Below are 128,965 nucleotides of genomic sequence, written 5' to 3' on the forward strand. Positions count from 1 at the left end.
CCACCATCAGAGATAGGTGCTGGGTATGCTAAGTGGGGCGAGTGTTATCTCATTGGCCACAGAGAGAAGAAGTGTTTGGATTTGATATCCCGCCTTTCACTCCCTTTAAGGAGTCTCAAAGCGGCTAACATTCTCCTTTCCCTTCCTCCCCCACAACAAACACTCTGTGAGGTGAGTGGGGCTGAGAGACTTCAGAGAAGTGTGACTAGCCCAAGGTCACCCAGCAGCTGCATGTGGAGGAGCGGAGACGCGAACCCAGTTCCCTAGATTATGAGACTACCGCTCTTAACCACTACACCACACTGGCTCTCAAGAGACTAAGATGATGGACTAGTTGGGCCTTTGGCTTGATCCTGCAGGACTTTTTCTTACGTTCTTAAGACATGAACCCAAAAATATGTCGCTGCTACTATCCTAGGGTCGAGCAGCAGGCGGTGATTCAGCCAAGCACCATCATTTCTAGAAAGTGTGTGTGTGTGTAATATTCTGTCCAGTAACATTTCTCCATTTCAGATATAGAACCCCTAAAGGTAAAGGGACCCCTGACCATTAGGTCCGGGCATGGACAACTCTGGGGTTGTGGCGCTCTCCCTTTATTGGCCGAGGGAGCCGGTGTACAGCTTCCAGGTCATATGGCCCGCATGACTAAGCCACTTCTGGCAAACTAGAGCAGTGCATGGAAATGCCGTTTACCTTCCCGCTGGAGCGGTACCTATTTATCTACTCACACTGGTGTGCTTTCGAACTGCTAGGTTGGCAGAAGCAGGGACCGAGCAACGGCAGCTCACCCCGTCGCAGGGATTTGAACCGCGACCTTCTGATTGGCAAGCCCTAGACTCTGTGGTTTAGACCACAGCGCCACCAGCGTCCCATAGAACCCCTAGGAATGTTTAAAAGGGACAGGCAAGTAAGCCTTGACCTGTTATAAGTGCAGTTAGAGCTGCCTTTCTCAAGAAGCCCAGACACCGTCTTACTGGAAATCACCTGAAACCTCCAACAGTTTCTTTGTCCTCTCCACTGCCCAGCAGTTATTAGAAAGTTTATTGCAAAAGGACAGTAAGTTGGGTGGGTTGTGTTGGTTTTTTTTAAAGCCATTTGACAGCATCTTTAAGGAATGTGCTGGAGGGGCCGCCTGACACTTCCTTGAACAGGAACACTTAGGTGAAAGGGCTGTTCGGGCAGACTGTCTCCAAATGATGACACATTTCCTAAGCATTCGCAGACTTGGGGGGGAGCGAGAGTGATTCTGTGTGTGCGCCTCTCAAAATCCAAAAGGAGTTTCTGTCTTCAAGTGACCTGGCTATACAAAAAGAACCGTAACTTTTTGAGTTTAAGCGTGGTGTTACAATTCCCCTTGCACCCCTAACACAGCGTTGTAAACAAGCCCACTAAGGTTGTTAGACTGCAAAAAATCAAAATAGAGTACTGGCAAGTTGGGATGGAGAACCCTGGCTTGTCCTGTTACATTTCTCTTCTGAGCATGAAAGAGAGTTTCTCTCTGCCAGCCGCCCACTTAGAGCCTCTCCAGGTATCCATTTTATTGCACATTATTTATGCTCAGTGTTAGGGCCTATCAAGGCATCATTTTGGCCACAGCATGGTCCCAAGCCCACATCTGCTAAGTTACTGAAAAATGGGACGAGGTGCGTGCCCCTTCCAGGTCCATCTGTTCTCCCAAGCAAATGCTTCCCTCACCCCAGAGGAAAATTCTCACCTTTTGTCCCTTCTGATTTTGGAGTACTACAGGAGTCCTTAAAAGTAAATGATGATGATGATGATGATGATGATGATAGGAGGAGCGTCTCCACCCCCATCGTTCTGCCTGGACACTGAGGTCCAGTGCTGAGGGCCTTTTGGCGGTTCCCTCACTGCGAGAAGCCAAGTTACAGGGAACCAGGCAGAGGGCCTTCTCGGTAGTGGCACCCGCCCTGTGGAACACCCTCCCACCAGATGTCAAAGAGAAGAACAACTACCAGATGAACAACTACCAGACTTTTAGAAGACATCTGAAGGCAGCCTTGTTTAGGGAAGCTTTTAATGTTTAACAGACCTTTGTATTTTAATACTTTGTTGGAAGCCGCCCAGAGTGGATGGGGAAACCCAGCCAGATGGGCGGGGTATAAATAATATATTTATTATTATTATTATTATTATTATTATTATTATTATTATTATTATTTGTATACTGCCCTACTGTATACCCACAGGTCTCAGGGTGGTTACAACATAAAATCACAATATAAAAACACAAAGTGCATAATAAAAACAAAAACAACCCGAACCCTTCCCCCCCCACCAGGAGAAGGGAGGAAACATTTCCAAGTCAAACAAAGGATCAGCTCATCTCCTGCAAATGCTCCCACAGCTTCAGCATTTCCTTTATGCCTCCTTGGTCCCATTTTGAGGTTGGGAATAGGTGTCCTGGGGCAATAGCACCTTGCCTAAAGCCCCCTTTTGTGTCAGAAGTGGGATCTAAAGCCAGGTGCTGGGCTGTTTTAGGCACTAAACAAAATTGCCTGCCCAAGAAAAGATACGTTGCCCAAGTTTGTTCGCTTCCTCTTCCCTCCCAACCCATTTCCTTTTGTGTCTGTTCAGATGGTCTGCCTGGAGGCAGGGGCTGTCTTGTTGCTTGATTTTGCAAAGAGAGCCATTCTGGAAGCCTCGTTTTAGTTGCAGTGCCCAGTGTTGGGGGTGATGGAGATTTTTTTTAAAAAAAGTAAACTAAATTCATGCTGTTTCTGTATGATCTTCCACAGGATCATCAATGTTCAGTTTTACTCTGAAGAACCACTGCAGCTTTATTCTGACACTTGGCACAGGGAGGAAGAGATTCTAGCAGCTCAAACGTGAGGCAATTACCTTTTTACTTATTAATTATGTTTTTGGTGGCCTTGCTCTTCCAGTTCGCTGGGGCTTGACCCAACAGCATTTGCTGTTCAGAGGCGTTCAGGGTGTTATAAAATTTAAGGTTCTATCAATTATGTACAGCTTTCGCTGGGAGGAGAGGCTTCTCTTGTATCTTGAGGACAGCGTGAAAAAACAAACACCCATTGAATTTGCCCATTTAAACAAATGTATCACCTACCTTGTCTTTCACCAACAGCTGCTGAATCTAGATCATTTCAGTTTGCTGGGACTCTCCTGCTCAGTCTGATGGTTGCATGTTACAGTGCCCTTTTGGAATTATTCCTGGGGAAGAATTTTATTCATTCATTTGCTCATTTGCATAATTTATTCCCTGTGCTGTTCTATAAGTATCGGTACAAGTTTATACATACATAAACTTTTATTGCGCTAGCCAAAGACCACGGCTTCATCCAAAGAAAGGGGGGGGGGACCAGCAGTTGCTATATATGCAGTAAAACCATGATCAAATCCACCAAAATTCCTTATTACACAAAATAAAAGGGATTCTCAAATAAAATGCCCAAATTAGATCTCAGGGTCCCCTTCGCAATTGACCCTAGCCCTCCCAGCTCTTTCTTCCTAGCTGACAAGGTATAAAAATTCATCTTATAAGTCACAGAGATCACTCAGCAGCAATCTCACCCTCTCTGACCTGGTTTGATTTGTTTCCTTCGTGAAAAGGGGTTTCATGAATCGGTTTCTTGGGTCTGCATATAGTGGACATTGTAGTAAGTCATGGCAAATGTCCTCTACACATGGTTGCCCACACAGACAATTTTTCTCTCCCTAAGGCGGTTCGAATCCGCTCCCTGGTGGTGAGCTCCTATTGCTTTGTCCCAGGTTCTGCCAACCTAGCAGTTTGAAAGCACACCAGTGTGAGTAGATAAATAGGTACCGCTGTGGCAGGAAGGTAAACAGCGTTTCCGTGAGCTCTGGTTTCCATCACTGTGTCTCATTTTGCCAGAAGCGGTTTAGTCCTGCTGACCACACAACCCAGAAAAGCTGTCTGTGATCAAACGCCGGCTCCCTCGGCCTGAAAGCGATCCTATAGTCACCTTTGACTGGACTTAACCATCCAAAGGTTCTTTGCCTTTTTTTTATTATTCTGTTGCATCGTCCATCTAGGACCTCTGGGGGCATAGATTGAAAGCGTAGTTCTGTGAAGGCGACTCTTAATGAGGCAGGTGGAAGATTTGTACAGGTTTATAAATAATGGTGCAGTTTAAGTGGGAATGACAGAATTCATCTCACCCCAAGGGAAAGCAAGTTCTGTATACAGGTGGCTCAGCCTGCTGTCCAGGGGCTCCCTTCCTGGGGTTCTTTCTGGTGAAACCAGACTTGGCCTGGATGGATATTCCAACAGAGGACTGAGTACATGGCCACACTGCATATGCAACTGATAACCAAGAGAATTAGCTGGGGAGAGGATCCATGGGCAGTCAGAAGGTCTCAGATCCAATCTTTTCAAGTTTTTGGAGGGCTCTTTCAGCAAGACACCATACATGCCCCCCCTTTCCTTGATAAACCTGTTTGCTCATTGCCATTACTTCCAGATGCTCCCCCCTCTTTCTCAACATGGCCACCACTGGCTTTCCCCCTACTTCTCTCCTCTACTGTGGTCTGGGTCAGAGCGAGAGGCAGGTGAACCGAGCAGGTTGCAAGAAGAGGAACAGGCTGTGTGGGTCTTGTCCGTGGGCCTCCTGATGAGGCGCTGTCCCCTGTTGGCAGGTTCCCAATTATGCCCAAAGGCACCATAGATTTAAAGCACCCATATCATATCAATGACGATATGGTTTTATTTGTAGATGTGTGTTTTTGTTTTTTTTGTTTTTTGTGTTCTTTTTTTCCTCTCTCTTGTGTGTGTTTTTTTTCTTGTTTGTACTGTTTCATTTTGGATTCAATGTTTGTAATTTTTGTTGTAATTTTACATTGAAAATAAAATAAAATAAAAAATATTTAAAGCACCCACTCCCAAAAACATCCTGGGAACTGTAGTTTTCCCTTCAAAGAGCTACAATTCCCAGCGCCCTGAAGAAGCAACAGTTCCCAGGATTATTCGGTGGGTATGGCGCTTTAAATATGCTTTAAACTTACAGTGTGTATGCAGCCCCTCTTCTTGAGACTCTGGCATTCGATGGACCTAGAGGTCTCATTCAGTTCACAAGTTCCAGTGAAAGGTTTTGCTGCAACAGCAACTGCCTTTAATTAAAGCTAAATGGTTAAATGGAGGCTTGTCAGAGCGTTTTTCCTGCCAGACAAGAGAGGCAGGTGCGATGGGGGGGGGGGGGTTGAAGTACTCTTAGAAGGCCTAAGACATCCTTTGTCATTACGTGAAGCTTCTGCCCAGATGATCCCGGCACATTACCGATGGCAGACGCAGACAGGCCAAGAGGAGAGTCGCTTTCCCCTTTGATGTCTCCCCGCTTGCAATATCATCCGTCTCTTTCTTTCATTCAGCAAAAGTCACTCGTGGGAAATTTCCAAAGGCCTGTTTGTTTGGAGACGGTGTTGCAAACAAAGGAGACGAGCTAGGCTTTGGTTATTGTCTCCCATTCAGACTCTCCAGGTGAGGGAAAGGGCAGGTCAGAATGAAACGCGCCCCATCTACCGTGGTGCCTTTTGTGTGGAGCTCAGCGCTTCGGCTGGCAGCCATTTTGGCTAGGCATGGGGGGCCTTGTCGGATGGTGGGAAAGGAAGATGTCGCCCAGGAGGATGCAGGGACTGGGACAGCCCAGGACATTTTGTTTCACCTGAGGTGAAATAGAAATACAGTGGTACCTCAGGTTAAGAACTTAATTCGTTCTGGAGGTCTGTTCTTAACCTGAAACTGTTCTTAACCTGAGGTACCACTTTAGCTAATGGGGCCTCCCACTCCCGCCGCCGAGCGATTTCTGTTCTCATCCTGAAGCAAAGTTCTTAACCCAAGGTACTATTTCTGGGTTAGCGGAGTCTGTAACCTGAAGCGTCTGTAACCCGAGGTACCAGTGTACGCATCAAGGTTCACAGAGCCAAATGCCGGCCAAGTTATTTTGTTGCCTGATGCAGAAAATCGCTTGTCTCTGAGAGTAAAAAACGCAACAACAGCAACTAGATAACGTTTTGTGACTGCCCAAATTCAACTACCAGAGACCGCTCCGTTCCTCAGCCTAAAATGGTAGGGCCGGTCCTGTTCAAAGTTGCAGTAGTTCCCCAGCTACCTAAACAGCCTAAAAGGCTGCATTCCCTCATGAACAAACATTTCGGGGGCTCCAAACCATCAATGGACGTGCTGAGAATTAAAAGCGGGCGACTCCAGCCACCACCACCTTTTAAGCACTGGCACCAATGGAAGGTTTTTATAAGTGGGGTTTTGCTGCTAGGGTGGCCATGTGTCCTATTTTAGAGAGGACCCTCCTCTCTTTGAAGGGCTGTCAGAGAAAGTCCTCTGTTCGAGGGCATCCTCTGTTTGAAAATAATTATTTTCTTGGAAAGCAATGTACAAATTTGTGTGTGTGTGTGTGTGTGTGTGTGTGTGCGCGCGTGTGTGAGAGAGAGAGAGAGCATATGCATGCATATATATAATATGCAAATGTTGTATTATATATATGCATGCATATTTTGTCCAGTCTAAGTTTGGCTTCAAGTGAAGAGAGAGCAAGAGGGGCCTTGAAGTTGCCCATCAACAGTCATTTCAATCAAAATAATGCAGAAAATAGAGACATTGTTTGCTTAATGTTTGCAGACACATGGCAGTGAATACAAAAGCTATTGCGAGAGTTCCATTCCTGATTTGGGGCAAAAAAAATTTGGCAGCAAATCCCATTCCCATTCTAGACCATTTCCAGCCCCATTTTCACCTCATTTGCAAGAAGAATCAGAAGGTGGGAAGGCGATGCTTTAACTCTTCACCCAATTGCCAATTATCCCCCAAGCCCTTTCTCTTGACAGTTCCTCACCAGCACATCCTACTGGCCAAGTGAGAGAGAGGGGCGGACAGCTGGGATGGCGAGAGAAGAGTTGGAGGGAAGAGTGGCAAGGGAGATACCACAGGCAGGAAGGAATGGTTAGCCCTTCACATGTCCATGGATTCTGCCTCACAAATCCCCACCCCAAATTACAGTTCAACCGGCAACTGTGTGTTTGGGAGATGCAGATTTTTTCCAAGATAACTCGTGTTTCCGCCTACCTTCATGTTTTCCACAAGGAACCCAGTGGGAAAACAACTCAGATTCAGCTTCCTTGCCAAGGGAGTTGGGGTAGATGACATAATGAGAACCTCAGTCTCTGGGACGTTAATACAAAGATGGTTTGAAGGCACTTTGCCTCGCCTCCTTGCCGTTGACGATCATCAAAGAGCACCACAGCCTGTTTGATGACTGAGAGAGAGTGTGTGTGTGTGTGTGTGAGAGAGAGACACGGCAGCAACAATAATAACAGCAGTAATTATGGAGATGTCTCTCGCAAGGAATATTAGTGGTTGTTTTCATCTTAGGAGAGAACTGTGCCTGGATGTTATGGGATGAGGGTTCTCAGACTCTGCCATCGCGGGGCTCCCTTGGCACAGAATGAGTGCAGCTCCATGGACGAGGAGCTTTCTTCCTTTCCTCTCTCTTGGCATTCCTCTCTGCTCTTCCTTTAATCCTTCATCTGACTTTCCCTTTTGCGGCAAATCTCTGTCAAAATTTGCAAGCCACCGCACAGGCTTTGCCTCAGGCCTTCACAACTCGGGATCCACAGAGCCAAGCACAGGCCTCCCTAAGAAGCTGCCTTCTACTGAGTCAGCCCATTGCACACCCTCCAACATTCCTCGGGTGAAAATAGGGACATTTCACACTCCCCTCCCCCCCCAAACTGACCCTCCTCAAACACCCCCATTTTCCTCCCCAACCTGTAGAGCATTTCCTATCAGAAGAAGCGACCACAACATCAACGGGACACAGAATACACACACTCCACCATTTTGAGAAAAACCCTTAATCCCGCATTTATTTTATTATCTGGTAGATTTACAAAAAGAGAAACCCACACCAATAAATAAATTTTAGAAAGGGGCAAGAGTAGATGCGGATGAACAACGCATACACACACACACACACACACACACACACACACACACACACACACAGTGGTACCTCAGGTTAAGTACTTAGCTAAAGTGGTGCTTCAGGTTAAGAACAGTTTCAGGTTAAGAACAGACCTCCAGAACGAATTAAGTACTTAACCCGAGGTGCCACTGTATTGTCCACATTGGCTGTCAGCAGTTCTCAAGGGTTTCAAGCAAGCGTCTTTCCCAGCAAGTGCCAGGGGTTGAACCTGTGGCCTTTTGCATTCAGATCAGTTGCACGACCGGTGAGCTATGGCCTTGAGGCACGGCTTAATGAACTTCTGGTTTTGCTGCCTGCCTGACAAGAAACATCTTCATAATGCCTGCTGCTGTTGTTGTTGTGCAAACAGAGAGATTCTCCGGCCTCCGTACGCAGATGATGGGTTGTGTCTGGCCTGGTGTGTAACAAGTGCTATAGGCCTGCACTATGTCCGTTAATGATAATTATTACAGAGAATGTTCTGTGCTCATAAGCCTGTCTCCTTCTTCTCCTCCTGCTGTTCTCCATGGTGAGAGAGGCACTGGCAAGAATTTCAGGGAGAGACAGCAGTTGACTGCCTGCGTTTAGTCTATTTGTGACCTTCCGCTGGTGACAAAGCGTCCCAAACAGGGGTCCACACATTTTGGCTGCGTTTGGTAGACAAATGTTGTTTCCAGTGGTCAGTGAGGTTTCTTGCCCCCTGCCCCACAGAGACAATGTAAGTGTTTCTCTCAGTACATGCAGTCCAGTTGTTGGCAACCGACTGTCTCAGGAGACGATGCAAGAGTGTGCCTTTGTGAGTGAAGTCAAACTGTTGGAAGGTTACAGCACCTGCTGTGGTTGTGTAGAGACATGTTTTGTTGCAACTGGGGCACATGAAGTCATCTGGTTGTGCTACTGCAGATGCACCACTCTGCGCTCCTCCCAGAGGTCATTCCTCCTCTGGTCACTGTTATGGATACACAACCTGTCTGTCTCCAGGCATTGCGGTCATTTGCAAGGAATTCCCACACAGCAGAGTTGCTGTTGCCAGCCTTCATGTCATATTTGCAGGCAGTGATGGGGTAGAAGCAACAGAAATCTACCTCCCCTTGTTGACGCCAGTGCTGCTTCCAGTCGCAAGACAAAGCCTGGGGCCATTTTGAAAGAGGCACCTTCTGCCTCCTTATGCTGGTGGCAACTGTTTAGAAACGTCTTCTCCTGCAACCAGCTACAGTAGAGACTTTTCCCTAATATTCACCGGACTTAAATTCCTGGTTCTAGCGATTGAATTTGTGGACCCCTGCCTGCAAATATGTCTTCCTCACAGCTGCTACCCAGGATGAGGGAAAACACAGCAAACCTTCCCGGTGCCTTCTGACTTCAGCAAGCCTTGATTGATTGATTGATTGATTGATTGATTGATTGATTGCCAGTGTGGTACAGTGGTTAGAGTGTTGGACTAGGACCTAAGAGTACAGGGTTCAAATCCCAATTTGACGACGATGATGATGATGAAGAAGAAGAGTTTGGATTTGATATCCCGCTTTATCACTACCCGAAGGAGTCTCAAAGCAGCTAACAATCTCCTTTTCCCTTCCTCCCCCACAACAAACACTCTGTGAGGTGAGTGGGGCTGAGAGACTTCAGAGAAGTGTGACTGGCCCAAGGTCACCCAGCAGCTGCATGTGGAGGAGCGGGGAAGCGAACCCGGTTCACCAGATTACGAGTCCACTGCTCTTAACCACTACACCACACTGGCTGGTCGTGTAAGGAATTGCCTGCTCCTCTCCTCCTTTTAAGTAGTGATATTGCTCACAAGAACAACAGCAGCAGCCATGACAGTAAAATACCATGTCTGGTGATTATATCATTATATCTTTGCAGAAATATATTGCAGAAATAATACTTGGCTGGAGAAAGGTAAATTGCCATGACTACGGTTGTTGCTGCTACAACTATTGTTGCTAGTTAACGTAAGAAAAATGAAATAAAAATCGCCATTGGTTAAATTGCTGCCTGATAGCCTCCCAAGGTACATAGGGATGTTTTCAAAATGAAGCGGTATTGTTCTTTCCTGCATGTATATGCTGGAGGAAAAGACACTGGAAGAACCTTGGTTTACCTCAAGTATGTTGTGGCTGCCACTGCGGAATAATCAAGGCTATAATATTGAAATCTTTTTACATCTAAGGAGGAAAGATGGTCTCCGCACTGGTATGTGTTTCGTGGGTACTCACCTAACAGAGCAGTTGATAAATTAAGATTCAGCTTGAGGCTTAAAATAACAATAGACAGACAATAAAAGCGAATTCACACTATAAGAACTTGGCAAATTGGATTCCTGCAGCATGACCTACCTCTAGACCAGTGATGGTGACTGGTGTCCATTGGGACTGGAAGGGTGGAATGAGGTGGAGCCTGAGGGAATTGAAGGCAGAGTCAATTAGTTCCAGTTGTCTTCTTCTTATTTGGCGATCACTCGTAGCTGAGTAAGATTATCTTCCATAAACACGGTTTTAACAATGAGTCCGTAAGTGGCTGTGGAGGCCAGTTCTGGATCCACACGTCCTTCCATAGTGGGGACATTGGTTTCTGGGTGGGAGTTGATCATGTGGATTTGCCAAGCGTGCCTTCCTCTTAGCATGTTTCTCTCTTGCATCCTGAGTTCGAGTGTCTTCAAAGCCCATGACACCTTTGGCAAAGGCTGTTCTCCAACTGGAGCGCTCGCAGGCCAGTGTTCCCCAGTTGTCGGTGTTTATACTACATTTTTTTAGATTTGCCTTGAGACAGTCTTTAAACCTCTTTTGTTGACCACCAGCATTACACTTTCAATTTTTAAGTTCGGAATAGAGTAGTTACTTTGGAAGACGATCATCAGGCATCCGCACAACATGACCAGTCCAACAAAGCTGATGTTGAAGAATCATTGCTTCAACACAGGTGATCTTTGCTTCTTCCAGTACACTGGCATTAGTTCACCTGTCTTCCCAAGGGATGTGTAAATTTTTTGGGAGACACCGTTGATGGAATCTTTCAAGGAGTTGGAGATGGTGTCTATAAGTGGTCCATGTTTCACAAGCATACAGTAAGGTTGGTAGTACAATAGCTTTCTAAACAAGCATTTTGGTTTCCCTGCGAATGTCCCGGTCCTCAAACACTCTGCACTTCAACTGGGAGAAAGCCACACTCGCAGAGCTCAGGCGATGCTGGATTTCGGCATCAATGTTGGCCCTTGTGGAAAGATAACTACCTAGTTATCTTCCAGTTGTGACACATCCTCATCCCTACTGCCTTCTAAAAAGACAATACTGAGACTATAAAGAGGAGGAGGGAGACACTGGTATCCAGTACAACCCCCTGGATTGAATTTAGAAAGAGGCAGGTGGTTGAGGGCACAGGAGATGGCGAAAGAGAGAACATTGCCTCATGGTTCCTTTTCCACTTCAGGAAATACGGTTGTCAACTGGCCCTTGAACGTCTCCTAGGAGATCCCACACTTTGGTAGGCAATGAATCAACAGGTCGTATTCATCTGGAAGAGTTACCACCTAGTGAAACAGCCGCCTTCGGTTCCTACGGAAGACCTCCTGCCTTGTCTCGGAGACTGACTAAAGCTTCTGGCTTCTGTCGAGATCACAAAACGCGCGCGCACACACACACACACACACACACACACACATCAAATTGCAAGAACACTTTCCCCCTTCATCCTAGCCTTCTCCCTCATGGTACATGAAACATTATAGACCCTGTTCTATTATCAGCACTTGACAGTTCAAGCATTTTTCGCGGGTGATTTATCAGCCCAAAGTTACATGGTTTTTGCCTGTTTTACTGCAGCCTGCAATTACAGCTCAGCAGAGCTACACCAAGGGAGCCCCAGCTGTGCTATAATTTACTGAATGGCAGTATATCATTAGAAGATTTAGTACTGATTACACTGGAGCCTCAGTACAAAGCAAGATTACTGTCACCAACAGGAAAAGATTGATGTCAGATCTCCAGAAGCTGGAGTGAAAGCCTATTTCTCACGAGGGCCGTACGTGGCCGACCAGGTGCTCCGACTAAGAAACTTATCACCTCAGTTGAGTCCGGGTCTTTTTTCACACAGCGTCTGCACATAACAAATTGATATGGAGATACGGGCAAGAAATGGAATGGGGCCGTGTCTACAATCCTTGAGTTGCCAGGAATTGGACCTCGCACCTTCTGCAAGCCAAACAGATGCTCTACCAGTGAGCTCTTTGTCATACAAATGGCATGTGCCAATGCCATGAATGGGCAAACCTCTGGCTTGCTGGACCCATTCTTAGGTTTTTACTAGACCCCTGAGATTTACCAACCTGAGCCAAGGGCAAAATGGTGGCTTGGGGCAATATACCCTGACAATTAAGCACCAACATATCTCTGATTCCTTAGAATCATTGAATTGTAGAGTTGGAAGGGACCCCGAGGGTCATCTAGTCCAACCCCCTGCAATGCAGGAATCTCAGCTAAAGCATCCATGACAGAAGGCCATCCAGCCTCTGCTTAACAACCTCCAGTGAAGGAGAGTCCTCCACCTTCTGAGGGAGACAGTTCCACCACTGAACAGCTCTTACTGTCAGAAAGTTCTTCCTGATGTTGAGCTAGGCTCTCCTTTCTTGTAACTTGAAGTTCCTGCCCTCTAGAGCAGGAGAAAGCAAGCTTGCTCCATCTTCCATGTGGCAGCCCTTTGGATATTTTATCATATCTCCTCTCAGTCTTCTCTTTCCCAGGCTAAACCTACCTGACTCCCTCAACCGTTTCTCATAAGACTTGGTTTCCAGACCCTTGGTCACCTTGGTTGCCCTCCTCTGCAATCATTCCAGTTTGTCAACATCATTCTTAAATCGTGGCGCCCAGAACCACAATGCCTCAAGGACCGCTTCTCTCCAAATGCACCTACCCGGACCCCGAGATCATCCTCTGAGTCTTTTCTTCATGTGCCTCCTCCACGAGAGGTCTGGAAGGTGGCAACATTCCTCCCATGCCTTTTAAGATCTTATATTATATGGCTGGGAAAGATGGAGGGCACAAGGAGAAGGGGACGACAGAGGACGAGATGGTTGGACAGTGTTCTCGAAGCTACAAACATGAGTCTGACCAAACTGCGGGAGGCAGTGGAAGACAGGAGTGCCTGACGTGCTCTGGTCCATGGGGTCACGAAGAGTCAGACACGACTAAACAACTAAACAACAACAATTATACGGCTCCTCCAGGTGACCTGTTTTACTGATCATTCGTCCTGATTTGCTTACACAAAGCTTACAAGGAGGTTAGATTACGCCTAGACTTTACTGAGGATTTGTTCTGATATGCTTGCTGGGAGGTCATATGACAACGAACCTTCACCCTCATTGCAGGGAGTTTATACACCATTCTGTTAATCATCCTTTTATCCCACACTTTCTGGTGCGTTTCCCCACCACTTTCTTAAACCACAAAAAGTCCTTTTCTTTAAGAACAAGAGTGGATTTGTTACGCTAGGGTGTGAGAGCACTTTAATCCACTTTAATTGCACAAACCTTGAATGTAGGCACAAAATACTGGCAGTCTAGAGGCCACAAGGAGACCTTCTAGCGTGACAATAGCATGGTTTCGCTCTCTATGCTCTGTGTAATATTTTAACGCGCTGCCGATTATTTGTATCCAACATTTATGGAGGTTTGTATTTTTAACCTTATTGTGGAGTTTAATTGTAGCATGGTTTTATTGTTATGTTTTATTTCTCACTAGATGCCTAAGCAGTTTATTTTATGAGGCGCCGTATAAATATAAATAAATAACCCCATGCCTTGTGTCACTGCGGGCATCTTTGCAAAAGAGGCAAACCCCCCCCCCCTTTCTCTCTCACAAACAGGAGGGGGTGTCTCTCCTAGGGTGGCAGTTGCAGTCTGCAGTGTCTATGAATCCTTGCCGTCGTCTGAGCTCCAAGGGCGAAGAATCAAGGAAACTCCCTCAAAATAAAAAAGCAACTCTAATTATTGTCTCTGTCTAATTCACACCTCAGTGTCTTCACGCCTACTTTTTGGAAAGAGCAGCAATCTGCTCCCATGTTAATATCAGCACCGCCACTGTGCTACTCACCGTATTTTTTGCTCTATAAGACGCACCAGACCATAAGATGCACCTAGTTTTTGGGAGAGGAAAACAAGAAAAAAAATATTCTGAATCCCAGAAGCCAGGACAGCAAACGGGATCACTGCACAGTGATCCCACTGGCTGTCCTGGCTTATGGGATAGCCGCGCGCAGCCTCTACCAGGCAGCGGGATGAAGGCTCCCCTTGCCAGGGAGAGGGTGCGTGCGGCTATCCCATAATTTTGGGGGGAAAGCCCCCAGGAGCGGCACACACACTCCGCACGCTCTTTAAAGGGAGCGCTGAGCACAGTCTCCCGCCTGCATTCGCTCCATAAGACGCACACACATTTCCCCTTACTTTTTAGGAGGGGAAAAGTGCATCTTACAGAGCAAAAAATACGGTATATGGAGAGCCCAGTCCTTTCTCTACACACTTATGCCCCGCATTTATGTCACGCCGTCCGGCGTTCCAAGTGCTTCACGTGCGCCATCGGACTGTTCAGTCCTTTCAACAACCTTGTGAAGTAGGTCAGTGCTATGCCCATACTGCAGATAGAGGGACTGAGGCTGAAAGCATGGAATCACAAGGGCAGCGCGTGGCTGAAAGAAGATTTGACTTGGCAACTTCCTGTTGCCTAGGTCCATCTTTTAACCATTATCAGAGCCAGCCCAAGACATTTTGGCCTCTGGGGGCATGGTGCTTTGTAGCAGCCTTCCCCACCTGATGCCCCCCCCGGATGTTTTTCTTTTTACTACAACTGCCATCAGTCACAGCCAGCATGTTGTGGGTACTAGGTTGGAGGGGGGAAACTGCTTGATAGAATTACATAAGTTAAAAATTTTTACAACCATTTGGAATGGAAATGCTTTAGTGAATATTTGAAAATCTGTTGCACACAACTAAAAACATTAGCAGGATTGATGTACACATTCGTAGTGAATTAATTTTTATAAAATTAAAAGAATAAATGATAAATGGGGTAAACTTGGAGGTGTGGTAGGAATAAAATATATGGAACTGCAGAAGAGAAGGGAAGGAAATTGAGGTGGGAGGGTTTCTTTTTCTCTTCTTTTTTTCTCTTTTTAGATTGTATAAGACAAAAATTGTCATGGGTATGTACGGTAAATTGTAAAATGAAAAAAACGAAGAAGAAAAACGCAAATTTTAAAAATCAGCCCCTGTTCCAAGGATCTTGCAGTCTACAGTTTAACAGATGAAGGGGGGGAAACAGAGGGGACAAATATGTACAAATATGCAAGATATACAAAATCAGCTAGGTGTAATTAGATTTTGTTTCAGCTGGGGATGGGCACTTAGGTTAGAAGGAAAGCCAGAGCCTTCTCGGAAGACGTGCTCTTGGAGGAGAGATTTGAAAGAATAGAGAACTGGATGACTGACTGAACTGAAATATTTATACGTTACGTTTCTGTCCCAGAGCATGGATGCGCGCGCACACACACGCACACACACACACACCAAGGTGGTTAACAACAAGCAATCCATCAGAAACAAAATAAACGACAAATAACATGAAAACCAGTAACCAACAAATTCAGCAGTTAAGGGACAGCAGCATGGGGGGGGGGGGACGGCATCACCAAGGAATCACTAAATGAGATTCGCTAGTCCGTTTATGCCAAAGGCTTGCTGGAACAGGACAGTTCCTCCAAAACGTTTGTTGTTGTTTAGTCATTTAGTCATGTCCGACTCTTCGTGACCCCATGGACCAGAGCACGCCAGGCACTTCTGTCTTCCACTGCCTCCCGCAGTTTGGTCAAACTCATGCTGGTAGCTTCGAGAACACTGTCCAACCATCTCATCCTCTGTCATCCCCTTCTCCTTGTGTCCTCAATCTTTCCCAACATCAGGGTCTTTTCCAGGGAGTCTTCTCTTCTCATGAAAAGTATTTTCATGGCCAAAGTATTGGAGCCTCAGCTTCAGGATCTGTCCTTCCAGTGAGCACTCAGGGCTGATTTCCTTAAGAATGGATCGGTTTGATCTTCTTGCAGTCCATGGGACTCTCAAGAGTCTCCTCCAGCACCATAATTCAAAAGCATCAATTCTTCGGTGATCTGCCTTCTTTATGGTCCAGCTTTCACTTCCATACATCCCTACTAGGAAACCATAGCTTTAACTATATAGACCTTTGCCAGCAAGGTGATGTCTCTGCTTTTTAAGATGCTGTCTAGGTTTGTCATAGCCTTTCTCCCAAGAAGCAGGCGTCTTTTAATTTCGTGACTGCTGTCACCATCTGCAGTGATCATGGAGCCTATGAAAGTAAAATCTCTCACTGCCTCCATTTCTTCCCCTTCTATTTGCCAGGAGGTGATGGGACCAGTGGCCATGATCTGCGTTTTTTTGATGTAGAGCTTCAGACCATATTTTGCTCTCTCCTCTTTCACCTTCATTAAAAGGTTCTTTAATTCCTCCTCACTTTCTGCCATCAAGGTTCTGTTATCTGCATATCTGAGGTTGTTGATATTTCTTCCGGCAATCTTAATTCCGGCTTGGGATTCATCCAGCCCAGCCTTTCGCATGATGAATTCTGCATATAAGTTAAATAAGCAGGGAGATAATATACAGCCTTGTCATACTCCTTTCCCAATTTTGAACCAATCAGTTGTTCCATATCCAGTTCTAACTGTAGCTTCTTGTCCCACTTAGAGATTTATCAGGAGACAGGCGGAATGTCAATAAATGATCATATGGACGGTTCTAGGAGGAAGATCAAGGGCATGAGAGGAAGCAAGGGAGGAAGGAGCAAAGCGTTTGAAGGGAGGAGCAGACTTTGGGGATGGCCGAGGTCAGAAAGGTGTGCTTCAAGAGGCACACTCTTCTGCCTATGCCCCTCCCCTCTTCCAGGTAACATCTAGCATTGCACCAACTATGGTGCGATGTCATTGTGCTTTATATTTCCATGCCCTTGCCTTGTGCAATCAGTTGTTGGGGGTTGTCATAAGTCCTGTCTTGGCAGGCTGGTCAGAGGGGGAAGGAGGAATGGGATGACAGTGTGGGGCCTGACCCTGGGCGGGAGGCCAGGGAGCTCAGCGTGTTGGAAAGTGTTATTCTGGACTCTGAGCAGATTGTTTAGGGAGGAGTGTTCTGCCTGAGAAACCTCAGAAATCCCAAACTATTTTTTATTTTATTTTTTTAGAGGGGAGATGCTAGATCTTAGAAAAGTTGCTTCACTTGTGTGCTTCATTTTCCTTGTGGTAATACCTTAGGCGGATGGTGACAGCAGTCATGAAATTAAAAGATGCCTGCTTCTTGGGAGAAAGGTGATAATAAACCTAAACAGCATCTTAAAAAGCAGAGACATCACTTTGCCAACAAAGGTCCGCATAGTTAAAGCTTTGGTTTTCCCAGTAGTGGTGTATGGAAGTGAGAGCTGGACCATAAAGAAGGCTGATCGCCGAAGAATTGATGCTTTTGAATTATGGTGCTGGAGGAGACTCTTGAGAGTCCCATGGACTGCAAGAAGATCCAACCTATCCATTCTGCAGGAAATCCAGCCCTGAGTGCTCACTGGAAGGACAGATCCTGAAGCTGAGGCTCCAATACTTTGGCCACCTTATGAGAAGAGAAGACTCACTGGAAAAGACCCTGATGTTGGGAAAGATGGAGGACACAAGAAGAGGATGACAGAGGACGAGATGGTTGGACAGTGTTCTCGAAGCTACTAGCATGAGTTTGACCAAACTGCGGGAGGCAGTGGAAGACAGGAGTGCCTGGCGTGCTCTGGTCCATGGGGTCACGAAGAGTCGGACACGACTAAACAACAATACCTTAGGTCAGGACATCTGTCATTCCTTGAAGCCAGAAGGTGCCAGTGCATTCAGAGACACCACAGAATCATGCAATTGTAGAATTGCAGTGTTGGAAAGGAACCCCTGAATGTAATCTAGTCCAACCCCCTGCGATGCAGGAATTACAACTAAAGAATCCCTGGCAGATGGCCATCCAATCTCTGCTTAAAAAACCTCCAAGAATGCGAGATCACACCTTCCAAGGGAGTCTGTTCCCACTGTCAAACAGCTCAAATAATCAGAAAGTTATTCCTATTATTTAGTTGAAGTCTTCATTCTTGTAATTTTAATCTACTGGTTCGAGTTGTGGCTTCCAGAGCTGGAGAAAACGAGCTTGTTCTGTCTTTCATGCCCTTGAGATATTTGAAGATAGATATCCTATCTCCTCTCAGTCTCTCAGCCCTACAAATAACCCAGAGATGCATTTTAAATAAAAGCACACATTTTACTCATGTAAAAACACCAGGCAGACCCCACAAATAATCCAGAGATGCATTTTAAATAAAAGGACATATTCTGCTTATGTAAAAACATGCTGATTCCCGGACCGTCCACCGGCCGGATTGAGAAGGCGATTGGGCCGCATCTGGCCCCCGGGCCTTAGGTTGCCTACCCCTGACTTAAACTCTAGTGCTCAGAACTGAACACAGGACTCCAGGTGGGGGTCTGACCAAGGCAGAAGAGCTTCCCATGATCTGGACACTCTATTTCTGCTGATCATCCCATGGAGGCAGGGCAGCAAGCACGGGGGAGCAGCGCGCGTGGTGAGCATCCCAGGGGTTGGGGGTGTGATGTCACCCCCTCAGGAATGACACGCGGGGTGGACTGCACACCCCTTCCTCCACCAGTGGTAGCAGCAACTTGTTTTTTTGCTGCTACTGCATCACACTGTTGACTCATGGCTCATCTTGTGATCTACTAAGACCCCTAGATCCTTTTCAGATGTGCTACTGTCAAGCCAGGTGTTCACAACCCTTTATTTGTTCATCTGATTATTCCTGCCTAAGTGTACAGTGGTACCTCGGGTTACAGACACTTCAGGTTACAGACTCCGCTCACCCAGAAATAGTACCTCAGGTTAAGAACTTTGCTTCAGGATGAGAACAGAAATCGTATGGTGGCAGTGGGAGGCCCCATTAGCTAAAGTGGTGCTTCAGGTTAAGAACAGTTTCAGGTTAAGAACAGACCTCTGGAACGAATTAAGTTCTTAACCTGAGGTACCACTGTAGAACCTTTTCTTACACTTCACCTTCACACTGGGCAGCTGCTAAGCAAAAGCTAACAATATTGTCTGCACATCCCAATTCGTGGTGTTGATGAACGCTGGGCTGGTTCAGCCCTAAGTAAGGGAAGAACTTGGCATTCGACCTGTTATCTATCATGTCTTTCTTTCTTTCTTTCTTTCTTTCTTTCTTTCTTTCTTTCTTTCTTTCTTTCTTTCTTCCCTTTGATGTTGTATTAATTGTGCAGATTTTCTGGGCAGGGAAGGGAAGCGAGGGTTTTGCTTGATTCTATCGCAACAAAAGGCTTGTCTAGCCATTGTGCCATAGGAAAGATGTGACGTGATAATTGAATAGTTCAAGCCCTGCCAGCAGGCAGAAAAACAAACTGAACTGTAAGACTCAGATGAAAGTTTTCACGACCCTTGAACTCTTCCAGGCGCTGCTTTTATGACTGACAGTGTCAGAGCGGAAAGTTATGGCTCAAGTCTGTCTTCCTCATAGACTTCTATGCAATTATACCTCCCTTCAAACCTTAAACAAGATCTCCAGCACATCCTCCTCCTCCTCCCCTACCTTCCCAGAGAACCTCACTGGGTGGATCTGCCTCGGGGCCTAACATCCTCTGCACTGTTTTCGTTGACATCCACCTAATTCCTACGCCAGAGTAACTATGCAGAGGTGGTGGTGCATTGTTAAAGTCAATGTCTGCAGCAAAAACCTAGGTGCAAGTGTCAATGCCACTGAAAACTATGGAAAATAATTTTAAAAACAGTGCATCTGTGCATTGCCTCTGCAAGATATAGGTTTAGTTTTTCTTGAACATGAGGGAAAATGGGTAGCATTAAAGCAGGGGTCAGCAAACTTTTTGAGCAGGGGGCCAATTCACCATCCCTCAGAGCTTATGCGGAGCCAGACTGTATTTTGAAAGAAAAAAACGAATTCCTATGCCCCACAAATAACCCAGAGATGCATTTTAAATAAAAGCACACGTTCTATTCATGTAAAAACATGCTGATTCCCAGACCATCCACGGACCGGAATGGGAAGGCCAATGGGCCGCATCCAGCCCCGGTCCTTAGGTTGCCTACCCCTGCATTAGAGGCTATCCCCCTCTTAAAAATATTAAGAGGCAATGCAATGCAGCAAGGTTATTATGACTCTGAAATCATTGCACCCCTTGGGCTTTTAAACATACCCTCTACTTCACCTCCAGCGTGATGTAATTATATCCATTTCCCTCCTGCAAATTACTATATTTCATAGAATTGTAGAGTTGGAAGAAGTCAAAAGGGTATCTTTTTGCCCAATGTTGGGCTCAAACCCACGACCCAGAGATTAAGAATCTCCTACTGACTGAGCTATCCAGCAGACCTCATTTACAGTACTGTTAGTTAATGCTACTGTATTGTTTCATTACACACGTATGAGATACATATATTATCCATTTATGGCATGGCTATGGGCTTGCCGATGGGAAGGTCGGCGGTTCGAATCCGCGATGGGGTGAGCTCCCGTTGCTCTGTCCCAGCTCCTGCCAACCTAGCAGTTTGAAAGCATGCCAGTGCAAGTAGATAAATAGGTACCGCTGTGGCAGGAAGGTAAACGGTGTTTCTGTGTGCTCTGGTTTCCGTCACGGTGTCCTGTTGCGCCTGTGGTTTGGTCATGCTGGCCACATGACCTGGAAAGCTGCCTGCGGACAAATGCTGGCTCCTTGGCCTGAAAGTGAGATGAGCACCACTACCCGAGAGTTGCCTTTGACTGGACTTAACAGTCCAGGGGTCCTTTACCTTTTTACCTTTTCTTTATTCCATCAGCTGTGAGGAAGAGACCAGCTGCCTTGGCTTGTTCCTCAACTGCCACCTACTGAAACTCTTTCCATCCCAGATGGCCATTTTAAGGGCTGTAACCTTGAGAATGGGTGCACAAGTTGGTTCATCCCTCCTCCCTTCCTAAACACTTGTCCTTTTGTTTAATGCATTTTTATATTGTAACACTGAAGGCACCAACTGTCTTGTTTTCTTATTGACCTGTAAACCACTTTTGCTTGAAGAGCCAGATTGTTGCGCCTATTCACTCTGGGAAAATCTTTTGCATTTGTGTACTTTTAGATTATCAACAAGAGTCTCTACGGTTGCAGAGAAACTTGTACTTCAATTTTCTGAAGATCTTAACTGCCCTTTTTCTACACTGGAACATAAAATGGTAAATCTTGTATATAAATTGGGATTGATAAGATTTATTCTTGTTAATGTGAGCTGGGAATTCTTTCTTTCTTCCCTATATGCTTAAAATAATTTTATTAAAAACCAGGAAATGGGACAGCCTTATCTTACTATGTAACATCTGGCACATTTATTCTCACCCCTGCATCATGAGGAAGCTTCCAGTTCACCTATCTTGAAGGTCCCGATTCTGACTTCTCCCTTTGTCAAGGTTAGGTAAACAAAGCGACCCCTGATCATTAGGTCCAGTCGTGGCCGACTCTGGGGTTGTGGCGCTCATCTCGCTTTATTGGCTGTCATGTGGACAGCATGACTAAGCCGCTTCTGGCGAACAAGAAATACCATTTACCTCCCCGCCAGAGTGGTACCTATTTATCTACTTGCATTGCGTGCTTTTGAACTGCTAGGTTGGCGGGAGCAGGGACCGAACAGCGGAAGCTCACCCCGTCACGGGGATTCGAACCGCTGACCTTCCGATTGGCAAGCCCTAGGCTCTGTGGTTTAACCCACAGCGCCACCCACGTGGGTTACACTTTATTGCCCGAGTGACCAGTTTCTGCTATGCAGACACCCCTGCAATTCTGAGCACCACTATTTCCCTGACACCCAACTCACTTGGAAAAAACTAAGCTGTGCATCGTTATCACATCAAGTGTACTTTAAAAAACCCAAAATTACTCATTTAGAAAAGCGTTTAGCTGGATGATAACAGCCAGAGGAAGAAAGAAAAACACCACAATCTTGTGATTTTATCTTTTTTTTTTTTAATTTGGCATTTTGTTATTTGCATTTATATTAAAGCAAAGTGCATCTTTTCTTATTTCTTGTTTATACACATTGCACAATACATAAATAATGATGCTTATAAAACGTCTTTATATTTACAAGTAATAATATATTTATATATAACATAAAATACATTTTTTTCTTTAATAAATCTCAGGATTTCTTTTTTTAAAGGAGTCTCTTTTTTTGTTGTTGTTTTGTTTTTTTGTTTTCCAAAGCACTTCAATGCTAAAATTCCAATGAGAATGCTTCTCTTGTTCACTTAAACCTTTTATATTTAGAAAAATAGCTTATGTTAAGGTCTAAACATGCTCATTGAGCTAAGAACAGTGTAAAATTATCATACTAAGTGTATGAATTCAAGAAGAAATAAATGAATGACTGCAATTTCTGGATGCGAACAGTACTGTTGCAAACCTGATCAGGGCAGGTTACAAGGGGATAAATACTGAAATTCCCTTTCGTCTTTTTTTTTTTATTATTAAAAAAAAAAAGAAAAAGGTCTCAAACAAGTCTGCATCGCAGATCAATTTGAAAAGCACAGGCCATGCACCTTAATTGTTTTCCTGGCATCACAAATGATCACTAAGCGCAATGGGAAAATGGGCATGCCCTTCCGAGCCCATGCTTCTCGCCCCCACCCCCAAATGACACAGACATGAAGTGTTGAAGCAGCAGATGACCGCAGTGGAGAGGGCAGGAAGGGGGGAGAAAAAGAGAAGAAAAGGTTGTAAGATTGTTGGCAAAAGATTTTCTCGGCTGCGTTTGCTCCCTAATCTGACTCTGCTTGCCTTTACGTGGGCTGTGGACATTCGCTCTGTACCAGGGACCCACAATGGGTTTTCCGTCACCGCAGAGGATCGGCTTCCTTCATACCAGCAAAGGAGTTGGTGTGTTTGTGACAAACAACAGATGGATTGACCTGCCACAAAGGGCAGAAGCTGCAGCGAAATGAAATGCATGTTGCTTCGAGATCGGCACGAAGGCATCGCACGGCGGCAGACTCCTGCAAACGGTTTAGCACCGAGTTTGCAAGGCAAACCGAAGAGGTTATCCTTCTTTCCTTCCTAAAAGCATGGTAACTCCAATGTGCGTTTGGAGCTCTCCAGCCTTCCCATTCGTTGTATCCCTCGTTGTGCATGTGTAGATCTGATCCCTCGACTGAAACAAGCAGGGTAAAAGCCACGTGCGCAAGAATTCTGGGAGCAAACACAGGTCTCCAAATTGATGTGTGTTCACCAAGAGGGTGTGAGGAAGGGGGGCAGGAACCTGTACCACTGTTTGAATTTGAGAGGGAGCTATGTATAAACCAAGCTGCGTCCAATTCCTCCCACCATGTTCGGGCAATAATAACTTAAAGGGTACAAAATGACCCACTAATGAATGAAGTACGTTCAAGTGAAACTCTCCTCCACTCCACCCCACCCCAGGTGCCTTCCTTTCCACCTTCTGAGTTATTGGTCATTCACACTTTAAAGAAGAAAAGAAACTTATCGAAATACCAAAACTGAAAAAGAAAAGAAAAGGAAAAGAAACACAGAGAGAGAAATCTTTCCATAAGCTATTTCTCAAAACAGAAAACAAACGAACAAAAAAAGTTTGCATGAAAAAGCAAGCACTCAGAAGGAGATATTTAGCAGCAAAGTAGTTATAAAAGGTCATTGTTGAGTCCGGCCTAAGTCTCTTGAGTCATCATCGGTTATTGAAAATAACCTCCAACCAGCAAGGGCAACTGCTGATGAACTGTCTCGTATAACACTGGCCCCAGCCTTTCACAAAGCTGATCTGAACGGTGAAGCCAGTCCACGGCTGCTGCATGAATTCGTGGTCATTGGGCCTCTGCAAGCTGTACGCTTTCTCGTAGTCAAACGCCTTGATGGAAAAGCCTGGGAACACCTTGTGCACTAGCAACGTCCTGGAGTCGGGATTGTCCAGTGTGGCCGACTTGATGAAAATGGGGTAACTGCTGCGGTTATAAACCCACACCCCGTCGACCTCCTTGGTCAGCTGGATGCCATAGCCAATCTTGCTGCGGACTTTCTGCACCAGCTGGCTTTTATTGTCCGAGTTGAGCTGTCCGAGGCAGAAGCCATTCCCCTGAGGTAGATCATAGAAGATATCCAGGGACGGTTCTTGGACAGAATACAGCCGGCCCACGCGTGTTTTTTCTTCCCAGTATGCAACCACGCACCAGTGTGAAGGATCCCCTGGATCTTGCAGAACGTGGGAATCTGGAGGGAGAGAAGATGGGAGACCAAAGTTTAACCTCACAACGAAACATCATCATCATCAATAACAACAACAACAACAACAACAACAACAACAACAACAACAACAACAACAGAATATGAAGAACTATACATGCCCCCTATCATTTAATGAACATATAAAGCTCTCTTATGAACTCTAGCTCAGTACAGTGGTACCTCAGGTTACATATGCTTCAGGTTACATACACTTCAGGTTACAGACTCCGCTAACCCAGAAATAGTGATTCAGGTTGAGAACTTTGCTTCAGGGAGAGAAAAGAAATCATCCTCCGGCGGCACGGCAGCAGCAGGAGGCCCCATTAGCTAAAGTGGTGCTTCAGGTTAAGAACAGTTTCAGGTTAAGTACAGACCTCCAGAATGAATTAAGTACTTAACCTGAGGCACCACTGTACTGACTGGTACCTGAGCTACAAGTCTTGGGCTAACAAGGTCTGAACCTGGAACCCTCTGCATTCAAAACATGTGTTTCTGCCAACTCAGCCACAGGCTCCACCCAAATAGTCACAACAGATCTACAAAGCCCCTTCATTTGTCTTCCCAGGCCCACCAACCCTCCTCCTTTCCACTAAGTGTACCAGATAATTTATGTTTTTAGCTACAAACAGAATACACACATTAATTTGCATGAATCCAACAGAGACCAAACATTTTCCTCGTTTATTCTGCAACTGTCTTATTATGGAATCAATTAACCCAAATGCAAAGTAGTTTGCAGCTAAACATTAGAGAATTGGGCTTACAAATCATTAAATATTTGGGGAGTGTGGGCTCTAAGAGAACTATTCCCCCCCACACGAATACACATAAGTAAGAGTCTCTGGGTTTTAATTGGATCCTGTAGTCAGCAAGAAGGAAAGAGTTCTATGTGGCTAGAATGTATGCATTGCAAATCCCTCCCTGGCTGATGTTATGGGCGAACATTGGACATGATTCGGGGAACCATTTTGATGTGGCAGCAAGAATGCAAAGTCGCCACCAGTTGACTGGCCACTGTGCTTCTGCCATATGGTGTGACTGTGGCTCCTTTGGCAACACCCACATGTTCAGAAGAGCAGGATACTTCTATAGGAAAGCTTTTCTGGCTGTTTTTTGCAGCTCAGGATTCCCGTTCCTCCCTTCAGTGAAAAGCTGTTACTATGTTTGAAGTCATAAGAGCTAAACAAGATCTCCACCTTTGGAGAAGGAGGCCTCTGGGCGCCAGGTGTTGGGCATGACTGCTGCTTCCATGCTCAGCTTGTGGGCTTCCCAGAGGCATTTAGCTGCCCATGGTTTAGAAACAGCATGATAGCTCAGTTGGTTAGAGCATGGTGCTGGTAATGCCAAGGTTGCAGATTCGATCCCTGTATGGGACATTCCTGCATTGCAGGGGGTTGGACTAGATGACCCTTGGCCAACTCTATGCTGGACGATCCAGCAGGGCTCTCTGTATGCCATGTGATGCTTCATCGCATCACTTCTGTGTCAATAACAGTCAGTGTGAATGAATGGATTCGTGGAGAGCTGAACCAAGCTCCCTATGACCAAAACACCTTCCACAAACTTAGGTCTGATGGTAAACTGCAGAACTTTTAAAAAGTGAAGTATCTGGGATTAATCACTGTTGCTGCTCTGGCTTCTCTTCCTACCCTGGTTCCATTCCCCACTGTCTAGACTATAGCTGTCAACTTTTTCCCTTTCTTGCGAGGAATCCTATTCGGAATAAGGGAATTTCCCTTTTAAAAAGGGAAACGTCGACAGCTATGGTCTAGACCAGTGTTTCCTCAAGCCTGGGTATCCAGCTGCTTTGGGACTACAATTCCCATCATCCCTGACCACTGGTCTTGCTAGCTAGGGATGATGGGAGTTGTAGTCCAAAAACCGCTGGAGACCCACTAAGTTTGGGGAAACACTGGTCTAGATTATTCCAGAATCGGGCCAATCAAATCATGTTGTGGTAAAGGAACTGGCTGAAGCACAACGTGCCACCTTGCATCTCCCGTAACTGATTTATCCTCACCCCCACCCTGCAGCCTGGCTGCAGCCTTCAGGTCGTGAACACAGTCATTCAGTTTAAGCCAACGGCAAATCAATGGCAGATAACATAATACCAAAGACCTGCTAATCAGCCGCAGACATCTTTCGTGATGTCAAATGTGGGTAAGCAGGGCTGACAGCGAGGGATCGCACAGACTAACCCGCCGCGTACATCATCCTGTTCTTAAAAGCCAATCCCTAGCTTTCCTTCATATAATAAATTTTCCTCTCGTCTTGGAGGGAGGGAGGGAGACATAAAAGGAGAGTGAACCATAGCTCCATCCAGACTGGGGAGGTAGGGCAAGATCATCTGCTATAATTTACGGGCCTTATTTAAGCCTATAGCCAGATCGCTGGTCATAAATGCTCAAGGATGCAGACGTCAGATGAGCTATAAATCTGATTGAATTGCAGTTAGACTGTGGTTTGTGGTAGCAGGGGTGGAGACCGGAAGTCTTGCATTTGTTAGCAAAAAAATGCAGTGGGGTGGAGGGGGGGGAAGGGGGTGGGGAAATCTGCTTCCCTCTCTTTCTCAACTCTGCCTCTATTGCTAAACTGGGTAAAGGAGGCAATTATCACCAGGGTGCTGGAGGGGAGCCTTGACTCCAAATCCCTCTTTCAAAGTGCTAGGCAACTTGCAGAGCGCATCAGCTCTGTTCTGATTACCCAGAAATTCCATAATGCTATTTACAGACTTACGAAGGCCTGGGAACTATTAACCCTATGCAAAGTTTCCTTTTAATAAAAGGGACAGAAAATGGGGAGAGCAGGCCAGGGGGGTCTCACAACTCGAGAATATTTCCACCAGAGTCCTCACGGAACCTGCCATAACATCCCTGGGTGTTAAAACAGCAGTCAGGAGCATGTGAACATTTTGCTCCAAAATCACCCTCTACCACAGTTTACTGTGGCATTTGCACCTTGCTTATTTTCCCCGATCAATCCTACGCACACTGCAGAGTATCTGTGCCAACGGGCTGCCCACTTCCGTTCAGAGAAAGGTGTGGCAAATCCACAGGTTGCTTAGATGCATGGACTACCGAGAAAATGTGTGCACTAAATTGAATCGGGTGTCCCAGCTTCATGCGCGCTGTCAAGCGGGTTGCCAGTTCAGGGTGATAACCCAGTTGTGCAGCCTCCCTAGGTGCAAACTCAAGTCTACCATCACCAATGCTTACAATGCCGTGCGCATAGAAGCCTGTGGCCCCATAGCCACAACATAGAAGCAAGCCGAGAATACTATAAAACAGAATTTATGCCCTAATCAAATATTTAGGATCTATGGTGCTTTGCCGTTTCATCCTGGAGGCCAACAACATTAAAAAATAAATAAGGGTGGCATGAGGAAGACCTGCCTCAGACGTCACCATCAGCAGAGTTGACGCTTCTCCTCAGTTGTGGCTCCCGCGTTGACAAGAAAACCAAACCATGGAGGCAAACCAAACCATGAGAAGCAGGAAAGAACTGTAGCTCAGTGGTACAGCTCTCGCTTGGCATGCAGAAGGTGCCAAGTTCAATCCCAGTCCAAGTAGACAGTCTTGAGCTAGAATGGACCAATGGTCAGACTCTGAACGCAGCAGCATCCTATCTTCCTCTCGACTATTTCCCGGGAAGGATCCCTGCGAGACCAAGTTTTCCTACACTGAGCTTGTGATGTCGGGGGAGTGCTTTTCAAGCTGGCAGCTACGCCATCGAGGAAACCTATTGACGGAGCCAAAAGCAGATCGTTCTGCAGCTCCATTTTCTGTGCCCACTTCCAACTCCTTAAAGCCAGCCCTCCCCTGATCTGAGAGCGGTATATTCAGTTTGCAATACTTTTTTAAAAAAAGACCCCAACAACCACATTTAGAGGGAGGGAACAGTGTTGTGCAATTTCCTCCTTTAAATGCCGGCTAGGAAAATATTTCCTTGGTAGCTTGAGGCAGCTTCTATTTATAAAAAAAGAAAGAGAGGGGAGGCAGCGTTTTGGGAATTAAGAAAGATAAAATTTACAACCCATCCCTGGGGACCAGGGGGCGGAAGACCCTCTCCCTTAAACTGCTCAGGCCTGTGGGATGGGCTGCCCGTATTTTTGAGGTAGGCCTTGATTTTGTCTTTCAGCTCTTTGCCCACCCCCCCACCCGGCCGCCTCCAACAGTTCCCTTTTCTGTGCCTCACAATTCTTTGTTTCAATAAAACTATCCCACTGAAACCTGGCACCGAAAACGTGGGGGGAGAGAAGCCGAGTTAAGGGGAGGGGGTTGAAAAGGGCTGGAGGGATAGGCGAAGAACGCTCATATCAAATTACCTTTAACCTAAACTCTCCAGAACTACTTCAAATGTAGTCGTCGGTGCAGAATAACAAAGGGGATGTATATTTCTTTTTATACAGATATAAAAAAATAGAAAAGGTACAGAACTATTTCCCAGGTTAAAGGGGGGGTTGGGGTTTTGAGAATGCTTTCATGAAAGGCAAAAGCAAAGCGAGAACCAAAGGCAGGGAATGTCTGTGTGTGAACATCTCTATCTGTGTATCTGCGCAGAAGGACCTTTCTTTCTGTAGCTCCCCTATTTCATGAAAGAAAATCCCTCCGACGGCATTCTTTCCCTTTCATCTCCTTGGCCCCGCCAGTCCACCCAGCAATTTTCAGACAGACGTCAGTTAAAGAGAAGTTTTCAGATTATGTTAATTGCTGAGCCTAGATAAATTGCAGGCTCCTCTCTCTCTCTCGCTCTGGTGTTGTGTGTGCCAGACAGCGAGACTTCTCCATTTATATGTCCCTTACAGCTAAGAACTCACCACACAGGCAGGTTTCAGTGACCTCCTTGAACGTCAAATTTCCTACATGGGTGGCGGGCGTACATGCGCGCACACACACACACACACAGTGATGTGGAGCTACTGGATGGGTGCATTATGATCCTTGACTAAGCGGTAACTTCCCCCCAGTGTGAATGGCCACTTGCACTGCCATCTCTGGTGGCAAGGAGACTCTCAAGATCGTGGGTAGACAAACTAAGACCCGGGGGCCGGATCCGGCCCAATCGCCTTCTCAATCAGGCCCGCAAGCGGTCCGGGAATCAGCGTGTTTTTACGTGAGTGCTTTTATTTAAAATGCATCTCTGGGTTATTTGTGGGGCAAGGGAATTTGTTTATTATTATTTTTTTCAAAATATAGTCCGGCCCCCCACAAGGTCTGAGGGACAGTGGACTGGCCCCCTGCTGAAAAAGTTTGCTGACCCCTGCTCAAGATCATGCACACTCCAAGATTTTAGATGAGGTGTGCCTCCAAGACTGTTGCTATTTTGCAGGAAGGAGTCAAGCGCACACCATAAATTTAGGTTCGTGCAACTGAAAAGGATTAAGATATACTCTGGGTGCCCTAAGAGCAACAAATCCACTTCAAAACGAAATCTTTTTTCTTTTTTTGCAGTTAGGAAACTGGTGGGCGTTACAAAAGTGTGAAGCGGATTAAGCACAAACATCAAATTGTGGCGTGCAATTTCATTGCCTGCCTTTGCGTTGTTTCTCAGGCTGGTTTGTCCCTGGGAGCTCCAAGCATCCACAACAGACCAAAGGAATCTTACCAGCAGTCAGTTATCATGGGCTGCAACTACTTGGGTGAACATCAGCATGCAGACCAAGTGAGGCCAACCAGGGCTGCAGATCAAAGACTCATTGGCTGCTCATTGTCATGCAATGCGCCTTTATCTCTGCAATTCTCGCTTCCCCAGTTGCAGTTCACTGTAAAATGGGACTTAGCACTGGAACAGCCAGCAGTAGTTCCAGCTGTCCCTGGGGAGCCAACCGTGCAGATGGTCTCATTATTCAGTGCCATGGTTGGGCAATTCGTTCAGAACCAAAGGCCAGATTAGTAATATATCATGAGATAAGAGAATCAAAGCTCATTTGCATTTTCAGCTGCATGCAATTAGCGTAATTTGCTTATCATTTTCATGAATGAGGCAGGTGACAAGCTACTGTTTGCCCATTCGTGCTGCATTCAATCTGTAGCAGAGTCTTCTTAGTTCTGAGATTGCCAGCATCAAGGGTAAAAAACCCCACTTCCTCACCTTTGCAACCCATTCGACAGACATACCCATGCATGCACAACAATCTTAAGATGGGCTGCGTGCCTTTAAACATTTTAAAAAATGTTTATTAATTTAAATCTTCACCATTTTACTTAAACAGAAAATAACATCCATTAAAAAGAGTTGTGAAACTGCTCTGCAGATGAGATGGAGCGGTGACGTCACAAGTGCTCGCCAGTCAGTGCTCTGCATAGCCAAATTTTAAAATGGAAAGAAACATTTCCTCTTGAAGCCAATCCTGGACAGGAAATTGTTCTTGTGCATACAACAGGAGTTGTACACTTCCACAGTGGCGTATTCAAACTATGCGCATCCACAGCAGCCTTGAAATTATCAAGACCAGTTAAGAGTCCCAAAACTGTGATTAAGTGTCCTAACCTAGGAAAGATGTCAATATGCGCCCCAGGCTTACTTCTGCACTCACTGCAAGAGGTTAAAGAATGAGCATTCACAATATTAGAGACTGAAAACAATTTGAAGATATAGAGAAAAATTAATTTTTCTAGAAGTTACCAACAGAGTAATAACATATATAATTTCTGTGGGTCCATTGTATCTATAGCTAGCCATAAAAGTATAAAACTCTGTGATAATAAAGGTATCTCGGACAGTACAGACACCCCATCCTGGTGTGTTTTGGACTACAACTCCCATGAGTCCTAGCCAGCATGGCTAATTGTTGGGGCTGATGGGTGTCGTAGTACGAAGCGTCTGGAAGACACTAGGTCTGGAAAAGGCTGAGGCTTTACTGCATCCCTGAATTTACTCCCCTGTAGCTGTAGTAAAGAATTCCCAACTAAATCGCCAAGAACAGATTCAAAGGGATTTCTGGTTGCAGTTAATTATTAATATAATTGTAGATAGAATTTGAAATGCTAATATATGCCTCCAGAGACCCCACCCCAAGTTAATAAAAAAAAAATAGTTAGATGTACACAGAACAGTTCTGGATCCACTTTTGGGCTCAGCCCATCAAGCAAAACGTTGGTGAGCAAATGGCAGTCAAGGGAAAGTGTGAATAGAGATGTCACGTGAGAAAAAGCTGAAGCAATGCCTAGCCCACAGAGGCAACGTCTAGGAATCTCTTAGTAAATATAGTATTGCAAATGCACCTAGATAACAAAGCAAACTAAGAATAAAAGGACAGGAACGCTACACAGCCAAGCTGGCTTAAAGGGAATGAACTCATCAAAAGAACTTCCGAGCCACTTTTACTTCCCTAACCAAGTGTTCCTTCTGCAACCGAGAGATGGACAAAGGCATCCCTCCAGTAACTAGTACAAGGGAGATTCACAAAAAAGTAAAAAAAAACACAGGATGTGCAACCACAAGGCTAGCTATCCCAGCAACAGACACTAAAACTGTTTAGATTCAGGTAGGTAGCCGTGTTAGTCTGATGCAGTCGAAATATATATATATAAATTGTCCAGTAGCACCTTAGAGGCCAACTAAGTTTGTTCTTGGTATAAGCTTTCGTGTGTCTGAAGAAGTGTGCATGCACACAAAAGCTTATACCAAGAACAAACTTAGTTGGGTCTCTAAGGTGCTACTGGACATTTTTATATATATTAAAACTGTTTAGACACTAAAGCTGTTATTGGACTACAACTCCCATCATCCCTAGCTAGCAGGACCAATGGGCAGGAGAGCTGGGAACTGTAGTCCAAAAACAGTCGGGAGTCCCAAGTTTGGGCAGCGCTGCACTAAAATATTGGGTCTGGTTCTGCTGTGCCTCAGACACTCAAAAGGCAGCAAAATGTCTCAGGGCTGCCCAACTATCTCGCTAAGGTTCAGTGCAACATTAGGGAGAGGCTCTGCCATTCCACCAGACACCTCAAATCAGTCCTTGCACTTCCCTAGTCATGGAAGGAAGAAAAGATGGCGTGCTGGTAAGTGCATTTGTGGATCCTTGCATCACGTCCGTATGTAAATTGCAAGCTCGTTTCATACAGTTCAATATAATCACATTTCCCTGTTGCATTCACCATTCTGTCTGACTCCTAGGTATGCCAACAGAGAACAGAACAATATGTGCCCCCAGGAGATCAAGTTCTTCAGTTTAGAAGGGCCTGTGTATTAAACTAATGCCACCATCAGTGACAAGTTCAGGACATTTCCCAGCTGCCGTCCATCTTACTCCTCACAGCCTGCTCAGATGAAATATTGCCACTGTTAAGAACCACTGCTGAGCAGAAAGTAGGGAAGGCCACCAAAGGACCGCTGTCCATTCGCTTTCTTGTGGACCACATTGCCCTGATTCTTGTTCAAAATGCTGTATAGTACTAGAATCCCTGTGGTCCACTATATGTTCTAAGTCTAGGTTTACTAAGCAAAGGATCTCTTAACAGTTATTGAATAACTAAGCTAGAGCATAACTTGCACACTCTTCTAAGAGTCGTTCCACATAAGAAATGCCTTCTAGGATTGACCATGGACCATCTGAATACAGTGGTACTCTGGTTAAGTACTTAATTCGTTCCGGACGTCAGTTCTTAACCTGAAACTGTTCTTAACCTGAAGCACCACTTTAGCAGCAGGGGCCTCCTGCTGCTGCCGCGCCATCACCACGCGATTTCTGTTCTCATCCTGAAGCAAAGTTCTTAACCCGAGGTAATATTTCTGGGTTAGTGGAGTCTGTAACCTGAAGCGTATGTAACCTGAAGCGTATGTAACCCGAGGTACCACTGTACTACCACTAATTGTACAAAACTGCTGGATCTGTAGGCTGCAAAGACCCAACCCGGCAGTGATGTTACAAATATTTAAGGGAGTTTTTAATCTGTGGATTAGACAAAGTGGGACGCACTGTGGTCTAAACCACAGAGCCTATGGCTTGCCGATCAGAAGGCTGGTGGTTCGAATCCCCGCAATGGGGTGAGCTTCCGTTGCTTGGTCCCTGCTCCTGCCAACCTTGCAGTTTTTGGCCAGTAAAGCGAGATGAGCGCTGCAACTCCAGAGTCGTCTGTGACTGGACCTAACGGTCAAGGGTCCCTTTACCTTTACCTATTGACAAAGCACACCATCTCTTTAGGAGCCATTACACTCCACAGCGTCAATGGGTGCTTATGGGGCCTTTAATCCCCAGAACAGAGCATAAATTTGTGTCTGTGGCTAATTAGGCAGTTATTACTCTAAGTAACCCTACAAGCTAAAGCATATGAAGTTTCTGAAAATGATCCCCATCCTTTTTAAGTTTCTGCTGATGTAATGTTCATTCTCTCTTCTTCTTCAGACCATGCTTGGACACACCATCAAATGGAATAAAGGTATTCCATATATAACAATGTAAATTTGGGTCAGAATTTGGCTTCTGGGGGGAGCGAGACTCTACTTACTTAGAGCAAGCTCCAAGTTGTTAAGTCATAGCATTTTAGCATTGGAAGGGACCCCACAAGGTTATCTATTCCAACCCCCTTGCTCAACGCCGGCTCTACAAAGCAGGATGTAATTGCAGCAACACTGATAGATGGCCTACTCTCTGCTTAAATATTCCCAGCGATGGAGATCCCATCATCTCCCAAGACGGCCAGTTCCACTATCAAACAACCTTTCTTGCTCAGAAGTGTCTCCTGTTTCACTGAAACATCCCTCCCTACAATTTCTCTGTAGAGAGCAGTTTGGGAACATGTATGCACACCTGTTTAACGACTTCCATTCCCCCAAGCCACCCAGATTAGTAGTATTATTTATTACATTCCTACACCCCCTTAATTTCCAAGGATCTCAGGGTGGTGTACACGATTCTCCACCTCCCCATTTCATCCTCACAATCCCATGATCTCCTGACCACCTGAATGGATGGTGCATAACTCCAAAAATGTGTGATTTATGAACCTCCAGGCTAAATATGGACTTCTAAGTCTACTTGAAACCACCATCCTCTCTTATCCCCGGGTGGGGGCTGCCACTTGTAACTTGTGAATGACATTCCACTTGACGGATCTCAACCTCCTACTTGGCATGACACAATGTTTCACATGAAAGTGTGTGTTCTCCCACACCGTATTCAACCCACTTTAGGGGGGGTCGCCCTAGACAATTTTCAAGTAATTCTCAAGTAGCCCACCCACCACTCAAAATAATCAGCTTTGAGGAATAATGTCTATGTGGTGCTCTCCTCCAGTCTCTCCTCCCCAGCTGAAGAATAATGAAAGTTAAGCTTTGTGTATGAAAATGAGTGTGTGTGTGTGCGTTGCATTTAGACATTGCATCAGTGTCAGAAGCATCCATGTGCAGCACAATGGAAGCGCATGCAATGTAGAAAACACCAAGTTAGATGCGCCAATGACCTGACTGCCTCACCACACCTTAAAGGTACCCATATTGCCGAATGTGTGAATGGTGCCATGGGCTGCAAGAACGTAATGCATGCCCCGCCCCGGCCAAAATTTTGTGTCCTATCGTTAGAGAGGGATCGCAGAGCAGAAAGACCTACATTTCCTAGCATTTTAAAAGGGGTCTTTGGAAAGCAAACATACATTGATTCATAAATGCTTCATTAGTCACTGCCGCTGTCTAATTATGACAAGTAATCAATTACAATTGCTACGAAACGATCCGAAGAGGAAGAAGACGAAAGATGGAGCGGTGCCGGGGGGGGGGGGGATTCCTTTTTAAAGCCTAATTGTATTTTCTTTTAAAAGCCAGCAGGCAGAAGCCACCGAGTCCTCGAATGAGTATGCTTTATAGCTAGGGGAAAACACACACACACACACACACACACACACACACACACGGCAAGGAGGCTTGGCCTGGCTGTCTCTGGTGGTTAGACTAAAGCCAGCTGACTCCATCCTCCTCTGTCCCAGGCAACAGGCCTCATCAGCCATGCAAATTATAGAGTTCTGTGGTGTCTGAAGGCAGAGTTTCTACTTAGCTCAGAAGAAAAAGGAGTCTTAGAAGGGCGGGGATCGAGAAACTCAGCCAAATCCATTCATAATATTTACAGTAAATGGCCCTCTTTGCTGTTGTTTGGTATGAAGCCCAGCCTAATTATTTTTGAAGTTTTAATTTCAAAAACCTTATTTCCTCCTTGGTGTCTCTTCTCTCCTTCTACTTAAATATCCCCCAAAGCTCTCTTCTTGTTGTTTCCCCCCCCCCTTCCCCTCCCTCTCTGGCTCCATAAAGGAGTCACTATTGTTAAAAAATCTCAACTGCATTTTGGGAGAGTGCACCAGTTTTGTTTATCCTCACAGCAACCCTGTGAGGTAGGCTAGGCTGACCCAGAGAGTGGGGCCCAGAGAGTGGGGAGGCAGGAAAAGCACAACATACTACGAAACCTCTGGTCTTACAAGTCTTGCTAACCCCCTCAAGCTCCCATCATCCTTGACCAATGGCCAAGTTGGCTTAGACTGGTCATGCTCAGCATCTGTCAGTATAATACCTTGACCAAACGAGAGACCAGCAAGCATAAATCCGCCCAGGTGCTAGCAAGAACCAACGTGTAACCCCAATCCCCTTATAGAAGGATTTCAGCACCTATTTCAAAACAGCTTCACAAATTGATAATAATCCTCTCCAGTGCCAGCGCCAAGGCAGATTCTCCTGTGTAAATCCAAGTATCTTCTGCGTTGATCGAAAAATAGGGCGCTTTTCATTCTAAACTCGTGTTATATTAACAACAGCGGGAGTATTAAATCAATTTTGTATTCTTCCCCCACTCTATAGCAGCATAGTCTTCTCTCTCTCTCTCTCTCTCTCTCTCTCATTCACAAAAACTTAAAATATGTGTCATCTCCTTTTTCACATGGAGAACCAATTCACGTCCTCCACTGGATGGTTTATGGCATTGATGGCCAAACTTGGCCCTCCAGCTGTTTGGGGGGACTACAGTTCCCATCATCCCTGACCACTGGTCCTGTTAGCTAGGGATGATGGGAGTCGTAGTCCCAAAACAGCTAGAGGGCCAAGTTTGGCCATCACTGGGTTCTAGGGAGGTCTACTTTTGTGACCAATGTGGCATCTGAACCAAAAAAACCCCTGGAATATCTACATCTGATTTCACTGAAACTAACCACCCATCTGGGGTGGTTCTTTCTTTTTTGCATGTGATAGGTTGTTAAGTTTTGTTGCTTTTTCCACCTTCCGGCACAGCTATGCTAAGAAACTTTGCAAATTCCAAAACAACAACAGCATCATTAAATATAAGCCAGTACTGTACAGTACAGTATACCAATTTGACACTAAACACTCTAGCAGCATTTGGAGTTTTTGCCTTTTTTCGTCCTCTGCTGAATGCCTGGTTACATTCCATGCAAATCCACTATACTTTCTGCAAATCTACTAATGGGAGAGAGAGAGAGAGAGAAAGAAAGAGAGGAGGCAGAAGAAAGGAACCCCTTCTCAGCGGCAACACACGGATCAAATGTTCTCAGCCTGCAAAAAGCGAAACTTAAGGCATCTTTTTTTTTTAGCCAAAAGGCTAAAGCAGTTATTTTCCTAGAGAGTGAAAGAAAATGTTCCTTAAGCATAAACATAAGCAGCAAATATATATATATATATATATATATATATATATATATATATATATATGAGTTTGGAAACAAAAAGTTCTTTTCATGCTCCCTCCGTTCTCATCCAGCCCAGATCCTTCCCCCCCCCCCCAATAACAATTATGAAAACTGTTTAGATGGGGGGAGAGGTTTGGCATGTTGAACGTTTACTGCATTCCAGCCAATAAATTCCATTCCCGGATCCGATGGAAGAAAAGCGCCAGCCTTCCTCCTTACCCCTTTTCGCTTCTTCCCCTCCCTCCTCCCCCTGGCTTTCATTCCCTTCTGCCTTTCTTTACAACCTAATACCCTGTCGACTCAGGGCCAGGGCCTACTTAGGGGGGAAAACAACAGAGAGCGCCAGACTGGAGACAGCATGCAGACTGAAAAAGTTAATCATTACTTCTGTCTGCCTTCATAATCTAATCACTTCTGTGCCTAAGCGCAGGCAACAAAAGCTCTCTCTCTCACAGAGCCAACTCTACAAAACCATTGCCTAGCAGTCCTGCCTCTCTCTCTCTCTCTCCCTGCCCCCAACTCTCCAGATAGAAACCCAAGTGACCCCCAAAGTCAAGAATGAAAGCTAATAGCCAAAAGCAACAGAGAAGGCTATTTAGACTAGCTCCGCATGCTGCTTATCTGGACACACACCCTGCAAAAAATAAAAATAAAGCCCTCTCCTTTCGCCCGGCCACCCACCTCCTCCGTCTCCTACCTTTCTTAGATAATTAATAACACTTAACTATTAAGATAGTACATTACGTTGATGAAGCTAATCAATCTTCCCAACATTCCTGGGAAGCAGGCTGCAGAAGGGAGAGGGGGAATTCCTTTCCTTAAAATAAGAAACAACCTTCAGTTTTAAAAGTTAAGAGGGAGTTTGTGTGCGTAGCAGCAATTCACTGTATGAACTAGCAGAGGAGCAGGAAACTTTAAAGAGAGTCTGCAGCAGCAACAGAGTCTCTTGCTTCTTGTGCACTTGCTTGAACTGCTGCTGCTGAAGCTGTTTCGTCCCCTGACCTAGTTTGCCACGCCAGGCTAGACTAGGAGAGAGGGAGGGAGGGAGGGAGGGAGAGAGAGAGAGAACGATCAGGAACTGCTGTCCCTACAAAGTGGGTTAAACCCCCAGCAGTCTGAGCTACCGTGACAAAGTCAGGTTCTGTCTAGACTGCAGTATCTGTACTATATTCAGGTCAAGTTGCCACTAAGGTCTTTTCTTACTGGCTTGGTTGCTACAGAAAGGTGCTCGCAAGCATCAAACCTGTGTAGTAATAAAATAATAATAATTTATTTATACCCCACCCATCTGGCTGGGCTTCCCCAGCAACTCTGGGAGGCTTCCAACAAAAATATTAAAATACAGTAATGCATCAAACATTAAAAGGTTCCCTAAACAGAGCTGCCTTCCAATGTCTTCTAAAAGTCTGGTAGTTGTTCTCTTTGACATCTGGTGGGAGGGCGTTCCATAGGGCGGGTGCCACTACTGAGAAGGCCCTCTGCCTGGTTCCCTGTAACTTTGCTTCTCGCAGTGAGGGAACTGCCAGAAGGCCCTCAGCGCTGGACCTCAGTGTCTGGGTAGAATGATGGGGGTGGAGACGCTCCTTCAGGTATACTGGGCCAAGGCAGTTTAGGGCTTTAAAGGTCAGCACCAATACTTTGAATTGTGCTCGGAAACGTATTGGGAGCCAATGTGAGATAACTAGAGCATGCACCACACTGGCGAGACAAACATGGCAACCGTTTCTTATCCTCCATTTCCCATCAGCAAACTAGCTATTTAGACTTTCCATACAGGGGGCATTGCCCAAGGAAGCAAACAATATAAAATCCGAAAGGCAATTTTCAAAATCAATCAAATACACACACACACACACACTAAATGCAGGCACAATGGAAGACAAAATACAGTAGAACGGAGCTGGAAGAGGTACATAAAAGGGATGCCAGGGACTTTTGGTTTAAGTGAGAGAGAAAATATGGAAGCCTGGAGGAGACACTTGGCAGTGGAATTGTGGTGGGGATGGAACAGGTTGGAAAAATTACATGGACTCAAAAATGTTTTCCAGTGAAGCAAATGGGCACATGGTTTATGACCAAGCAATTCCTTGCACAATGGATAATTAGCCAATGGAATTCACTGCCACAGGATATTGAGATGGGATCTAACATAAAATGTTTTTTTTAAAAGTGATACGGAAGATAGGCCTATTGATTGGTTCTGATCATGGTTTTCAGAAATGCATGCTCTTATGTTCAGAGATGGCATGCTTCAAACTACCAGAGCATAAAACAGAACCACAGTCTACCTGTGAGCTTTCCTGGAGCATCTAGCTAGTTACCTTGACATTAATAAAATAATAATAATAATAAATTTTATTTATATCCCGCCCTCCCCAGCCGAAGCTGGGCTCAGGGCGGCTAACAACACTAAAATAGTGCAACATTATAAAAACATTATAAAAATTAATTAAAATCAAAATTGATGGCAACCATAACCTAAAGTTTTGTAAAGATTGCCAAAGGAGGGAGTCAGGCTGCGCCCTGACCAAAGGCCTGGTGGAACAGCTCTGTCTTGCAGGCCCTGCGGAAAGATGTCAAGTCCTGCAGGGCCCTGGTCTCTTGTGACAGAGTGTTCCACCAGATTGGAGCCACAGCCGAAAAAGCCCTGGCTCTAGTTGAGGCCAGCCTAACCTCTCTGTGGCCTGGGACCTTCAAGATGTTTTTATTTGAAGACCGTAAGTTCCTCTGTGGGGCATACCAGGAGAGGCGGTCCCATAGGTACGAGGGTCCTAGGCCGTATAGGGCTTTGAAGGTTAAAACCAGCGCCTTAAACCTGATCCCGTACTCCACCGGGAGCCAGTGCAGCTGGACATCAATTGTCTTCTTCCGACCAAGTGAATTCTGGCACCTCTGCTCTTTGTATCAACTGCCAATGTGGTTCACACAGATCAGAGTTTTTTCTCAAAGCTGCTTTCCATCTAACAATAATACTTAACAATAATATTTCTCTTTGAAATGGTCAAAACACTTCACATGTGTGATCCTGACAACAACCCGGTCAGGTGAGTCTTATTAACCACCATTTTGCCAGTGGCCTGACCACTCTATCTATTAAAAATAACAAGCAGTATGGGACTTATTTTTTATAGGGCTTACTTCTGAATAGACAAGTATACTTGCAGCATAAACACCCGGAGCTAGTTAGGAATTTCGATGTGCAATCTTTCACAGGCAAGCTCATCAGCACCAAAGTAACAGCAGGTGAAAAAGGCTCTGTATAATGAAGTCCACTAATGCTTCAAAGTGAGGGGCGACGTTTACCCCATTAGGGTGTAAAGAAACAAACATGAACAACCGTGGGACCTCTATGCTTTTTGATTTAAGCATGCGCTGTTCTGCAAAAAGGCTAAAAGCCTCAGCCTGGTTTCCAAATGAATGCAAGTGACCATCTGAGCTCTGATGACATAGATCTAAGTTACTTTCCCAAAGCTATCATCACTTACAGACCATTCACACTTTAGGAAGCAAGCACATCTACTCCCTTATATATGGTGGAATCTGCAGAGAGTCATTGAGAACGCCCAATGTATGTCTACAAGTATACAAACTTATACCTCCCCTTCGCACCATTTGCCTTTTCAGAAACCAGAGTCCACTCCTGGTGGCAAATGTACCTGACCGCATTTGTGCACCATGGTTAACCGTGAGCGCCCAGATGGCTCCCACTTCACTATTCCCTCGGCACCAGCAGGAGCAAAAAACCACGACTCCTGGTTTAGTGTTACACCTGAACCCGGGATTGTGGTTTGTTTCACTCCAAACAAACCATGATGTAGAGCCAAGGTCTGCTCTTGGCTTACCAACAGTGATCTGTTTGGACTGAAGCAAACCACAGCCCTGGTTTGGATGTAATGTTAAGCCAGAGATCATGGTTTGCCACTTCTGCTTGAGCTGGGGGAGGGAGTGATGAAGGAATGATCTCAGTGCTCACAGTAACCTGTAAACTATTCTATGATCACTGCAAATCAGCCCTTAGTTGATTTGTGATCTCGAAGGTGGTGCTGAAGTCATCAAACATGCCCATCAAACAAACCAGCACAACACAACTACCCTTTTTCTAATTGAAATCAACAACAGAATGAGACAATTTCCAAAGCACACAAGACCAAAGCAATTTTCTAACTCTGCCATGTGTTTGGTTATGGATGCAAACCTAATGAATGGAAGAACTTTTAAGAATACCCATGCTGACTCAGGCTAATGGTTCATTTATCTCACCATTCTGTCTTTTGACAGTTACCAGCCAGGTATCACAGATGCTCACAAGCAGGACATGATTGCAACATCTATCTCCTCAGATCATCTACCTTCAGGAAACCCTTTCTGCACAATCTTTTCTGCCATGGAACCCCACACTGCCAAAGGATTCTAGAAAGATACATACTTCTGATTATATCACAAGCTTTTCATGTGGATTTTGTAGTTTACTTTTGTTGTTGTGCCAAGATTGTATGTTAAACTATAAATGTTATATATAATTAGAACTAGACCACTGGCTTGAGTTTTAGCATGCCAATAGCAACAGGTTCATAAGGGGTTGGGGCAAGTGGCTCTATTTACTTCTTGCGGCTGCCAAGCTACATCAGTCTGATCTAGACACTCATACAGCAGTTTGTCGTAAGGATCAATGGGAATTTTATTGTGCAATCTTTGAATGATGGTTTGTTTTATTGGAGTTATATGGACTACTTATGTATCATTTGTTGACATACCCCCCTTTTTAATCTGCCTATGATGCTCTGTGATGTGACCTATGGTCAAAACAATGGATTACTTACAGAAATAAATAAATAATGCGTTTTAAGCAAAAAAGCTTGTCTGTTACCACTTAACCGTCCAACTGGAGAAGAACCCTTAATATGTTTCCAAGAAACCCTGGGATTCTCTGCAACATGGTTTGGAAACTGGCGATCGCGTTTCTTACTCACCTGAGTAAGTATTAGTTCATCACAGCTATCCTTTATATTCAACCCTAACCCTCAGTGTGGTAATAATGCTCTGGAACTTCTGGTATCTATGAATTAAGTCCGCCCAAGCTCTCATTACAAGTGATACGGCCTGGGGCAAACTTTAGAAGCAACAAAGTGAAAGCTCTTTAGACATTCTCAGCTTTGGTTAGTCAGGCATAAATAAAGAGTTGCTTCAGAAGTTAATGAACTTCTGTCCAACTATGAATGCATAAGTCACGGTGTGTCTTTCGAAGGGAGGGTGCTAAGCTACCCAGACAAGAGCGTCCACTGAACGCTGGCATCACACTCCCTTTGAAAAAATAAAACTTGATTTAAACTTTCTCTAGGCAGCAACACGGCACTGTAAATAACATCTACTAACAAAGAAAATGGCTACATCCCAAGGCTGCTTATCAGATATATTTCTCATATGCATATACATTACACACATTCACATCTTGTTTACAGGTATACACTCTACCTCTTTACTGAAACTGAATGAAATTCCCTGAGTCAGCAACTAGAACCCATAAAATACTGATCGCTCTCCCATCCGCAGGCAGTGATGTGTGGAGTGGGAAACCTTTGCAAAATGGAGAATTTTCTGTTTCATAAGTCTATTAGAAGCAGTGAAAGGATGCAAACTGCAAATATGTAATATTAGGCAAGCTTTGCAGTTCAGTTTTTTTAGCTTTGTTTACTGAATATAAGCAAAATAAGCTTATAGGCTAAATTATAGCGCTCTCTAAAGCATTACACACACACACACACACACACACACACACACACCCGATTTAAACGGAACATTTTCATTACTCTTAAATCGCATAGGAAATTTTTCCAATTCCATTTTTTCCCAGAAAACCAACACCACTGCCTGAAGGAACTGTGGTCTACACATAAGGAGTCATGGCTGTTAGGTCGACATCGGTGGGCCTTCAGCTAAGAAAGTACCTACAGAGAACAATGAAGCTATCTCGGGGTTCAAAGTATCTATCAGCCACAGTTGATTTAACAGAAAGAAGGGGAAGCCTCCATTGAAGCAAAAAAAAGAAACACCAGAGAAATCTGGACTCCTCCCGGGTAACCCTGAAATGAAGACCCTCACAAAAGCCAAGGCAATCCTATTACAGGCCACAAGATCTAACGCAGTACAAGAAAACATACATGCGTTTCTCCTTCAGTTCCACATTTCTTTAAAAAAAAAAACCTCTGCACCTTGTAAACTCCAAAACCAAAGCAGAGTTGGGTCTAGGTCTCTTGCATCTCTGTTGAAGGCAAGAAGCAACAACAATGGAAAGGGGTGGAAAAAAGAAAAGTATTATGTAGTGTCAGAATAGGCAAAAGTTCCCTTGGGTCTGCACAGAGCAAGGTGTTACTCTGGCTACATAAGCAATAGCACGCATGCCACCACAATGGAAACAGACCTCATTCATGTTTTTTGGTAGTGAATGAAGCGATGACAAACCTAGACAGCATCTTAAAAGCAAAGAGGTTTCCCCAGTAGTGATGTATGGAAGTGACAGCTGGACCACAAAGAAGGTTGATTGCCGAAGAATTGATGGTTTTGAATTGCAGTGCTGGAGGAGACTCTTAGAGTCCCATGGACTGCAAGAAGATCAAACCGATCCATTCTGAAGGAAATCAGCCCTGGGTGCTCACTGGAAGGACAGAGCCTGAAGCTGAGGCTCCAATACTTTGGCCACCTCATGAGAAGAGAAGACTCTCTGGAAAAGACCCTGATGTTGGGAAAGATGGAGGGCACAAGGAGAAGGGGACGACAGAGGAAGAGATGGTTGGACAGTGTTCTTGAAGCTACTAACATGAGTTTGACCAAACTGTGGGAGGCAGTGGAAGACAGGAGTGCCTGGTGTGCTCTGGTCCATGGGGTCACGAAGAGTCGGAAACGACTAAACGACTAAACGACAACACTTATAATTATTTTAATATTTTGCTTATTATGTTTTGTTTTATGTTACATTAAGTCCACGGCTCCATACAACAACAACAGCAGCAGCAGCAGCAGCAGCGGTGGTGGTGCCCCTGCTATGTTTCTGGTAAATCCAATTCCTTAAAGGCACAACATTATCACCAGTATGAACTGGACTCTTCCTTTCTGCTAAATTGCCACAGGAGGAGCTGCATAGCAAATGACTACTACTCATGAGAAGCAAGTGGGATTTTCAAGGACTGGGCCAGTGTTCATGCATGCTTTTGAACAGCCATTTCCAACACCAAAGCGCTTCTCCCTCCCACGTAGATTTTAGCAATAAAGGGAGATCAACATTCATTTTCCAGGGGCCCATCATTCATCAGCCAACCACAGAGACATAAAGGCTCCCAAGGACATACCTGAATAATCTATCATCTACAGAGACAAGACTTCCACACCAAATGTGCTGCTTTGGATATGAGCCTTGATTGAGTAAAACTACACATGGGGAAACTGCAGACACAAACACACGCCAAACAACAAGGAGAGCGTTGACAATGTGTGCATTTTTAATTTAAGAATGATGTTTCAAAATTATGCCAGTGGGAGGGGTGGAGAAGAAGTTAAAAAGGGCAGAAGAAACAAGACAATCCACCTCCGTCTGCTCAAACCGCCTGCATCATTTTGCTGTGGCGTCTTGTTGTGTTTTGACAAGTCACACTCGCTGAAGGATCAGCAAGCCTTTACACACTGACAACTACAACCCCAGGCTCTCGTTGTTATGAAAACAAACTGAAGCCAAAAAGGAAAGGGGGAAAAGCAAGGGGAGACAAGAAGGATGAGGTTACTTAGGCAGCAAAGGAGCTAGCCTTTGTGCTTAGTTCAATAAAAGGAGTTCTATCACCCTAGCCAAGCAAGCTTCCTCTCTCCCTGATGCATATGAAATTGGGAGGCTAGGCAAATTAGATGCAAACGCCAGGCTCACGCCCAGCAATTTGTTTCCCCCCCCCAATTCTTTTTATTAATTTTCTATAACCAAACAACGAAAAGTAAAAAAAACAAACAAATAAACACACCAAAGAAAAAAGAAAACATCAACCAAAACAGAAAACATAAACAGACCAAAAGAAATAATTATATATATATAATTATATTAACAATAACTAACAACAAATAATGGTTGATTTCCCTCCATCTCGGTTTTGGGTTACGTAGAATAATAATTCCATTCTGTAGTTTTCATTTTATATCATCTGCACATTGCAAGGATTATGTTAAACCTACTGTGATTTTTATATCTCTAGAATTTGTTTCCATGTATGTTATAAATTTGGTCCAATCGTCAATAAACTTTGTACCTTTTTGCTGTCTGATATTCTGCGTCATTTTTGCCAAATCCATATATTCAAATAATTTAATTTGCCAATCTTTAACGGTCGGGATATTTGGGGTTTTCCAATTTTGTGCTAACAGGATCCTGGCAGCTACAGTTGCATATTGAAACATTATATGGTCTTCTTTCTTAATCTCGTTTCCGATCATTCCCAGAAGGAAGGCTTCGGGTTTTTTAACGAAAGTGTATTTAAATATTTTTTTCAATTCGTTGTATATGGATTCCCAAATTTTTTTTATTTCTTCACACTTCCACCACATATGGTAGAAACTTCCTTCTTTAGTTTTACACTTCAAACACCTTTTATCTCCAGTCTTATACATTTTTTGCAATTTCACAGGGGTGATGTACCAACAGTACATCATCTTTTCCATATTTTCTCTAAGGGTAGTGCAGGCTGTGAATTTCATTCCTTTACTCCACAACCTCGTCCATTTTGTATCCGATGTCTATCGCCCATTTTACCATAACATCCTTGACCTCTTTGTCCTTAGTGTCCCATTCTAATAACTGATTATACATTTTAGATAGAAGTTTGGTTTTACTTTCTATTATCTCTACCTGGAACTTAGATTTTTTCTCATTCATCCCAATCTTTTTATCTTCCTTCCCTAAGGCGTTAATTTGATGATATTGCAACCAACCTGTTAATTTGTTTTTTAACTCTTCGTATGGTCTAATTTTCCATCCTCTTTCTGATCTTTCCAGGAGGTCTTCATAGGTCCATCTCTCACCTTCTATATTTATTTTTTTAATAGTTAAGATATCAATAGGTGATAGCCACCAGGGGGTATTTTTTCCCATGCCTCTAACAATGTTCCTCTGATAATATGATTTGAGAAGCCTTTATGCACCTTTTCCTTATTCTGCCAGAGATACGCATGCCAGCCGAATCTTAAATTGAAGCCTTCCAAGTCCAGCAAGTCTGTGTTTTTTAAGACGATCCACTCTCTGAGCCAACAAAGGCACGAGGCTTCATAATACAATCTCAAATTTGGGACCGCGAATCCTCCTCTGTCTTTTCTATCCGTTAACAATTTAAATCTAATTCTCGGCCCAGCAATTTGTAATCATGACAAGTCTACTTCTATCACTGTCTCAATCTGCTGCATATAGAGGCAATAAGATTGGTTGGGACCAATGTACAGGGAAAGCAAGCTCTTCTGCCCGTGATGCTGGCTCTGAAAAGGACACAGGTTGCAAAGAATGAAAGGAGGAGGAATGACAGACACAGGCATGGACTGTCCACTGTTGGACAGGCAACAGCACAGAACCCAGGATAGTGAGGATTTAAGGTCAAAAACCCACCATCCCAGTGACTCCATGCCTTCTTCCTCACTTTGCTTATGGGCTTCTGCCAATCTGTTCCATCCAAAAATGGAGAACTTGTCTTTGCAACAAAGGCCGCACAGGAATCACATCCACACGCCAAATGGTCTGAGCTAACCTTCATGCAGTGATTGCAAGAAAAAGTCAACTAATTTTCATGAGCAAGGCACAGGCTAAACTTACTGTTGAAGGACATATTTTTTAGTCAATTGACCAGGGTTTTTATTCTGAAATGGTCTGCCTCAAATGGGTTTTAGCACCTGGAAAAATGTTTATATTTAGACTTTAGAGTCATTAATATGTTGAGGGTCAACAGGCATCTGATTTCCCATATGCTGGCAGGGATTGCTACATTATCTCCATAATGGTCAGCTTGTGAACTTGCAGGTTCATCTGAGTTGCCACTGTTGGGGAGAGAGTATTGGGCTGGATGTGGTTTGTCTAAGCCAGAAGGACATTTGCTTGTGATCTTATCACCAGATTCCTAACCAATTAAGATAGCTTGGGGCTTATTTGTTGCTGTTCCAGTTGCATTTCCTGAGCAATCACATTTTCGGGCCTCTCTCTGTAACCAAAACTTATCTCAAAAGATAACACAAACAGCAGCAGAAGGCTAGGGTTTTTGGAGGCTAACAAAGACCCATAGACAACGCTAAACGCTTTCTGATTTAACTTGTATCTCTATTCACACCAACATAAAAGGATCCTACCAAAAACAAAAGGGGGGAAGATATCAGATCAAGGTCAGGGCTTTAAAGGCTGGAGCTAGGATACCATTAGCCCCTTAGGAAGGCGACTACATGATAATTGGCCTGAAAGGGTCTTTTCCCACCCTCTTCCCCTTCCTTCCCCTGTAAAGAAAGGGTTTAATTGTGCCAGTTCTTTACAGACAGTCAAGCCAGATTCACCAAGGCAGCTATAAAAGTTACTTCCTTTTTTGTTCTTGCTAATGCACAGGGAGATACTGAAGAGGCTTTCAAAGGAATTCCTGAAAAAAGGGCTGGTGGCTTAATGTTTTTAAAGGCACATGAACATACTCAGTAGCATGGAAGGGGAGAGAGAGAGAGAGCGAGAGACCAAACATGCAAAAAAAAAAATAAAAATCCCCTCTGCGTAGCAAGGTTAAAAGGGTAAAGGAGGGCTGAACGAAATTTTATGAAGTCTCCCCCCCCCCTTCTCTTCTGCGCTCCTTCACCACCCCAAGTTGAAACCTAGATAATGACACTGGGTGGAGACCAAATTTTAATCCTCAGCAGCCAAACCAAAATTAGCTTCCCAGCCAAAACGCTCTCTTTGCCTCGCCTTCTGGGGAAGGAAACCAAGGGGAAAATCATGAAAAGATTCCTCAGTAAACTGAGACAGGAGGCGGCAAGGCAATATTCAAGTAAAGGTGACCCTGCTATTAAAATATTTTTTGAGATAATAAAAATAAAAATCAAGCGCTCAAACAGTCTCTCTCTTTCGAAATCAGGCCCTGCAAGAGCATGTGATTACTAGGAAAGGGGACGACGACAGCCGTCTCAAGCCTCTCTGTCTTTTTCTCCTCTTTCACTAATTACTAACTACATTTTCCTTCCTTTTGTCCTTTCATTCTTTCCTTTTTTTAAAAAAACTTTTCTCATGAAGCAATGATGCAATATCCTATCGTGTTTCAATGTTTCCTGTTAAGAACAGGGTGAAAGTTACCATTACGTGTTTTAAAAATACTACCTGCTATCAACACACGCCGCCTGTCCCCCCCCCCCCAAAAAAACCCTCAGGCACTGTGTCATCCCACCCCCCTGCCCAGGCTGCAGAAAACTGGCTCTCTGGTCCTGAAAGCTGAATGGTTTTTCTATCTGCTTGTGAACACAAGAACTTATCAAGCCAAGGGGGATGATTTTTTAAAGGCTGAAGAGCCCAGGCTTAAAAAGAGGACTCCCAATTTCACCATTCCACAGCTCCATTCACTCACCCCGCCTTGGTTCACCCTGTGGGTCTTTCGCACGCTATTTGGGCCCACCCATGTGTGAATGGGGTCAATGCCTTTTCTGCCCCTTCTCCAGTCCAGGAATAAAGCTTTCATTTTTCCATATTCTAAGTCCCCTTTCCCCAGTCTGCATGCTACTTTGAATTGTGAGGGAACAGAATGCACCTCTCTTCCCCGTCCAACCAAACAGATGTAGACACAGACAAGCCATGCACCTTCTTCTTGCACCGGCGCTGGATCACGTGATCCAGTCTTGGGAAGGGAGACTGAGTGAGCCAGGTGTCTGTGCAACCATGGATCAATGTACAGCACTTGGTCCATGCATCACATCTGCATGTTGGAGGGGGAGAAAGAACATACATGAAGTCCCAGGTAGCTTATGAGTTGCCTTGAGGGAAACTATTGAAATATGGTTGGTGTAAAATCTGCATTAGGTGGCCCTATGTGATGCAAGGAGGCTTAAATAAGGAATACAGTGGTACCTTGGGTTAAGAACTTAATTCGTTCTGGAGGTCCGTTCTTAACCTGAAACTGTTCTTAACCTGAGGTACCACTTTAGCTAATGAGGCCTCCCGCCGCACGATTTCTGTTCTCATCCTGAAGCAAAGTTCCTAACCTGAGGTACTACTTCTGGGTTAGCGGAGTCTGTAACGTGAGGTACCACTGTAATTTATTGTTGGTAAAGGCAGTGAAAGGACATGAGGCCTACCTGAAAAGAGCAGACCCTCCCCAGCCATATAAAAGAGGTGGGCTTGGACATTCCTCGCTAATGCAACCAGGCACAAGTAAGAATGATGTAGGGGGAAATCCCAATAAAGAAACCTTAATGAGCATTTTCTTGCAGAAAGTCCCTGTGCTTCTGAAGACACGGTGGCTCCGTGTGATTAAATTACCAAGCTGTTCCCTCCAGCTTAACAGCAAAACAGAATAAAATAAAATGAAGAATATATCCAAGATTGCAAAGTTGGTTAAAACAGCTAATTACAAACTCGGGGCCAGAGATCAAGCGCTTTCAGTTCCCACCATTCTGACAGCACCCACCTTCCCACAGATATTCAGTTCCTGAACAGCAGAAGAACATCTCCCGGTTAAACCTTAAAACAAACTCTGCAGAAAACAGTAAAAAGGTAAAGGTAAAGGGACCCCTGACCATTAGGTCCAGTCGTGGCCGACTCTGGGGTTGCAGCGCTCATCTCGCTTTACTGGCCGAGGGAGCCGGCGTACAGCTTCCGGCAAGAATGACTAAGCGGCTTCTGGTGAACCAGAGCAGCGCATGGAAATGCCGTTTACCTTCCCGCCGGAGCGGTACCTATTTATCTACTTGCACTTTGTGCTTTCGAACTGCTAGGTTGGCAGGAGCAGGGACCAAGCAACGGGAGCTCACCCCGTCGTGGGGATTCGAACCGCCGACCTTCTGATCGGCAAGTCCCAGGCTCTGTGTCCAGAAAACAGTAGCATGCACTAAAAAGCCCTCCAAACCAAAGTAAGAAGGTAAACACGAACGTTGTTTTCTTTTGTGTGGTATGGACTGAACTAAGTCCATGGAACTGTGCTTAATATCTCTTAGCTGAAAGCAAGCTGGAGAGCAAACTGCTTTGTGACACTAGGAGGAGAGCCAGGTTGCTAGGTATAGGTCATTCAATCCTGCTCCGAAAGATGGTCCTCGCTGGCAGTGACCTCCGACTGGCCCTGTTGTCGTCTTCTTTTACACGGCTCCCTCGGAGGCCGCTGCGCAAGACGCCACCAGTAGGAATTTCACTTTCATCTCCGCGAAACCGCACTGTCTGATAAGGCAGTGGCTGAGGCCCAAATATTTGGGTGGAACAATTGAGAGACGTCAGGTGCCTGCATCTCTTCAAAACCACCCGGCAAGAGTAGCAGAGGCTGAGGAGATGGGCTGCCGCAGATAGCGCAAAAGCAGATAACCCCAGAGTAACCTTAGTTAATAGCCAAACAGCAGGCGATCCAGGAGCATATTGCAGCCTCCTAGCTGAGCAAACACAGGAATGGGAAGTACGTGCTGGAAGGAACAGTCAGGGGTGCCTACCTGAGGTATTACCCCGAAGGAGCAGCCAGCCACCTTTGCCAAGAAATCCCTATCAGTTTTCTGAGTCTTGGATCAGCAGCTGCGTGAGAGGCTGGGTTTACACAGCAAATGTGACTCTCTCCTCCACGGCAAATACTACACCTCCCATGGTTTCTGTGACCGCCGAAAACCCCGCGTGCGGTTAGCTACACCCTTGAAAGTGCTGCCCTTTTGTTCACGCGGTAGTATTACAAACGACTGTTATTAAACAACCCGCCGCTGCAATTTTGCTTATCGTTCCAATAGCAAAACACATGGAACGAGGACATGGGAGAAATGGTTAGGAAGTTTAATGGAAAAACAAACCCCACATTGTCCATGCATTCACTCTTTTACCAAGGGAAGTGGAATGTCTTTGCTGCGCCCGCGTTTCAAGCTCTGTGTTTCTTTTCTTAACCTTACGCTACACCTTCATTCCATCATGGAAGCTAAGGCAGAGAGCCATTGGTTTCCAGGTGGCCTCCCATCCTTACACTGGCCAGACTCAAAGCGGCTTGGCTTCAGAAAGGGCATGGTGGCCTCGTGTGCCTTCTGACCATACCTCCCCAGAGCCCAAAGAATAACCTAAATAAAGTACAATGAAAACAAAGGCCATGACTCTCAAAGGTCGTGCACAGAGCCACTGACTGAAACAGAAGGAAACAGTGAAGAGTGTGCAAAATAGGCCTGAAGCCACTTGAAGAGGGGTGGATGTGGCAGAAGGTCACAGGCTTCTCCAGTCTGCTGGTCTCTCTCAAGCCTTTTCTGCATTCATCAGTCACAATACAGTCATACCTCATGTTACGTTTGCTTCATGTTACGTTTTTTCAGGTTGCGTCCTGCGGCGACCCAGAAGTACCGGAAAGGGTTACTTCTGGGTTTCGCCGCTCGCGCATGCGCACAAGCGCCAAATTGTGCTGTGCACCTGCGCAGATATAGCACTTCAGGTTGCGCGCTTTTCATGTTGCGAATGGCCCTCCCGTTCGCAACCAGAGGTACCACTGTACAGTTAAGTTGCAACCATTTTGCCTGAGGTAAAACTAGCTGTGTGTGAGCTCTTAGGTCTGGATCGAGTCCCCCTTACTCTCGAGGGAACAGCGGTTCAGATCTCTACCGGGGTGCCTTTTACCCCTTCCTTCCTCCACTCGCATTATGCAACATGCGTTAAGAGGCAGCCCATCCAGTTTGTCTGGGGAAAGTGGAGGCTGTCTCCTTGCAGCACCCAAAATCACACATTAATGTCATGAGTAGTTTAAGAGTGTGTCAGATACCCACCCTTATACGTTGCAAAGGTAGCTACTACACATGTAAGCATCCAAACCGAGTCTTAAATAATCTATCGCCATAAACAGGGTCCTGGGGAATGCAAAGTGCCATTTGAGGTGTTGTGCAGACAAAAGGATTTCCTAACGTGCAGACTTCTTTTAGTTCCCTCATGCAAACTCTCTGGCTGTGAGCTCCAACCGCACCTATTTAAAGTTGCCCATCTGGCTCAATTGCCAACTCTTACATGCAGAAGTAAACCGTCTCACGTGATGAAGCCTTCACCACTTCCTCTGGGCAAATTTTATTTAGCAGGCAGATACATAAATAAAGCCAGGCTCACGCCATTAGCGTTAGACTAGACTTTTAAAGTGTGCTTTGTATATTTGTTGGGACTTCATCTCCATCCCCCCCCCATTTTTATTATTTCTTTAAAGAGCTCAGAAAGCCATGCAAACACTTAAACATTATTGGGGGGGGGGGCTGTTGAAAGAATGTAGCAGGCCGGAAAGAAAAAAAGAAAGAAACCCACTATATTAGAAAAACACTCACAAAAATTACATGGTTCTTTATAATAAGAACTGTCTGATATAAACAACATGCTTTCCTTCTCACTACAACCAACTTTTTTTTTTTTAAAGGCCCAAGGAATGTTGACTTTTGTTATTAATAGCTGCAATCCAGCTACAGTTAGTTGTGTGACCAAGTTCCAGTGACAGCAACGAGACTTAGTTGTGACTTAACTTCCATTGCTGTCTACTTTAGAGTAAGTAGAGAATCATAGAGTTGGATCATCGGGCCTAACCCCCCTGCAATGCAGGAATATGCATCTGTCCCATACGGGGATCGAACCTGCAAACTCGGCATTATCACCACCCTGCTTTAACCAACTGAGCTTGCATATCCAGAACAGGAGGGTTGCATCCGGACTCCCTCGCATTTTGTAGGCTTCTGAAATGTTGCTTCTCCTTCCTATGGAAGTAAAAGCCCAGAGGACAGAGAGAAAGCGGGAGGGAGGGGGGCAGTGGAGCTAGAATGGAGCGTCAGAGGCCAAAAACTACACGGGACGCGGAGCCAAGAGTGAGTCTCCTCCGTTTGCTACATACTGCTATGGTCAGATGATGTGCGAGGAGAGCTGCAATGCTTCTGTGCTAGTCTGGCAGGCAGCCTGTTTCACTTCAAAGACTCCATTGCTGTCATCTTAGCATTAACCCCTGATAACCTTGTCCTTTTGCACAGACAGACCTGAGTTTTTAGGTAAGCCATTTAATAAGGCGTAAGTACAAGCTAATGCTCTGTAAAACCCACCTCCTTTTTTAAAATCCAGCAATAAGACAACAGGCTGCACAGGACCACATTTGAAACCATATATGGAGAAATATATGTATTTATGTTGGGTGCGGAGGGGATTTAAATAAATGATGTACAGTCATACCTCGGGTTAGAGCCGCTTCAGGATGCACTTTTTGGGGTTACAGACTCCTGAAACCCCGAAGTACTGGAACAGGTTACTTCCAGGTTTCGGCAGTTGCGCATGTGCAGAAGTGCTAAATCGTGCTTTGCGTATGCGCAGAAGCGCTGTATTGCAACCCGCGCGTGCGCAGACGCGGGTTGCGAACACTGCAGGTTGCAAACATGCATCCCGCATGGATCATGTTCGCAACCCGAGCGTCCACTGTATATGGGGTTGGTTTTGGGGGGTTGATTTAAAAAAAAAAAAAAAAAAAAGCACTACCAATTGTTTAGATTGAAGGTCTGCAGCCACTAGTGGTTTTACAGAGAAATGTCTCACTTTAAGATTGTAAGAGGAATGCTGAAGTGTAAACAATTGCATTTCTTCTGCAATAATAAATGTGATATTAAAGGGGCAGGGACTGGAATGTAATTGGGATTTGTATGAATAAAATTATCCTGCCCATCCCTAGTACAGTGGTACCTCGGGTTAAGAACTTAATTCGTTCCGGAAGTCCGTACTTAACCTGAAACTGTTCTTAACCTGAAGCACCACTTTAGCTAATGGGGCCTCCTGCTGCTGCCGCGCCGCCGGAGCACGATTTCTGTTCTCATCCTGAAGCAAAGTTCTTAACCTGAAGCGTATGTAACCTGAAGCGTATGTAACCCGAGGTACCACTGTATTATTTGCCCTCAATAACACCATGCACAGTTTTAAACTGTTGGGTAGTCAGATGCAGAACAGAACAAGATTCTTGCATCAAAGAGGGGATTTCCACAGGTATGCGCTTTGCGAGTGTCACTTTCCAAATTTCCCTCTTCGACAGGAGACCTGTTCTCTTTATCACCTAACTTGTAGGGAAATGGGAGAGAAGATAAATTTGGTCACTAACAAAACCAGGTCCTAGAATCATAGAGTTGGAAGAGACCACAAGGGCCATTGAGTCCAACCCCCTGCCATTGTGAAGGGTTTCTGGGTTATTTTCTTTTTACGTTCCGCCTCTCCGTAGCTGACACAGATACCAGCGAGGATCAAAAGGCATAGTGAAACATACCAGGGCCGTTTGCTATTTCACAATGAAATGGCCACCAGCTTTTCCTTCAGAGCTTTTTGTAGTAAAAAGGTGAACTGAAGTAGAATTGAACATATGTGTTAAATAACACAAGGCCTGTTCTCATGCAGACGGGTGTGTGGGGTGCATTTGACTGCCACACCTCTTCATGTTATGGCTAGTTTACTTGCACAATCTAATATCTGCCTGAAAACGGAAATAGAAACAGTATGACTGTTCGAGACCAAAGCTTCCGTTGACAGAAACGGGTGCAAACTTTCAAGATATGTAGAGCTGAGCCCAAACTGCAGTTTTCGTAGTGCTTAAAAAAAGCACCACCCCAAACACCTCTTTTTAGTGATTTTCTTCTTCTTTCTCATTCTCACTGTTTGGTTATTCATTTCCATTGAACTCACTCACCCTCACTCTCAATCGCCCTCAGGTGACATCATCTCCCTGTTCATAACAGGATCACTTTTGGGGTAGGATCACCCATGTGACTAATCCAGTAAACTGCAACAAACCTCTGAACCTGCTGCCACCTTTTGCCTCTCTTTACCGAAAGGTAGATTAGTTGCCACCTCCTCCCTCCGTCCCTAACTCGCCTCCCACTTCCTCTCTCACATTACATCGGGTTAAATGCAACATATAACTTCTGGTGCCGTTCAAAATATGCAGCCATATCTACCAAGAAAACGTCTCCAGCCAAGGTGAAGATGCTGGCCTAAGTTCAAAACAAGAGCTTGGCATTCAATTGAGATTTTGGTGGACTATATCACTTTAAAAACAAATACCCTCACACGAAACAGGCAGCTTGCCCGTCAAAACTTACTCCAAAAGTAACCTGTATCCTCCTATTGAGACAGAAATGGGATTGTGCCTCAATCGCCGACCCAGTTCCAACATGGATGTTCAGCCTAGATAGCTCAGTTGGTTAGAGCGTGGTGCTGATAATGCCAAGATTGCAGGTTCAATCCCCATCTGGGGCAGCTGCATATTCCTGCAATGCAGGGGGTTGGACTAGATGACCCTCGTGGTCCCCCCCTCCAACTCCACTGTTCTATGATTCTATGAACGGCCTTGGCAAAAATGGCTGTGCCTCAGCATTACTTCTGTTTGCAGGCTGGGACCCCGAGACCTTCAGTTACCAGACGTCTGGCTTCTTTGACCACTCCCACCATGTGTCTCCCTAGGTTTGTCCTACCCAAAGTTTATTTACTGCAAAAGAAACAAATGGGCAGGAGAGTCACAAAGCGAGATGGACAAAAGACCTATGGAGAAGGTGGGGGAAAGAGAAAACCAGGGAGTGGTGGTGGTTTTTTTGCCTCAGGAGAGGAGGATTAACTGTGAGGCAAGTTGGGGAGGGAGGGGAGGGCGGAAATCGATCCAAGCCACATGTTTACTCCTAAGTTTCCCTGTTCAGGTTTTAACCTTTGGGAAGATCCTCCTTTAAGGGGGGGGGAACGTTCCTTAAAAAACATAGTTAAACTAGGTCCCAGAAAATTTGGCCAGCCAACCTAGTTTCTTTCCCTCCCTACAACGGCCCGGCCTTCTCATCCTTTTTTTCCTCCAAACGCCACACATAACATGAAAGGGCAGAGCAGAGTGAATTAAAGGTCACTTCTGGTGGAACCAGTTCCTTTGTGAAGACCCCCACAGGATTAAGTTTTCAAATCCAGAATATATATATATATATATATATATATATATATATATATATATTTCTGTCTCCCTCTCTCTCTCTTTTTCTTCCTTTGCCAAAAGAATCAAGTCACTGGCTCCAGGCTCCCAGGCTTCCTCCCACCCTGAACTGAGCCTCATTCATTAGCTGGAACCGCCGCAGCTCAGTCCAAGCCAGGAAGAAAAACAGCAAACACAGCAAGTGAAAGAGAGAGTCAGATTGGTTATTTTCGAGGGGGAAACACTTTGGGCAGCGGCGTCTGTCTCTCTCCATCCCCACCCTGCTTTTCTCGCTCTCTCCCATGAATATCTCTCATCCTTCCATGATGGTCACCCTCCCACATCCTCTGGGCAGTGCGCGTTCCCCCCACACCTTCGCCATTCATCAGGGAGAGTAGTTTTAGCCACATGAAACAGAACTGCAGTAGTATTTGTAGCTCTGAAAGGCATCCCTTAAAGGAAAACAGCCAGGCCCTTCTTGCATTCTTCAGGCAAAAGCTAGGCATACACACATATGTGTATGTAAAATGCACCATTTGCCTCCCAACTGTTTTAAGATGGCCTCCTTGAAGCAAAACACCCAGCAGTACCTTCTCAACATAATTATTTTTGGGGGGGTGGGGGTGGGAATTCTGGCAACTCCTGGGGGAAGGGGAGAGCCGGCTAAAAAAATGTTTAATAGTCTCCTAAAAAACAGTGTAGAGTGCACTTCGGGAACAGACACCATGCATGCCCTACTGCAAAGCCAGAATCATTTCCATGCTGGATGTGGAAGAGGACTCTGGGGCCATGTTTTTAGGAAAACGGTGTGCCCATGGGCAGAATAATAATAATAATAATAATAATAATAATGGTTTATTATTTATACCCCGCCCATCTGGCTGGTTTTCCCCAGCCACTCTGCGTTGCAAGCGTCCACAAAATGGTTGCTTTGGCATTACAATTTCAATAATCGTGCCCTGGATTAACCTCATTGGTTCATTGATTTCAACAGTTTCACATGACACTCACAATATGGAACTGCTAAAAGTGAGGCTGATGTCCCTTTTCCCATGTTCTTCCTCCATCCCCACCACAACTACAAGGGGGTTTGCATAATGGCCCCTCCCTCACATCCTTAGTGCTGCCCCTGAATTTCTGAAGCAAGGAACTTCCTTCTTTGCTAACAGAATCAAGTCACTGGCTCCCTGGAATATTTAACGCCCTAGGAGATTAAAGTTCTAGATCATGTAGGGAGTAGAAAAATCTGCAGGTGGAAAGCCACAGAAGTGGGGCAGGACTACACATGTGATGGGAGATTACATTATGGGTGGTGCCTAAAGAGGTCTGTCGTGTGCATCACTGAAAAACATTCTGGGAAGGTAGGACTAAGTAAAGAAACAAAAACAAGAACGACATTGCTAGATCAGATCCATCTGTTCCAAACATTCTGCCATCAGCATTGGTAAGGCCTCTGAAAAGTTCACAAGCAAGGTATGAAGCCAACAGCTGCACTTCTGATGTGCAGAGATACACTCTCGCTGAACCATTTAGTTCATACAGCTAATAGCTACGGAGAATCCTGTTCTTCGTGAAGTTGTCAAATGCTTTTTTTGTGTGCAAGCCTTCCAAGCTAGTGGCCATTGCTGCAAATGAATGCCATAAGTTCCCATAATGAATTCCGTAAGTTAACCATGTGCTCTATATACTGCTGTTTCTGCGCCTAAAAAAGGACTTGCTTTCGTCTGCCCTGACTGAACCTACTCCATTCACCATAATGCTCAATGTTGAATTCAGATCATCTTAGATGGACACCTTTTAAAGGCATGTGAAGCTGCCCAAGAAAAGCTGAAGGCTTGTCCGTGCTGGGACAATACTTGTCATCTTACATCTTACCATTTGAAAGGTTAAGTCACATAGCAGCGAAAGGTTCTGTAGACAGGTCACCATATATATCTCATGGTGCCAAGGTGACGGATTAGAGTAAAAAACGGGAGGTAGGTTTGTGTATACATATGAGAGAAAGAGAGGACATGGTCTGTGTGCGAGAGAGACAGAAAGGCTATATGATGTGTGTGCAAGAATTTGAGAGAGAGAGAAAGTCGTGGCAGGTAAGTTTGTTTGGTTTGTGTGTTGAGAGCAACAGAGCTCCTTTGGGAGGAAGGAGGACATACATTTAATAACAAATAAGCAAACAAACAGATGACTCTGACAACCCATTTTGTAATTGCTTGGGATAAAGTGAGAAGGCAACTGGCCTAGCTGATTCATGGAAGGCAATAGGAAAAAGGAAGAATATGTGTGCTTTTCAGTGAACCATTCCCTACTTAAACCTAGAGAAGTTATTACTACTGCAGATAAACGTAAAGTACCCTAAATGCCCCTGATAATAGCTCATGAAAAGCCCTGTTCAAATACGCTCTCTAGCAACACATCTCAACTGTGCAAAGGGAAGAGAAAGTTAGCTTTGATGAGCTGCTCCAAACCCTGGGCCCCAATCCAAAGTTAAGCACTTTTAAACCTTAATGTTTGCAATGGGTGGGAGTCAAGCATGTGCTAAAATTTCCTGACTGTACTTTTAAAAAGCTTAGCTATGCCTAGATAGTGTTTTCCCCTTTTGCCTTTTTGACTGCAGTCACCTCCTCCTCCTAGGGAATTTTCAGAGGCACACTTCGAGATTTCCAGTGGATTTGATAGAAAATCAGGCAAAATTCAGAACAAATGCTCCTTCGTGCAGCAGGTATTCAGCTTCTGCTTCAGAGCTCGCCATTTCCTTTGTGACTTAAAGCATTCCCTTCCCCTCCTCATTAAACTGTAAATATCTACAAAACATGCAGTTAAAAAACAACACACACATTTTTTTTTTTTCATTTTTTTGCAGATTCCCCTTTTAGAGTGGGAACTTGGCTCTCTGGCATGCTAAAAAAACTCAGAAGTCTCCAACACCCACCCACCCCAAAATTATAGAGGGATAAGATCTATTTGAATGAGGCTTCGAGTGCGGAAGACGGCAACTGGAAACCTCACCGAAAGCACCAGTTTTCCACTTTCCCCCTGCATTACCTAGTGAGCCCCACTAAGAAAGCATTCCACCACCAGGCAGGCGATGTTATTTCCTGCAGCCCCATAACCCCCCCCCCACTTTCCCTCCCCTTCAGCAGCAGACTAGACAGACCAAGATGTTATCAATGCGCAAACGCTTTCAAAAAGAGTCTCCCTTTAAAAGCTAGTACTTCCTTTGCTTATTTCATGTGGTATCCTGAGAAACTAAACCGCACCCCCCTCGCGTACTCACACATGTTTTTCTGTTTCTTTGAAACCACCTAGCATCCTTATTGTGTTGTACGGATTCTTTCTTCCTTCTCGTTTTGCCCCCCACCCCTACATATGATGTTTAGCTTTTCGCAGAAGGAGGCCCTGCTGAAAAACTAGAACCACAAGTTGCTCTCTTTTTTCAAGGAAGGAAAAACAAAGGCCAACCTGCAAGTGCCCCCACTTCTCTCCCTTTTCCCTCTCCTCCTGCTCATTTGATTAATTCTCATTAGGGCCCTTTGAACAAACAGAATACTCCCCTCTCAAATGACACACAGGCAGGGTATGTATTTCGCTAAAAGGAAAGCAAACAAGTCTCACTTAAATATAGCCATGCTGCTTGCAATTCCTGGAGAGAAAGGCACACACACCATATGCACACTCACCACCAGATAGCCGACATATTTCTGACATTCCGGTCTAGGGCTAATGAGCGGAGGAGCAGAACCATTCCACAAACCATAAATCAAGCCGGGACTCCTTGGCCAAGGAATATTTGTCTTCCGAAAGGTTCACAAGCCCAGACAGGTATTTTGGGGGCATTAGCAAAAACACACACACACACAAAATCAGGGGCATCTTAAGGAACAGAACTACGCAAGCAGCAAAAAAAAAGGAAGCACAAGACGGCTTTGAAAGAAGCCGGTCTGAGTAAAATCAAGGTTCAAGCCCCCTGAGCTTCAGCTCAGGATTGCGGCCATAAACATTACAGGCAAGTTAGAAGTCAAAGGGATCTTTGAGGGACAACAGCTCTCCAAAGCAGGTGCCTCATAATGCTCTTTTAACAAGTCTTTTTGCAAGAGACCCAGCCATTCCCATTCCCTAGAGTTCTGGGCCACCAAAATGTCTTACAGCCCAACCAGAATCACTGAAATGCCAGCCCAAACTTGCAACCTTTGGGGGGGGGGGAGGAGCAGGAGCCTGCTCTGGCACACCCATGCAGTGGACAGTATATAATTTAACTCTCGGTGCATAAATCACATAGTCAGACAATGCCCTCAGCTAACTGCTGTGTTGCAGCTGCCAGCCTAGCAGCAGTCTTTGTCTAGGATCACAACCAGCTCTTTTAACGACGGGGGTTGACGGCGAGGTTGTTGGGCCAGAAAGATAATGCGAGGGAAAGGTGGCTCGTGTTGTCAGCGAAGCCAGGAAATACTCTGGGACTATTCAACACCATGTGTCACAATACTACAGCATCACACAAAAGTGTTGTATGGTGCCAAATCAGGAAGAGATGCTCCACACTGCAGGAGAATCTTGCATGTAAAGGCACTATGGCTATCAAGTTGCCAGCTACCATCAGCAAAGACCTACACACTTAATAATAATTGCTGATACAAAAGTATAAAGGAAGCTGCCATACACAGAGTCAGACCATTGGTCCATCAAGCTCCGTACTGTCTACACAGAGTGACAGCAGCTCTGTAGCGCAGTGTTTGTGGACTACAGTCCCCACCACCCTTGATCATATGTCCTGCTAGTTAGGGGTGATGGGAACTGTACTCCACAAACATCTGGAGACCAAAAATTTGCTTTAGGGTTTTAGGCAGGAGCATTTCCCACCCACCCCTGAAGATGGACCCACATTGGACAAAAAGATTCCTTCATTGCAGGGGGTTGGACTAGATGACCCTCATGGCCTCTTCCAACTCTACAACTCTATGCCAGGAACATGGAGCCTTCTGCATGCAAGGCCCCTGTGCACAGAAAATCTGCGGCAACCGATCACCTGGACACCTAGGAACTGGATGCTGACCACTGAAAATATGAAATGGCTCTTCAGCCCTTTGCACAACAGGTCCCTAAAATAGTTAGTCTTGATTGTATCCTTTGATGGAACCGCAACTGAGGTTGGATTCAAAGATCTAGATTTTTTGCAAGCACACATCTGACTTTTCTGCTGCTGAACTAGTTCAAGGCATCTGCATCTGCTGGAGCTTTTCAGACAACCGAGTTCCCAACATCTGCATGACTGCATTCATGAGAGGGGAACAGAACAGGCTGTGTTTGTCTGGATCTGTCCTACCAGTTAACACAAGAGAAGAGATGGGTACCACTTCAGCCACGACAGGGCAAACCACAGTGACAGACATCTGCCGGATCAGAATGTTAAAAGTCTTGCTAAACGTTTATGAAATGTACAACAGCAAGGGTACGAATGAAATCCTGTTTCTTACCTGAAAGCCCCCCAGGGGCCAGATAATTAGTTCCCCCTGTCTCAGTGGAGGAAGGCACAGAGTCTGGACAACTTGCTGCAAGAGAAAAGGGAAATGAATTAAGAAACAAGCATGACGTACCACTTCAAAAAGAGAGAGAGAAAGGCACACAGCAAACAATGTCTCCAGCCAAATGAAGCACATTCCAGAGCGTTTAGCAGGAAGTTATTACTAATTGTCTGCGCAGAGACACTGCAATTCTTCATGATACATCCACCCTAACTCATCACCCATGTCTAGGCTCCACTCTGCCACTTAATCACATTAGTCAATGAGCACAAGATTACAGACTGGCTGGAACAGTCTTCTCTTCCCCTCATCCCTTCTTTTGTTTGGCTGGTTTTCTTTTCTGGCTGGTCACTGGTTATTGAAATATCCATCTTGCCATGCTTAAGCCATAGCTCAAGATCAAAAAGGAGTTTTCACTGGCGCACTACTGATTTGCGTTAAGGCAGTGAGTTGACAATGCAAAACTGAAGAAGATCTGGGGGGCATTTTGCCAAAGACATTCCTTTCAAAAAATACAAAAACTGTCCTTGTTTCCATATTATTTCAATAGGAATCTTCCAAATGATGACCAGCATTTGCAATAGTTTGTCTGGGCAAACTATGTCTGACAACCAGTGGAAAAGGCTCCATCAGATGAATGCATGAAAACTTATGCCATAATAAAATTGTTAGTCTTTAAGGTGCCACAAGACTATGTTGTTTTTGATGCAACATGGCTACCCTACTACAAACTGTTATGTAATGTCATTTTAAAAGAGTCTTACGGAAAAACAAGTGTTGGGGAGAGAATTTTCAAGTTCCTGGCAATGAAAACTCAAGAGTTTCTGTGGTTTTGTTTTTTAAGAAACAAAACAAACAAACAAACAAAACAAAGTTTGATCTGCTCTACGAGAGGAGGGTGAAAAGAGTCAAGAAGTCACATATTCTCAACCATTTCCCACACCACCCAGGGCTTGAGGAAAACTGGAGCCCAGGCACATAGACATAAATCCAAATCTAAGCGGTTCAAGCCCAGGAGAGAAATAAAGGAAATCAAAAGCCAATCTAAGGATGCGCCCAACCTCACGACAAGCTGGCAAACTGTCAACATGGCCTATGGCTACATGAAGTTAGGACACGCAATAGCTGCAGCACAGCGATGGACACATGCAAAAACACATACGAGTCTTTGCCTTCAACCCCTCTCTACCCATCCCTCCAAGTTGTTTTTCCAAAAACTCACTCCTGAAAAAAATAAGAGCAGGAACACGTGTATGTGTGCGTATGCGACTGTGTAATCTCATTTTATCAGAGTCAAGTATAACCCTGAACAGGAATATACAGTTTAACAGGATATACTTAATCAAACTGAAAACAATGGGGCAGACAGGAAATTGAGTTACTTGTGAAATACTGTATACTATACACTTTCTAAATGTACAGTGTTTTCAGCGTTCTAAGGAAACGGCCTCTTGTTTTATTTTTTTAATGAGACATCGACGCTTTGCCTCTTGCTCTACATCAAATGCTTCGTTCTTGAGATGGCCCAAATTCTCACTCCAGGTATGAGCTGGAGCCTGGGCTGTACCAGGTCAGACCTGGGGGTAGCAGCGGTAACTGACATGGCAGAATGCTCCACTCTCCACCGCATGAACCTCCCATGGCAACCTCAAGTGGTACAGCCCAGATAACATAGAGCTAGACCCATGCAAAGAGTATGAAAAAGCAGAGAGGAGCTACTGAACGTAGGGAGGGAGGGGACAGAATGATGGCCAAGTCCCAAACTGTAGCTCGGGGGTGAAGACTATGTGGCCTTGGAGGTGCTCGTGAGCTCTATCTCCCCCATTCCCTGACCACTTAGTGGCCACACTGATGGAAGCTGAAACCTAGCAAGTGTGGGGCGAAGGTTCCTCCACCCGTCTTGTAGGATTTCCAAACCCAGCTCAACAGTGGGACATCTGTTGCTTTGCAACCAGTGTGGCACAACATAGGAAGATGCCTTCTGCTGAATCAGACCCTCTGGTCCATCTAACTCAATATTTGGCTACCGGCAGCTGCTCTCCAAGATTTCCTAACTGCCTCTCCCAGCCCCACCTGGAGATGGGACCTTCTGCATTCCTGACAGATGTTCTGCCACTGGGCTATGGCCCTTCCTGAAAACATCAGACAGGGAGTATGCCTTAAACGAAGACAGACTGCTGGTTCATCTAGCTCAGTATTATCTGAACTGATTGGCAGGAGCTCTCCAGGATTTCGGAGCAGGTGGTTTTCCAGGCCTTACCTGGAGATGCCAGGGACTCAACCTGGGAGCTTCTGCATGTAAAGCGGATGTTTCTAACCACCAAGCTACAGCCCTTCCCAGTTTCTCCCAACCTGATGTTTCAGAATTAGCAGTTTGGAACAGTTTGATTTAATACTGTGGGTCATGATGTGACTGGAGGCTTGAGATGCCCCTTTCAGTACCAGAGATCACACTGCAATTTGGGAACCTCATGGAAAACAAGGGAAGGGAGAGGATTTTCCGAAGCTAAAGTGGGGAAAAGGGCATGGAGCAGGTAGGAAGGTGGACAAAGGGGTCTCCAAAAACCTAGGAGACATAAGGATAAATGAGCAAAGGGCCCACAATGAAGCCAGCAAAAAAGTACAACTCCGTCACACACAGGATAAGGGTATTTTGGGTATTTTTAAAACTCACCATCAGATCCACCACCGTACATTCAAAGCACTCTCAGACCACTTTAACAGTCATGGCTTCTCCAAAGGATCCTGGGAACTGCTGTGTATTATTCCCATCCCTCTTCCCAAACTACAGTTCTTCAGATTCTCCACAACTGTTATAAAGTGGCATAAGAGTGCTTTATGTGAAGGTGATGTTGGCTTTCAAAAATACCTAGGCTTGGTCATTGCCCCACACACAGAGCATCCACAAAACCTTTATTATTATTATTATTATTATTATTATTATTATTATTGGTTGATTAAAATGCAACATGTGCCAATATCCGATTCAGCTGTTCTAAGCACTAAAACAAATTATAATCATGATTCCTGCTCTATGGTTTCTCCTTGGAAGAGCATGGTGTGGCAGGCAAAGGAGATCTGAACCTGGACCAGACGCCTAGAGTGTCTATCCCTACTCAATCAGCAAGCAAACTGGGTGGTCTTGGGGCAGTCATCATTTCTCAGTGTAATATTCTACCCTTCACAGAGCTGCTGGGAGGATAAAATAGGATTGCCATGAGCATCACCCAGGACTAACTGGAAGGGCAGCTGCAACCATGATAGCTGGTAGGATAAATTAAAGCAGATAGGCAACACACAAGTTGTTTTTCTCTGGTGCACATATATGTATGTTTGCAAGTGTCTCTGTGACATGCATGCTCTACATCAGGCATCCCCAACCTTCAGCCCTCCAGATGTTTTGGACTACAGTTCCCATCATCCCTGACCACTGGTCCTGTAGGCTAGGGATCATGGGAGTTGTAGGCCAAAACAACTTCAACTGTCAGCTGCCCACATTTCCAGCTACCAGCCATCAATTCTAAAGTAACTAGTATAGAATATACAGTGGTACCTCCGGTTGCAGACGGGATCCGTTCCGGAGATCCGGTCAGATCCCGAGGTTTCCACAACCTGAGGACCGCTTCTGCGCCGAAACCCGGTAAAATACTTCCGGGTTTGCCGCGCGTGCATCCCGAAGTTTACGTAACCAGAGGGTTACGTAAACGGAGGTACGACTGTATATTGTTCTCAAGATCTTCACCTATGCAGCTCAAAAAGGGAACTCTTGAACCATCATTTGGTAGTAGACATGGCACCAGTCTCTCTCTTCCCTGCACCAAAACTTCTGCTGTTCAACATGTATTGACTCAACATCCATTGCCTATAGCTTTGCAGATTCTCTGCTCTGCCTCACATAACCTCTTTGGAAAAACTGGACTAACAGTACACATCTGCATATCTTATTAGGTTGCTCTGAAGTTTTCTACATTCCTGTTTAGAAAGGCTTTGGGAGACATCCACGAGGAACACCCTTTCGCAAGCAAAGGCAATTCAAATAATCTAACTACGCAGGCATGTTGGTGCTGCAAGCACAGCGGCTTGTTGTCAAGGTGATATTACCAAGAGCAGGGCTGGGGGAAAGAGTTTTGCATTCCTAAGCACCAATTTGGATGCAAGGCACCCAACAGCAGAGAATGGGGAACCTTCCACATCTTGTTGTGGCTCCAGCTCCCATCTAGCTCCAGGCAGCATGGCCAATGAACAGGGATGATTTGAGCTGTAAGCCGCAAAACATCTGGAAGACCAGAGGTTCCTCATCCTAAGGCAACAATCAATGTTTTCATTAGTACAGTTGCTCTATCAGCAAACGGAGAAACTGTACCACTTCAAAACACAGTGCGTTCCAATCTGCACCGTCCCCAAATTGCTCCAGCTGAAGCACCAGGACTACTCTGGTCTACTGAGGCTCAAGCAAACAGTATTTAAACAACAGTTTTAGTAAAGGGAGAGGGGGAAATCACAGCAGAACATAGAAATGATATAGAGACCAACTGACTTCTCTTTTGCTCACTCTCTCAATCCTCACAATGGCCTTGATTAAACAGGAAGTCAAATGGGAGTCAGAGGTTGTAATAACCACCTGTAATGACAGACTTATGGAGTATTTTTGTCTCCATGCTCCACGTGCGACAATATTCAGAGTTCAACTGCCAAGCGGACTTAAAGGGGGGGGGGGCTTTTCATTTCCGACCGGGTCCATTAATCACTTCCCATTGGCCGATACAGAGAACTTTTCCTTTCAAAACGGCACGTTCACATTCTGTGGCTTTTTTTTCTGTTTACACACAGTTTTGCTACCTTATGTCAACACTTGCTAATGAATAAATATATCACTCCACTAACTGAAAATGAGGCCCTGGCAACAGCCGGCTGGATGTTTAAACTCCTGCTAATAGATTTATCCTAGCATCTTTACCGGAAACCAAGTGGCAGGCCCTTAACCATTCTTTCCAAACAGCTCTGGTGTTGCCAGATATATGCCCACTCTTTCCAAATTCCCCTGGGTCTGTGCAACAGACAGCAATTAGCAGTAAATAAACAAAAATGTGCTTTTTTAAAAAACACACACACACAAATAACAACACTGACACCTCAATCCTAACCACTTTTGCTTGGAAGTAAGTCTCCCTGGCTTGGCTTTGTCCAAGCAGGTGTGTTTAGGATTGCACTCTTGAACCTGCAATAGTGTGCAGACTTCCTTGGGATAAAGCCTGATCAAACGCAGTAGGGCTTAGTTCAGAGGAAACGGCCGCAAGATAAAGCAACACCATTTTTACATGGCACATTTTAACAGGACAGCAAGACTCTGAACTCATCCTCCAGCCGGAAAACCAAGAACTCCTGCAATGTACCCTCTGCTTCCCAGGAAGAACATTATGGCAAGGCCATGGCCAGCCTAGCTCTGTCCATTGACCAGCAGAAGTTGGACCATTATGGCGAAAAGGCCATGGCCCCAACATCTCAGTCTGCCCTCAGCACTGGCTACCAGCGTCCTGGGAACAAAGCCAGAATTTGTTGGCTCTGTCTGTCATTGGCTCTGCCGCCACCTCTCATACTGCCTGCACTACAAGTCCCGAAAGGTAACAACGAACACTGACATTGACCAGAGGCAGGTGACTTTTGTCTCTCCCCTTCCCTGCTAGAAAGAACGTTCAGCTCTAACCACCCGGCAGTTGTGTCCCTGGATTGCAGAAGTGGCAGGAAGCACATTCTGGCCTCAGCCACCAGTCAGGGCTGCTGGGTCAGTTGCCAGCACCTCTATCCAGGCAGCAAAGGCCTCCAAGCAAGGGAAGATCTGTCTGGCCCCAGACGAACATCAACGCCTGTTTACAACTCACCACATTGTTCTGTCTGGCGCTGTCAAGCCAAGATCTCTCCCTCTCTACCTTTTCCCTCCACTCCCCTTTGCCTTGTGTGTCTTGTCTTTTCAGTTTGCACGCCTGGGGGCAGGGCCCGCCTCTCGTCATTATTTCGTTTTTTTAATTGATGTGAGCCGCTTGGGAGACAGCATTTGTCTGAAAAGCAGGCTAGATAGATAGATAAAACAGCACCACCATTTTACAAATGAGAAACTGAGACTGAGTGAAGGTGACTTGCCCAAGGCTGCACCGAGAACAGTTATTTGATTGCAAAGCGTCCCAGCTTCAAGTCCATTCTGGCATCCACTGGAACACAGCTGGCTAACTAGCAGAAGTGTATCCAGCATCTTGCAGAATTTTGGGGGGGGGGGGAGCCTGTGCAGTCCCTGTCTGTGGGTGCCAGGTCAGGTTTTGCAACACTGCAAAACAGACTCCCCAAATGTAATCTTTCCCCCTCCTTTGGAATGAATGGCACCCATATGATGCAAAGTAAAATGGGTGCATTTAAGGATGCCATGGGTTTTGAACCTGTTATTTCTCTTTCTTCGTCACACTGCAATGTGACAGACTGCTGGGAACCTGTTATGATAGATACTTTAGCATCTAACGCAACCTTGGAGTGGGCATATGTCTATCAGAAACCACACACTATTGCTTGCTAAAGCAAGCAATAAATTGTGCGTTGCAAGGATTGCAAACCATGACATTAATTGTCATCTCAGTGAGCACATCTAAATGATGTTTCCTACCCCTTGCAAATCCATTCTCCTGCTTGCACATAGCATAAACAAATGTCAGCAAGACACGACTACCTTGTGCAGTGCATGTTTACTCTGAAGTAAGAAGCATTGTATTCAATGATCCCCACTCCCTGCAGAAGAACTGAAGGCCAAAAGAGAGCTAAACACCTCAACACACATAAAGTTACAAAAATAACAAAGCGGGGGGAGAGGGAGCTGTGATTCAATCACTTTTAGTATTTTAAGAAATTATTGTTGTTGTTTATAATACTGGACAGCAGCATAGTGCTTTCAAGGGTTCAAAGTGTTTCACATGCAATATCCAGCTGTAATCCTAATAAACCCTGGAAGAGAGGCAAGACAGTGTTATTAGGCCCCAAATTGCAGATGGGGGAATTGAGGCTGAGAGTGATTTGCTGGAGGCCACGTTCATGGCAAAGAACTGAACTAAGCACTTCCTGATTCATAGCTCAGTCTACACTACAACAGCTCTCATAAAGGTCTCTGCCCGCAAGGAGCTTACAGCCTAACATGGTCGAAAACACTGAGGAAGGAAACCGCAATCTTGTACATCCCTGGGGATTAACCATGTTTAAACTTGACAAACTAGCCAGATCCAGGGAAATGAACAGTAACAAGTTTTACTTCGGTGGAGCAGAGACTAGTTTCCTGGTACTGCCTGAAACTGGGCCTTTACAAAGAAGTCAATTTTAAAAACCTTGCTAACTCTATTGACTCGACTTGACATCAGGATGTAATCAATAGAGACAACTGCTCTGCAATCTGTATTTTGGTCCATTAATCTTTGGGAGAGATATGAAGTGGCTTTGTGGAATTTTATTTCCCTCCCCCCTCAGTTTCATCCACATTTCCGATTTTCACTAAACCCTCTCTCTCTCTCTTCCACAATGCCAGCCTATTTATCTAGCACAGGGTGAGCCCTGCTGCCAGCCAAAAGTTTATGCAGACAACCGCAACAGCGTTTGGTGCCAGCCTCGAATGGGCTTCTGCCCTGGCAGCCTGCCATTCAATTACAAGCAACCAAGGATGCAGGGAGAAATGTGCTAAAAACATCTGTGTGCCCCTTCATAATTCTTTTTCGGTGTGCTCTTGCTTGTGCCAAAAGCAGGATTTTCAAGCAAAAGTGAAATAACAAATAGGACGTTTCAGGAAACCCGTATTACTCGAAATCCACTCATTCCATTATTCACCAATCAAAAATAAATAGTTTTCTATTGTTCCACCTTCTGCTCCTCCTAAAAACATTACAGGTGAAATGTCAGGATGACATGAAGCAGTGCATTTTAACAGAAACCAAGTTTGTTTTTGTTTTTAAGGGAAGAGCTTGAAAGATTTGGACTGCAGGTTTAAGTTGGGAGAGTCTGTCTCCCCTGAACTCACTTTGGTCTTACATCTGAGTAAATTATGTGCAGGAACAGGTGAGGAATGCTTGTTCCTCTGCAGCCTCTCTTTTGGACTTAAGATGCAAATATACTTAGATCTCAATCAGACTGGAAGTAAACCCCATTGACTTGAAAGGAACTTATTCCAAGTAAGGAAGGCAAGCTTAGAAAAACCCGTGGCAGACTCTTCTTGTGAAAGCTGGTGGGTTTAAAGAACAAAGGCTAAAATCCCACAATCCACACTTATTCAGGAGCAAATCCCACTTATCTTAATGCGGAATTGCTTGTGATTAACTGTGTAGGAGTGCTAGGAAAGCAAACAAGAGCTGAAAAAAGCGAAACAAACCAATGGATTCTTAATAATAATAGTAATAATACAAAACAATACAATCGTAAGGAAAGAGCCATGAGCATGCAATGTGGGGAGAGAACCGCCTTCCCAGGAAAAAAAAGTTTCCAAGTTTCCCATCCCAAAAAAAGTTCGGTTTGTTTTAAAAACAAGTCTACTTACCAGTTGGTTTGAGAAAATCCATTGGATATCTCGAATAAGGAGGAGGGGGAGACTCTGGAATTAGAAAAGTACAGAGAAAATAAAAGCAGAGCCATGAGAAGAGAGGAGGGGGGAAGAGAGAGAGAAAGATAGGAACTTATGATAACAGTGGCATTCTTGTAGCAAAACTGTTTGTCTTAGCTCTGGGGGTTGGAGGCAGGGCAAGCTAGGCGGCGATTGCCTTGATATTTAACTGTCAGATAAACAAAGGGGGCCGGCTGGCGCCAGTCGCTCGCACTATCTGCTCCTCTGGCTGTCTCGAGCGGGGCCTCCTTGGCTGGGCTGAAACACTCCAGCTCTGGAAATCACCAACTGATCCCGGCTCCCTGATAATCCCCGGCTAGCTCTCCGCATGCACATTTAACATTTCACAGAAAGCCTGGGGGGGGGGGGGGAGAGTGGGGAGAGGAAAGAGGGCGGGTGGGATGGCTGGGGGGGGGGGGGAGAGAAGGGAGAGATACAAGTACAGAATTCAAGACTCACATTTTCCTCCCACTTTGAAAAGAACAACAGCAGCAGCAAAAGAACTTCCCGGCCCTGCATAACTGCAGAGTTTTCTTCTGCGCTGCTCAAAAGTTGTGCCAAAGTTTTTGCAAGCGGTTTGGGGAAGAAGGGGGTCAGAGCGGGGGGAGTTTGCAGCCTCGAGGTTTTCAGAGGGGGTGGGTGGGAGAGAGGGGTCGCTAGCATGACTTAAGGCATACCAAAGCAGTTCTCTATCTCTCTCTCTCTTTCACTCACTCACATACACAAAACTTGATGCAGGCTGTGAACTTTACACTCAGAAGCACACACACAAAAAAGGGTTTGCATTGAGGATTCTTCTCTCCCCCCCCCCCCCTTCAACCTTTCCAGTTTGGAAACCAAAAGGCAGCCTGCCCGGAGGAGGAAGGAAGATTGGTGCCTGGAAATTGTGTGTTGTCTTTTATATTATAGCAGCGAAGGAGGGCTGAGTGGGAGAATATTGGGGACGGCTGGCCAGCAAAGTGTTGGATTACTTTTGCAAACCTCAGGCTGGCTGGAGATCTGTATGTTAAAAAACCGGAGGATCTGGGGATGTATTTTCCAAAAACCAATCAGGACTTCTTTGATCCTGCACTATGCGTTACAGCTCCTTTGCATAAATAGTAAATCTACACTAAGAAAACACAGAGGAATGTTTGATGTCACCTTAAACTAATGGCCTGGGTTTTAAAAAATGCCTTTATTTACAGAGTGTGGGGGGTGGGAGAGCCTTCTGTCATTGTTGCATGCTTTCTTCATTCCCCCTGATTGCAGGTCCAACGCGAACTTCAAACACTAAAACCCAGAACTGGGCAGGTTTGCAAGAGAGAGAGAAAAGGTTGTCCGATACTGTTCTGACTACTCACAGAAAATTCCCTTTGGGCTTCTTTCAAAGCTAAAATTAAAAATCTCCCTGGGTATTTTATTTATTTTTTAACTTAGGAAAACAGACATATATGGGAAGCCTCTGATGCACAACAAAAGCACAGGGCTTTTCTTTGACAGGGCATCAAAGCTTGTAGCTTTTAAAAACAAAACAAAGCTGGAATGGGCACAGGGAGGTACCCTACTTAAACTGGGTCCCTGGCCAAATAATATGGGTCGCCCCTTAATTCCAGATCTCAACATTTCCAGGGAATGATGCAAGCCTGTGCCCCCCCCCCGAAAAAAAATTCCAATGCACCACAAAGACCCAGAGCAACTTGAAGGCGGCAAGACTTGGAATGCAAAGGCCTGACATTTCTCCCTTATTTTATTTTTTTTGACCGTCCAAAACACACACACACACACCCCGATGCACTCAGGGGGGGGGTTTGAGGGTGGGGGTGTAAGGGGTTATTTGTAAAGCGGTGCCTACCTAGTTCACAGAGCCTGCTGAGGTGATAGGGGTTGCAGCAGACCAGGTCCGGGTGCGTTTTCCCATAAGATTCACAGCAACATAACCTCTTGACTTCCGAGCAGTGCCTGAGATCGGGCCACCGAAAGACTTTGCACAGCAGCAGAGGGAGCGAGTACCAATGCTGGCCCAGTTTGGAGTCCACCTTGGTGGGCAACAGGAGGCAGGAGGTCCGCGTGCCCCCCCGGGACTCCACGGCTTGCAGGAGGCCCTCCAGGTGCTTCTCCTTCAGCCTCTTCAGCACCGAGTGGGTCAGCGCTTTCAGTTCAGCCTCCGATCCGAGGTGTGCCTTGGCGAGCTTCCCCGACTTGCCCATGCAGCAACCCCGGCTTCCTCCGCCGCCGCCGCCGCCGCCCGCCCCATGCGCCCGGCTGTCGGCGGCCCCCTCTCCAAGCTCGCCGCCTTCTTCCTCCCCGCCGGGCGCACGGCTCCGCCAGAGTCTTCGGACGAGCAGCGATCGTTTGGTCCTGAACATGCGGGACGAGAAGAAGGTTCCCCGGCTAAAAAACGGGCATGTCGTCCGCAACTCATGAAGAATCCGGGAGCCGAGTCCAGGCAGCCAGTAGAAGCAGCCTGAAATGATGGGGATGAAGTGGAAACAGAGGACGGAGCCGGGGGGAGATGGGGGCGCCGGCCGCCGCGCGCTGCCTGCTGCGGGAGACGCAGGCGAAGCAAGGTGAAGCATGCGCCAGTCTCTTGGGGAAAGGCTCGGGTTCAAGTCTGCCTTGCTCCCTCTCTTCACAAATCCTTCTAGATCCACAAAAACAACAGCAAAAAGGAGGAAACCCCTACAGTTTCTTTAAAGCGTGCGTGTGGTGGGGTGGTTATCCACTAAGGGGCAAAGAAAGGGGTCTGGGGTGATTTGGGAAGAGCGAAACATGCCCTCTGCCCCCCTCCCTCGGTCCAAAGAAACTCCACGGGATATGGAAGTATTTTCTTCAGCGGTGGTTCAAAGGAGAAGCCCTCGGGCGAGGTGATGCGGAGGGAGTTTCGTTTCCAAACAAAAACAAAAAAAATTTTCTTTAATGTTGAAAAAAAAAAAGGCACAAGATTTTAGATCCTTAGGTGATCAGAGTAGGTGCTAAATCCAGCCCAAAAGTGCAGAAGGGGGAAGAGGAAACCTGGTGTTTACAAAAATGGGGATGGGGGCGAGCCAAAAACTAAAAAAAAAGAGAGAAAATAATTTAGATCTGGTCGTTTCGAAGGAAGAAGAAAATTCTGTGGTCGAGAAGGGCGGGGGGGAAATCCACAGTAAAACATCCAAAGATCCCCGTTCCTTTTCGCCCCGATAGGTCTGTTTTTGTTCGCCTGCCTCTTCTTCCGAGCAGAGCTTTGCAGGAGCAGCTCTCTCCCGATCTGCGGATCAGCTCGCAGCACCTTGATCCGGTCGCTCCCTGGCGGCGTCTGCCCTTCCCAAACGCGCTTTGATCTTGCTGCTCCCTGGCGGGGTGGCCCCTCGCTTGTTCGCTTCCTTTTCCGAGCAAGAAAGGGAGAGTTTTTAAAACGCAGGATTCCGCCCCCCCCCTTCAAAGTTCTCCCTTTAAAAGATCTCTCCACCCACCGCCACCTTTTTCCTTGCCCTCCCCCCTTCTCCTCTGGTTCCAGGGGCGAAGGAGAAGGATGGGTCGGGGGACCGTCGGCGATCGAAAGGAATCCGGGAGAAGTGAGCGAGGACGGTCCTCTTAATGACAGCGGCGGAAAAAGTGTCGCCGGCCCCTCCTCCGCCTCTCCGGCAATGCCGCTCTCAGCTCTTGCGTCTGGCGGCTGCCTGCGCCGCTTGCCCTCCGCCTCCTCCTTCCAGCAGGAGCATCGCCTCTCTCGTCGACACACAAGCACGCAGCAGAAAGCCAGAGGAGGAACCGGGCGGCGGCGGCGGAGGCAAGGCGGGGGGGGGGTTACTATCCACCCAGTTCCTTTCGCCTGGGCTGGCTCTTGCCTTCCCCTCCCTTCCTTTTTCCGTTCCCTTCTTCCTTTCCCGAAACGCAGCAGCAGAGCCCGGAGCTTGGCTGCGCGCTCTCGCGCTCTTCCTCCACCTCTTTTCTTCTTCCCTCCCTCCTTCCTCCCTCTCCTCCTTCCCGGCTCTCCTTTTGCAGCTCCGCGATTTTGCAAAAAAAAAAAAAAGAAAGGGGGGGATTTCAAATAAAATGGAAAAAACCTTCGGGGGAGGGCGAGAGCTTTTTTTGCAAGGCAGAGGGATGAGGGGAGGTCACCTAAGCGGAGAGCCCCAGTGCGCCTCTGCCGCCGGGCTGGCTGGAGGGGGGGCGCGCTTGGGCAGCTCTCGCTTCTGATCCTTCCTCTCGAGACAGCCAGCCAGCTCGAGCCAGGCTCCGTCTCCTCCTCCCCCGGTTATTTCTCTCTCTCTCTCCCTCTCTCTCTCTTTCCCCCTCCCTCCTTCCCGATCTCTTGCCTTGCCTCGGTGGCTTCCAGACTGCGCAGCGGCGCTGCCCTGCCCAGGCAAACCCGTCGTCGTCCCCGTCGTCCCCCCCCCCCGCGCCGCGCGCGCCGCCCGCCTCTTATCACGTGGGCGTCTAGACACCCTGTCGCTTTTTTATTTTAAAAAAAAAAGCAGCACAGTGATTGTATTGCGCAAAAAAGGCATCGGGTTTCTGAAAGCTATTTTTTTTCCTCTTTAATTCCTGAAGTCTGGGGAGGAGGCAGAGCGGGGAGAAGGAGAGAAGGGAGGAAAAGCAGGAAAGGTTTGAGGAAGTGTCAGAGGAGGAAAGGAATAGAAGTTAGGTGCAGGCGTGCGCGCACGGATTACCCTCAACTACTATTACTTGCACAATGAGCAAGATTGGCTAATGGGAATTAGGTAGGGAGCCATGCTTAAAGAGACGAGAGTGCGCTCCACGTCAAATCAAGCCACTGCTGTTATTGCTATATTGTACTGCTATTAATTTACTGTATTTATGTATCAGGCACCATCCATGTATATGGTACTTTTGTGGCGTAAGGAAAAGGACAAGTCCTTGCCCTGAAAATATTTACATTCCACCATGTACAGGCTGCCCATCTCAGCTCATCAGGGTAAAATCACATCCAGAAGGACAGAAGCATAATACCTGTATGAAGTAAAGACCGCAACATAACCGGCAAGCTTCCGAGCTCACCAGGACGCTTCTTCAGACAAGATGTTATAGTTTCAGGGGGCTTACTTCTCCCAACTAAGTGTGGATATGATTGCAGCCTCCAGGAATTTACAAGTGATGCAAGGTTTTGTGCTCTTGGCCTCAACGTTCCCATCTGCAATATGGGAATAATAAAGCAAATCTGTCTTAGGATAATGCATGCGAAGTGCTCCAAACTAAAGTGTGAAGTATTATTATTATTATTATTATTATTATTATTATTTATTATTATTATTAGTCTACACCTTGGGTGGGTAAACCAGGAATTTTAAAAAGTGCAAATATTTTTGTAAGTAACTAGGGAATGTTCCATAAACTTTTCAGTCGCTTTTTATTCACTGAGGGAATTATGGGTGTGCTTTGATCTCTCCTACCACTAAAACCAATTGGACTTAAAATTATTTTAAACTGGCTGGACGGTTTGTTGCAGGGTAATTAATCCCTGTGGTTTCCCATGTAGGCTTCACTGGGACTTGGGAAAACTCAGAATAATTAGGCTCCAGTTTCCTAGACATATCCACAAAGTCTATTGAATAAATGAGCATTTGGCACTGCAAATTCTATATTATGGGAACCGATTAAACAAATTCATCCACAGTAGTCCCACTGGGGAATTTAACACGGCCACTGCCATTAGAGATAGGATGCTGAAGTGTCAGGGAACTGCAACCCACAGAGGTTCTTGGGTACGATTTGCTCATATTTCTCTGAGATTTGGAGGGTCCAGCAGGCAGGTTTTCTCAGCTCGGACTGTCCACTGATACTGGGCGAGAGATACCTTGAAGCACCTACTTCAGCTCATTTGCCCAATTCGCCTGCAAGTGTTTGCTCCCTGCACACCCTGTTTACAGTGCACCAAGAGCTTAATTTAAGCGTGACTCTCCAGGCCACAGGACTGGAATTTGAGCTTTGTGCCACAAATTATTAGCAGGATGTGTGAAATGATAATAATGATTTTTAAAAGTTGGAGTTGTGGGCCTTTTGCAGAAAAATCTAGGGCTCAAAGATACCACTGGCTGTGTTCACACAAGCCAGGATGGCTAAGAGAGCCTTAAGCAGTGCCAAATTTAGGACAGTGTAGCAATTCCCTTGGGACGTGGGTGGCACTGTGGGTTAAACCACAGAGCCTAGGACTTGCCGATCAGAAGGTTGGCGGTTCTAATCCCCGTGACGGGGTGAGCTCCCGTTGCTCGGTCCCTGCTCCTGCCAACCTAGCAGTTCGAAAGCACGTCAAAGTGCAAGTAGATAAATAGGTACCACTCTGGTGGGAAGGTAAACGGTGTTTCCGGGCGCTGCTCTGGTTCGCCAGAAGCGGCTTAGTCATGCTGGCCACACGACCCGGAAGCTGTACGCCGGCTCCCTCGGCCAATAAAGCGAGATGAGAGCCACAACCCCAGAGTCGGCCACAACTGGACCTAATGGTCAGGGGTCCCTTTACCTTTACCTTTAGCAATTCCCTCACACAGGGTGCCAAGCCAGGGGACGCAAAATTGAGAAGATCCGTAATCGAAAAGATCCATTTTGGGGTGCGAAATTTTAACCTCTATTATGAAAGATTGCCAAAGCTGGTTTACAGATCCTGGTTTGTTAGCAAGAAATAAGCCACACAATCCAGGGTTTGGACATCAACTGTCTTGTTTCTAGCACTTGCACCATGAAGCAGGAAGGCAGTGTGGAGCAGCATGCTGCTCATTAACAAGAAGCCAACAACTCCAGGGTTGTTGTCATGCAAATTCTATCAGTGTATGCCATCTGGGATTCAGCAATCTCGTTTTTGCATATTGCAGCCATTTAAACTCAAGTCTCTTGGATCTCAGCCCTATGAGCTCAATCAGTTGGACAAAAGAAAGTGGCCTGCCATGGGCGACGTGGTGGTGCAAATTGCTATTGCACCCATTTTATAGAGGGGACATTGAGGCATGGGAAACTCTTGATTCTCACTCGTGCTTATAAAGCCTGTTTTAGGAGAGTTCGAGAGGGCAGTCTAGACGCCCTGACTCCTAGTGCTTCATGCTATTTGCCTGGCAAATAGTTATTGAAAGTCACATTTACGTGCATGCTGAGCGGGCTTCCTAAATGTTAAGTGTGGTAATTTATGCTTTCACAAAGCTTATGGAGCCAAGAGATCAGTTAAGTGAGTTGCTTTGGGAAATGTAGGTAGGGCAGCGCCAAAGGTGGAAATTAAAAATAAGGTGTCCTCATGTGTCATTCAGTTTCTGGGCACAACTCAAGGTTCTGTTTCTGCCATTTAAAACATAACACCACAATCCTATTCAAAAGTAAGTCCCATTGAGTTCCATGGAGCTTATGCCCAGAAAGTCAGCTGGTATAGAATTGTGCCCTAAATTTCTTAAATCCCACATGTCTTTGGGAAAGCTTTTGGGAGCAGTGGTTCCATTTGTCTCATATACCAGAAGTTAGATCGATAGTTAAATGCAGCAGGGCCTTCTCTGCAGTAGCCACTTCTGGAACTCCCTGCCTAAGGAGGTTTACCAGGCACAGTCTTTTTCTACCTCTGATCAACTGGACAAGATTTTTTATGTTAAATGGAAAGTCCAGTTCATGTCTTGTGCGCAGAAAATCCCAGGTTCAGTCCCAAACATCTTGGAACAGTCCTGTCTGAATCCCTACAGAGCCGCTGCCAGTCTGTGTTTGATGGACCAGTGGTCTGACTCAGTGTAAGGAAGTTGTCTATATTCCGTCAGCCATTTTTAGCCGCTTTGTCCTTAGCAGCTTTTATGGATTAAACTGTATCCGGCAGAAAGTGTGGGATACAAACTAAACCAGCAATGAAATTGCAACTGGCTAGGCAAGTTGGGTCATCTGGTGCCACTTAGCAGCATCTGATGTGTAGAACCTCCATGTTCACAAGCAGCGAACCTTAGAATGTCTGACATCCAGCACAAGCAATGAGAAAGGGCTGTTGCCCTCATGCCCTGCTTGTAGGCTCCCTAGAGACTTCTTGATGGCCAATGCAAGAAACAGGATGTTGATGGGTCCTTGTCTGATCCAGCAGAATTCTCCTGTAAGGTTATTTCAGATCTCCTTATTTCAGAATTTCCTGGAGCATATAATGGACGCCTTTCATTTCAGAACCGCCCCCAGCTCCATGCTGCTGTAAAATTTCAGCTTATTTCCCCCCTGAATGCATTGACATCACAGTTCTAAGTCCAAGCCATATCCCGCAATGCGGCTCCTCCTCCTTTTTTCCCTTTAGTTTTCATTTATTTATTATATTTACATTTCCTTCAAGGAACTCAAGGCGTTCTACGTGCTGCTCCTCCCATTTTACCTACATGGCCAAGTGGTGATTTGAACCTGGGTCTTCTCAGTCCAAGCCCAATGTTCTAGCTGCTTGCCTTGAATGCTTTCCTGCTATAAATAAATGCATTCATGAAATCATGCAAGGAAGTAAACAAGTCAGACACGCCCAGGCAGCAGGGAGATTGTGCATAAGTCATTGTGATCGTCTAGCAATGCACAAAGAAGTTCCATTGGTAGGTCTGGTGAAAAGCAAGATGTTCTCAAGGTGCCACCACTCCGTGTTAGAGGCCATCCTTTATGGGCAGAAGGTCCCACGTCCTTCTCTAGTCAAAAAGGGGTCAGGTGATGTGAAAGACCTCCACCTATGCTTTGGAGAAACTTCCAAGTAGAAGTAAGTGATACTGGACTGGCTGGATTAATAGTTTGAGCTATATTATAACCATTTGCTCCTAGGAGTGCAGCAAAGGTGGAGAACATGTGCCCTCCAGGTTTTGAAGGACCGCAGCTCCCACAAGCCCCACCCATCCTGGCCAATGGTCAGGGATGGCCAAAGTTGTAGTCTAGGAACATCTGCTGGGCCACAGCTTCCCCACCCCTGGAATACAGGATCATACAAAGGCTGGTGGATCTTGCCCATCTCATGGATAATTCGAATGTAAACATGAGTAGTTTGGACTTTTTTCAGTTGATCAGTGAAACGGATTGAAATGTAAGTTCGCCAATGCTTTGGTCTGGAAGGGCTTCCATTCCTTTAGCCACCGCTCGACCTGTAGAAGAGTAGCTTCCGCAGGAAGAATTATACCTGCTGAATATTTCTCCGCATGATAGCTGGTAAGAGAACAGAAGCTATTTTGGCAGGTCAGCACTGGGTATGAACTCTTCCAGAGCTCTATTTAAGGTGCTGCTTTTAACTCCCCATCTCAGAAGGCTTTGTTGAGGGTTCCTTAAGAACAGGAGGTCTGTGTGGCGAGTGTCCAAAACACTCCTTTTTTCATTTGTGACATTAAAATGCTAGAATGCTGACCCTTCTTCAGGCTACATTGCTGAATTTTAGATTACTTCTTAAGACATTAGTATTTCCCAAAGATCTTTGGCAGTTTGCTGGGGGGGGGGGGATATAATTTTCAAACTTCTCTTTTTTTGTTTGGTTTATTTAAAAAAAAATGTTTTGATATCTGTTTAAATTATTTTAAATACATTGTTTTCACCCTAACGAGAACAAGCCTTTTAAGTAGCTATCTTTATCTCATTCTGCATTAATATTGGATTTGAAATTGGTTTTTTATATGGTGATGTTTCTAATCACCCTTTCATATTTTTGTCGTCAATGCGTCTTACTGTATGATCAAATAACTAACACACCATTTAAACAAATTGGTTTAAAGCAAATATTTTGACCAATTCAGGCATTTAAAAACTGATTAAAAGGGCAGAGCAATGTGTGTGTGAGAGAGAGATTCCAGCAGTTATAAACCAGATTCAAATGATGAAAAGCCAGGGTAACATAAAGAGAATGATGTCTAACACCAACAAGACATCAGAGTAGGTGCCAAGCAGGCCTTCCTAGGGAGAGAAGCTCATAAAGAGATGCTATGGCAATCCAGAAAGCCTCCTCTCTTATTTTATTTATTTCATTTACAAACCAGCTTCTCCTCCAGTGAGTGCAATAGTTCTCAATAGTACATAGTTCTCTTCCTCCTCTTCAGAACAAGCCTGCAAGGTAGGTTAGGCTGAGGGACAGCAACTAGTCCAAGGTTATCCAGGGAGCTCCATGGCTGAGTGAGTATTCAGACCCTGGTTTCCCAGGTCATGGTCCAACTCTCTTACCACCACACTGGAGAGACCTATCAGGAGTAAGCATGGACCAGTGGTACCAAATAGTATGGGAAACAGCCCTACTAGAAAAATTAACCAATAAACTGAAACTGACACAGGGACAAATAGAAGAAGACACGGCTCCCCTTTATCACATACACAGCCCAACAAGACAATGACAAAAAATCCACCAACAGCATACAAATCAATATGGCTAACCTGATCCAAAACACCCACCCACCCCACTCACACATGAAAACAAAGACCACCACAGCCAAACACGAATGGATAACCACACCCTAGGCCAACCCCAACCTCTCTCACCACCAAAAGAACACAAGCGAACAGCAAAGAACCTGCACAAGCAACGCTGACACCAAACCCTACATATAGTAAGTAGAATAGAAACATCACCACCCAACCCCAACCCCACCCATCTTCTTCCCCCTCCACCTCTTTCCCCCTTCTCTTCCTAATTTCTCAACAAATGAAACTGATTTGCAAACACTCTTAACACCACACTGTCTCTCTCTTCTCCCCAACCCAGCGCTCATCCAAAGATCAAGCAATCTGACGGAGGGATTCAGAGGGTTTGTTTAAAATTGTACACCCCAGCTGGCTCTATTTAAAAACAACTTTTTAAATATATATATATATTTAAAAATTAATAAAACTTACAAAGCACAGTAAAAGAACCTTTCTGAATTACAAACTTCATCCAATAAAACCAAGAGCTTGATTTGTAAAGAAGGGGGCTACCAGTCCCTGGGAATCACGAAGCATGAACTCTTTGCCACTGAATGCTTTACAGGTGGCGTCTAAGGCCTGTTAAGCTAGCTAAAATGTTCAGATCTAGAACAAACATTTGCTGGAAATGCAGGGAGGCTGAAGGTACATGGATCCACATGTGGTGGAACTGTAAAAAGATCAGACAATTTTGGGAAATGGTTTATAACCAGCTTAAGAAAATGTTCAAATGCTCCTTCCCTAAAAAACCTGAAGCCTTCCTGCTGGGAATTATGGGAAATGAAATCCCCCAAAAGTACAGGAGAGTCTTTTTGTATGTTACAGTCGCTGCCAGAATTCTAATCGCAAAAGATTGGAAGGGAGAGGATATCCCATCCAAATCAGACTGGCAAAATAAAATAAGAGAATACGCCGAACTGGCGAGGTTATCAGCAAAGTTAAGATGGAAAAATTATCCAGAGAGTGGGATGTTTATAGAGTTTATGTAAAAGAACATTGTCAAAAGATCAATCCGTTGGAAGGTCTTGATTGATCTAAATAGGATAATGGTACAAAACAAAATTTATAGTACGTCAAAAAATATGGAGAAAGTAAAGTTTAAGCGCGTGTTTAAGGAATTTAAATCGGGAATGCAAAGGGAAGATCGGAGGTCTTGAAAAATTTAATAACAAATGGATGTGCAAAGCAAGCATCAGTTAAAGAATGAATAATTGTTTATTTCTCATTTTGCCTATAATATCTATTGTATACTTCTGTTATAAAGTTTTCAAACAATAAAGCACTCAGAAGCATGCAGGCTATGTGCTCAACAGCTGAACCCGTTCAGAACTCTGGCAGGATTAGTGTCTTGGACTTGTCAAAATGTTCACCGGACAGTGCTTCCTTTAGTGGAAAAGGGGCACACAGACCTGAAGACTAACTTTGTAATTCATCAATCAGTTACAACTTTGAGGCTGAGACTTTAGCAGAAGGTAAGCCAGGCCTTGAGGGTAACAGCAGATCTCCTGTTTCAAGTTGTGCTAGAGTCTGGGATCTAGCCCCTTGGAGATATATGGGGGGGGGCAAATTGTGCATCTTCCCCAAGGTGCCCACAATCTTTCCGACCTACTTCCTCATTACTGCATCAGAATATATCGAACAGTTTGCAACTCACTCTTTTTCATCAGTATGATGGCTCAATGACCTAGATAAGAGAACAGAGTTACTTTCGCCTCTCTTTATCTGATACAGACATCCGGTTTAGTTCAGACACACCTGTTTCCATATGCCTTACATGTTTATATATATATTTTTAATGCTGAAAGCTTTCCAAAGTATTAACAGATTAAAAACATTTTCAGCGCAGTTCTCGGTTTTTAAAAAAACAGAAACAGTTTGTACGGCACTGTCTTCTGTATCAGCATTCGTATATAGTATTCAACTGGAAAATGGTGGTGGTTAATATGGAGCCAGACAATCTTTTGTCCCTGATCTGCTGTCCGCAGAAATAATAATAATCAAGGCTTCTGGCTCATGCAAATCCGTATTTCCAGACTGCACTTCCCAAGGGGGTTGCTGGAAATCTTGTTCCACAACTGCCTTTGAAGAGTTAATGGCAAGTGATAAACTCAGGTTAATTTGCAATGCAATTCAACATTTGGCAGACAGTTGGAGACAGGGAACTGTTAAACTAATTGTCTTACTAACGGCACCAGGGTGTGACAGAGCAAAGGCATACAAACACACACATGCCAAAGATATAATCCCAAACTCTTTTCAGTCCTGACATCATTAAGCTGCTGTAAGATTATTCTGCTTTCCTCTGCTTGCGCTGTTAAACCTGCAGTCCTCTGCACACTTACTTGGGAGTAAAAGGTAAAGGGACCCCTAGCTGTTAGGTCCAGCAACTCTGGGGTTGCGGCACTCATCTTGCTCTATAGGCCAAGGGAGCCAGTGTACAGCTTCTGGGTCATGTGGCCAGCATGACTAAGCCGCTTCTGGCGAACCAGAGCAGCACACGGTAACGCCGTTTACCTTCCCGCCAGAGGGGTACCTATTTATCTACTTGCACTGGCGTGCTTTCGAACCGCTAGGTTGGCAGGAGTAGGGACCAAGCAACGGGAGCTCACCCCATAGCGGAGATTTGAACCACCAACCTTCCGATTGGCAAGCCCTAGGCTCTGTGGTTTAGACCACAGCGCCACCCGCGTCCCTAAATCATTGCACTTTACTCCTGAAGAAACCTGCATAGGGTTGCGCTGCACAATACCTTCCTTCCCCTCTACATTTGGGAGCTCTTATCTTATCTAGTGGCTCATGTCATGATGATCTCCAGCTTAGTGTTCCAGCTACAGTGGTACCTCGGCTTACATAAGCTTCAGGTTACAGACGCTTCAGGTTACAGACTCTGCTAACCCAGAAATAGTACCTCTAAGAACTTTGCTTCAGGATGAGAACAGAAATCGTGCTCCGGTGGTGTGGCGGCAGCGGGAGGCCCCATTAGCTAAAGTGGTGCTTCAGGTTAAGAACAGTTTCAGGTTAAGAACGGACCTCCGGAACGAATCAACTACGTAACCCAAGGTACCACTGTACTCTGTTCCATTTCTTCTCTTCCCCTAGTTTACCATTTCTCTTCCACCCCCCCACCCCCCGCCCCCCAGGTGTCTATCAGCATTCCTGGCCACTGTGCTTGCTCAGTTTTCATTGGAGTCTTTCAGATTTATTTATTTATTTATTTATTTATTTATTTATTTATTTATTTGCATTCCTACCAAATGGGAATTCACCAAACCCGCTGATACTTCTTTCTTGTGCATAGCTGATACCTTTTGGTTCCATTAGGAACAACTAAATCATTAGTATGTATGATTTGCATTCTTCTTTTTTAAGGAAATTGTGGCAGGATAACGGAGATGTGATTTTGTTTAGCTGCATTTATTTCCCTGAGGAAGTTAATCTCGTGTTTAACACTCCTCCAGTAATAGTCAGTGGGTCAAGAAAAAGGAGAGGCATATCTCTGTTGCTCTGTTGTTTATGGGTGAATCAGGCCTTTTTATTTTTAAAGACTTACTAGGCTTCCTCCAAGGGAACCTGGGTCTGCGTGTTTACAGCAGAATGAGAATTTAGAAGAATCTGTTGGGTCAGGCCAATGGCCCATCTAGTCCAGCATCCTGTTCTCACAGTGGCCAACCAGATGCCTGTGGGGTTTTTTAAAAGGTAAACATTTTGGTAAAGGGACGCGGGTGGCGCTGTGGGTTAAACCACAGAGCCTAGGACTTGCCAATCAGAAGGTCGGCGGTTCGAATCCCCGTGACGGGGTGAACTCCCGTTGCTCGGTAGCTACTCCTGCCAACCTAGCTGTTCAAAAGCACGTCAAAAGTGCAAGTAGATAAAGCCACTTCCGGCCTGCCCAGGAGGTGGGGTTGCGGGCTTCACGCCCACCCCCCACGTGAGCGGGGGCTGGTTTCAGCCCCCGCAAGAGCAGGGGAATCCCGGCCGTGTCTGCCCTATTTAGGGCCGGCGCAGAGGGGGCTCACCCTCTTTTTGCCAGCTAGCCCCCACGTTTTCCCGCCCTCCCTCCCTTTAGGTAGGCTTTAGGTAGGTCTCTGACTTTGCTATGGACTTCGGTCTGTCGCCGCATGGGGCATGGTAGGAATTTTTCCCAGTTGGCAATTTACAGCCATTTGGTTTTTCGCCTACCTCGTAGCAACTCGTCACAACTCTTCGGCATTGGCGGTAGGCATTGGTAAGAAGGGGTTAAGAGGATGTGGGGGGGGAGGAACGCCATCACCTCCCCCCAGTGAGCGAAGGGTGGTCCGTTAAAGGACTCCGGGGGGCGTGGCCCTGTCCGAAGCCTATGGAGCTGTGGGCCAAAGGCACGCCCCCGAGCGGTGACCCAGGGGAGCTCCTAGTCGACGTGCCTCGGCGGGAGACTCCCCCGATATAGTGTTAACCCTTCCCCGTGTCTCCAACAAATGGGCTGGAGCCGGATAGTCGTTAGGACCAATGCCTAAGCCAATGCCTCTCATTCCTGAATTCAATAAAGTTGTGGCCTAATTCGCCCATTTAACCTTAAACCATGGTGTCTCGTGTCTTTATTTATCCTGGTGGGGGGCAGGAACTCGCCACGCAAATAGGTACCACTCTGGCGGGAGGGTAAACGGCGTTTCCATGCGCTGCTCTGGTTCGCCAGAAGCGGCTTAGTCATGCTGTCCAGCTCCCTTGGCCAATAAAGCAAGATGAGCGCCGCAACCCCAGAGTTGGCCACGACTGGACCTAATGGTCAGGGGTCCCTTTACCTTTAAACATTTTGGTGCTGGAGCACATCTTTCTCTGAATGCCCCCGCCCCAATACTCCAGAATTTCAGATCCCAGGCATGCTCAAAGTCTTGTTAAGAAAGCCCTGAACAACTTGGGATCAGGTTACCTGAAAGACTGCTTGCACCTGTACAAGCCTTTATTGCTTAGATCACCTGGACAAATTCTGCTTGTGGCACCACACACTACAGAACATCAAGACATCAGTAACTACAGTGGTACCTTGGTTCTCAAACTTAATCCATTCCAAAACCAAAGTGTTCCAAAACTAAGGCGCGCTTTCCCATAGAAAGTAATGCAAAATGGATGAATCCGTTCCAGACTTTTAAAAAACAACCCTTAAAACAGCAATTTAACATGAATTTTACTATCTAATGAGATAAAATGAAAGCAATAAACAATGTACTGCAGTCACACAATCAATCAGTAGCTGAACTGGGTTCCACACAGTCACAAAAACAAAAAGAGCGGCAAAAGCAAAAACGCAAAATAAACAGCAAAAACAGACAGACCCCAGCGTAACACTCAAAACGGACGTGTGGCACTCAAAACGGAAGCGAAGCACTCAAAACGGAACATGTTCAGCTGCCAAAAAAGGTTCACAAACCGGAACACTTACTTCTGGGTTTGCAGTGTTTGGGTTCTAAGTTGTTTGAGTACCGAGGCGTTGAGAACCAAGGTACCACTGTATTAGAAATCAAATACAAGGGCAATGCCAGGAGGTGTCCTCCATGCAGCTATTAAATGTGGTTGCTTCTGCTATTGTCAAACAATCAGAAGCCTGGAATCTTTGCTGATCTCCTGCAAATCACTCAGAGATCTACCTGAGCAGATCCCAGTCTTCCTCCTGCCACCCCTAGTCTAGGGCACACAATTCACCAAATGTTAAGCACTTTTAAGTCCCATTGACTGTCAGGGAAGAATTCAAATCTCTCTCTCTTTCTCTCTCCGATATCCCCCTTCTTTCCTTCCTTCCTTCCCTGGCTATGCTCATCAATTTTCTGCAGCTCTCATTTAAATATTAAATAGCCCATTAAATTGCCAGACCTTATGGCTGCACAAATGGAGGCTCACAATGCAGCAGGATGGCATAATATATACCGCTTTCCACACATCACCAAGAGGAGATGCTCTGACAATAAGCCGAAAAGTGCTGGCGGCTGCCCTCATTTGGTATTAAATCCAAAAGGTACATCGGATACTTTGAATGCTGATGTTGCTAACAGTGCCGGGCTTTACCTTTTAAGTGGGGATATCCTGTTTTTTCTTATTATGCAGCGTGACTGGACACCACCAAAAATGGGAAGAGGAAAAAGCCCTTTATTGCTTTAGCTCCTTGGGCTCTTTCCCCCTACAAAGCCATTTTGCTGGAGCCTCCATCCATCCCCCAGAGGACACATAATTGTCCTCCAGCAGACCAGACAGAGCCAGGAAGAAGCACAGGCTCATCAAGGGTTATTCATGGAGAAAACTTGGTTTTAGGTGGAACAAAATTGTTCTGAATACCTTTTGTTCCCTTCAACACTGGGGCATGCTCAGTATTTTCCTGGGATTAACCTAACTTAATGTTTTCATTTATTGCCAACCTCCTCCAAAACAGGCTCAAAATGCAAAGGCTTTTATAAAATCAGAGGCCATGCCTACCTGGCAGGGACCTTTTTCTTTTAATTGGCAAACCAGGACAGTTTTCTCCCTAACCCCAGATTTATGGGAGTTGGTTGTTGTGTTGGGGGCAAAGCAGTCTTTATCTGCCTAAAAACATTTGCTTATTTAACTGTGTTACTTATATTGTTGTTAGCTGCTCTTAGCCTGGCTTCGGCTGCGGAGGGTGGGATATAAATAAATTATTATTATTATTATTATTATTATTATTATTAAATCCCTGATCAGTTCCTATCAGTTCCTGGGCTGTTGTGGTAAGTTCAGGGTGACCACTGGTCCTACTTTGGAACTCTTGTTTGAAGAGCTGCCTCTTTTTTGGAATTAATTGAAGTTTTTACAGTACAATAAAAAAACCAAGCCAATCTACAAGAAATAAAGAAAAGAAAGAAACTAAAGAAAGAAGCAACAGAAAAAGAAACTCTTAAGATCCTTCCTCATCACTGTATCCTAACTTTCATCTCCTACAGAGGAAAGTGTGCCCTCACTAGAGCTGCCTGGTATAAGTCTGAATGGAGAGCAGGATCATAGAATAATAGAACGACAGAGTTGGAAGGGACCCTGAGGATCATCTAGTCCAACCCCGTGGAATGCAGGAATATGCAGCTGTCTCTGATAGGGGCTTCAAGTTGCCCACAGTTTGCTGCACCTGCATAGCAGACTCAGTAGGCACAGGACTGCCCAGGTCATAGCCCACTCCCACGCCACCACGGAGAGGCATGTGCTATTTCATGTTTGCATGCTCTGGAAATACTGGTAGATCCAACATTGTCGTTGTCGGGGCCCCAGTGGCACACAGCACTTCCCACCCACTTCAGAGTGGTGTGACGGCTGCAGCTTCCAGACAGACGAAGCTTGGCTGCAGTCATCCATGCCTCGTAACCTCTAGACTGGGCTGCTGCAATTCACTGTACATGGGGCTGCCCTTAGAGACTTCTCCAAAAATTTTGTACAATGCAGCACCTAGGTTACTAACTAGGAGTGCCTACAACGGGAACGGGGAATCTGTGGCCCTCCAGATATACATGGACTCCAGTCCTGGACACCAGGTTGGGTGTCCAAGTATACAGTGGTACCTTGGTTCTCAAACTTAATCCATTCCGGAAGTCCATTTGACTCCCAAAACGTTCAAAAACCAAGGCGCGGCTTCCAATTGGCTGCAGGAGCTTCCTACACTCAAGTGGAAGGTGTGTTGGACGTTCAGCTTCTGAAAAACGTTCAAAAACCGGAACACTGCCGGGTTTTTGGAGTTCGGAAGCGGATTTGTTCGTCAACTAAGCCGTTTGAGAACCAAGGTTCCACTGTGTTTGTAGGGCCACAGGGCTCTAGATACCAAGGTATTAAACCATGGGTAGGCAAACTAAGACCTGGGGGCCAAATCCGGCCCAATTGCCTTCTAAATCTGGCCCGCGGATGGTCTGGGATTCAGCGTGTTTTTACATGAGTAGAATGTGTGCTTTTGTTTAAAATGCATCTCTGGGTTATTTGTGGGGCATAGGAATTCATTCATCCCCCCCCCTCAAGATACAGTCTGGCCCCCCACAAGGTCTGAGGGACAGTGGACCGGCCCCCTGTTGAACAAGTTTGCTGACTCCTGAAGATCTTCATCCTGGGAGTCCCACCAGCATCTGAGCTCAGGACAGTGGCGAATGGAGTGTTGTGGTGCAAGCCTTGCATTTGCACTGCCTTCCCCAAAGAAGCTTGCCCAGCCCCTGCTTTGATATTCTGTCGCACCTATTTAATTGTTTCGCTGTGGCAATTCAGCACGCCAAATAGTTATTTTAATTGCTTGCTTTGTGGTTCAGGCTGGTTTTTATTGCCAGCTGCTGCTGCTGTTGCCCCTGTTTTATGGTTTAATCTTTCTTCATTGTATAGTTGTTGTTTTTAAATTCTCTGAATTATATGCCAGCCACCCTGGGAGTTTAGAGTGATGCTTATAAATTGTCTGGTCGAATAAATAAATCACATCCATCCAGTAAAAAACACACACCAGAAAACAGAAAATACCAGGCAGAAAGGAACAGCTGCCGCCATCAGCAGCAGTGGAACAATGGAAGAGGATAATGGGGAAAATGGAGAATCCTGTCACTGTTTTCTCACACTTTTATCACCTACCCAGCATTTTGCAAGGAGACCAAGTACAAAACAAAACAAAGAACCAGGAAGTTGCCAGTGGTGCAAGGAGAGACAGAGAGAAAAGCAGCAAAAAGAGAAGGCACCTGCCCAGGCTTGGGGCAGATCCCTGGAGATTTAGCAGAGCAAAAGAGGACAATTTGGCTGTCATTGTGTAATGAACCAGGAGCCAGGGAGATTGTCTGAAGATGGAGTGATGAGATTACCTACCAACAGAAGGGCCTGCAGTGGAGACTTTGCAGGCAAGGCAGCTCTCCCAGTGGGTTTAGACGGCCCACAGTTTTGAAAGCAAGAGATCCTTGGCAGAGATTTTCAGCAGGGAGTGGTGCAAATAAACCTTGGCCTCGCTGTGGGAGGCGGTGATCTGTAGACGAAGGCAGCATAGGAGAATAGGCTGGGTCATGTTTGGAGGAGATGCAAATGAGATGGACCCCCATTTCATTTGAGAGGGGAATAAGAGTGCAACAGTCAATGTTCAGGCAGAGGCAAGGAAACTTGTGAGTCAAGGACCCTCCACCCGCATAGGATTATAATAAGACACACAGACACGTTATTTTAGGTTAATGGGCAAAATTAGGCCACAACTTTTATTGATTACAGCATCTGAGTAGTATTGGCTTAGGCATTGGATGAAACAGCAATACAGTGGTACCTCGGGTTAAGTACTTAATTCGTTCCGGAGGTCTGTACTTAACCTGAAACTGTTCTTAACCTGAAGCACCACTTTAGCTAATGGGGCCTCCTGCTGCCGCCGCACCGCCGGAGCACGATTTCTGTTCTCATCCTGAAGCAAAGTTCTTAACCTGAAGCACTGTTTCTGGGTTAGCGGAGTCTGTAACCTGAAGCGTATGTAACCCGAGGTACCACTGTACAAGACTCCACCCCACACAGCCAGGAGTCATATCAGGGTTAACAACCAATGGGAGGAGTTTGTTGATGCAAATACAACTGGAAGCAACCCCATGACGTCACCAGGGGTCGTGCCATGGCCCTAGCCACTAGCAGGGCATTGGACAGGATCCATGACCGCCAGATTCCTTTAACGGAATACCCAAAAGAGGAGGGGTAGATGATGGCGCATACCCAATCCTCCAACACAGCACACATATTCCAATGCCTAACCGCCAATACCAGAAAGTTGTGACGAATTGCTACGAGGCAGGCGAAAAAACCAAGTGGCTGGTGCCAATTTGCCAAATGGATAAAGAAGTCCTACCAGGCCCCTTGGGCAACCAAGGCAACCAACCGAAGTCCATAGCAAGGTCAATACACAAAAGAAGCTGACCTAAGAGGGAGGGAGGCAGGGAGATCTGAAGAAAGCAGGAGCAAACTGAGAGAAGAGGGCTGCCACGGCTGTTTAAAGGCATTTAGCCCCGCCCACCAGCCGGCCCTATTGGTTGGCTGGGAGGCTTGGACACAGCAGCAGAACCAATCAGGAGGCTTTGCCAGCAGTGGCAAGGTGGTGGGTGGAGGAAGATGGCAATGGAACGGGACGTAGTTCAGGGGGAATAAAGCAACCGTTTTACATGCACAAGGTCCCAGCTTCAATCCCCAGCACCTCCAAGTAGGGCAGGCATTGTCCACTGCCTGAATCTTTGGAAAACCACTGCCAGTCAGTACAGACAATACTGGATGGATTTCTGCACAGACTCAGCATAAGGTAGCTTCCTATGTTCCATAATCACTGTCACAGCCAGCCCCAGGTTTGAAGATGACCTCGGTAAGGCACCTTCTAATCCTCCACCTGCCACCACTTTCCCAGAAAAAAAATGCATCTCCCAATTGTGGGAAATTTAAATGGTGGCTCAGAAACCCGTTTGGCTGGCCCTGGGAGGCCCTGGGGCAGTTGTTGGCACTCTTGAGCTGTGTTGGGGCCCAAGGGAGTCTGAACATCAGATAGGCATGCGGCTGCTGAATGGGCCCAGCTGCCCAGCACAAACTGGTGCATTTGCATCAGCCGCTTCCACTCACTCAGCTCTAGGTGCCTCCACAGCTTCAAGAGAGCTGCCTCCTGTGACTTGTGGCACCCTCTAGGAAAGGCACGAGCTAATGGCCCTCAAGTCAACCACAGCACAGGATCATAGAATTGTAGAGATAGAAGGGACTCCAAGAGTCATCCGTGCCATGCAAGAATCACAGCCGAAGAATCCCAGACAGATCGCCGTCTAACCATAGCTGTCAACTTACAGATTTGAAAATAAGGGACCAGCAGCCTCGAAAATAAGGGATCAGAAACCAAAATAAGGGATTTTCCAGGCACAGGTATGTTCAACTTCTGAGTCCCTCTGAGCCAAAGGCAGAAAGCCCAGCCAGCAGCTAAACAAAGCCTCATCAATAAGAGATAGCAGCGGAACATGGCGCTGGGATAAGGGATTGTCTTGCCAAATAAGGGACGCTTGACAGCTATGCATCTAACCTCTGTTCAAAAACCTTCCATGAATGAGAGTCCATCATCATCATTTTTAATTTGTATACCGTCTATCTTACAATACTCAAGGCGGTTTACAAACTGAAGAAACAAAAAATGTACATCTTACAACAATCTAATTCAATACAAAAATGTGTCAATAAAACATAACTTTAAAATAGGCGACCTACATCAAAAAAGTAACATTCAACAATCATTAGAATAGTATAAAATAGTAATATCAACATATAAAAGTTAAACAGAAATCCACTCAACAGTTACAATAAGTAATATCTAAACTATAATCAATAAAAGGACGCAGGTGGCGCTGTGGGTTAAACCACAGAGCCTAGGACATGCCGATCAGAAGGTCGGTGGTTCGAATCCCCACGACGGGGTGAGCTCCCATTGCTCGGTCCCTGCTCCTGCCAACCTAGCAGTTCGAAAGCATGTCAAAGTGCAAGTAGATAAATAGGTACCACTCCGGTGGGAAGGTAAAGGGCGTTTCCGTGCGCTGCTCTGGTTCGCCATGCTGGGCACATGACCCGGAAGCTGTACGCCGGCTCCCTCGGCCAATAAAGCGAGATGAACGCCGCAACCCCAGAGTCGGCCACGACTGGACCTAATGGTCAGGAGTCCCTTTACCTTTACATTTATAATCAATAAAACAACGGCAAGCCACAGTACATAAAACAATACAATACACATTGAGAAGCAGAGGCTAGAGGGTGGGGCAAGGCAGGTGGAAGGAGGCCTTGCCTGATGGAGTCTCTCCCCTCACAGTTCTTCCTCCAGGAACAGCTCCCTTATGAGGACTCCTAGGTCGGAGGGTGGGGCAAGGCAGGTGGAAAGAGAGTCCATCTTTTGAGGTAGTCTGTTCCACTGTCAAAACAGCTCTTTCCACCAGAAAGTTCTTCCTGATGTTGAGTTGGAATCTCCTTTCTTGTAATTTGAATCCATTGGTTCGGGTCCTGCCCTTTGGAGCAGTTTGTTCCATCTGCCATCCTGTGACAGCCTCTCAGATATCTGAAGGCGGCTGTCATATCACACCTCAGTCCTCTCTTCTCCGGGATAAACATACCCAACTCCCTCGATCATTCCTCATGAGGCTTGGTTCCAAACCGTCGGTCGCCATCCTCTGCACATGTTCCAGCTTGTCAAGATCCTCTCAAACTGTGGTGCCCAGAACTGGACACAGGACACCAGGTGGGCTCTGACATGAACCACTAATTGCATTTGGCTCCACTTCTAGAGAGGGACGCGAGTGGCGCTGTGGGTTAAACCACAGAGCCTAGGGCTTGCCGATCAGAAGGTCAGCAGTTCAAATCCCCACGACGGGGTGAGCTCCCGTTGCTCAGTCTCCGCTCCTGCCAACCTAGCAGTTCGAAAGAACATCAAGTGCAAGTAGATAAATAGGTATCTCTTCGGCGGGAAGGTAAACAGCGTTTCCGTGTGCTGCTCTGGTTCGTCAGAAGCGGCTTAGTCATGCTGGCCACATGACCTGGAGGCTGTACGCTGGCTCCCTCAGCCAGTAAAGCAAGATGAGCGCCACAACCCCAGAGTCGGTCACAACTGGACCTAATGGTCAGGGGTTCCTTTACCTTTACCGCTTCTAGATGACCATTTGCATAAGAGGAGCCTATTGGATCCTGTTCTCACAGTGGCCAACCAGGTGCATGTGGGAAACCTGCAAGCAGAATTCGAGCGCAAAAGCTCTCTCTTTTTCTGTGGTTTTCAAATTCAGAAGCATTTCTGCCTCCAGCCGCGAAGGCAGAGCATAGCCACTGTGGATAGCTTTGCCCTCCACAAATTTGCCTCATCCTCTTTTAAAACCATCCAAGTTGGTGGCCATCACTGCCTCCTGTGGGATCCGGTTCCACAGTTTAACTCTGTGTGCTGCGTGGAGGAGAAGTAATCCTATTTTCTCTGCCGATTCTTGTGCAAAGACGCATTTATTAAATTATGCTTAGTCAAGTTATAATTAATCCCCAAGTGTGCTTTCCCCCTTAGGTATGAACCGAAACAATTTGGTTGGCGAATTTTATTAAGCTCACAGCCCCATGAGAAAATATGAAGCACTGTATCTCCATTTTCTGAATCTTCTGCGGAGCTATTTAACTCAAAAACCACCTTTCATTTTGCTTGCTCTACTTGCCAAATGCTTAGTGCAGAACATTTTCTAGCTAGTCATGTAAAAACCATTGGCTGGGGCCCAGGGTGCGGGTTAGATCTGTATCTGAAAAGCCGCGGCTATTAGGTGAATCACAGGCAGTGCTCTTATTCAGATTTCTCACTGATCTTCGGAGTCTGTGCAAGAGACGAGAAAACGGGCTAAAACATTTGCTCGGAGCGGGACCCTGTGCCTTTGTCCTGCGCATACCACACACGAGGCCCAGAGACAATCTCATCTAGGTGGTGGCGGTTCAGCTTTCCTCAGAGGGAGCCAAGTTCCAACACCTAACTCTCCCTCCCCCCCCCCCCCGTGGAATTACCAGCACCCAAAGCGAACGAGGCACCAAGCTGGAACACCTATGCCCAAAGGGACGGAGGAAGGCAGGGTGGCTCTCCGTTAAACAGAATGTGTTGTGCCTGTAATAATACTCAGCTAGTCTCAGGCTCCCTCCCCCCCCCCCCCATTTTGCTGGCATGAGTCTTAGGCTTTTTGAGGGCAGGAGGTGTTTTAAAGGACTGACTCCTCAACCTCAAGGCTTTCTAAAGGGTGTCCCTGCTACACTCAGGGATAGGGCTGCCAGGTTAGGAACAGACTAGACCCTGGGATTTCAGGACCCAAATCTGGAGTCTAGAGGTGGGCCCTGGAGACGGAGGTTAATTGGGAGAGAGGAGAAAAGAAGCACAGAACCCTCCTCACCAAATGTCTATACCATGGGTAGGCAAACTAAGGCCCGGGGGCCGGGGCCGGCCCAATTGCCTTCTAAATCCGGCCCACGGACAGTCCGGGAATCAGCGTGTTTTTACATGAGTAGAACGTGTCCTTTTATTTAAAATGCATCTCTGGGTTATTTGTGGGGCCTGCCTGGTGTTTTTACATGAGTAGAATGTGTGCTTTTCTTTAAAACGAATCTGTGGGTTATTTGTGGGGCATAGGTATTCATTCATTCCCCCCCCCCACACAAAAAAAATAGTCTGGCACCCCACAAGGTCTGAGGGACAGTGGACTAGCCCCTGCTGAAAAAGTTTGCTGACCCCTGGTGTATACTATAATTTGCAGCCAGCTCCTGTTGGGCTGAAGCTCGAAGGTAAGCGTGCACAGTCTTCTTAACTATCTTTCTTTATTAAAGGCATTTTCACGCACCTGGAGGTTCCAGTCCTCCAGGCTGCCAGGCAAACCTGGAGACTTCAGGTAAGACCTGGAGGCCTGGCAACCCTACCGAGGGACCACAACTGCAGGTGACCACGAATGTTGAGAAGACAGATGCTGGGAAGACTGAGCTTGGCTTGCCCAGGAGGCCTGATTTTGTCAAGGCAGGAAAACTGGTTTTGTCTCAGCAGGATTCAGAAGTGGGAGAGAGGTTATTTTCTTAATTAAAAACAAACCTTTGGTATATTCCAAGCAGCAGAGGAACAAGGCTCTCAATGGCAACAGTGGATTTGAACACAGATCTCCCCCAACCATCTGACATCCCAACCTCTACACCACGCAGACTCACTGATAAGTCTTTCAAGGAATCTTAGGTTTCCCTAGAACAAGGGAAGTACAGAACACAGGAAAGTGGAGGAGGGCAGCAACGTACAAAAACAGACAAATGACGGGAAGGATGCTCAATGGTCTCCAACAGCCATTCTGAGTTTCAGCAGAAATGGGAGATGGTGGGGCAGGGAGAGGACTGCCTTGCTTGGGTACCTTATGAGGTATTATGGAGGAAGTCACGGCAAGGTGGAACCCAGAACAGGAGCACCACAGTTAGGGTGCGCTGCGACATTTTGTTGCAGGTCTGATGTGCACAGTTATAACTCTCCATTCTGGTGTGGAAGAATTGTGGGTTTCAGCTCCCACCAGACCCAGCAGTCAAAGATCATGGGTGTCATGGCGCTGTTAGGCAAGAAATGTCCAGAGAGAGGAATTAACTCTTAATTGTCAAAAGTACACTTCCAAGTTAGGAAAACATGTCTACCAGTCCTACATTCTAGGTGTGCAACCGGTGAGGCAGTTGCGGCAACAGAGAGGGCCCACCTTTGACCTCGGCTTATGTATCTCCACCATCCTGGCTGTGCGCAAGCAAGTTGAAGACTGTCTGCCTGTAACCTGCTTCTGCTCCTCCCTCTTCATTCCTCTTCCGGTCCTGGGAGATGTGGAAGCCCTTGACTCTACAGTCTGGCCTGCTGTATCTCTCCCACCTCCTGCACCTGTTCTTCATTCTCCAATCCTGCAGCTTCTTCTGCCTCTAACTCTCGTCTCTTGGCTGTTACAGGCTCCTCCAGATCACAGATCCCTTCTTCCAAGCCAGTTTCTCTAAGTGCTCACTCCTCAGCATCCAGCCACTGCTCCTTAGGGTCCAGCCAGCCTCTGACAATGGGGTTTGGATTCCAGCAACACCTAGAAGACCACAAGTTCTCCATGAAGGATGCAATCTACCAAGGACCTCACCTGTACAAGTGTACCTTTATGCTGTTGCGCATGTTTGCCCCATGGGGCTTGTGCACAAGGCGGCTTTGAATGGAGCGTGCCCCAAATTTTCTTCTTAGTTTTCAGAATTCTGGTGCCAACGACGCTTTCTGCTTGTTTTCGCCAGAACCGTTGCCAGTTCAGTCGGAAGCACTGATTGCAAAACATGCTTATCTTGGGAAGGCTTCAGGCAGCTGGGGTTGTCTAGGACTCGTCCTCTTTGCCTATCAAAGAGGCCTCTTCCCACCTCTTCTAGTTTGTGCCGTTTCTCCCACCGAATGATGATGACACAGCTCTCCTCCAGGCCCCCATTATTTCGCGGGAGACGGATGCAAGCACATGTGGGGCATTTAGGTTCATGTAGTGGATCAAAGTACTCTGTTACCCCTATTGCAAGAAATCCACTTTGGCGGGGAAGTGGGGGGGGGGTGGCATGGAATTTTCCCAGGTAAGAAAATGGCATCAAATGCACTGAAAAGTGTGGGGTGAATTTATTTATTTAACAATGGCCTTTACCTCGGGATAAATGTGCTTCAAGTTAAGTATTTTCGGGTTGCACTCCACGGTGACCCGGAAGTAACGGAGCGTGTTACTTCCGGGTTTCGCCGCGCACGCATGCGCAGACGGTCAAGATGACGTCACGTGCATGCGCGGAAGCGGCAAAACGCGACCCATGCACACGCGGATGCTGGTTGCGTTCGCTTCAGGATGCGAACGGGGCTCCAGAATGGATCCCGTTTGCATCCTGAGGTATCACTGTATATCCCACCTTTTCCTCCAAGGAGCTCAAGGTGGCATACATGGTTCTCTTCCTCCCAGTCCCCCCCCCCACAACAACCCTGTGAGGTAGGTTAGGGTTAGAGGCAGTGGCTGGCCCAAGGTCACCCAGTGAGCTTCATGGCTGAGTGGGGATTTGAACCCAGGATTCCCAGATCATGTTCCAGCTCTCTTAACGGTTATACCACACCGGCTCTCTCTTCTCACCCAGGTCTTCCCCAGGTGATGGCAACTTTAAAGCACTGTGCAAGCAAAGCTGGATGAATTCAGTTTGGATGCTCCTTGTTGTATAACTTCCTTGCACTTGTTCAAACCATAGAGAGACCTGGTTTGAACAAAGACATTGGATTCTTATCCCATTATACATGACTAAGCCATTTCTCACCTTCTCACCCCTTGCCTTTTCCTGTAAGACCTATTACAGTCGTTAAGAGTCGTCAGCAGGCTCATCTCAGCTATCTGCCAATCTCCCATTCCCACCACCCTTCTGAGTAATACCCCTCCCCACCTTCTCACTATATAGAAGGATCTGGCAACTTCTGTTTCAGTGTATCTGAAGAAGTGTGCTTGCACACGAAAGCTCATACCAAGAACTAACTTAGTTGGTCTTAAAGGTGCTACTGGAAGGATTTTTTTATTTTGACTATGGCAGACCAACACGGCTACCTATCTGTTCCTTGCACAGAAACCAGCTCAATAAAGACTGGCCATTGTCCAATCTGTCCATCCAAATGAGTCAGAAAAATTAAGCAGATAAATTTCTCCCTCTTGCCCCACACCCTAGAGCGCCCTAATGCTCTTACCCTCTTGTCAAAATCCCCCGTCTTTTTGTGTTCTTAACTTCTTGCAAGTTTTATTGAGGAACACGTAATTAAGCCACAGATACATTTATTCTGAATACCCTCAAGGCTCTGTTTTAAGGGAAGGAATCAATTACATTCAAAGCAAAAGGTTAAAAGGAAACGGAATGTTAACCGTGGTGGCGGTTCTACTTATTAAAAACTCAACGAGCGGCAAAGAAAAGGAAAACACTTTGAACATATTTTTTTTAAAATAAAAAAAATCCTTCCAGTAGCACCTTTAAGACCAACTAAGTTAGTTCTTGGTATGAGCTTTCGTGTGCAAGCACACTTCTTCAGATACACTGAAACAGAAGTTGCCAGATCCTTCTATATAGTGAGAAGGTGGGGAGGGGTATTACTCAGAAGGGTGGTGGGAATGGGAGATTGGCAGATAGCTGGGATGATTTTTTTAAAAAAAAGGCATATCCCCCCCCCCCCGACTTTTAGCTATAACTGAAAGGAGAAAATGTCTTTAAATGAAGTGGATAAAGGGGAGGATGTGCCTCAGAGGCCCAGCAAACGTTTGGGCTTCTAAAAGAAGAACAAGAGAGGAAGAGGAGGGGCAGAAAGGAAAATAAATATCTCAGGAACATTTTAAAAAGAGAAAGGTGGGATTAAAGGGCAGATAATTACCACCTCCTAAAGACATTCAGAAATATGAGCTGCTGACCTCTTGCTGGGAATAAGTGATATCACCAGCCCATAAACAAATGTTTAAATGACCCAGCCCATCCTTAACCACCATTGTCATTAAGTGCTAAGCATTTTGATGACCTGGATCATCACTGCTATTATGCTCTCTCTTGTCTGCACTGGCTTGTGTAGTCTGCAGCTTGGATTTCCAAGGCCGCTCCTATGTTGTGCCTCCAAATAAATTTACAGGAGTTGCAAGGAGTTCCCCAGTCCCTCCTGAATAACGCTGCAGTTGTTCGTTGGAAGCTTAGCCTATCTGAGAGAGCATCTTTGGCTTAACTTGTTTGGCAGAGTATAGGAACATAGGAGCCAAAGGCAAGGGCTGAGTGCAAGGTGGGGGCCAAAGAGGGACAAACTAACCCAGAAGGAGCACAATGTGTGTCGTAGTCCCCCCAGGCACCAGCCCTCCCTCTCCTAACACCCCATGCATCCCTAGTGTGGATTATAATAGATTCATCTGCAGAAAGGGGGAGAAGAGCCCCTGTACAACTTTCGATTCCAGGTTTGTTAAGTAGGACACGGTAACTAATCTACATCAAATGATTTAGCCCCTGGGACTCTGAGTCACAGGGACGCAGGTGGCGCTATGGGTTAAACCACTGAGCCTAGGACTTGCCGATCAGAAGGTTGGCAGTTCGAATCCCCGTGACGGGGTGAGCTCCCATTGCTCGGTCCCTGCTCCTGCCAACCTAGCAGTTTGAAAGCACGTCAAAGTGCAAGTAGATAAATAGGTACCACTCCGGCAGGAAGCTAAATGGCGTTTCCATGCGCTGCTCTGGTTTGCCAGAAGCGGCTTAGTCATGCTGGCCACATGACCCGGAAGCTCCCTCGGCCAATAAAGCAAGATGAGCGCCGCAACCCCAGAGTCGGTCATGACTGGACCTAATGGTCAGGGGTCCCTTTACCTTTACCTTTACCCCGAGTCACACAGAAAGCAAGCCTCTTCCAGCTTCCAACAATGGAACTGTTTCCACCAGGAGATTTTCCTTTAGCTCAAGTGAGGCTGAAGTTTGAGGCCCTCTAACTGATCTCACATCTCTGTGTGTTGATCCAGCAAGGGAGATAATTGTCATGGGGAAGCAAACCTGTAGAAAATGCACTGCACATCTGGATTCACCTGCAACCTGTAGTGCAATGTTCATCTGAATTCCATTGAGCTGGTTGGATCACCAGGGGCACCAGCTGTTCGGTGACAGCTCGATATAAAACCGACTTGCATCCATCATGTTTTATTTGGGGAACAGCCATAGCTCAGTGGTGGACTTTGCAGGCAAGGGCCACAGGTTCAATCTCTGGTGTCTTAAGGTAGGGCCAGTGGTGGGGGAAGGAGTCCTGCCTCAAATCCTGTTGAGCCACTGCCATTCAATGTAGACAAATGAACCAGTGCTGTGACTGGTAGATGGCAGCTTCCAATGTTTCCCTTTTCCTAGCTGCAATCCACACAGGGGACAATTGTTGCCCCATGGCATGTGAAGTGGCCCTTATTTGGAACAAATCTGCAGGACAGAGTCCACCTCCTTTCCGTTTAAAGGTGTTTGTGGAGGGGATTCGAAACGCCAAGACTCATGTCTTAACACTTCAAGGTTTGACATGCAAGCCATTTAGCAAACGTAAATGCTGCCCCATGAAGCAATGGCCACGCCAGCCGGCTTCCATGAAATGACCTCATCTGAGGTTTCACCCAGAAATTGTCATTTGATTTTAAGGACGCAACCAGTTTTATAACCCATTATGTGAATGGCACAGCCCTAAATATTCAGGCCTGACTAGACCTGAATAAGGGAGTCCATTGTCTTTTGTACCCAACGAGGTTGTGAAGTTTAATTCCCAGGTTCAGTCTTTCAAAGGTGACGTCCAGGTTTCCTTTTAGGAGAAAGGCAGAGAGTTCGGACAGGGGAGTTGTCTTGTTTGGGGAAACGCTTCCCCGTGGGTGAGGAGCTGTCCATAATCATTCTTCAGCATCAGGAACACTTAAAGAGTCCTTGGTGAAATTTCCACTCCTAATTGTGTTCTTAAAACAGACCTTTGCGAAATTTCGACGTTTACAAGCCAGGTGTTTTAGAATTCAACAGAGATTGCCTAGCAAGTACAGGATGCCTCTGGAACACGCCCGAAAGCGAACCTGGTCTTCCTAGACTTCCTTCTCCAAACAGAAGCAACAACAAATCAAAAGCACTTTTTAAAGGCACATCAAGTGTCTGGGGTGGGTGGGTGGTTTGGATCCAGACATAGTTTGCAATCCTAACCCCGCTTAATTGGGAGTAAACCCCACTGAATTCAATGGGGACTTTTCTGAGTAGACATGGTTGGGACTGCAGTGTTCTTTCCACAAAAGAACACTGGGCAGTTATCTTTCCACAAGGGCAGACACTGATGCCGAAATCCAGCATCGCCTGAGCTCTGCGAGCGCAGCTTTCTCCCGATTGAAGTGCAGAGTGTTTGAGGACCAGGACATTCGCAGGGAAACCAAATGCTTGTTTACAAAGCTATGGTACTACCAACCTTACTGTATGCTTGTGAACCACGGACCACTTATAAAGGCCATCTCCAACTCCTCAAAAGATTCCACCAAGGGTGTCTCCGAAAAAAATCACACATCACCTGGGAAGACAGGCGAATTCATGCCAGTGTACTGGAAGAAGCAAAGATCCCCAGTGTCAAAGCAATGATTCCTCAACATCAACTTCGTTGGACTGGTCATGTTGTGTGGATACCCGATTACCGTCTTCCAAAGCAACTACTCTATTCCAAACTTAAAAATGGTAAGCGTAATGCTGGTGGTCAACAAAAGAGGTTCAAAGACTCTTTCAAGGCAAATCTTCAAAAATGTAGTCTAAACACAGACAACTGGTGTTTGGAGCCTTTACCAAAGGGCTTGTGGACTTTGAAGATGCTCAAACTCAGGACGAAAGGGAGAAATGCGCTAAGAGGAAGGCACGCTTGGCAAACCCTCATCATGATCAACTCCCACCTGGAAACCTATGTCCCCACTGTGGAAAGACGTGTGGATCCAGAATTGGCCTCCACAGTCACTTACGGACTCACTTTTAAAACCGTGTTTATAAAAGACAATCTTACTTGACTACGAGTGATCGCTAAAGAAGTTAGTCATAATTAGAGTTGACCCACTGAAGACTTGTGTTACATGGAAGCATGACTAAGTTCAGATTCAACCCATCCTTCATTTCTAAATATTATTTCTAAAAGGTATACCCCTCTCCACTGATCTATTTGCATTAGCCTTTCAAGTAGGATCAGGGCTACTGCCTCTTTTTGTTCAGGTCACAACCCTCTCACCTAGTGGGACAAATTTAGGCATTCTGTTTCACCTCTCAACTCTGCCCCAAGTAGCCATTGCATCTGGTGCATCCCCCCTGTTATTCTGCTCTACTGTTTGCAAACATTTATCTGAAACTTCGTATTCTGAGCCAGCGTGGTGTAGTGATTAAGAGTGGTGGACTCGTAATCTGGTGAACTGGGTTCGATTCCCTGCTCCTCCACATGCAGCTGCTGGGTGACCTGGGGCTAGTCACACTTCTCTGAAGTCTCTCAGCCTCACTCACCTCACAGAGTGTTTGTTGTGGGGGAGGAAGGGAAAGGAGGTTGTTAGCCACTTTGAGACTCCTTAAGGAGAGTGAAAGGCGGGATATCAAGTCCAAACTCTTCTTCTTCTTCTATCTGGAACTGAAGCCCACCCACTTATTCTCGAGAAAAATTAATAACATGAGTTTTAGTCGATTAAAATGGTTGATTGGGTCCGCAGGCATTTGTAATTCTCTGCATGTTGACATGGAAGCAAATCTCACTGAGGCCTACTGCCAAGTAAGTGTTTTTAATTATCTTATGTATAAATTGCCTTGAGGCAGTTGTTTAAAAGGCTATTAGTAATATTAGTTATAATAATAAAAATAATTTTAAAGGTGGGTGTAAAGATTGTAGCAGCCATAGAAAACTATTCCGTTCTCAGTAAACCTGTGTGATCCAAATATGCCAGAATACAGAATATTATTTCTTATAGCATAACCCACCAAGAAATTATCCAGTGTAAGCCAACTGGAAATAAAAGGGAGTTACACCACTTCATGTTAGGGCTCCTATTTATGTAAATGAATCGTCAACCAGAGATTTTCCTTGTTAATTAATAAGCAACAGGGAGCCAGTGGGATGATGATGATGATGATGATGTTGTCGTCGTCGCCACCACCACCACCACCTTTTGTTTTAAAATGCATACAGCAAGCTTCTGAATCACAAAGAACTCTTCCTCAGAATGTCCAGGTCAAGAAACATTCTGTATGGCTCAAAAGCTTGCACCCAAACATTTTCAGCAGCTCTTGAATGCAAGGAATTACATTGCTGAACTGTTTCTGTTTATTCTGAGTCCCCCCTCCCCAAAATCACTTATGTTTGATGCAATCTGGATTCCCGCTCTTCCACCTATTGTAAGTTTCTCATTTTGTGAGGCCAGAAAAGCAGCAACAGCTTGATCTTGCTTATTTTCAACTGCACTTGCTTGAAATATCAAGGTGGAATTTTTGTTTAAGTGAAAGTTATTTTAAGATTCTTTAACTAACAAACAAAAAAAGGAAGGGGAAAATCATTTCTTTTTAAACTTCAGCAAACTAGTTTTTGGTTGTTGTTTTTTTTAAAAAAAAAACATTTGGGCCTTAATAAGTATGTTTGCAAATCCCTTTGACTTTAAGTCTAGACTAGGCTGGTATAACGCCCATGTTGGAGCCTTGGAAACTGGTAAGGACAGTGGTGTTTTCCATACATCAAGCCTATTTTAAGTAAAAGTGCTGGCTGCAAGCACAAAAGCCTGCTGACAACTTTCCACCAAGATTCTGCTGAGTGTTGGTTTAGGCTTGTGTTGATGGCAGGGTGGCAGATATATAAAGTCCTTGCACCCTTTCAGTTAAAATATGAAGGACAGTGCAAGGGCAATGCATTGATCTCACCGTACAAGCCACTTGCTTGCACCACCCACTAGTGTTGCATAGCAGCTAAGCCCCAGGCCAGGAACCCCACCATTCAAAAACCACGAATTAGGTGAATTCACTTCTGAGGGATGAGGCTGTCAAGGGCACTTCTGAATACTGGTCTACTGAGCTCAGTACAGTCTGCACTGTCTGAAAGCAGCTCTCCAGGGTTTCAGATTGGGGTCCTTCTGTCGCCAGCGCTTGAACCTGGGGCTTTCTCCTTGCAGGGCAGATGCTCTGACAGTGAGCTATGGCCCACTTCCCCATAGGTGATGGGAAACTCCTCTCTTTGCCTGAAGCCCTCAAGAGCTCTCCAAGTTGACAATATCATGCTAGAAGGACCAAGAGTTTGACCTGGTTTAAGGAAGTTTGCAATATATTTCATGCCAGTCACAGCAAAGCCTTCTCCAATGACAACCCCAAACCTTATCCTAAGAATGTTTTCTATAGACTACTAGGTAGTGCCTAGATTGTGGGACACACCCTCTTCCCCGGAAGATGTTCCAGGCTCCATTCTGCTTGCACTGGGTTATTTTTGTTGTTGCTTTGTTCCAGCGGGCTTTTAACACCTGGTGGTTTCCACGTTGGGCTGGTTCCTAAGGTCTTCTGGTGGTTCCCTCATTGCGAGATGTGAAGTTACATGGAACCAGGGAGAGGGCCTTCTCGCTAGTGGTGCCTGCCCTGTGGAACGCCCTCCTATCAGATGTCAAGGAAAGAAACATGTATCAGACTTTTAGAAGACATCTGAAGGTAGCTCTGTATTGAGAAATTTTTAATGTTTGATGTTTTGCTGTGTATTCATGTTGGAAGCTGCCCAGAGTGGCTGGGGCAAACATAGTCAGATGGGCGGTGTATAATTTCTTCTTCTTCTTCTTCTTCTTCTTCTTCTTCCTCTTCCTCTTCCTCTTCCTCTTCTTCTTCCTAGCTGTATCCTATTGACATGTTGTTTACTGAGATTTTATTGCAGGGGTGGAGATCTTGAGACCCTCCTGAGGTTGTTGGACTCCAGTTCCCATCAGCCCCAACCAATGTGGCCAAAGGCCAGGGATGGTGGGATTCAACAACATTAGGAGGGATGTTTTTAGACTTCAAACTATTTATGTCTACAGATAGAAAAGAGACCCAACAATGAGAATATATGAATAGCATTTCTCAGATGTTCTGAACCTGCGCCCTCACTTCTGAATTATCCCAACATAGATAATGCGTCGATAAAAGTATTCCAACAGGTGAACACCCAGTCTGGCACTCCCAAGACATTTTGGACTACAACCCCCCCATCAGTCCTAGCCACCACTTCCCCAGATGTGGCCTCCAGATGTTCCAACTACAGCTCCCATCCTAGTAAGCCCCAATGGAGACAGGATTGCTCTGCAAAGCAGAGGATTTAGCACTGGACTTAATGCATCTTAACAGGAAAGGGACATCTGTAAGCCTTAGCCTAGAAACAGATTAATGTCTGGTCAGTTTAGAATAGAAACTCGAGGACTCGGGAGGTATATTTCTGAAAACATGGGCTGACTGTAGCAGTATTTATATCCGTTTCTTTACGGGATGTGTTCGTTCCCAGGCTGGTGTGTGGGTGTGCGTGACTGAATACTTCTTGGCTTGCTGTCTGCCTTCCTGTACACCTCTTGACTGAAGTATGTGATTCATAAGAACGCAGTCCTAAGCTGTGAATGAAAGGGTGTGTGATCCAAGACTGACTAGCTTTGCACTTATCCCACAACCTATGCATGTGTGCCTTCTTCAGAGCTAGTATGGCATTGTGGATGAAAAGACTGAGCTGTAGGCCAGGAAGTTTCCTGGATCAAATCCTCTTTTTCTGGGTAGCCTTAAGCAAGTGGCTTGCAGCCTCACGGCTCCCCATGTCCTCAATATGGGAATGGCAAACCACTTCCAGACTGCCCCCACTTCCAGGTAGGATTCAGTCACACACCAACAAATTCAGATTGCAGAATTAAAGCTGATCGGGAAGTCCTGGGCGACAAGCCTGCTTTCCAAAGAAAGACTAGAGGTTGCTGGAAACCATTGGAGAATTGCTCTTGTGCTTGTGTTCTGCTCCCTGGTTTCCCACATCTGGTTGTCACTGTGAGAACAGGATGCTGGACTAGATGGGACCCTGGCCTGATCCAGCAGGCTAGTCTTAGATACTGATGACCGGACTTTTTGTGATAAGGAAAGGGAGGGGAAAATGCATTGGGAGAGTACTTGCTTTGAGGCAACGTCACCCAAGTTCCCCGAATGCCCACTGAACAGCCAATATCACCTACTCTCGACTGCAAACAAATCAGGACAAATGCTCGATAAACAGGTTTTCTGGAAGCACCCAAAATTCTGGGTGACCTAACAGAGCAGTTGTAAGGAATACTGAAACACTCTGGGTACTATTATTCTATCACCAGCGGAGCTGATTTTGTGGGTCTACTAGTATATACAGTCATACCTCTGGTTGAATGTGCTTCAGGTTGAGCATTTTCAGGTTGCGCTCTGCGACAACCCGGAAGTAACAGAGCGTGTTACTTCCAGGTTTTGCTGCTCGCGCATGCGCAGACGCTCAAAATGACGTCACGCGCATGTGCAGAAGCGGCAAAACGCGACCCGCGCACGCTCAGTCGCGTCTTACGTTCCATTCAGGATGTGAACAGGGCTCCGGAACGGATCCCGTTCGCATCCCAAGGTACCACTGTATCTACTTTTGCAATTCCACGATCACCTCTTTCTGCATATATAGATTGTAGAAGTGCATTTATGCATCAGAGTGTACGTCTACTCTCTGCAAGCAATGCTTATCTGCACAAATGTGTGAAGTAAGAGTGTGTGTGTGTGTGTGTGTGTGTGTGCGCGCGCGAATCTACCTCCTTGGTTGCTAATTTGGCTTGTGGAGTGACTGAAAGACTGATTGCATATATTTCAGGAGTTGAGATTGACTTTCCTCCGCAGTGTCCCCGATGCCTCCCTGCTTGGACTGGAAACTAAACTGTAAATGAAGTACGTACATGTGCCAGACTGTACTGAGATGCTAGGGGCCCAGCACCCTGATGGAAATGCAGATTGCCTCCTCTGTTGAATCAGTGGAATGAATCAGTTGAATCCATTGATAAGCAAAGAGGAGTTCATTTGGGCTGACACTTCATTTCCAGGTCCAATCCAAGGAGTTCACAACAGTATTTTAAAGGGCTAAATGACTCAGGCCCAATATCTGAAAGACCACCTTCCCTACAGACCCTCAGGCGTTAAGCTCAGCACCCTGAGCTTCCACCACCCTCTTAAGTCTTTTTGAGAGGTGGCCTAGGAGAGGAACATTCTCTCTGGCAGCCCCCAAACTGTGGATTCCTTTCTCACAGAGCTGCATCTGACAGCTTCCATTCTTGTTTTCAGTGAACAGCCTTTGACACCCGAGAGATGTGTGTTTTTAGGACGCACCCTGTTTTTGGGTGATTTTTAAAACTGTTTTTAATGTTGTATTTTAAATTGTTGTAACCTGCCCTTGGACCTAAGGGTAAAGGGAGGGTAATAAATTAAAATAATAATAGGCTTCTCCTTGGCTGGTAACTGTCTGCATGTGCACACAAAAAGTGTTTGTGTGTGTGTTGGTCCCCACTTCTTGCTCCCCCATCACTGATATGTAACACTCCCTGGGGTTGGCCAGGGACTAGCAATCCCTTTATCTATATATGAATCATCATCTATGTATACACAGATTACTCTTGGTGGGTGAATTGTTTTTACTAACAGAATTGTTCTGATGTGCACGTTCCTCAGTTTTCTTCTTGTGCTCATACCTTTATACGTCTGTTCCCCGACTGGGTGATTGGGTGGGCATTAATGTTTATCTGTCCTTTTGACTTGCAAGGACACATCCGCAGCAAGCTTGCCTTGCATGCGCAAGACATAGAGTTCAGTGCCACCAATGTATACTGATGACACTGGGAACTGTTATCTTATTTCCATTCTGTTCCTACATTGTGTACTCAGCGTCTGTCGATGATGCACTTTTCAGAAACCTAGGGGGGGGGGGAGGTGTGTCTGCATGTAAGAAATTAGCCTACCGTGCAAAGATAAAATTAATGTTCCTTGTTTTGCCCACTTTTGCTTCCAGTATACCTGAAGGAGTGTCTCCACCCCCATCGTTCTGCCTGGACGCTGAGGTCCAGTGCCAAGGGCCTTCTGTTGGTTCCCTCACTACAAGAAGCCAAGTTACAGGGAACCAGGCAGAGGGCCTTCTCAGTAGTGGCGCCCTCCCATCAGATGTCAAAGAAATAAACAACTATAGGACTTTTAGAAGACATCTGAAGGCAGTCCTGTTTAGGGAAGTTTTTAATGATTGACGAATCACTGTATTTTAATATTCTGCTGGAAGCTGACCAGAGTGGCTGGGGAAACCCAGCCAGAAGGGCGGGGTAAAAGTAAATTATTATTATTATTATTATTATTATTATTATTATCACACTCACCACTGGCAAATGGCCCCCAGAAGCCTATGTGGCCCTTGGGCTTCAAAAGGTCCACTATCCTTGCTGTTGATTACAGGTAGGTAGCCGTGTTGGTCTGCCGTAGTCAAAACAAAATAATATTTTTTTAATATTTTGTTTTGACTTGTTGCTGGTGTTGGCCTTGAGAGACAATGGAAACAAACCGCTGTGTTAGCAGCACCAAAGTGAGCTCCCTGAGGTGCAAGCCTGGGCAGTGTCTGGAGGTCCTGGGTTGCCCAGACGACGCCCCCCCCCCCCCCCGGCTTTTTGCCTTTCCTTCTTCCAAAGATATCTCACAAGGCAGCAGAAGTTTAGGATCATTTTTTCTTCTCCTAGATGGGCTTCCTTCCCAGGTTGACAAGCCCCACCTGCCCCTCACTTCCCTTTACAGCAGCACATGCAGAAACTGCCTTCTTGACATGTTTCAAACACATCCCTTTGCTTGCCTGCCTGCCTGCTTTACTCAGATATGGTGTAATCTTACCTTACTGAGAATGCAACCTGATTTGCTTGCAAGGCGATTAGACAATGCTAGCTATTTGATGAGCATTCATTCTGACTTGTTTATGGGGAGGCTAGACTATGTTGCATCAGGCACGTGTTATCCTATCCCTTTCCTTATTGCAAAGCGGATTTGTTGTGCAAAAACTCACAATCTACCCGGCAACCTGAATTTGCCAGTGACTTAATCGCACCTGAAAACAGAAATGGGCCGGAAGTGCCCCTAGAGTTAGACCCTCACCCCCACACCCCCTGCGCGACGCAAATGCACACACAATTCCTGCTCGAAAGCTCGCACACAACTTTATAGCTTTTTAAAAGGTAAAGGGACCCCTGACCATTAGGTCCAGTCGTGGCCGACTCTGGGGTTGCGGCGCTCATCTCGCTTTACTGGCCGAGGGAGCCGGCGTACAGCTTCCGGGTCATGTGGCCAGCATGACTAAGCCGCTTCTGGCGAACCAGAGCAGCGCACGGAAACACAGTTTACCTTCCCACCAGAGTGGTACCTATTTATCTACTTGCACTTTGACATGCTTTCAAACTGCTAGGTTAGCAGGAGTTATGGCTTTTTAGTTGGCTCTAATAAAAGGGGGGGCAGCTACGGAGAATGTTGGCGTGTTTTTCCTAACCAATGGCACAGCTGTGTGTGGCTATTTCTGCATCTGGTCACAATAGCAACCGGAAGGAGTTTTATGTGTGCGCTAAAACCACAAAAGGCAGGAGGAGAGGGGGTGAACATGACCCAACAACTGCCTCCACCACAGTTTGGCAGCTAGCCAAAGCGGCCCTAAGGTTCAAGGGAGCACCATCCTTCTATCTCTTTAACCACATTTATAGAGCGCTGAATTGTCAAGCGAAAGCGCTCAAAGCGGTGTACAAAGCGCACCACGGCAGACCCTGCCTCGTGCGTAAAAGCCGTGCAGCAGAGAGAGTGGAGAAGCCATTGAACCGCGGTTGCCTTTCGCAGCCCTCGGGCACATTTCCCGCCGCTTCAAGCGTCGTTGTCTCCCTCCTCGAATATGGGCAGCCTCGGCCTGCCCCACAGAACCGTCCCGAGCAATCCCTGCCACCTGCTCCTTCCTGGCACAGCGCGCCCCCGGCTGCGCGCCCTCCGTCCCCACCAGCAGCCCTTTGGCTGCGGCGCTCGCCTTTGCCCGGCGCCGCCTTGGCTCACGCGGGCGCTCTTGTTGCGCGAGCTGCCGGGTTGGCTGCGGCGTGGCCTCGCCGCCTTGGGCGGGCACTCCGGAGCGGCGCGCACTCGGTGACCCGACTCCGCAATTGCTCGGCTGGAGCCAGGGCAGGGGGAGGGATTCCCCGAGCCGGGCTGGGCAGGGCTGGATGTCCCCGGGCGGCGCAAGAGCAACAGCAGCAGCCAGCCAGCCAGCCAGGGAGGCGGTGACCCCGCGGAGAAGCACCCGGCTCTCCGCCCTCGCCCTGTCCTTTGCGCTCCCTCCCCGCCCCGCGTTGCTCCATTGCCGGCGGCCCCTGTGATGATGACTCAGGCGGGGGCTGTGCAATGCCAGCCCGGCAGTCGCCGCCGCCGCTCGGGCGAGGAATGGCTTAGCCCTGGGGGCGGGCGAGGCAGCCAGGCAGCCGGGGCCACGCCAGGCCAAGGGCGCACGGCAGCGCGCAGCAGCAAGGAGGCGCGCGGCTCCTGCCCCTGCTGCTGGAGTCCCGGGGGCGGCCGAAGCGGGCAGGCGCCGCCCGGCCCCCGATTGTTCGCAGCCGGTTCCGCCTGGCGCCGCGGCGGGCCCTCCAGCCCAGCGGGAGGCGGAGGCAGCTAGAGAGCCGGGCCGGGCCAGGGGGGGGGAGAGCGCCGGGTTCCTTCCTGGGCCGGTGGGCGGCCTGCCTGACGCGCGGCCCCTCGAGCTACAGCAGGGAGAAGGGCAAGCAGGACAAACCTGCCTCGCACGCACAGACTTCAACTTGGCTTTGCGCTGCAGAGGGAGAACACGATGATATTCAGCTTGCTTCTGAGATACCGCCCCCCCCCCCCGCGCCCCGTAAATTTAGTTGTCATGGAATAACAGGAGGGGTCCTTCTGTAGATCAGGAAATGGATACATAGAAAACGGAGAGGAGGAATAAGTGGAGATTCGTATTCGGATCTGCACTTTTTGTTTTGTTTATAAATTATCTAGATTTGAGGGTGAGTGGCGGAGGTGGGCAGGTTTGCTGATGCTGCTTCAGGGTGGTTAGGACTAAATGAGGGATTTGGAAGTGCTCGGAGAAGATCTCTCCAAATGGAGTGAATGGGTAAGGTAGGAAATGCAATTCAGCGTGAACACGTGTGAAGTGAACCACCTGGGGCCACCTCCCCCCCAAACAACCTACCTAATTTCACAGATTCACTCCTGGGGACTGACCTTCGGGTCACAGAATCACAGAACTGTAGTTGGAAGAGACCTTGAGGATCGTCCAGGCCTGTGTATCTGAAGGAGGGTCTCCACTCCCATCCGTCAAGAAACCAGAGATTTGTCCTTTCTAAAATAAAGAACTACAGTACTTATCCTATGGTTCCTCTCCTGTAGGGGTGTGCAAACTTTTTTCAAAGAGGGCCAGATTTGATGAAGTGAACATCCATGAGGGCCGACCAAAGTTGACCTTTTTTAAGGATTGAAGTTGTTGAGCTTTTTCTTGGATTTTACCCCAAGAAATAAACTGCCACAGGGGCCGGATTAAACAGACCGGCAGGCCGGATTAGGCCCCCGAAACAGACTTTGGACATGCCTGCTCTACCGCAAGGGCATTCATTATTATTTGTGGTCATGACGGTTTCGGGGTGATTTATACATGGACAATACTGTTTGGCTCACAACAGTTTTGGGGTGGGCATACTGCTTCATTTCCAATCAGTGCATGTTCTGTAACTTCTTGCTGAAATTATTTAACTTTTTACACTGCAAATATTGGGAGGGAGGGTCTCCCCACTTTTATCGCTCTGTAGTGTTGGAGTGTACTTGCAGACAGCAGCAGTGCCAAGAGCGTTGGGCAGGGCGTACTTGGGGTCCCTTCTGCCTTTGGAAAGGAGCTGTATCGGCTCCCTCCCACCCAAGAAACCCCACTTCTTCCTCTAGGGTTCCTTGCACCCTTGGCAAGCAGCTGTATCAGTGTGTTCCTTCCTCCCTGCCAAAAAGCAACTTATCTCACATTTGATCTTGCTGCGATATAGATAGTGGTGGCATATCACCATGGGCATATGCATCATACATCCCATAGTCTCGAGCAGCCTACCTTTCATACTGCCTTGCCAGTTCTCACACTGCTCAGCTCCCAGCTTGTCTAATCCCACAACTTTACACAGATAGCTGGAGACACATTTCTGGGGCAACTGCGCTCCCAGCGGAGGCTGGTTTCACCAATCCCTTAGGTACGCCTCTGGCATTGGGGAAGCATCACAGAACAACTAACAAAGCAGAATGGTGTGTGGATGCTTCAGTATAGTATCCTCCAGGGATGCGCTATGACGAGAATACACCCGTAAAAAAAACACACAACCCACCAGGGCCAAATAAGTGGATACAGTGGTACCTCAGGTTACATACGCTTCAGGTTACACACTCCGCTAACCCAGAAATAGTGCTTCAGGTTAAGAACTTTGCTTCAGGATAAGAACAGAAATCGGGCTCCGGCAGCATCGATATATGCTGATTGTGCAGGATGCATAAATTAATAAATAATCCAGACGTGGCAACCAGAAGAGGGAATGAACGATTGCATTGCAGATGACTCCACGAATGAAGAAATGTCCCGGGTTCTGTTAAAATGCAGACTTGCGACTCAGTGTGCAACCTCTGAGGCAGGGGCAGCAGCTGTGGCTCAGCTTCCTTGCGCCAGACATGTCTCGTATCGGCATCTCGGTTTCAGTTCCTGATTAGTAAAATGAGATCAGCAGCAGCCCTGAAAAAAATTGATCATCATATTGACCTACCTACGTTTACGCGGATGTCGCAAGGGGTGTCGTGTCGTATCTGAGAGCTGCTTTGCATACTTAATGGTTCCATGTAAATATTAAGAATTTGTATGATGTGCGGAGATTAGGCAGGGCAGGGCAAAGGAAAGCCTCTTTGCCTAAAGGAAAGATATGTAACCATCTGATCCAGATATTGGAACAAATCATAAAAGGCTTTGCATGCACTCCTTTAACTGTGTACTTATTTCCGATTGATGTAGAATTTGGGACATTTTCGGAAGAACGGTGACCACAATCCTTAAACCCCCTTCCCTGGAAGCCCCATTGAGTTCAATGAAACTAACAACTTCTGAGTAGATAGGGTTGCATTGTTAAGGAGGCTTTTTTTCTGACCAGGTGCCCATAGAACTGGGACTACTGGAATTAGGACTCCCAAGAAAACGGAGAGGGGCCAAAGGGCCCTTTCATTTTCTGAGCTTGAGTAAATACACCACTCAAATATTGTTCCCTGTGGAAATGAGGACTAGAAATTTTTATTAAAGCAGATGCTGAAGGAGATCACTCTGCGAAATTTTATGCTGAATTATCATTGCTCTCTGTTTTGAATTATTGCAAAGTGTATTTTTAACATGAAGACAGGAGTGCCTGGCGTGCTCTGGTCCATAGAATCATAGAGTTGGAAGAGACCACAAGGGCCATCGAGTCCAACCCCCTGCCAAGCAGGAAACACCATCAGAGCACTCCTGACATATGGTTGTCAAGCCTCTGCTTAAAGACCTCCAAAGAAGGAGACTCCACCACACTCCTTGGCAGCAAATTCCACTGTCGAACAGCTCTTACTGTCAGGAAGTTCTTCCTAATGTTTAGGTGGAATCTTCTTTCTTGTAGTTTGGATCCATTGCTCCGTGTCCGCTTCTCTGGAGCAGCAGAAAACAACCTTTCTCCCTCCTCTATGTGACATCCTTTTATATATTTGAACATGGCTATCATACCACCCATGGGGTCACAAAGAGTCGGACACGACTAAACGACTAAACAACAACATTTTTAACATGGTATCTTGCTATGCTTTTTGCAGTGTAAGCCTCCTACGGATTATTTGCAGATGGGCAGCAGCATAAATAGTAAATAGGTGCACCCTACTCTGTAGTGCATGCAGCAAAGACGAGGGTCTAAATTAACAACTGCGGAATCCGCTCAGTCTCTTGGGCTGCAGAACTTGCTGAGGAGTAAAAGCAACACTGTTATGTACTGAGCTGAATCCTAGAACAATAGGATCCAGAATGCAGCAGTCTGATTGGTCCGCAGGAGCCACCCATTCCAGCTGCAGGTGGAAGTGAATCAGCGACCTGATTGGCCTGCAGGAGCAGCCCGGAATTAGCTAATCACGCGGGGCCCATCGTGTAAATAATGTATATATAGCTAGACATTTTGGGGAAAGTTTCACTCATTGCTACTACAAGCTGAATAAAAAACATGAAATACACACTCGACTCCGAGTATATTTCAAACACTGAACTCAATGGAACATGTTTCTAAGTACACATCGTATAGTGTTGCCTTGTTGATCTCAAAACCACTGACTGCTAGAATTTTGTATAGGGGATGGTCTTGGATCAGGGACCTGGTTCTCTCAGTGGGGCTTGTGTTACAGAATGAGCTGTTGAAAGTTGATGGGGCTCAAACCCCATAGTGGGTGTAACAGTCAAGAAGGCGAAAAAGGGAAGTGAGGTGCAGATGGGGCTCGTCAACCTTGGCACGGGAGCCCATCTAGGAAAAGGAAAACTCTGATCCTAAGCCTCTGCTGCCTTGCGAGATATCTTCGGGAGAAGGAAAGGCAAAGGAGTAAACCCCACACAAGTCCAGAGTGGAGTCCCTAAGATAGTTGGATGGCGCCTTGTATGCCTCCTTCCGGCAACTCCTGCAGCCAAGCTGGTGCCAAACACATTCTCTGCTTCCTATTGGACCACATCAGCGAGGCTGAGAGGGGGGTCTTGTTGTCTGGGCAGCCCAGGACCTGCAGACACACTGCCCAGGCTTGCGCCCCTGGGAGGCCACTTCGGTGCTGCTAACGCGGTGGTTTGACTTCACCACTGGAGGCGCATTCCACTGTCTCTTGAGACAGACAGATGCCAACATTTCACAGTTGGGAGCCGACTTAAATCAGATGCAACTGCTGATGTGAAAAGTTATGTCACAGTAAACCTGTCTGTCTGTGGGATGCCAAAAGCCTCTTCCTTGTTTGATTGTTTTTGCAGCAGCTGCTCTTTGAGAATGAATTGGTACCTTTGCCACGGAGTGGCAACAATTCAACAGGTGCACCTGCCCCCTTTCACTTCTGTTCAGTCCTTGAAAAATCATCCCCTGTTCAGCTCTACATGTTATGCTTCCATTTCAGAATAAAGCTTGTGTCCATAAGAATGAATGAATGAATGAAAGCCACAACAATATCTAAAGGCCAATCCACACAACCAGACCTGAGCGTTTGGTCAAAGTGAGTGATCTGTGCAGTTTTGAAAACATGTGTTTGCTCCACCAGGTGCCTGGCTAAGAACTGAGTCCACATTGCCTAAGATTCCACTCAGGTTGTGTACACATTACCATTTATCGTGGCTCCAGCGAGCTCATGCTGCTGGTGTTTGAAATCAAGTACACACGATGTTAATCCCAATTCATATGTATCCTGTATTTCCTTGAGAAACAGTGCTGTTTGATGTGTTTCCCCTCAAATCAGCTCCCATCCGGTTTGAAAATTTAAGCTGCCGTTAAGTTGAGGTGTGTACGTTTTGAAGATCAGTTGCACATGCTCAGATGACAGATCCCTTGAAGCAGAGTTGGGGAATGCAAGTACAAGGAACCAAGTCAGGCAATGTGCATCAATTGAAGAGATCCTCACCCCCTTGCTGACGTGCCCAGTAACATAGGACTTGAAACACAGCAGGGGGAAATAAGCTTGTTGCATTTTTAACTGCTAATGCGTACGTACCATTAGTCTGGCAGATGGTGAGAGCAAATGCACTTGGGTTGCAAGCAAGGTGCATGGTGAATTAGCACACAACCACTGCGGCCTGCGTCAAATTAGCACAATCCAGAAGCCACAACTCATAACAATTGTGCCCCGTTTACGTTTTCAAGCTGAATTCAAAGTCCTGGTTTTGACCTTCACAGCCAGAAGCAGCCTGGGCTCAGAGTGTATCAAGGATCTCTTCCTGTTGAGATCTACTGTTGATACCTACTCAGGGTACGAGCAACACAACAGGGCCTTTTTTGTTCGGGTGTCAAGAATGTCAAACGTTATCCTAAGGGACTCGCCTCTGGCCTATCATGCACACATTCCAGCAGAGAACTAAGACATTTTCGCTGTCATTTTGGGGGTGCTCCGTTTTAACGATGACACCTGCTACTTTAAATGTGGTTGTAGAATATTTAATTCCTAACATTGTTTAATTTATAAGAAGTTTAATTTCTAACATTGTCCATTTGTGCTTTTTGTTTTACCTGCTTTAAAAAAAAAAAGATTTTTTGTTTGCCACTGGAAAAGGCAGGATTTAAGTACTTGAAATAAATATTTAAATTCACATTTCTGGGTTTCGGTGAATTTATAAACTTACAAGGAGGACAAATTTACCTGTGTTGGCCTCAAGCCAGAAAAGGCTACTTGGTTAACACCCTTACGCTTGCAAAAAGGAGTTATTGGATCATTAACAGCCATAAGCAGACGGGATGTAAGCGCAAGGGAGCACATTATGGCATTTCTTCACATTGCACAAGCTTGTCATGTCACAAAGATTTTCACCTCCCCTTCCACCCCCACCTGAGAAATTAAGATTCTCAGACAATGTGAAAACCCCTAATGAATTTCTTGTTAATGAATGGAGGTGCTGAAATCATGACAATAAAAGGCATGCAGTGTATCAGTCACCGATGGTGCATTTATAAAACAGGAGTGAGGAGTTTGTGGGGAGATAAAAAGCACATCTGCTATGTGCTAATTAATCAAGCTGATTAAGACTCAATTTGCAGGGTATCTCGGCAGAGCACCGGCTCCTGAAAACCAGCTTCTGTGCAACTGGCCTCTTAAGTGCAGCAATCTCATAGAAGCACCAATCAATGTGTTTGTGCGCGTGCACATGTGTGTGTGTCTGGTGCGGGGTATTTGGCAACATTATCTGCCAGGCCGTGGTCCTATGGAGGTGTGAGGTTGGAATGGGGGAAAAAATTTAAACTGCTATTGGGAGTGGGAGACTAAAGACGAAATGGTGAAGGCGGCAACGATTAAATGGGCTACCTTATTAAGGAAAAATTACAAAAGACGATGTTTTGGTGGTACCTGACATCCAGCAAACTGGTAAAAATGCACAGAAAAGGGTCTAATCTATGCTGGAAGTGCCACAAGGTAGAGGAAACCCTAATCCATATATGGTGGCCATGTAAATATACTAGCGAATACTGGGAGATGATGATTCATACAGAATTAGAAAAGATCCTTAAGATCACATTTACCAAAAGACCTGAGGAATTTCTGTTAAGGATAACAAGTGATGGTATTCCGAAAGATGCACACAATCTCTTTTTTTTAACGCATCCGCTGCAGCTAGAGTAGTATATGAAAAAAGAAAGAAAGAAAGAAAGAAAATAAAAAGATATACCCATGAAATTTGGCAGAATAAATTGATAGAATACACAGAATTAGTAACTATGACCGTGAAACTAAGAAATAAGAATGAGTCACGGATAAGAGACGAGTAGAAGTGCTTTTAAGAGTATCTTAGAAGGTATAATAGTCAATTTAACCTACAAGTAGGAATGAACATATGAGCAGCAGATAACATTAAATAAAAGATGATTTGAGACGAAAATGGGTGGAATAATAGATTATAAAGCTGACAAAAGACTGCCTAGAATGCCATGGAGAGATGGACTGGGAAGTCGGAGGATAAGAGATAACGATGAATGCTGTATGATGTATATGTAAGTTGTAAAGATGCATAAACCAAATAATAAAAAAGGAAAAAGAAATATGTGACCCACAACAACCAGTCATTGTTGCTCCTAGCAGCCCACAAGGCTGACCATTTGCTAAGGCCTACCAAGTAAGATTACCAAGATCGGCTGAATCTGATTTTCTGACCCAGCTGTGTCTCATGTTATGCAACAGCGAGAGGCTCTCACTTTGAGCGGAGATGGGCTCTGGGAAGGTCATACACAGTGTGCATAGCCTCCGATCTAGCCAAGCCACGTGCAAAGGGAGACCACGGTCCAGAAGGCTTGTTTCTGGGGAGGTTATTCTACAAAGATGGCTTGCTCTTCCTGATCAGTTATTTCGATATTGAACGAGCCCCTTTCAACATGCTCACATGCGCCTCTTCTGTTCTGAAGAACTACTCTCTGTGAGTGCGTGGAATAGTGGCTGATATAAGTGCCTTCCCGCCCCACATCGGTGGAGACAGTTCATAGGAGGGCACACCTGCGCTATTTTGTGGTTCTGCCTCGTTTTCTGCTCTTTCCGGTGTGGCAGCCATCTTGCAATATGCTGTGACCCCACTCCAGCCATTTTGTATTATGGCATAACAACAACAACAACTTATTATTTGTACCCCGCCCATCTGGTTGGGTTTCCCCAGCCACTCTGGGCAGCTTCCAACAGAGATTAAAAATACATTGAAACATCAGTCATTAAAAACTTCCCTAAAGAGGGCTGCCTTCAGATGTCTTCTAAACGTCAGGTAGTTGTTTATCACTTTGACATCTGATGGGAGGGCGTTCCACAGGGCAGGTGCCACTACCAAGAAGGCTCTCTGCCTGGTTCCCTGTAACTTGGCTTGTCGCAGTGAGGGAACCACCAGAAGGACCTCAGTGTCCGGGCAGAACGATGGGAGTGGAGACGCTCCTTCAGGTATACTGGGCCAAGGTTGTTTAGGGCTTTAAAGGTCAACACCAATACTTTGAATTGTGCTCGGAAACGTACTGGGAGCCAATGTAGGTCTTTCAAAACCTGGGTTATGTGGTCTCGGCGGCCACCCCCAGTCACCAGTCTAGCTGCCACATTCCGGATTAGTTGAAGTTTCCGGGTCACCTTCAAAGGTAGCCCCACGCAGAGCGCATTGCAGTAGTCCAAGCGGGCGATAACTAGAGCATGCACCACGCTGGCGAGACAGACATGCCAACCGTTTAGTGACCGGCACCCACCAGGCTTTCTCCAAATTCCCAAATGTGCCCACTGGCCCAGAAAGATTGCTGACGCTCAGCTGTGCCATCACAAAGGGCATTGGATGTGCTCTGACTTTGTAGGAGGCCCTACTGGGTCAGAAAGAGAGACAGCCAACTGAAGGCATCTTGCCTGGAGGCCCATAACAAATGTGGCATGGAGCCTGACCACAGGGAGATGGGAGTTTGTTTGTTTGTTGCACCATGTCGATAACATGTAAATTGGGCCTCTTATTCACACTCAGACACACACACACAAGAGTGCCCTTGCTGTGCAGTCCGGCAAGCCTCTCGTCTTGAGCCAGCATTTGTAAAACGATATTTCTATATTTACTTAAACATCTATTTAAAGAGGAATCCTTCATAATTACTCACCCACAGATAGATGACACTGTTTTGGCTGTGTTTATTTAGTTTCTATTAGCGATTGGCAAAAAGTCTACTGTGGCTTTAAAGCAGCTCTAGATGAATGACCCCTTGATCATAAAATAAGGTACGCTGCCTTCTTATTTTTTTTTCTTTTTAGTCCTTGTGGGAAACGGATGGCAGAAAGACATATATCAATGTCTCCTCCTATCATTTCCAGATAAAAATACAAAAATCCAATAAATTCTAATGGGACTGGCTTAAGAGGCAAATTCTCAGAAGGACAGAGTGGTATTTTAAGTATCCTAACACTTTGGGGGTCATACCAGACTGCAGAGGGACAATATGCAGAAGTTCAATTAAGTGATCTTAAATATACACCCTTAGTTGAACGCCCAGGCCCCATTTCTGACACAGTGGGTTACCACCACAAGTATTGTTTACACCTGTTCAAAGTATGCATACAGGACCAGTCACCATGACAGCTATTAGCAGAAGCTATAACTAGCCTGACTTTCATTTTGTTGGGCGATTTTTTTATTATTATTAAAAAAAGAAAGAAATGAATTTGATGGGATTTGGACTGGGCAAATACGCAAACTTTGCATTACCTGAATGTCTTTCTAGGAGATTCATATTTATATATATATTCTTCAAAAAAATCTAATTGCAAATCCCATTTTATAGCACTCCAAGTTTGCCTGTGTGGGATGCAACCCTATCGTTTGGATAATCTAACGCTGTGGGCCAGACAGGTTTAAACCTTCTGTTGTGAAGTTTGGCTCAATCAGGGTTGGCTAAACTATTGTTTGACTACAACGCCCATCATCCCTGACCACTGACCATGCGGGCTGAGGCTGATGGGAGTTGGGAGTCCCAACAACATCTCAAGGGCCACATGTTCCCCACCCCTGGGTTCAATCCACTGGAGAGGGTGGTTCAAGTGTATGATTAATAAAACAAAATAAAAACCTCATAAGGTTAAGACTTACTGGAATGTGTTAACTCGTACCACAGCCAGACTGGAGTTGTTTGGAAAATCTCTCCCCATAACACAAAAGATAGTTTGGAACTATGACATAGCAGCTTAATTGGCTGAGCACTGGACCATTTAGATCAGTATTATCTAGCTGCTACCCAAGAGATGGTAGGGAGTTAACACGCAGTCATCTGCAGGCAGAACACATGAGCCATCACAGAGTTATGGCCAGACCCAAAAGGCTTGTTTTGTTCCCAAGTCAATTTACTGAGTATCCTGGGAGATGCCTCATAATCTTCCGTAACGGCCGGGGGTTCGCTTAACAATTCGCCTAGGGGTCCTCGTGCACATGTGTCTTGTGGGGAAATGTTTCACAAAAGTACAGGCAGCTCCCCACTCCCTGGTTTGTGCGGGGGTTACGTTCCAAGTCACTATGCGTGTTGGCGAAATTGTGTATAACTGAAACCCATTGAAAAAGCCGGCAAACATCTGCACTATATTTAAAGCACTGTTGTAAGACTTTTTAAGAGTCATGGCTTCCCCCCAAATAATCCTGCAAGCTATAGTTTGTTCAAGATCTCCTAACAATTCCCAGCACTCTGATGAAAATACAGTTCTCAGGATTCTTGGGGGAAGTCGCGATTCGTGAAGTGGTATATAATAGTGCTTTAAAGGCATAGTGTGGGTGTGACCTTCATTATTACAATCACCAGCAGAACATCACCCTCCGTGCATTTATCGCAGTATAGATTTCACTTCTTCCAGCCACTGACCTCTCTTGGCTTAGCTTCTCGACAGGCCACCTGTTTTCTTGCAGAAGAGCAAAAGAGGCTAATCCAAGTGTGTACACAGTAAACCCATTTGTAACATAAAAAATGTTGTTCCTCTCAATCTGGAATGATCCATGCTCATCCTCAACACGCTAGATCATGCCACCCATAAGGGTAGATGTGGTAACTTCACAACATATCTGAAAACCCTTCCTTTCATTAAGTTATCCATGCATTTTCCTCCCAACTTGAGAAATTAAGAAGGAAGTGCCTATTACAGGTATTGGTACAGTGTCAGTTGGACAGGTCTGGATAATCACCCTCCTGATGGCTGGCACCACATACAGCTGTTCTCAAACTGCGGGATAGCACAGAATCAACCTGCAATGAGCTTTTATTTTCTGAATGATATGGGTTTCTCAAGAAGCAGCTTTTCAGGAGCGAATTTTTTTGTAACAGATCTAAACTGTGAGTGGACTACGTAGGGGGGGGGAAACCCAAACACTCTAGTGTCCATTGCTTATAGAATAAAATCTGAGTTGGCAGCCTATGTTCTTCTTTGGCATGTGGGAATGTCCCTTTGACAACTGTGAAGCTGTTGTCAACAGACTCTTGAAGTCCTGGAAGACCATCACAGTCAACAACGTCATATTTGCTATTGAAAGACCAGGTGTTAAGAGTGGGCACACTTTTGAGAACTGCCCTCCTGGCATCTGCCACATCCTCTTTGAACACCAGGGCCCAAAGGAAGCCTGCTCTTCCAACTGCCCCGCAACTACTACTTATAACAAGAAGGCCCAAAGCACTCCTGGGGCAAAGTTAAAATAGCAAGAAGTAGCATCACACTCAACTCACCTGATTTTCTGGATGATGATGGCTGTGTGTTCTTGAGCATGGCTGTTGACTTAGAATCACTGGCGGCGGCAGCAACTGCAGCAGATGCGTTCTGTGCAAAAGATTATATTTTAGTTTCCTCTTAACTGTGTTGCTTTGAATGCATATTTTGTATTTTTAAAATTCTTTTTATTGAATGATTTTCATGGATAACAAAGGTACATAAAACACCTCTGTTTTCAGTTCAGAGTCCTATCCGTAGGTTACATCTGGTATGGGACGTTGCTATCACAGGCATTGTGAGGTTGTGGGGGGAGAGTTTTATTTTGGGGTGTTTTATTTGATGCTTTGTAAACTTCTTTGATATTTTTGTTCTTAAAAAATATAAAGTGTTATAGAAACGAAATGAAAAATTATGTTGCAAGGAGAAAAAGACAACAATGGCGCCGGCAGAAAGAAAGAACAAGCGTTTGCGGCGATTACGACTGCGTCCCTTCCCCAAAGGAGTCTACAAAACTGTAGCCATAAATCTGCGTTACCTAAATCTTGTGTCATGGCTTGGTCTGCAACACGACGCAGGGGACATGCACACAACACAGATCCGCCACATCTGTGGCAACATGAAAGAGCAAAGAAAGTGAAGCAATAACTATTTGAATGGGAAATGCTCCAGATGAAACAGCACCCTGGTAGTGTTATTCAAATAGATTAAGAAAGAATAGAAAAATAAGCAAGGCTTTAGCATGCAAAACACAGCCTTAATTCCTGCAACAGCCGGTGACAAATTGAGAGTCACCCGTAAATCACTGCAGAGTATCTTGTGAGATTCGATCTCGGGCCAAGATGTAAGGCAGCCAGGCCGTGCTTGTGAAATGGGACCAGCCCATTTGATATCATTGCATTTATATATCAGTCATCGGTGGAGGGAGTGCAAAGGACTTGCAAAGAGGAAGGAGGGGAACCTCTGGGGCTTTTCTTTTCGCTTCTAAAGAGGGAACAGAATCCCAGGCCTTTCCTGATATGCCCTGGTTGCTAGCCGTGTTCTTAGGAAGTCAAGAGGCCACAGGTTCTGTCCCGGCTGTAAATAAATCGGATTGCATTTTGGCAGGGCGAAGCCCGTTTTAAATTTAAAAGGAGGAGGAGTGGTCCTTTTTGCTATAGAGATGTATCAAGGCCCCATCTGCCTGCGCCAACCTCTATATCCCATTCCCGTCATCACCCTCAGCCGCTTTGGGCTGCTGCTAAGACCCGGCATTTGCGACATGCGCCTCTCCTTCCAGTCTGCTGCTGGAACAGCGGCATGTTCTTGGAACAGAGCGGGGATAATGGAAGTTCCGTCCTCAAACAGCTTTGAATATGTCATCATTTGCCTCGAGCCCCTGCGCTTGGCACCATATCACTTTCCACATCAGATTCGGTAAGCCTTGACCACTTCCAAAGGGCACAATTAACAGTGACATCCCAGCGGTGTCTACTCAGAAGTAATCTTCACTCTGCTCAACACGGCCCGCTCCCATGTAAGTGCATGTAGGATTGCAGTCTGAACTGGTTTGCACCTATCCTGCACCCAAGCATCTGACCAACACAGCTTATGGATGCACAAACTGCCCATGCGATCAGGTGATCAACCAGCTAATGGGCAGGGCCTTCAAAGCCCCTTTTGGGTCCGTGGTACAGAGGTCCCACACTTAGCCCTAACAGAAGGCCACCGTACCCTGATAAAACATACTTGGTTCTTTAAGCCCTTTGAAAACCAATGTAGCAAATGGGGTTGGGGATGCAGGATGTAAGTCAAAATAGAATTTTAGAGAAAGCCTGCGCCATTTATGAGCCACGAAGCCAAATGGAATCCATTGGGGTCAGGCATGGATTCACTAGAGATTCCATAAACTGTATGGATTCACCATCAGGTTGAGTAACAGGAGTCACAAGCTGCACAGACCTGCGGCCTTTACGTCAGGTTTCCATTTTCATTTTGGAACCATGCACCGTTAACTTTTTACGTACACACGCAAAAAGCTTTTATGTGTACAGTACATGGGGAAAAGATATCAGGCAGTATCCAGTGCACTCGTTCTGCTGGGGCATTGTTTCTTAGCCTTTTCTAACCCATGCCCCCTTTCAGCCAACACAAAAATCCCATACTCTTCCCATACTTTTAACGTCAAATAATAATTTTGGGATAATAATAAAAGTAAATCTAAGTATTTATATTCCAATATATATATGCAAATTTTCAAAAAAAACACCACCCACATGAAATTTCAAAAAGGCGCCTTCAATTATTATTAATGCGAGAATGGATGAGCTGTGCTTGCCACATCTCAGGTCACTTTCAACAGCCAGTCTGTCGCACCGCTTTGCTTTAATAGCCACAAGAGCAGAAACACCAGCTTTGCAATGCCATACAGATGATGAACAGAGCTGATGGAACAAGAAGAGATCCCCCATCTGGGATGGATATATGGGGAAAAGGCATTTCAACAAATATACAGCGGTTTGTCAGAGGGCTGGTTAATGGGAAAGTTTTTTCCTGAATGTAGAAAGCTTGCAAATTGCTTACGTAGTGGTTGATGAGATTCTGGCTCTCTCCAAACTGCTCTTTTTTTTGCAGGTGCATTCTGCAACATGTAACTGATGCAAAAAGTGATGGACTTACACCAGACCACCCGTCCAACATTCTGCATTATTAGTTGTGAGATGTTTCCACCGTGTCACCATATTCTTGCTGTCTGCAGGGGTACTCTCAAAATACAGTGCAGCAGAAGCAGGAAAAAAATTAACTGGAACTGATGCACATAGAGACCTAAGAAGTTACAGGTTTTCAGCATTACTTCAGGGTAATACACTGATTGGAAATATGTTCAAATCAAAACCTCTACAGTCTTGAACAGTAATGAAAGCAGGATCTCATATAACCGCCCCAATACCATCATGAGCACAAATCATCATAAACGCACAACAAAAAAAGGAAGTCTGCAAGGGTCCTGTGGTGTCGAGTCACCTCAGTATAATGTATTGTCTCACACAGTTGTGTAGCAGTTAGAGAACACTCTGCTCTAACTTTCTTCTTTCAGTGATCACAAAATTACCCTGTCCGGCTGGAACATTTGATATCCACCATAGCAGATCACAGTGTTTGTACTTTTGTTGGTCCCACACAATGAAAGACACAAAATAGGTAACATGATATTTTTGCTAACAGAGATGAGGCTTGACAGTAGGTGAGAAAGGGTTGTGTAACTGTGTTCATTTCCTTTGATATATTTTCTTCCCTCCCGCCTTCCCCCCTGGCCCGGGAAGAAAAGAAATAATTCTATACTTCTCTGTGTCTCTTTTTAATTTGGGGCCAAGGATTTAACAGCTTGTGAGAGCACCAATTCAGAGACAACAATAATGTTACATTTCCTGGCACTGAAAAGAACCCCCTGCCTCTTGTAAGTCACTTCAGGATGGCCTGATGATGGAACTTCCATTGTATCTGTGAACACATCCAAACTGAGAACGGCCAGTTCACAAGGAAGTTGGTGCTTCAGAAAGGAAAGATGTTTCTTCACAATGAAAATACTGCCAAGTGGAATTTCAGAATATAGGCATCAGGGTCATGTAAAGAAATGGAGCCTTTAATTGATGCTACAACGCTTTCCAAGATAGGTGTTTCAGCGGATTCTGCTGAAAGGTAAGCTTCGATGTTACCAGATGGAAGAAAATTTTACAGTTTTTGCCAGCCAAGTGACATCCACTTGCATTATATATTTTGGAAAGTTGTGTGTTTATTCGTTCATTTGTACACCTATTAAGATAGCAAAACCAACTTTTTTTGTGATGGTTCCTGAGATCAAGGAGCCGTTTTTTGTCTGTGTTCAGATATAGCAGGACACCATTTTGAATCAAGATGGTGGTGGAATGAACCTGATCAAAACTGACCTTAGCCACTGATTTCAAAACTGCACTGATTTGTTGGTTTCTTGGAATTCCTGAGCAACTCTGGGGACGAGGCTTCCTGCACATAGACTGGCTACATATGTGTTCTAGTCATGACAAAGAGGTACAATTTCTAGATATTCCATTTGACTGTGCCCAAGAACAATTAGCCATGGCAGAAACCCTGGACCTAATCTTGAGTGGTGCTCAGAACCTGCTGCAAGATGTAGGTGTTGTCAAGCCAACTATGAGAGCAATGACCATGGTGGTATTAAACTAAACATTTTGTTGTTGTTTAGTCGTTTAGTTGTGTCCGACTCTTCATGACCCCATGGACCAGAGCACGCCGGACACTCCTGTCTTCCACTGCCTCTCGCAGTTTGGTCCAACTCATGCTGGTAGCTTCGAGAACACTATCCAACCATCTTGACCTCTCTCGTCCCCTTCTCCTTGTGCCCTGATCTTTCCCAACATCAGGGTCTTTTCCAAGGAGTCTTCTCTTCTCATGAGGTGGCCAAAGTATTGGAGCCTCAGCTTCACGATCTGTCCTTCCAGTGAGCACTCAGGGCTGATTTCCGTAAGAATGATAGGTTTGATCTTCTTGCAGTCCATGGGACTCTCAAGAGTCTCCTCCAGCACCATAATTCAAAAGCATCAATTCTTCGGCAAGCAGCCTTCTTTATGGTCCAGCTCTCACTTCCGTACATCACCACTGGGAAAACCATACATGTAAACAAACGACCAATCACCAAGAAAACCCAACATGGCCACATTTGACTTCAAAAGAGCAAACTTTCCCCAAATGAGGAGTTTGGTAAAAAGAAAGTTTCTTCTGTAGAGAAGAAGCCGGTCTTTCAGATATTTGGAGCCCAAGTCATTATGTGCTTTAAACACTAACATGAGCACCTTGAATTGGGCCTGGAAACGAACTGTTGCTCATCATTCTTCTGCAGGCATTTGGGCCAGTCCTTCTGATGGAAGCTGAGAGGGCCTCTGTAAGTGCTGCCATCAGAAGTGGCACCAAAATAGATAAATAGTGCAGGCCCAAAAGTAGCTTTAAGGGGAACTGATATCTGCATTGGATCTCATTTTCCTAAAAATAACGCCTTACTGATTGCTGGGTTGCCCTCGGGGAACGGACACAAACAGAACTCCTGCTTGTCGCCTTCCAAGAAATGTTTGTTTCTTTGTAGATGGGCAACAAAATCTTTGTGACACTGGAATGGTGCCTCGGATCATCTTACCCGAAGCGAGGATTTGGAAATTATATTTATGGCTAAACTCGAAGCTGCTCCAAAAAAACTCTTTAGCAAAACCAGCTAAAGAGGGAGAAGGCAAGTGTTAAGAATTATTAATGTTATTATTTTTATGTGTGTCAGCAGGAAAGACTTTAGATAAGCTAAAAGTCCACTTCTGTCCTTAAAGGTATTCTTGGGATGCTGGTATTTTAACCATATGAATACAGTAATATAAGAAGTCCATCCCACAGCTGGAGCATTGTAAATCCTGTCCCAATGAATAATCAAGGGAGGCATTTAAAGCATTTACAAGACGGTGGCTGAAGTCCAGCATATGCATATGCAAGGGGATGAACAGGCATGTGAAGGACCCCCATGATGTCCTTTTTATTGTGTATTTATGATGGTTTCGGGCAGTTATATGTGATCCTGCTTTCAGTACTTGTTTATGCCTGCAAAGGTTTCTGGGCAGACATACCACTTCATTTCCAATCGGTGTGCGTCCCATAACTTGCTTATGATAATCTACAAACTTTTCTTGGCCAAAAATGTCCCGCTTTAGTTGTGCTATAGAGCAAGAATACCCCTATAGACATCAATAATGTGGTATGGAAAACTATAGTTAATTCACCCAGGAAGTCTTTGATTGCGGCACGCCATGAAAATAAGAGAGAAGGTGTGGTTTGAGCAGGCCTAGGTCTCGTGTATATTGAACTCAAGGTAAGTTAATGTCTGAATGGGGTTATCAGCTAGGATAAACATAACCTTTGGCTCTTACTTGAGCCAAACAACACAAGCAGATCCCATACCCTCCAACATATTGAGTACCAAAACCGGGAATGTGCATCTTTCCATCTGTGCTCCCAAATCACGTGACCCATGCAATATCATGGAGTCTGAAAAATGTGCTGTTATTGGGGCTGTGCTCTAACAGCTCCAAAAAATGATGGTTTGGGGATGCCACACGAGATGATGGGCCCCCCCACAAGCACATTTTTTCAGGGCAAGATCTCAGTGCGAAATCACGCGATATCACAGCAGCCATATCTGCCATGCTCTTGCAGAGAAAAATGGGATGTCTTTTTTTTTCTGGGACACTTGTGGGGTATGAGATTCAGCATAACTACTTGGCATCTGAGGGCAGGTGCCAGGGTTCCTGCAGGACTCACCGATATGCTGACACTGACCCTTGGTACTCCAAGCTGGGTCTGTGAACTTCAATTTTAATTTCCCACGATGCCCTGGAGTGACACTACATCAGGCGCAATGGGGCATTATGAAAAACTAAAACCGGTAGTTGCCCTTGGTATGTTGCTGCCACCACCAACACGAGGAAAGTCTCATGCGAGATCACCAGAGACCACTTTGGCCAGATGCCCCTCAAACATGGAGCTGACCCTGAAGACAAACTTTGCAGAAGTCGACTTACAAGTTAATTCAGTTAAGAAATCACAAGCAAAGCAAAGCAAAATAAAAATGAACCAGTGCCTACCTTTCAGCCTTAAAATGTGGCTCTGTGAATGGTTATGCCTTTTTTTTTAAATGTCCATGTAGAAATGTGCTTTGATTGAATGCAGCTATTAAAATACCAGACCTGGTTTTATTGGCACTACTATCAGCATGAGTTAAGGAAGTGGGAACTCTCCGTGTCAAGAGGCAACAAGGAAAAAAAAAAAGACAAAAATGATTGTTGTAAGGAGTTCTAGATCAGGGTGGGCTGCCAGCCAGCTGCTGCTTCTTTTTTAGTGCTCTGACAAGTAAAACAACATTCTGTCAAAGAATCCAGCATTGGGCCCAACAGACCCAGCAGAATCCATAATTCCTGATCAGGCTACTGTAGGCTGGCCATACATCCGGCATTTCCCAAACATATCTGGAATACCGCAGTGTCCTGGCGGAAATCAGCAAAATGTCCAGGAAAATCCGGGCGCATGGCAACCCAGGTCGGCAGCGTTGTTTTTGCTGATTTTCCTTAAAGACAGCTCAAAAACATCAGTTTTTTGTGTGTGTGATTTTGCCAAAAAAGCTCATCAACTTTTCTGTCCGGATTTTTGCTGCTCAGAATATGGCAACCCTAGGCTACTGAAAAAAGCCAACTGGCATTTACTTTGCTTTTATTTACTAGCAATGGCACACTTTTAAAAGGCCCTGCAGGAACCTGCGCTGCCATCGGACCGTTGGGCTCATCTAGCCCCATATTGTCTACACCAGGGGACAGCAAACTTTTTCAGCAGGGGGCCGGTCCACTGTCCCTCAGACCTTGTGGGGGGCCGGACTATATTTTTTTTTGGTGGTGGTGGGGGGGGA

The 128,965-nt window shown here is 45.8% G+C and overlaps 1 protein-coding gene across 2 annotated transcripts; it reads right to left on the reverse strand.

Annotated features, from left to right (window-relative positions):
* Positions 1-22,574: 22,574 nt before the first annotated feature.
* Positions 22,575-121,591, reverse strand: SMAD7 (SMAD family member 7). 2 transcript variants are annotated; one of them, XM_080973560.1, is made up of 5 exons: positions 74,496-74,552; positions 72,050-73,559; positions 70,153-70,206; positions 61,551-61,625; positions 22,575-24,320 (listed from the first exon to the last, which is right to left on the reverse strand). In XM_080973560.1, the coding sequence occupies exons 2-5, from the start codon at positions 72,771-72,773 to the stop codon at positions 23,782-23,784; spliced, it is 1,392 nt and encodes a 463-aa protein (XP_080829686.1). In that variant the 5' UTR covers positions 72,774-73,559; positions 74,496-74,552; the 3' UTR covers positions 22,575-23,781. The 2 variants fall into 2 exon arrangements, with proteins under 2 accessions (XP_080829686.1, XP_080829687.1); XM_080973561.1 differs by lacking the exons at positions 72,050-73,559; positions 74,496-74,552 and adding an exon at positions 121,518-121,591.
* Between the last annotated feature and the right edge of the window lie 7,374 nt (positions 121,592-128,965).

The sequence above is a fragment of the Podarcis pityusensis genome (genome assembly GCF_964106645.2).
Source record: "Podarcis pityusensis genome assembly, chromosome: 11".
Taxonomy (NCBI): Eukaryota; Metazoa; Chordata; class Lepidosauria; order Squamata; family Lacertidae; genus Podarcis; species Podarcis pityusensis.

What these genes read in the sequence shown, in the direction of transcription:
- SMAD7 (XM_080973560.1), bottom strand. Translation starts at nt 72,773, where the DNA reads ATGCTTCACCTTGCTTCGCCTGCGTCTCCCGCAGCAGGCAGCGCGCGG. An exon ending in GGATTTTCTCAAACCAACTG is followed by an intron (nt 61,626 to 70,152) that starts GTAAGTAGACTT and finishes TTTCTCTTGCAG; the next exon opens with CAAGTTGTCCAGACTCTGTG. An exon ending in GGCCCCTGGGGGGCTTTCAG is followed by an intron (nt 24,321 to 61,550) that starts GTAAGAAACAGG and finishes CTCTCCCTCCAG; the next exon opens with ATTCCCACGTTCTGCAAGAT.